Source organism: Indicator indicator, chromosome 15 (assembly GCF_027791375.1).
Source record: "Indicator indicator isolate 239-I01 chromosome 15, UM_Iind_1.1, whole genome shotgun sequence".
In the NCBI taxonomy this organism is placed as follows: Eukaryota; Metazoa; Chordata; class Aves; order Piciformes; family Indicatoridae; genus Indicator; species Indicator indicator.
The window spans coordinates 10,371,402-10,515,580 of NC_072024.1; the positions used below are offsets into that span (position 1 = coordinate 10,371,402).

General features: G+C 40.0%; 2 protein-coding genes across 2 annotated transcripts; both read left to right on the forward strand.

The window, feature by feature from the left end:
- Positions 1-33,680: 33,680 nt before the first annotated feature.
- Positions 33,681-106,256, forward strand: CFAP20DC (CFAP20 domain containing). The gene is made up of 16 exons (XM_054387469.1): positions 33,681-33,701; positions 35,712-35,801; positions 36,297-36,390; positions 38,189-38,261; positions 48,253-48,367; positions 50,432-50,588; positions 52,219-52,380; positions 57,715-57,851; positions 59,068-59,248; positions 66,308-66,448; positions 72,467-72,798; positions 77,901-78,305; positions 84,611-84,799; positions 89,872-89,933; positions 101,973-102,064; positions 106,147-106,256. The coding sequence occupies exons 1-16, from the start codon at positions 33,681-33,683 to the stop codon at positions 106,254-106,256; spliced, it is 2,361 nt and encodes a 786-aa protein (XP_054243444.1).
- A 27,128-nt stretch (positions 106,257-133,384) lies between these two features.
- On the forward strand, positions 133,385-138,063 carry FAM3D (FAM3 metabolism regulating signaling molecule D). Its single transcript, XM_054387376.1, has 9 exons — positions 133,385-133,421; positions 134,178-134,312; positions 134,494-134,498; positions 135,265-135,380; positions 135,628-135,686; positions 136,058-136,108; positions 137,420-137,504; positions 137,644-137,770; positions 137,974-138,063. The coding sequence occupies exons 1-9, from the start codon at positions 133,406-133,408 to the stop codon at positions 138,061-138,063; spliced, it is 684 nt and encodes a 227-aa protein (XP_054243351.1). The 5' UTR covers positions 133,385-133,405.
- The last annotated feature ends 6,116 nt before the right edge of the window (positions 138,064-144,179 follow it).

Sequence of the window (144,179 nt, forward strand, 5' to 3'; positions counted from 1 at the left end):
AGCAATCACTTCTACAGTCTACAATTTCCACACTTCAATTTGGATCTTATTTCTTCACGTTTTGTTATTTACTCAGTAATTTCTGTTTATCCAAGAATGCACTGCTCAGATGTAATATCTCGCTTTCAGCAAGACCCTGCTTCTTACTCAATTTTTCACAGCTAGGTTCACTGGAGTACCAGAACATCGATAAGCAGCTCTCTCAAGAGTCTTAATATATATTCCAATTATTTTATGCATTTTTTTACTTGACAATGTGAAGGTTGATAATAGGAGAATTAGATAGACACACTGGCAATAGATACTGGAGGCAAACTCTTCTGGCTCCCAGATCACTGAGTGCTGACCATTGGCCAAATTATAAGCTCAGACACAGTTCCTTTGAAAGCACTTGCACCTACTCAGCTACATCTCAAGACTAATGACTGTGTAATTTTTGGTAAGTGTTGATAATTCTATTGTGCATAGTTAGCATAAAGGCTAACAGAAATGCTATCAGAAAAGTTGTGCCAGAAGGAGTACTCTCAGGTATTACTGAAAAATGATTTAGCCTTGAAGAACAATCTTTAATGTTTAATATAACTGTACTTGAGGTGTGGCCTCACCAGTGCCAAACACTGTGTTCAGTTTTGGGCCCCTGATTTCAAGAAACACATTGAGTTGTGGGAGCATGTCCAGAGAATGGCAACAAAGCTGGTGAAGGATCTGGAGAACAAGTTTTATGAGGGGTGGTTGAGAGAATTGGGATTGTCTAGTCTGGAGAAGGAGAGATGGAGGGAAGACCTTATTGTTTTCTAGGACTACCTGAAAGGAGGTTGCAGTGAGGTGGGTGTTTATCTCTTCTCCCAAGTATCAAGTGACAGAAAAAGGAAATGGCCTCAAACTTAGATTGAATATTAGGAAAAACCTCTTAACCTCTTAACTGAAAGTGTTGTCAGGCATTGGAATAGACTGCCCGGGGAGATGGTGGAGTCACCATCCCTGGGGGTGTTCAAAAAACACGTAGACATGGCACTTCAGGACATGTTTTAATGGCTGTGGTGGTGTCAGGTTGATGGTTGGACTCAATGATCTTAGAGGTCTTTTCCAACCAAAACAATTCCATGAAAACTGAGTTTAACAACAGACCAGCTGACCAGAGGTAATTACTACAAGAATCAGAGCTCTACCAACAATCTTGTTTTCACAAAAGCCTCATCCCACAAAGCCACACTTAATCAAATCGTAGTTAAACTATTCCTCACAGTTGTGCTATAATACGGTCTAATTATTTTGCTGAAGAACAGTCTAGGTGGAATTACAGAGGTAAAAAGTAAGTGATGAAGTAAGGAGAGCACTGTCAATAAATCAGAACAAAAAAAAATGTCTTTTGGGCTGGTCAGCAGTAACTCATGTTGAATTTTGTCTCTTGCAACTACCAAAGCCAAAATACCTCTAAACTTTTTCCATCCAGAAAAAAAATTCTTATCCAGTCTTTGGCCTTTCTTAAGGAAAGGTTTTTTTTTTGCACATAAAACCTGCAAGAAGTATAGTCAGCATTGACATGTGTAAGGCTAAGATCTTGACAATTATTATGATTCTTTGTGCAGCTGAAGACTTGGGTTGAAAAAACCCCATTCTTCTTTTTAACTTAGAGATTTTTCAAGGTCCTTCCAGTATGTAAGTAGAGCACATCTTTTGAATTATCCTATCTGGTCAAAGTAACAGAATGATGACCAGATTTACAGGATCAAAAGTAGGACTTTGATGTTATGGTAACATTCAGTGGAGCTGAAGGAATACTTGGCAGAACTTCAATTTGGAACCCTTTTTCCTATATCTGAACAGCCTTCTCTGCTGAAGTACAGAACAGAGTTTATTCTTTTTCAAGGCTTTAAATAAAGGTATAGGTGTTAAAATTCTAAGAAATCAAGTGTCACATAACAGTTCCTTTGAATATACATTTAAATCCAGCCTCTGAAAAACAGAGTGGTTTTACACATCCCCATGTCATGGATAACATGGATATTGTATAATGACACAACATCTATGGTGCTGTGATTGCCATAAAAAGAGGTAATGATGAGAAAGAAAAACAGAGCAGTGAGTTTATAACTGGGCAAAACCTGAAATCTCTTGAGTGACTGAAAGAAACGAAGGAGACCTGCAGTAATATGGAAAAAAAAAACCTACCTAATTTGACTACATCGTAGAGAACAAGAGGAATTTCTAATCAAGGCAGGCAAGCCTGGTCAGCTTTTCTCCTAAGTTATGTGTCTGCATTTGTTCACAGGTAAACCAGAATAGCTGAATTTACTTTGAATACTCCCTCTTCCCACAACATTCTACCTACATTGCTTCTAAGTCTTGGTTAGGGCCCAAAGCCATTCCTGTTTTCCATGTGTGCAGAGATGCTGAGGATTCATTATAATTTAATATCTTCCCTCAACAGTTCATTATTTACTTGTACTAATGGTCCAGTTCTGTGATGTAAATGTGTGCAACTTTACCACAGCTGATGTTAGAAACCCAACACTCCACCATATTACCTGAATCTGCAGCCACACAAGTTACAAAAGAATCTTTGTTCTTTTGTTACATGAGCCTCTTGCTAGGCCTAGAAATACAAAACCAATAAATTATGGTGAGCTTTCACTAAAGGGTAATGTATAATTTAAGTGAAAATTCTCTACAAACAAAAAAAACCTCCAAACACACCATACATTATCACCATGTTGGATGCTTTACTCAAGTGTCTCCTGAGGTCTTCAAGTAGCTGACAATGTCTGCTGAAAATATAATGTAGGAGGAACTTCACCTTGTATGGAGATTTAGTAACCATGCACTTATATACCTTGAAAGCATCTTCTCCAGAAGACATTATAAATAATCAAAAATAAGGTTTCCAATTCATTTCTCTGAAACTGTTCATGGCTGTCCTGTAACAGCTGAAGGAACTTCCTGGGTTGTCCCAGTATCATAAAAACTCCAATGAGAAAGACTATCAGCCAGATTCTCAACTGGTTTAAGTATCAAAACAAGAAGTTTGTTGCTCACATGTAATTAAGTAATACATTAAATGCTGAGAAATTATTTTCAGATGGGGAAATTTCAGGTCATTATGCTGCAGCTTTCTGTCTGAAAGATTCAGGATGCAAATATGGTTAACTTGGTATCAACCACCAATAACCTGACACAGTTAATCACTGTCACAGTAACTGAAATGTTATTAAAATTATTATCATAATACCTAGAACTCACAGCCAGGCATTACAAGTCCTTGATATTAGACACTGAAAAGAACTCAAGATAGTACCTACTTTGTGAAAAGATTACAGCCTAGATTACATGAGACAACAGAAGAATGGATACAAAGAAGCAGGAAAAAACACACATTGAAAATGCATAAAGCTTGAAGCAGAATCCTCTGCAGTGATCTCTAAGTTTGTTGCTAAATTCACACAAGGAAATGAATCCAACTCCCAGTCTAGCAGAAGGGCTGTGATGCTTACAGCTGGGTGTCCACAGTGGGTATCACATACACAGGAAGGCAGCAACTTAATCAGATTGATTCACTGCACATTAACACATTGAAACTGCATGTGCTCTCCCTGGGACAGTGCTTCTATATGCCCAAAACCATCAGACAGCATTACACTTTCCAAAAGTTCATCCAAGGTTTTGGCAGCAAAAGATGGCCCATCTAAAAGCAAGCAATATTGTTCTGTTTGCAATAGAATGACCCAACCCCAGCACTCAGACTTATTAGCACAAAGGTAGCAAACTGTAAATGAGGTCATACTGCTTGAGAACTTGTATGTCTGCACTCATGCAGGCTGAACAACTGCAGGTTGGCCAGTAGAAGCCAAAGCTTCAGCAGAAGCTAACAGTTCCCATTCCCTGGAGAACAACTTCCTCACAAATGGAAAGTCAGTTGGACTGCTGCCAGCAGTTCAAACCCAGTCCTCCTTCCTTTGATACACATGCTGCCATTGCCACCACATGCCATTGGCTGCCACCAATGAGTTAGGCCATTATGATTTGTTGCCATAATTTACTTTTCTGAGACATTTTAAAACATTTTTAGTCCTAAAGTCTGCCCATTCCCTCCTTATATGCAATTTTGGGGTGCCTACTCTGAAATCATCACATGGTAGAATGCTCCAGTGTATACAGTTGGTGATCAAAGATAAACAAGCTCCATGTGTGGTTCAAAAGTTCAGCTACAATTTGAACGCTTCAGAGTGGAAAGTGATAAAAGAGCAGATTAAAATCAGGGGGAAAATATAGGATGAAAAATGCAGTTGAGAAGAGGAAAAAGAAAGTTGTAAATGAGCATAGAAGCAATTTAATTACCATATACAGCACACTTGTCAAATGCTACATTTCCCTGCTTTGATGTCTGATCTACAGAGGAAAGCTGTTTGCTCTTCCTTCCAAGGCAGTTTGGTTTTGCTTTAGTGATTCAGCAGATACCATTGGATCTCCTGCTCTGGACTTCTGCCAAGCATAGCCCAGAGAATTTCACCAGTGGATTCCTGCTCAGAGCTCAATAAGTTCTTGTTGAACTGGGGCACGTCTTTTAGGAAGACATCTGCTCCTGACTGGATCCACAGGTGAGTTGTTTCAATTATTAATTTCCCTTGCTGTTGAAAAATTTGCACTTTATTTCCCATTTGAATTTGCCAACCTTTGTTCTAACAGTCACAGGTTTGTTCTCTGACGACAGCTCATCTATCAGTTCAGCATTAGACAATTCATATGTGCCAATGCAGTTATTGGGAAGGGACAATTCTGTCTTTGGAAAGACTCTCCTTTAGAAAGAGCAAGAAAAAGAGTCTTTAATAACATCTCCTCTGTAACTAAAGAGTGAATCAAACACTACAGGGAGAAATGATATAGGGAGTAATCAGTAATAACATTAGAAGCTAGAGTGACAAGCCTGAATGTGTACAGCCTGAAAGGCAGCTGCTGATGCAAAACTAGAACACCCTCTCAATGATTTTTTAATGACTCAGCTGTCCTGCATTGGACTCTGCAAATCATCCCTAAAATGAAAGGGATGAGGTGCCCAAAAACTGTCTCTCTTTATCACACAAAGTTACTGTAGCAAAAAGTTACCACAGTTACTCCTCAATGACAGCAAAAGGAAGTTTGAGTCCACTGTTGCTATTTGTAAATTCTATTTGTTGCTACTTGCAAAAATACAAACACCACTGTATTTCCAACGCCAGCTGCCCCAAACAAAAAGTTTGTTTTCTTTCTTGCCAAGAGCAAGAAAGTGACTATGTAAGGACTCAGCTGTCTGAGAAAACTATCTGTGTGATCTTTTTGAGGAGCACCATCTTTCTAAAACTCACTTTGCAGAACAAGGGCTTTGACAGTCTCCAGGGACACAACTGTTTCATGCATCTTCTCTTTCTCAGTCAGTGAGGATAAATTGCAAATATTAGGGCACTGATTCTACTAAATATGGAAGAGAATATGGAACTATCCTGGAAGGGGGGGAAATGGGGGAAATCACAATTTTTATAAGATTAAGTATATGGGGGCATAATAATACTGGCTAGAAAGAAATTTGTATCAGGACAGCAGATTCTTGTCTATATGCTCTAGGGCTTCACGATCTTGACTTTCCCAGTTCTCTGTTAAAATGCATGCTACATGCTTTCCTAAACCTCAGTCTGAAACCCATTTATCTGTGTACTCACTTACAAGCTCCACATTCCCTTACTCTACAGATTCACACATACATATATATAGTATGTGTATCCATGTGCTAGTTTCACTGTAGTCAATATAGGATTTACTTTTAATCACAAAAGGTGACTGCTTGCACTCTATCTTGCACACACTCCTTTATCTGCTCTCCATTTGAGTTTTATTGCAAGTCTACCTATTTTTCTAGTTACCATTGGTCTATATTCCATGGATGGAAATCTCTGAAGTAAACAGAAGGACCAGTTTGTTGCTAGACCCATACAGCAATCTGACCCAATATCAACCAACACTCCCTATGTATTCCCCAATTCCAACATTCTTAATCTGAGACATGTACGCATGAGGTGGAACAACACCTTTTGACCTTGCATGGAAAGTAGACACAAAAGTGATTTTCAGCCAAAATAGTTCTGTTTTCTACTCTGTGTATCAGGCATGAAATTAAAAATCACTAGAGCCATGTCTCAAGAACTAAGTTCAAGTTCTCTTGCATGCATCTACTGTTTTGTCTACAAGAGACTGGCAGACACATCACTAAGCACTGGAAGGTTTTGAATCAATATATGCTTCTAACTGACAGATGGCCAACCACATAGCACAAAACTACTCCACATCCAGCCCCCTACATGTTTTACCACAGCAGCTAAGAAGCTATTCAGGTTAATGTGGAAAAACAAAGTGAAAAGCCCAAACGTGAAAAGCTGCGTGTGAGCCAGTCACTGCTGCCTTCTGTAGAAACCCTCTCCAGAAGGTATGGTAGACCATACATGTGCTGGATTGCAAGCAAACTGTTGACTTCCTATGTGGAGAACACCAAAGCAGGATGAATGGCTGTCACACTGCAATTCAGCTTCTGCTCAGAGCACTTGTCATATTGTGCTGGCTCGCCCAGATTCAATTACGTACAAGCTGGCTTCCAGGAAGATTCACTGTGAAGTCCAAATCAGTTATGTCAGATAAAGGGTCAGTGGTGGAAAGCCAAGGCTAATGAACAGCAGGCAAATGCTGACAAGCACCATATGTGCTTCTTTTATGATGGGCTCAAGGGGGTTTATGGACCAAGACAATGCAGATCATAACTAGGGAGAAAAATGCACTGATCACAGATTGCTGAGGCATAAGGGCCCAATACTTTCAGTAGTTGTTTATCAAAAGCACAACCACCAGTAGGAATGTGTTGGACTCACTTTTGAGAAGGTTTGGTTGAGCTACCAGTTCTAGCCAATTTAGCAATACAATAGCATCAATGGAAGATGGGGAATGACAATTTCTTGAAACAGACTGTGGGTTGCTAGGACCAGCCTAAATGATCATATCATCTTTGCTATGGTTCTTGTTGTCATCAGATTTAGGATGCAGGTATTTCACATTATTTCAAAGGCAGATACATCACCTAGGGATGGAAGGAGCAAAACCTCACAGAGTAATATCGTCACTGGCATTCACTAGCCAGAATTTTTCTCAATCATTTGTCCTTCTGTCTGTCAAAGAGCAAAGTTCTGCACTACACGGTACTTCTACAGAAACCATAAAACATTTTACATATTTTGTGGCTCAGCAAATTAAGAAGTGATCAAGTTTTATTTAATCTAAAATAGGGAGGCCAACTTCACTTCTATGACTATGAAAAAAAGTTTCAGTCATCTTTAAAATAACGCTAGCGCAGCAGAAAACATCTCACCTGTTCCCTGTGACAATCAAGGGTAAAAAAAGGACTTGGCATTTAGGCCCTGTACTATTGGTATTATTTTATATGGCAAAGATGGATCAAAGTGACCTAAACATTATTATGAATATTAAAATTTGCTTTTGAGCTGACATAAATTTGTTTAATCTATCAGATTAACACAATGTTCAGCTGGTAAAGAACTGATGCTCAGTACTTGCCAGACAGAAATCCTCTTTTCTACCATTCCCATATGCAGACCTAAACATCTGCCTGCTTAACTGCTCTTGTGAGTTTTGAATAACTGTGCCAATTCTGAAAGTCTATTGCATCCAGATCAAGTGTTTCACTAGACTGAGGGTGTATAAAACTGTTTTGCCTACCAAGATTTAAGTTCTGGTGGTGTTGTAGAGCCAAATTTAAAAACTGGGTAAATTCTACTCCAGCTCAAGGAATGCTTTTCTGAATACAGTGGTAAGACTATGTGATGATTTCTTGCAACATGCTGATTCTATGCTCACAAAAGCACTAGTAGTGAAGATACAACTGATGGGTCAAGCACACTCTCCAGATGTAAATACCTTAATGCCTCCTTTGAATGACTGTGCCAATTCTGAAAGTCTATCACATCCAGATCAAGTGTTTCACTAGACTGAAGGTGTACAAAACTGTTTTGCCTACCAGAATGCAGCAAACACTCACAAAAGACATGCATGTGCAAGTGCCACTTACTGGCTAACCCTCTCACAATATTAACTGCAAACAGGTAGCAATGGAGTGGCAACATGAGGAAGGAAGTAGGATGTTTGAACAGAAAGGACATGTCCTTGGATAGAAAAAAGGTGTAAAATAAAAGACACAGCAGCAAAACCAGAATGTTTCAAATAATGAGTTTGTTAACTGAAGAAATGCTTTGGAAAAGCTTACAAATAGCCCCAGTGATGTTAAGGATATCCTTTTGATTAGAACTTTAGGAGTATTGTATTATGTGTGGATACAGTGCAATAAACTGATTTTTAAAAAAAACAGGTGTTCTCTCCTCACTCAGCATGTTTCTGGTTGATAAGCCTCCACAACAATAGTGCAGTGCATCCTTATCAGCTAGCTTTTATTTTTGCCAGACAAACACTGACCTGGCATCACAGAAGCAAATTCTCAGGTACACTATGTACTGCTGTGTACCTACATATTTATTTAATGAATTATAAACTTGACTTAGAGAAGAAAAACAATTTGTGAAACTTATAATTTAGTTATCACACAACAATACCAAGATAGAGGAATTAATGGAGGGATGCATTCTCAGTTTAGGAATCTATGCCTTTTTTTCAGCTGTCAGTTCTGTTAAGCAACAGAAGCTGTGGATACATTTCGGTTTTCTACACAGCTATCCAGCTGGGCTGCAGAGCAAGTTACTGTTTTTCCAAACTTTAGAAAACAGAAATCAAAACTTGCTCAGTAAGTAGCATTACACCTCTTAGAATTTGCTCTTTGTGTGGCTGCATTTGTGTGAGGCTTTGTAAACTGCTATTGTCTAAAGTGTGACTGTACAATCTAAATTAAAAGACACAGCTGGGATAACTTATGTATAGTAAAGTTATCAACTCTAAATATTGTGCCTACAACAGGTCTGGAATAGGAATCCTCTCAAATACACTGTTTCCATAGATGTTTTCATAGCAACAGTGATGAGTTTGTCAGGGACCACAGTTCCCTCTTCCTCACCTGCTCATCTGCCCTAGAACTGCACTCACCAATGGGAGCAAAGAGGATCCTGATATCTATATCTATCACCTCAACAAAAAGGATTACATATATCAGGCTATCAAGTCAAATTATTTCTTAATTTACATATCACCTGCCCTGATCAGTGTCATGACTGTATCCACCAGTAATGTGAGAAAGGGTATTGGATGATGCTGAACGCCTAGAAAACAAAGGTAGCAATTCTGTATAAAAAACAGGTAGCAGAAGAGACATTCAACAACATATCATTGCAATCAGCCCTTAAAGGCAAAGACTAAGCCACAATTCAAAGTATACCTCTTCCTGAGCAGTTTTGAATTTGGTAGCCTTCTTCAAATAGATTTAATTTTTAACATTGCTTGCCAGTCTTTAGTTGTTCTCATCATAGCTATAATGATACCATAGAGCCACTGTGATGCTATATCAAAGAGGAGTCAAAGAAGTCCTATGGCACATTTTCATTTTATAGCATATCTACAAAAAATAATTTCAAGCTCACAGGCTCTGGTTGACTCTCACATTGATTTTGCATAGCCACATCCATGCATATCCACAGAATCTAGCAAACTTCATAAATGAATTCAAAAGGTACAAAGCAAGAGTAAAGCCTGGCAAGTTATGCAGCTTACTAAATTTTTAGTTGTTCCCTAGTGTGTACATTTATTATTATTATCACTGCTGTTGTTGTTGTTGTTATTATTGCCTATCACTACTAAATGCTGATACCATGGTAATATTTACAAGCTACATTCAAACAGAGCTGTGCTGTATTAGCCTCTGTATATGTTTGTAGGTAGCTCAGCCTGGCCCAAAGGACATTGAACCAGAATTCTGGATCTTTCAAGGTTTGTCCTTTTCCTGTATTACCTTGGTTTCACATTTCACTTTGCATTGGATATTCCATCATTTTTCAGATCTTTCTGGTTATCCTACCTGTCAAGGAAATGTGCATTAGCCTTCAGCAGGGAAAGGCCATGTACCTGTAAGTGAAAAGCAATTAAGTTAATAATGAAAATAGTCAAGGTTTGTGTAGCTCTGTCAGAAAAATGAGATTTATTAATGGTACATTGGCTGGGAAAGAGAAATGTTAACTCTTGTTTAGTTAACTTGTATATGCTTTGCAAGCATTTTCCTTTTGTAAGAACTGGAGAATTGAACTGTATTAATAGATGCCTATTAAAAGGGCAAGTCTGTTCTCAAAACCTTTGACCTACCAATCAATATTCACTAGTCCCAGCTACACATTGGAATAAATGGAGTGCAGGCTTTTCCTATTGCAATGAGAGAGCACTTACACTTATGAGCTGTGAAGGTTTAAATAGGTTTATGGTGGGTGGAGGAGAGAATATGAACAAGCAGAAGTATGTTTGAATTCGTCAATTTTAGTCAAATAGGTCATAAAACACTCCTGCTGTGAGCAAACTGAGTACTTGATGATACTGGAAATTTGGATACTAACTTCTTAGGAACCGATTTGTCATTACCGTTCCCAGACTATTTTGCCCAGCATCCTTACCCCTCAGCAACTTTACAACATGTTCTCACTCCAGTTAGCTTAGGTATAGCTGTATGCTAGCAAAGTTATGTTAGTTCTGGAAGGTAGCTGCTGTGGTGACTCTCAGGTGTCAGAGACATTTTCATTGCAAAAACTTGCTTTTGGCTAGCAAAAGAAATATCAGATCTATTGGCTGCCCTTTTACTAGCTCCCTTTCAGGTTCTAGCATAGGGCAACAGCCAAGGGCTTGCTAGGGACAGGAAGGAAAAGGCTGAGGTGCACCACTTGCTGAATTTTTTACTACTGGAAAATCTCATGGAAATTACAGGAATCCTGAATGCAAGTTGGAGCAGTCTTGAAATCCATCTGGCTCATTGCAAGTCTCCTCAGTATTGAGCTACCTCAATAAAAAGCAGTGCAAATATGGCCTGGAGCCACCTCTCCCTGTCCGCACTTGATTTCCTTTGACTTCGCTCTTGCACTGGCATAAAGAAACAGGGCCATGCTGCTGAAGTATTTATTACAATCCATGACCACTTGAAATTAGAACTGACTCATAAATAAAGTGGTACAAGCAGACTTGGGGTAAGCATATCTGATTTACAGACTGCATTGCTACGTACAGAAATAGCCTTGATTAGTAACCATCTCAATTTAGTAGCTGCCTACTTACAGCAGAGTTTATAATAGACTTTGCCTTCATTCATTAGCTGCTCTTGTTTAGCACAATATTTGCTCCTTTATCACAAACACCTTTAAGCAAAGCTGCAGGGGAAAGCAATTAAATGCCATCGAAGCTGTACCTTCTAAACAAAGATATACAGGATGTTCCCACTGCTAACATAGCTGAAGGCCATGATTATAATTTATAACTAAGCAAATGCCCATATGTATGGCATTACAAGCTCTGAACCATGATGTGCAGGTAATGAAACCGTACAATCCTTATTTATGCTACAAAACAAGCTGTTACTTTTATTGCAAGTAGATAAACCCTTCCTCTGTTGCTGTACGCAGCTGCAGCTCACAGGGAGTAAAGCAGCATTTGCAAATGCACCACAGTGGCAGGTAAGGGCTGCTGACTTAAGTATCTGCTTGGGTTTTAAGACCTCATACTCATGGGAGATATCAGATTGTCCTGATGCTTATAACAAGCAGAGCAAACTGGTTGGAAAATATTTTACTAAAAACCCTGTAGTCTTACAATACATGTTTTTAACTTTGTTTGCCCCATCTGGCCCACTAGTAAACTGAAAGAAAATGTTCAGTCTCCTTTGCAAAGCATTTTGAGTTCAAGGGATACCAGGTGCTACATACTGCAATATCTAAAAGCAGGTGTATTACCATAAATTCATTGTCATTAATAACCACAGAAGTTATTATGGAAAAAAAAAAGCAGTACTAGAACTTTTAATTGGGTGCAGCCCATCCTGCTGTAATTCCTCCTGGTAATAGCTACCAAAAGGCATTGAAAGTTCCCCAGAAGGTCACCCCAGCTACAAAATCAGAGAAAATGTAGAAAGATGTTTGTCTCTGCATTGTAGCCACAAAACAGTGACTAGAGGAAAACAGCAGAACTGTCAGTGTAGTAAGGGTTTAAACTGCTTGGGAGTGCTAGCAGCTGCATGTTGGCAGAGACCCGAGGTCTCTGGGTGGCAGGTGGGCTCCCTGCACACTGGGTAGGACTTTAATTTTATGCTTGTTTTGTAAGGCTTCAGCCAGAGCTGTCTGTTTCCCCACAGCAGCTAACAATGTCATCTCATGTTACCATCCTTTAGTCTTAGCTCCATATCCTCTCATTACACCTTTGTCTGTCCCTATTTCTATGGCAGGCACCTTAATAGGAATTAAACTTACTAATACTTCTCTGATGTTAACTTTAATTTTAGCTTCTGCAGAACAGGTACTATGAGGAATTAATACCATTGCATTTAGCAGTTCAATTAATAAAAGAATATTAAAATTATGATAGTGATGAGTAACAAACTACGTGAAACTTCAGTGTCATAAGTCCAAAATTTAAGTAAAAATATGCAACCCCTGTGAATTAATATTAACCTGGAGAACAACATTTTAATTGAACCAGTTATTAATAATTTCTCTGATGGTGATGAGGGCTATTTTCTAATTTTATTTCATCACTTTCTAGAAAAGCAAAGAGGCCATGAAGTTTGGTTAGATTTTTCATCTCTAAAGACATGGGTAAATTATCTGTGGATACAGCATTTGAGCTTACGGCATCTAAATGAATAATTTTCTCCTGTAAAAGTGATAGTAAGCAAAAGCCAAACTCTTATTGATCTTCAGCTCACATTCACCGCACTGGATCAGAGAATTGGCATCCAGAATCTGCATGTAAAATAATTATTTTTTTTTTTAGCATTATGACTTGAATTTAGACAACAACAAAGCATGTCACAGTTACCTGTCAGCATATGTGGACAGTTTGAATAAAGTTCTACAAGTGTCAGCTGCTCTACTCTTCTCCATGACAGCTAGGCAGACCCTACAACTCTGCAGCTATACCATGTGTCAATTACCAAACGTGCAAAATACAACATTTTTGCTATGAGAATTGCCCTTCTCCTGGCATGATGTGATACGACTTCCTGCTAGAACTGCTTGTACTTGGTTCAGCTTTCCATCTTTCAGGAAGAAAGGTTTAGAACAACTTGAGGATCACTGGGAGGTAATGGAGCAGCCAGGAAGATAGCTCATAAAGCAATCTACGAGTTATCACAGATCTATGAAAAATGGGATTAGTTGGATTGCTCAAAGAGCAGAATTTTCGGAGACAAATCATAAAGTTCTTTTCAAACTTCTGCAAGCAACCCAATCTGAAAAAAATGACAGAAACAGTCCTTCATACATTTTATGTCAGCTGGTATTCTCAAATACAGGACAGTGGATGTGCATGTTTTGGTGACAGCAAGAGAGAGTGAGAAGGGTGAACACATCCTCCTAACAGGACAAATTGGGAGAGTAAAACATATTGGAATTATTGATATCTAAGGTAACATTGAATTCTGCAGAACGAGTCAGTTTTGCCACAGAAGCTTTGCTGAACTAAGCAGCTGCACATAAATGGATTACAGGGTCTGATTAATTTAGGTATTCACTTATTTTTTTTTTAAATACAGATGAAAAAACATTGAGTTAAAATACCAAAATACAGCCTGTTGCAAACTCCTAGCAGTGGTAAAATGAAAGTGGAGAGAAGCGTGTTTTGGACTAGTACTCCACATCTTCACACTTTGGACTACATGTAGTAAAAGTATATATTTGATGCAAAACCAAATCAGTAGGAAAAAGTTAGGATCTATAAAATACTTCCCATTAAAGCTCAGCATTTCCACAGTACAGGAAATGTTTCATATCCGATCATTTAGATTCCTTTCAGTAGGAAATTTCCTGTTGATGGTCATGGAAGTAAGGCTGCATCCTGAGTTATACAGAACATTTGCATTCTTCATTTCAGCAATTGTGCAAAGTTCATACGTTTGGCTAAGTGCCAACAAACAGCCATGAGAATGTGGTCACCAAACAGAACAGATGCCAGGGAAGACTGGCAGTCATAGATGATTAGTATTACACAGCCAGCAACATTTCCAGTTATTTCAGACTCCTTCCTCTTCCCCTTAGATGGAAAAACAAAACTCTTAAAAAAATCAGGAAGGGAAAACAGGCTGGAAGGCCAAGCCAGTGGACTAAAAGGTCTCTGGAACCAGACTTTTAGCTACATAAAACAGCTGTCATGTATCAAAGTCAAGACGTATTGAGGCAGAAACCACCCACAGGGATAGTGTTTTAAGCACTGAAGAATGAAAGGTCCACAGACAACTGCATGTGCAGCGTATGTAATAGCATTTCTGAGCTGGGGGCATTGGATTCATGCACATGTAATTCATCAGACTAAAATGTGAGCAATGCTTTGCCCACCATCTGAGGCACTGTACTTTCTCAGGGCTTTTTTTATGTGAATATCTTGGACCTTCAGTGAGATTTCCAGGACAATAGTTTCCTCAAAATTGTTCAATACTTCACCTACACATCACCCAGGAATTAGTTTTCTTAAGCAGCTTTATGATAGCTGGTGCCATGACCTGACTCCAATGAAATTAATTCTATAGCCCTTTTTAACTTAATCCAACAAAAACCTCTCATCCCAACATGGACTCATGGATCATTTTAATATACACATTTATGCTAGTATAATTAGTATTATTAATGTAAATTAAATGAGAAGCCTACCATTTATTTTACACAGACCAGTGATAGAATAATTAAAGCCAGCGAGCATTAAAATTGTACAAATTATCTTTTAATATTAAATCTAGGTCATAGGTGTTTTAAAAGTATATGACCAGAGAAAATTTGTGGACGTTAAAAAAAAATTACTTTTTGTTTCATTTCACATAAGTAATTTTTTATTTTTAAATGCTTACACATTACATGTTATATCACATTGTTAAATCCGCACAAGTGAAAATGAAAGTCCTTAAATACAGACATAATTTTAATTTCCTTAACCTGCATGTTTTTACTCAGCCACTACTTTTTCTGATAGAGACTAGTGTGTGTTTTTACTACTGTGACAGAGACCTTTAGAGCAGATCACTATATTTCTGTGTGACTAAAAACATCAAAGTGTGATAAGAAGCATCTGTTCTAACCCACATTTAATATCTATTCAATTGTTGAGTCCTTTTCCAAATGCTGAGAAAGCATTGGAAAAGCTGTATGCCAGTTTTCCAGTGCCTCCACATCTCATGTCTACAAAAGACAAATTATATTTATCTTCCCCCCTCATTCTTAAGGGAAAACCATGCTTACTTCACCTGTACTTCCAATGAGCTCTCATCACACAGACCCTTCTTTCTCCAAAAGACCAGCTGAGTGATATCTCCCACTCCAATACCAGCAATAACAGTAAGCCAGTAGCCATGAGGGAAAATGAAGCCTCTTTATAGCACAAAATAATATCATCAACCACTTTCAATTCAACAAACACAGGAAACAATGTAGGAAACCATAGTTTAATCTAAAAAAAAAAAATCAAATGGATCCAAGAAGCAAGAAGTCTCTAAGTTTATGCAGCTTGAGAAGTTTAAAGTATTATTTTGTTCTGACAAAAAGTCTAAAATTGGGCAGTAAATTTTATTCAAAACCTGTTTTCATTTCATAATAATTCCTAGAATAATAAATGGATTTATTTTAATGGCTTTCCAGATAAATTAACACACTCAAAGATTTACTGCATTTTCTGAACACAGTAAAGGCTAAACACTTAATTTAAACTCAGGTGGAGACCCTTACTATAAAATCACCACTAGTGATTCCAGAAATCTGCATGGACAGATTTACTGGTGTGGGGGGGGGAAAAAAAAAAAAAATACTACTGCACCAAAACTAACAGAGCCAAGAAAATTCTTACCTACTTGGAATAGCTGTCTGCATATATTGCAGCATCTTTGTAAGAAGTGGAGTTAAAATGTCAAAATACAGCCTCCTTAAAGCTTTTGTTTGAGAGAAAGGGAGATTAAGAAGCATGATTTCTTTAAACCTAAAGGCAAGTACAAATATCTAATAAGAGATACACCACAAGTATGTGATGATAAAAAAAGAGGGTTTCCTTGTCATGTACTGTAAAAATAATAGCTGTGTTTATATTAAGGACAGATACCTCTCAGCAAAAAGGTAGTACTTGATTAAATGAGTGGAAAACATTCACCTGACAGATTAATTATTTTTGAAGCAAAAGTAACAAAGAACAGATTCACACACGGAGCTCTCTATCTCTATGCTTCTATAACGGTCCCATTAAGTAAATTCCATTTCCCTGAAACAATTCAGACTTACTGAAAGGTCTTAAAAGTGTCAACAAGAGACAGGGAGGTAAGGGTTTCTGAGAGGTATTACCGCAATGTATATTTGATAATGAGATTTGCTGGTTGAGTTAGCCAAAGAAAAGGTATAGAGGTCTAAGGGGCTTAAGTCTACCATTCAAAAAAAAAAAAAAAAACACACATTGGCAGTTGCAGCAAAGAAATGATGGATGCTTTCTACAGCAAAGCACCATGGCCAGCAAGAACAGAGATGAATTTACCTGTTTGCAAGTGAGGTATTTTTACAAATTATTTTGGCCACCAGAATGAACTCTCTTTGACAAACCAATACCAGTTATCATAGTCACCAGTTGAAAAGAAATATAAAAATCTGTCTTTTGCCTGCATCATTGTAAATTGTCCACTTCAGGAATCCCATACTGGATATTCATAGAGTCACAGATCGCTCAGATCAAAGTATTGCTACTGTTCTCATCTCTAATTGCATTATTGAAAATGGTAAGTGAAAATAGCAAAAAACATGTCCATTCTGAACTTCTGGATACTTTCAATGTGTACTTTAATTTATATTTTAAGATTTTCAATTAAACTGGGGATTTGTAGACTTCTGGAGCTGTTCAGAGTGCACACACTGGGAATTCTACATCCTCAAAATTAATATAAATCAGATTCAAACCTTTTACTTAACAACATAACTTCAAATCAATCTTGTTAATAGTTGATTAGCCACACCAGTTAAACAGTTGCAATGCAGTACTACTTATTACACTGGAAAGCAGAATTGCCTAAAAGTGGAAACCAAAATCTCTAGGATTTAAAGAGACAGAACACTGGGGAAGCCACTGGACCAGCACTCATTTCTCCACTCAGATTATGTGACTAGTGGTTTATAAGGAATGATTCAAGTGTCAAAAATGGGTCCTGTGTCATCATGCCATGTTATTTAATGTTTACCACTTTTCTTACCTCAAAACCCATGTCTAAGAAAAGAAAAAAAAAACAAACTAGAGTGATGTAGTAAAACAGCAATAGTACATTTATGTAAATGCATCCTTCCCATGAAGCTTCTCCTCAAACAAGATGATTTATAGTTGATAATTGAGACAAACAATAAAATGTCAGAGCATTTTACAGTTAGGCAATTATTTTCACCTCGAAGAAACTAATCTAAAGGGATGACAAAGTAGTGGAAGACCCTAGGATAGGGTTTCTTTAGGTAAATACATCCTAGATTTCAGGAGAAACTATTTCATAGTTCTATATGAATATGAAATTATTGTTTAAACTGTAAAACATTACTGGTGTGTTAATGGACTTAATCTTCCAAATAGCTGTCACATTTATACTTCCTTTCATGAAATGCAACAAGTCCTTTCAATTTCTTCTGAGGTGAAAAGAATTAATGTTCATTTCTAGAAGTGTGAGAAATTATACTTTCTCTGTAAATATACTATCTTTACAGATTCTACCACTACATAAAATGTATAATTCATGAACTGATACCCAGTCAGATGTAGGAGCCATGAAAAATTAGGCATCTGCAAATCATCAGCATACATCTGGAAAACAATTGATGCCAACAATCCCATAAGATAGAATGTTTTTTTCTGTGAAAACAAAATGGTCACTACATCTACCTGTTACCTTCACAACACTAAGATTTAAAATTTGAGATAATAACTAGAAAATCAGATAAAAAAATTTTGAGAAAAATCAACAAAATCATTATTATGTTTAAATAGGACACAAATGAGCTGTTACAGACTCTACAAAACAAACAGATCTAAACCATTAATATAATTATGGCACTGAGTCTGGAGAAATGATAGAGGCATATATTTAAACAATGATGTAGCTTTTAAGTGTTGCTAAAAGCAGGATTTGGGAAATCTACAGTGAGGAAATCAGTAGCGGGTGAGACCAAATATAGGCAGACTCTCATAAATTCACATTTACTTTAAGTCCTCTTTTGTTGCGGACCAGAAAGCAAAGGGCAAAGGATCCTCCCCCTGCACTTAGGGAGGTTATGGATCATAGATAGGGTCACCAAGGGCAGATTGCAGGGGTGGGAGAAGAGTGATCTGTTGGCCATCTAGATACAAAGCACCAGCAGGAGCAGCAATATTGGCATTGCACTCTCAAATTTTTCAGACTTCACCTACATTGACAATTTCAAGGGTTGTTTGGGGGGGCACTTCATGATTGCCAGTTTAGATGCTTAGCTTCTTTTTTAAAATTGCTGAAATGTGCCTTTCTTAGTGTCACATAGGATGAGGATTATTGTGTTGTGGGCAGCTGCTAGACAGAAATTTGAGTCACGTGGCTACCACATGCAAAACATATGTATGTGAATCAGCCCCATGCATTTACAGCACATCACTGTGAGAATTTTCATCCAATTATCCATTATTTTAATTATTCTTCTGTACCAGGGATACTTAATTATACATTGTGATTATTTCTAAATTAAAAAAAAGAAGAAAAATTTTAAACAGAAAATAACCTTGATTATATATCTTAGGGTCTGTTGATTCTAAGGAATTCTTCTGGTTTAAACAAAGGGTCACAAAAATAAGATCTTTGCTCATTTCCACTTGTTGCTTAAGATTACTCAGTATCTGAGTTACTGGGTTTTATGGAACTTCATCCCATATATTCAAGTACTTATGACAAAATATTCAGCTCTCATACATTTAAGTCATTCGTCCCCATTCCATCCAAGTTTTTCTAATAATTCTTTTACATTTGTATAACTGTCCTAATCTTCATAATTCTCTTAAGGTCTCCTCAACTTCTTGTTTTTCATGGCAAGTGCTTCACTCTTACAATAAAACCAGCACCCACAGCTCTAGGAGGTAGAAAAGTGGAAGTAGAACTGGAGCTGGGCTTTGGGACCAACTCCGAAGATGTCTTGTCCTGCAGACCCTATTATCTCCTAAGGGACAGCCTCACCAGGCCTGGATCTGGAAAAGATGCATCCAGAAACAATCAGACCCAGTGTGGCAAAACTATATTTTAAAATGCAGTCTGAAAGACTGCTTTGCACCGGGCAGATGCACAATCTTGATGTGAGGATGACAAACCATGGAACATATGGCACACACCACAGAAGCAAGAAACACTGCATAAAACTTGTGAGGCAGCTTAACTGGCAGTAATTTTTAAAATGCAAAGTTAGATATCCTGACTATAATGTTATAAACAAAAAGATAGATAAAAAAAATATCCAAACTAAGCCAGAATCTGTACAATATATTTACCTGGAGCAGGAACTGAGTGGTTTGGAGAGAAAGGGCATAACAGGTGCTCACTGTCTGATGTAGAGGACATCACAGCCATAGACTGAAAATGAGAGAACAAAAATGCCTTGCATCTGCTATGGCTGGAGTGCCAGTGTTTAGAGATCACAGCAGGAGAAGCAGGAATAGCCAGTGCAAAATGTTTCTTGCTTTTGTAGCTCTTTACAATTTCTTTCACATTTCAGCTCAGAGCCAATGGCCCCACATAACCATTCAAATTATGGCCTGAAAGGCAATTGACTTTGTTGACTGACCCTCAGAGTGTTCCCCCGAAGCATTCCTTCTCATCTTAGGGGAAAATGCTGACATGATTTGCAGCATCTTGCACAGAAGCCACAGGAGACAGAGGCCTCATTCTCCTCTCAATCACCTAAGGCTATATCCAGAAAAACTCTTCTCACACCCATCGAGTCTGATCCTACTTTGCACACCAGATGTCATTCACTATCCTAATAACTGCAAGCAGCCCTAAAGCCTCTTAGCCACTCCCTGGCAAGAAGCCCTCCCATGCAGATTTCCATTATCCCAGGAAACAGGATATTTCCAGTACCTCCTGAATACGCCAGTGCCAAGCTGTCAGCACAGCCTCTACAGACACTGACAGACAAACCATAGGGGGTGAGCTTTCTCTGGGAATTGCCACAGAAGTTGGATGACTTTGGGTTACTTGTGGCAGGAAAGGAAGCCTTAATGCCACCTTCACATGTAGCCACAAATGAAGGCTTGGCTATTCACATAGGACTAAAACAGAAGAATAACGTTTTAAAAGAAGGATACAAGAGCAAAGAAGCATTTTGACCAGCTTGTCCTGCTCTCCTTGCTGTGATCTCCATGCTGATTGGCATGCTGGCCTTGACACCTGAAGCACTTTTTTGTTCCTTCACTCTCATTTTGCAGTGGTGGCATACACTACAAGAAACACTGTAAATATATTAATCAATTACTCTCAAATATCCAACTCCTCCTCCTGCTTGTGGCAGGATGTCTTTGCAAAGAATGATTTTTAGTTGCTTTTATTTATAGCAAATAAAGAATTAGCAGTGGAAGCTACATGTAAGGTTTGAGGATCAAGCAGGACTTCTCACCTTTAGGTAAAAAAATTATTTACTAGATGCCTTTGGTATCTTTAATAAAACAATTTCTATATAGTTTAAAACTTCCCCATTTTTTAATATCTATCTAAGACCAGTAAGGTAAGGTCTTGAGGTCTTAATCCCAAAATATGAAGAGACAAATATGGAAGAAATTGAATATCAATTCAATCTAAGAAAAAGACAGAATGGGAACTAGTTTGCTCCTCATTCATGGCACCATGTCATAACAACTTGTTTACATAGCTTTGTCTTAAAAGTCATTAGATGTACTTTTGTCCCCAAATCTCACAGGAAAGCTGTTCCAGAATTTTAGTTCACTGACAACTAAAAATGTCCTTCTAGTTTCCAAATTTAATTGTATTTATGATTGCTTTATACTGCTTTGTCCTTTTGCCAACATTGCTCTTTAGCTTTCACACTTTTGCTTCCTCAGTCATTTTCCATACATGAGCTTGCAACTTATTAGTCTCCAAATGCATGACCTTGCACTACATAGCAATGAATTTCAGCTGATTTGGACTCTTCCAGGACCTAAGTTCATCCATTTCTTACTGACAAGCTGCTGCTGTTCAGCTTTCTGTTACCTGTATACTGTATGAGAACACATCTCCTTTTAGGTGCAATGATACCAAAAACAATTAGTCAGTTCTGTAACCTCCACCTAAAACTTTTTAGTGACTCCTGTAGTTCTCAGAGCTTTACATCATTCTTTATTCACTCTGCAGCTTTCTTTCTGATGAGCATTATCTCTAATTTCCCTAAGAGTTGCCAAATCACACATACAACTACAGTCCAGCTAGAGGAGTCCAATTGCATTTTGTTATATAGAAAATGAGTTATCTTATCAAAGAGGTCTCCGTGGATTTATCCTCAATGTATTCCATCAAATCAGTGCAGAGATGTGGCCAAAAAGACAAGTTGCTGAAAGATTGTTTGCAAAAATGCCAGGTGCTGTATTTTTTTCCTTCAGCCCAGTTCACCTTCATCGCTCATAATCCAAACCTCTATAAGTGGCAAATGTGACATCAGTGCCAATGTTTGCCACTGCTGAGATAAACCAAATTCCATCACCACTTGGACCTGAGTAACCCTATTTATCTCAGCAGCTATCCAGGGGCTGAGAACCTCCCCATCTCCCCTGTCTTTAGATTCACATGGTATACAGGTGCACAGCATATTCTGTTGTAGTCAGAAAATTACATCTTTAGCAGTAAGCTCCAAAAACAACAGAAAGTCCAGCCAGGGAAATGACAAGGTAAAATTGTGATCTCTTTTCCCAGGTCCATAATGACATTCATGAAGAACTGAGCCAATAAATACAGGGTTTCACATCATCAAAATGTCCCTGGTGTGCATGACTCCTGTGAACAGTTACCTCCTGAACTGTACCAGCCTGATTTGTCTCCACATACAGCTGTTTCTTCAGGATATATTTTCTTGGAAAGAATATGGAAATATGGAGGAGGGAGGTGATAATGAAATGTAGTATTATTATGTACAGTGATTGGCATTCCAAATTATTCTACTCTGTGGCACAGCCCTCTGAGCCAAGCAGATGCTTCATCTCTGAAACCACTCTGACCTGTATCCCAAGCTTCTGCATAAGCCAATGGGTAACACAATAGAAGTTGGAGAGACCAAAAGAAATTTCCTATTTTAGCTATTCCCTAAAGCCTATTTGTCCACAATTACCTTGCATTTGACTTTATTTGTAACACCTAACAACAAAAGCACACAAACTGTATTAGTAGAGTTCTGGTAAAACTCTGTGACAGCTCAAATCATCACTGTACACAAAAGCACAGTGTACTTTCACTTTAAGAATACTGGTAAGAAGTAAATAAACCTATCTCTTGAGAAACTATCCTCTGAGGGTGGCTGATCTTCCACAGTAACCCACAGAACTTAATTTAAACTGAAATTCAAAGTAATTCAAGTTATGCTTTTTTCTTTTTTTTTTCCCCTTTAAGAAGAATCAGTTAAAGCATACAGAATTCATGCTTTGGAAGAGAGCAATGTATTTATGTCACATTGCCTACTACAAAGTCCCTGCAAGTAAGCATATAAACTTATAAAGGGCACATCACATTCATCTCAGTAGGTTTGGGCTTGTTCATGGTCTCCTTGTGACAAAAGAATTTGTCAGTTCCCTCTTAGTGATTTATAGAAACATTTGTTTTAACTCTTTAAAAAAAAAAATAGTCTAATAAGGAATTATGTAAATCATGGTCCCTGTCCCTTCCACTATGCCTACAACAGAAAATATAGCAGACTGTATCTGAAAAAGGAACACAGCTTTAATCTTACCCATGCTCAGGTTTTGGATAACTAATTGCTCAGTCATAACACAGTAAATACAGATTTCTGTTTTGGGTTGAAGAGAAGAACAAAAGGCCATAGTCAGTCAACTTCCAGAATATCCTGTATTACACAGAAATGTAAGGCATCAGCTCGAGTACTCCCTGCACAACTACTCCCTGAAACTCCCTGCAACATATTTTAGCCTGACTTCATATGGAATATCCTAAGATATTACAAGCCTGCAAATTTTATGAAAATCAACCACAGGATGGAGAACAGATGTTACAAATGGTGTCATTAGTGAAAGGTGGGAAGAATTAAGGCACTACTCATTTTCTTTGGCAGCAGCTAGGCTAATAGACAGTTACTGGCTGTTTACTCAGCAGTACATCTACTGTGTCAGATAAACTGCAGCACATGCTTTGCAAGTTTATCTGTATTTCAAATGTGCAGAGTTTTATTTGAAAGTACTTGCATTTCTGCAAAGCCCAACATTAATTAAAAAAAGAATAATTTAAGAGATACCACAACAGAGGCATTTATATATGGTGCATACTGTGAGAAACCTTAAGCTCTAACAACGTGAACAATAAACACATGAAAAAACCGTGAACAAAACACTGAACAAAAATCTGACAAGTTGGATGAGCAATGTCAAAGCATACACTGACTTCTTTTTCTATCTTGTCAGTAAAAATAACATTAAAGGTAGAATGAAAGCAAAAACAGCCCCGCTGTAATCAGAATGAATAAAGGCTCTGTTTATCCTGTCTCAGCACAAAAGAATACAGGAAATGTCAGAACAGAAGAGACCATTTTGTCCCATCTCAACCCATATCTTGCCTTCTAATACTTCCTGCTACTTAAGAAGAAATACTCTGGCATTCTCCTTCATTGTACTGTGTGATGGAGAGACGAAGAAATTCCTCCACGAGTCCAGATAGCTGTCCATTTTAACCCTGAATCACAAGGCTGCTTGTGAAATTGCAATGTTTATGCTTGTCTATGCAAGTTACTAAAACTTCTTAGTTGCAATAAACTGAGTGCCTTAATATCCCAATAACAGCAAATGACAGTGAATAAAATTTTATTGCCTACATATATATCACATTCAACTGGGTACAGGCTACCCACACATTTCAGAGGTGAAGTCCTCTGCACTATTGAGACTAGTATGGAGATGCTTTCATTCTGAGAATATTATGATGATGGTCTCATTCCAGACTGAGAACACTATTATCTCGTTTGCAATAGATAATGTGCTGAGTGCATAACACAGAAAACATAGAATGATTTCTTAAGAAATCATTGGCAACTAAGTTGTATTATAAAAATCAATAGCTGATCATTTAATGGCTTTACTGGACAGAGAAGAGTATCTATGCTATTTAAAGTTCCCAGTGGTCATCCAGAAGCTGTTTTTCTTTAATTCTTAAAAAAGAACAAAATCTCTGAATCAAAGCAGCATGAAAAAAAAAAAGTGGGAGATATTACATAAAATTGCCTTCTACACTGTAAAGCTGAAACAAAACAACTCATAGATTGGTATCATTTGGGATGTTTGAAGAGTATAATTAATGTAAAGCACACTAGGAGGTGCAAACTTTCACTTTAAGTTGCCAAGCCTAAGCATGACTTGCTTCAAGACTATAGGAAGCCATGGCAATCCATCACTTTTCCTGTATACTTTCATTGTTATTAGGTAACTTTAATTTACTGCTTTGAAGGAATGAAGGACATTAGCACATACACTGCATAGAGCTGGTGGGTCTTTCAGTTAAAGAATCCAGACAAATTCAAGAGAATTTACCTGCAAACAGGTAAATTAGTTGCTCCAAACAGTGAAGAAAAAATTAAAAATAAAAGGGAACAAACTAATGCTCTTTTTAGGTCTGTGCTGATTGTCTTTCTACATCCAAGAATACTGGCTAACCAGTTAAGCACGCTCCTTAAATGCATCTTCAGGATTTTTAGGGATTAAATGCCTGCCCTGAACTGAAATTTGGCCAACTGATCACATGGGTGGATTCCTATAAAACCTGACAAGACATAAGCAGCCAATTTTCCAGTTTCAAGTCTGAGTGCTTTCTGGAGTGGTGCAGTGCATTTATTTCAGAGAGAATACAGGGGTTTTACATGCTTCATGAACAGAACTCATCTGGCAATAGTGGGATATGCTCTTACATCAGCATTGTCCAGTGTGGTGTAAAGAAAAAACAGATGCAGAAGAAATGCCTCCACAGCTTTCCCATCCATACTGCAGCTCTGTCCAGCCCATTAACGATTCCTTTGGCCACAGCCCTCTCCAGAGTCCCCCCTTCTTGTTTGTTTGAGCAACAAGACTGCACAGCAATGAAAGTCTAATCTTGGAAGTACACACCACAGAAGTTGGCCCAACTATTACAGGATTTCTACTGATGAAGTATTTTTCAGTCTTAGGAAAACAGGCTGTGAACTGATTCTCAGTTTTAACATAATTACTCAAGAACTGTCTTCTTTAAATTGTGTTACTCCATCCTTCTGAAAGAAAAGCCTCAAGCTAATGGAGAGATAATATGCATCTCAGAGAAATGATTCTGTTCTAGAAGATCAAATAGACACCAGCCAGGGTAACTAATGAATTCCACTGTTTTATTTAGTTGTATCAGAAGACCAAGGTACAAATAAAAATGAGACAAAATTCAGAGTTCATGCTGAAGGAAGATGCATTCTGCTGGAAAATATTCAGAGATCCAAAAACAGTAGTGGATACAATAGTGTCCATGCAGTTAAATTACCCTGCATGATTAATCTTGGCAAACACACTCATAGGAAGGTCACTGGCAGAGCAGGAATGCTCAAAGGAAACGAAGGTCAGCCTGGCAAATATGCCTCAGCTCCATGGCAGCTGTTACCAAGTGAAGGCTAAGCAAGCAGCAACACACACCATGGCTCCCTTCCCTGTAAGTCAACAATGGCAAGAAGGATCTACAAAAATATCATAGAATGTCTGGATGTCTTCTTTCTTAGTTTAACTAGTGTTTATAATTTATATGGCTCTCATAACATGGCATTTTACAAAACACAGCATGAACTAGAAAGACAATAGATTTCCAGACTATAGGAACTGACAGTTTAAAAAGGCATACTTCAAACCAGCTCGGAACGATACAAAGGAGAACACACTGGTGAATGGTCATTAGAGCTGAAATGGATTTTTACACAGACAGGAAGAGAAGCCACTCGCCATGTATCAGCTGTCAGGATGCTCCAAGTTTGAGCAATAGTGTGCAATAAGGCAAAATAAGGAACAGGTGAAGGGAATTACAGCACTATGGACATAACCCAAGCTACATCAGTAAAAGTCCTTTAAAAAATGTCTGGGTTTAATATCACACATCAAGCATCTAGTGCACATTGAGTACTCTCCTAAATTAAATCAATTCCGTTTCTAGCATGATGCTACTAAGATCTTGGTATTTTTAATTTAAGACAGGACACCTAACCACACCTTGTGCTTAGGGTATTTGCAAGAAGAAGGGATGTCCATGTGTTCCAATTTCCTACTGCAAGATACAGTAAAAATCTCTTCACTGAAATATGTTGTAACATGTAAGAGGTTAAGTTCAGAACATAGAATGATTCATTAGAAGACAAATGTATTTCAGTTCTCAGTTTTCCCCAAATTATTACTCAAGCATTTTCTCAACACTCATCATACCTCTCCAGGGCATTAGTAGATATACACTGCACAGTGGCCTAAAATATTCAGCCAAAAAAAAAAAATATATAACCCAGCAGCTCGGGCACCAAAAGCAACTGATCTACAGCTACAACCTTAAAGAGGTCAGCATAACAAACATCTTGATTGTCTGAACATTACTTTTCAGTGTTTCCCACATTACCATAATTCCAAACCAGACCTTCTGGCTATTCATGAGTCAACTTTAACAACACAAGCTCCCTCTCTAGTTTTACAGTACCTACAATTTTTGAGTCATAGTGTCTGCAACAAATCACGTTTGTTTGTTTAAAACTGGAAAAAAAATAGAGCTAAAGTATTTCTCCTCACAGTATGTCTAAAATAAATTTTCTTTGGCAGCTGGCAAAGGGTACTTGTGCAGCCCACTGTCGCCCTGAGCAGGCAGGTAGCTACTTCCACATATTACACAGCTAGCTGCTTCATATGCTTATATAAATTCAAGCTCTTCAGTCTGAATCTCAGGTTCTAACTGCAATTTCTTAACTACTTGGGCCTTAGTATAACTACTGTGACAAAGGACTCAAGCTTTTTAGAGAGTTATGTATCAAATTTCAAGACAATTCCATGTTAAACCATATATAATGAACTATGCAGTTTCTACTGCCTACAGAACTCCCTGATAGTTTTTTAACCTCTCTTTTGCACTTGATCTATTAACAGTTTTTACTTAATAACCCACAGCTGTTTTCCTTATCTCAGTACCCAAGAAGCCTAATTAGTGTAATACAGTGTATGATAAAACTACAGTGAGATGTGAAAATCCCACAGTAAAATGAGAAAGCTAAACAAATCTTATAACTGATTTAAATTCTCCTCCTTGAGAAAACCAGGAGAGTACTTTTCAGGAGCAAAACCAAGGAACAGGGTGATGATGGGCCAAGACACACCAGAAACCATCAATGGCTCAGCGCTTTTCAGTTCATGCATTGCACTATGTGATAATGAGTTACAGGATTCTTAACAACCATTCTTTGTAGAAAGAGTAAGATGCACTTTGAGGAAGGAAAAATTATCAAATTCTTTTCTCATGAAAAGGCTACATAGTTTCACAAAGAAATGCTGTGATCAAAAAAAGCTATCACATCAAGGACAGATCTTCTTTCATTAATATCTTATTATAAAACCCAGGATCAAATTGGTTCTCCACAACCTTCTTCCCAGAGGTTTTTGATGCTATCAGTAAGTGCTTGCTTATTCTTGACAGGGATGTTAAACTAATGGGGCTGTCCTTCTCATTGTCTTCTCTTTGAGAAAAATGGCAGACCTGCAAGTACATTCTAATTCCTTAAAAACCAAGCATGCTGATGTGGCTGCTCTGGCTTATAGCTACCTACACACTTCTCAGAAAAAAAAAAAAAAAAAACCAACCCAAAAAAAAAGCAAAAGCCAACAAACTACCAAACGTTTTGCCCACCAAAGCCTTAAAGAGCAAATGGCAAACGTTTCAGGAGATGAGTTCTCAGCAACATTTGCACTTGAAACGCCTCCACAGACCCTGGGTGCCACATTGCCATTTCCTATGGCCACACTTCAGCTTGGGTGCCCCACAGAACACCGTGTGAGAGGGCCAGCACTGCCATCTATGCCAGCTTTAGACAGGTTTTATTCACTTGGTGAGGGACAGGCATGCCTGCGAATAGTCCAGCCACAGCCAATACCTCCCTTACCCTCTGAAGAGCTGGCCGCCGGCGGAACCCGAATGGAGAGACGAGAGCCTGGCTGCACACAGGTAACGGCCACCTGCCAAACTGATGGAAGGAGCCGTGCCCCGCCCGCCGCAATTTTAAACGGTCCCGCCGCTCGCCTCCGCTTACCGCCCGCCCCACAGCGAGCCCTAGGCCCGCCCCCTCCGGAGGCGCGGCCTCATCCACAGCCACCTTCGCCCAGGTGAGACCTGGTGGGCGTCTGAGCTTCTCCGTGCTGAGCGGCCCCGATGGGCTTGCGGTGGGGGCGTGGCGGAGCGGCAGAGCCCCGGTGGCAGAGGCCCGGCGCCCAGCCCAGCCTCGGCGGCGGAGGGGCGGGGGAGCCGCGCCGGTGCTGGCGGAAGCGGCCTTGCCGCTCTAGTGCCATAGGAAAATGAGTCTGTGGGGATGCTGGTGCTTAAATCGTGGGTCTTCTATCCAAACAGTTTATGGTCGAGTTTTATAAACGAAAGGCTTGATTTTACATATGTATTTTCTTCTTAATCCTGTGAGTTGTGTATAAAGACCGGCTGTGTTGCTTTTCACATAGCAACACCAGTAAGCTGGGTATAGTTTATTAATGGGTTTTCTGCCCATTTGTTATGTTAACTTGTGTTTTGAGAAAATATATAGCAGTGTTACAAACTCAGCTTTAAATATTCAATATGTGAAATTCATTTGTCTGGTAGATACTAAAACCCTTCATCAGTGATGAACTGCTTTCTCTGGTGTGTTCTAGCTTACCATAAATCAGTGCTGGCTTTGGGCCCATGATGGTGAGTTATATGTATTAACAATCTTGGGTCCTAGCCTATGTTCCCTGCCAAACGCTGTGTATTTGTGCCATTTTTCAATGCAAATTAGTAGAGGTGCAAATTCCCTTTCTTTTGCTTCATACTTTTGACTTTGGAATAGAGAATGTTAAATAAACACATCATTTTCCACGCTGGGATGTTTATCAGAAGATTGTATACTTACGTTAGTATTTGTTTTTAAGTCAACTAACCATGATTATAAAGGTTTTGAGGACTCTGTGAGTCTGACCGTCTCTGTCTCCCTTGAGCTTAGAATACCTCTTTAAAAAGTGTCTATTTGCTTTTACTGTTTGTGAAATAGCCATCTGCTTGTAACTTACCAAGAAGTAACTGTTTGAATTGTGAGGCTCCATAAACACAAAGTATTACTGAAATATTCGAATGGGAAACATTCTACTTTGAAGAAGAAATATCTCAATCCAGTGACAACTTGTTATGTATATTTTTGCAGAGTCCTGTTTGGTTTGTGTGAATGGAAAGGTTAGAGTGTGCTTTGGACTGCTGCTACTTTATTTTTGGTGTGGGAAACATTGTGAAACTAATGATCAAAGTCAGTGCACAAATCAAGACCTCGCTATGTAAATCCTGATAGGAATCTATCCAAAGATAAATACCTTTCATTGTCACTTAACTTTATAAACGACATGCTTGATAGTTTGTCATTGACACTTTATGCCTATGTTTTCAGTTGGACAGAAGTACTAAAGTACTTGGTTCAGGGCAATAAAAAAGTAAGTTTGATCTGTGACTGAAAAATGAGTGAAATTCTACTTTATTGCATTCTATAAAGATGTCATAAAATACCTGTTTATTTGACAAATATGCAAAAAGTTGAGACCTTATATTTCAAGATGCCATTGATTTTTCTGAAATAATCCCTCTGGATTTTAAGCACTCTTGATTTGTAGAATTTCTGGAGAGGCTATGAGGAGGAAAGATGAAAAGGGGGGAAATACTGTAACTATCCATTTTCCAGACCATTCCCTCCTTTGGTTTTGACCATAGGATACTGTATAACTAAAGGCAGTAATACCTGCTGCATAATGAAAGCACCTTGTTATATTATCTCAATGACATGAGAAATATGTCACTCAGTTGGTGTTTTTATACTAGCTACTAATCTTAATAGCAAAGGTAGCTTCTAGTTAATTTTATTAACTTAATGGAGATGGGGGTTACAACTAAGTACATGAGCAAAAATGTATTGCAGTGTCACTTGCAGTATTTGTTTTGCCATTATGAAAAGTAAACTGATATTTCACTCATGTGGGCCCAGTAATCAGTTTTGCTTTCACTGAATTTAGGAAAAGCCATCAGTTAGGAAGAGCCATCTTATTAAGAATTTGATAGTTAGAAAGGGCATCGGTTTTCTGAGTGTCTGAAATGTTCTGCAGATTAGTAAATAACCTGACCTGCTCGTACATATGTCAGTTGGAAAAAAAAAAAAAAAGAACACTCCACTGGTGACAAATTTTAAGCTAAATTTTAAGTGTGCTTTATCTGTGAAGATTTCTAGTGATGGTATGCAATTTCTAGTCCTTCAGTAGGTGTTCATCACTCCACAGTTCCTGTATTTCTTTTTCTATTATATATTTACTAGTAGGAGATGTGTGTGTGTGTGTGTGTGTGATATAGGCACATCTTCATGGTGTTTTACCAGTGCACGTATGTTTGCTCATTGCTCAGAGCTAACTGAGCTATTTCCGTACAATACAGCATGGAGATAAATTAGTGATGTCAAGACAAAGCTAATAAGTACTACTGAGAGGCAAAGTGTATTACCACAGTATTGAACTCAAGTTAATATATCAAGGTGGATTCCATTTGCACTGCATGCAGAGCTGTTTGCAGCTTCCTTCAGATTCCTGTGTGATCTGCCATTAGTGAACTGGAAAGCTGGATATCCTTTATGATAAAACAGTGAAGAAAGAAATAATACTTTCTATGTCTTATGTGTAATTCTGGCTACAGCAATGTCTGCAAATACTGTTGCTGTCCAGCTTACTAGATATGGTAATGAAGATGAAACTTGACCTCTCCACACTACATGCTAAATGCTTGTTCCAGAATACATGATTATAGAGTCAGCTTAAAACTTCAGACCAAAATATTAGTAGTGGTCTCTGAGAGAGATGAGTAATTCTTTTCAGTCTCAGAACTTTTATCATTTTTCATAAGACGACTTTTATGTCAGGATCTCTCACATTTGTTTAGTCTTAATATTTTTCCCTGAGATATAGCAAGGCACAACAGAACTGAAAAATGTGAGGACTGTTAGGTGCATGATGCCTGGCAAATCTGGGACTGATTTTTAAAGTAAAGGTACACGAGAGGGAAAGTAGTGCCTTCCTTCACACCTCCTTCACTTAAAAATAACAATAAAAACTGGATGGTGGTGAAGTACTTAGTCTAGAAGGACTAGAGCCTCACTGTGTGAGTTAGAGTAAAACACGCATTTCAAAGGTGTACTGTAAGAGGGCATGACTTCTGCCTCTTGCACTACCAGTCCTTCACATTGAGCTCTGGCAAATGGAAAAAATAATAGGGCAGTCTGACTTGTCTTGCTTCTCACTAAGGCATAAATCTTGCAATTTTGAGTGGTTCTGGCTTATTTAAAGGCTGTAGATAATAGCAAAGATAGGGTGCAGACAAAATTAAAAAAAAAGAATGAAAGTGATTCCCAAAGCCAGTGCTCTGTATGTAAAGTGAATATATACAGAAGGAATTAAAATGCACTTGCTTTAGAAGTGCTTTCTTGAAAAGGCATTTTTAAATTTCTAGTTCATAATTTAGAATAGTTAAATACAGCTATTAATGTATAGAAAATGGTCTAAAATGCAGCATAATGCAACTAGTGTTAGATGTGCAATGGCACTATTTAATATGATAAAAAATATTAATGATGAGACTTTATAGGCTTGTTACTATGGTTAATAAATTTGATTTCCCTTATAATTAAAGTTTAAAACGAACTAATGTTTCTGGCATTGCTATTTATTATTATATATATTATATACATATAATTATTTAATGACAACTGTAAGTGAAAAATTGTTGTGCTGATTAAAATAATTGTGATTCATTATCAACAGATTACACCACCTTTTCCTAAATGACCAATTTTATGGTTTTTAAGAGAATGCCACTCTAATTATTTAAGTGTGTGCATTCTTTAGGAAGTCATGCATATTGTCACTGGATTTCTAGCTCGTTTGCTGTCATATCTTTTTATAAATATTTTGAAACTTTTTTTTCATCTGGTTGTGAGAGATGAAGTGTTCTCACAAGTGAATTGTTTCAGCCTAAAAAAAAAAAAATCCAGTAATTGAAAGTAATTTAAGTGGTTGGTACCCAAACTGAAGCAATGAACACAGAGTATATCAAGTAAGTGAGAAACAGACTTCTGAAAGGATTTCTCTGAGTTGACAAGCACTTTTAGTTTTCCCAGCAAAGCTGTATGTTATCTCTTGTGGCTGATTCTACCTGTCTGTTGAGACTGACAACTACCTTTTATGTTCAGGATCCCTTCACTTTCTGTTGTCTTCAGGTAAAACTGCAGACACTCAGCATGATCAAAGAGGGATGTGGGAGGCTTCCAGCACCAGTCCCTTCATTTTCTACTGTTCTGATTTTCCAGTTGCAGGCATCTCTTAATTCACATTGACTTCAGCAGCCTTCAAATAATAAAGTGCTTAGTTTGAGTCTTACAGTAATCCTCTTCAAAAAAAAGAATATTGAATGTGAAAGAAGATAATTTGTCTCAGAAGTCCCTGCCAACTGTCTCTAGGTGGAATGGTTCCTTTTACAACTGTTCCATATGTTTCTCTGTCTATGTTGAATGTTAAGTTTGTCTGTAATGGAGTCGAATGTTTTCCAGCGGGCACTTGATAACAAAGAATAACCCCAAAAAAGTGTATTGAAGATGATTTTTCAAGTACTTGTAAAGCATGATAAAACATTCCTTGTTAAAAATAAGGGCTAATATAAAGTTACTAGTTTTACTGGGAATATAAGGAAAGGCAGCCCTGAGTACTTGATGCATAAGGAGAACATTTTCCAAGACAATGTCAATGTTAATCTTTTTTTATCTTAATTCCTTTGTGATAGCACTGTAATGCAGTTGATATGTATTCTGTATTCATAAAGAGTATATCAAAATAGTATTCATATCTTTTGAAATATGTCAAATTTTCATGTCAAATCCCATATAAAGTTTTTTGTTTTGTTTCAGCACAGTTTGTGTCTTTACTGACTGAGAAGCTGAAATTATTCTTTTGCCAGCAAAAGCCAGAATATGTTCAAAAATCAGTATCAGGTAAAACAAAAACAGTTTTATTTTTTTAGCCCCTCTCATTTCATCTCTGAGACAACTCGATTAAAAGTGGCTTATTCTGAGGGGCAGAAAGTCCAGATACAGAAATGTTTGGTTATTCTGCATTTTCATAGAAATTTTATGAAATAGTGGGTAGCTGCAGATGCTATGAGGTCTAGAATGGACACCATCACGGTGTTACTAATGGTTTTTTTATCTGTCTTTACTGTCATGGGCCAGGCCAGGCACACCACCTGCTCCCACCCAGTTATGCAAGCAGGCCCAACTCTTCAGGTAGAGTCAGAAAAGTGGGGTTGGTTTACTCTCTTGGTCCAGCACAGGGTTATGATAACACCAGTCACATCTCTCACAAACCTTTTTATCCCTGCTATTGTTTCCTGGCCTTCCTTTTCACCACGCTTTGCCCCCTTTTCTATGCACCATTTCACTCCTGAGACACTGACCCACCTGTAATTACTGTTTCTCCAATAGTCCCAGATGTGCTACATCTCTATCCGAAACTGTATTTCTGATTTTGTTGCCCAGGTGCCAATGGCTTTGCAGGATTGTGCTCCTCAAAAGATGCCACATGCTCCCCTCCAATTGATTATGTATTTTGAGGGTTTGTTGCTTAACTCCTCCTTGGCTACTCATGAGATCCAGCCATCTCTCATAGCACTAAGGAACTTCTGTCAGCTTCTCACATCAGTTTATTCAGCATTCTCTCATGTCGTATTTGGTAGTTTTCTTGCTTACCCTCAAATCAGGGCCTGCTCAAGGGCTGCTTAACAAAATGTGTTTGCTTATATGGGAGAAAAAGACAGTTTTGCTAAGGTTTGCTACAAGCACATACAACTTGTCAGTTAAAAATCTTTTTTTAGCCTTCTGAGAACTTGATCCTGTAGCCCTTAAGCTTTCAAATTGATAACTATGCCATATTTTAATAGTTTTTATCAATTACAAATTTAAAATACGTTTTATGAGAACAGTTTATGGAATGCCTTTTTGAATCTCCAGGTGTGGGTGGGCAGAGGAGAATACCTAATTCATGGATGGTGCAGAGTTGATGCTTTCTGAAAAAAATAATTTGAAGAGCATTTATTTTGCTGGCAAGACTGCTTGCCTCTCTTGCTCAATCTGACTTGTGTACAATTGTTTGGGCAGCTGAGCATAAAGAGAATTGGGGAGCACAGGCAACTGGGAATGAGAAGAGAACAGTGGATTTGTAATGATTGATTAGGTCACCCATGCTGCTGAAAAAAATCCTTGTCAAACTCAAGGCTGAATACGTCAGATATCACCAAAACAGTGATATCAAATGGGAAAAAATTTTGAAGCAAATATTTCCCTAGGCAGAGGTTCTAAAGCTTACCTCTACAAGAGCCTATGGTTACATTCTTTGATGTCTAACAGCTCACATGCTATGTGTAGGGAATTTTCACCTGGCAGAGTCATTTATGATAACTTTCCAATATGAATTCTCTGTTGCCTCATGAAAGCTGCAGCACTTAAGTCAGCCCAGAAAGGAAGTAAATTTTTTGTTTTCCACACTGTTTGGTCAAACCAGGCTGGGAAATATCTTTGACATACTCCCATGTGTAGACAGAGCCAAAAATATTCACATGTGTAGACAGATTGTGTAAACTTCTTTTCCCTAGGAAATCAGACCAAACATCTGATCTGCAACAGTTTGGGGTTTTTAGCAGTATGTTTTAAAACTCACTTCATTTGAGCTGTAGAAATAAGTCATATCCAAATAAATCACTAAGAATTCTAAAAAATATGCCAGAGATTGAAAATTTTGGGGTTTTAAAAGAGATAGATAGATAGATAGATAGATAGATAGATAGATAGATAGATAGATAGATAGATAGATACTGACCAATCAGTAATACTGACTATGGTAACAGCCTGATGTGGAAAGGGTTTGTTTTTATGTGCTCATCTTGACTGTTGATAATTTAATGCTGAACATTTGGTTATGTGATATATCCTTAAACCATTTTATCATAGGGTGGCCCATTTGTGGAAATATTCAGTGCTCAAGGCAAGAACCCAGTAGCAAAATGGAAGATTTATGGCAATCCATCAGCTATACGGAAAGTAAGTTTTTAAAGAAGCTTATGAAACATAAAGTATAAAACAGAAAAATGTGAACGAAGCTTAAAATTAGAAGATAATGAGGGCTTTGACCTGAGAGTAGAGTTGTCACTTGCAGTTCTGTCATTATGACAGACTAAATGACTACTTAAATGAGTTCTTTATGCCTACTTGCTGACTAGGTTCATTGCAGTATAATTTTATAGTTTAAATATTTAGAAAGTAATTTTGCTGTTTTGGCAACTGATGGCTTGAATGGGGCCCTCTGGATCATGAGTCCTGTTCATCTGCATTATTTGTTCATAAAACATGCAAGTAAAAGACATTTCCATGGACTATATTATCATTTTGCAACTACTGTCATACTTGCAGCACTGTCTGCCATTTATGGATTTAATTTTGTTTAAAAAAAATTAGCTTTTCCTATTAGTAGCTTTGTTGGTTAGAAGGAGAACTCTATCAGGATGCTTATGTTTGTTTGTTGTTCTTTTTTTGTAGGAATATGATAAAGAAATAAAAGGCTTTGTTTATGTACTTGAAGGAAGCAGTCAAATCAACAAAATGCAGCTACCAAAGGAAACTACACAAACTTGCAAGTGTCAAATAATTAAATGTTTGTGATGTTCTGATTTTTTAATCAGTGTTACATTGGAATATGAAATTTGCATTGTTCTCCCTTACTTTGGGTTTAGTTCAGCATTAGCAAAGTGATTTGTCATTAGCTTATTTAGAAGGTCAGTTACAAATAAGTAAATTGTATAGAAATGCATTATTAAAGTAAGCACTTTAGGGAAGGTCCTAGTTGGTATATGTTGTCCTAGTGCTGCTAGGTTTGTTTCTGTACCTGATCCTGCTACAGACCAATGTCTGACAAATAACTTCTGACTCATTCAGCACTTTACTAAAGTCAGTAATGCTATTGTCATTAGAGAATGTGAACTGGGTTCCTGTCCCCTTTCTGCTTTTAGTTTTCAAAGTATTTTTAGTGTTACGTATCAAATAAACACAAGCAGTACAAGGAAGTTATACCCAAATTTCAGCTGTGTTTATGTATGGAAAGTTTTCCCAGATCATTTCCAGCAATCATCACAATATATGCCTTGAACTCCACTGCAGGTAATTGTACTTTATAAGGCTTGTAGTAATGAATTGAGCTGGTTTAGGATTAACTGCTTGCTTTTGAAGCAAAACTGAAATGGTGATTTTAGTCAATGGAATAGGAATCTTCTGGTGTACTTCTTATACACAAACCCCCCTCCCAAGAAATTATATAGGCTTGTCATGCACTTAAGCCTTGAAGGTTAATGAGATTTTTTTGTTTCACGTGAAATTTACTGCTGTCTTCAGTATAATAAATATTAGCCTAATGTATCCTTCTAAGACATCCAACTTGAATTTGTTTATTGCCAACATTACAATAAACTATTACAGCCTAAAAAGAGGACTGAATATTGGTGTTGTAGGTCATCATTGCTATGAACAGTTCAGTTCATAGTGTAGCAATACTACAGTTAAATTTCCATCTGTTACTCTTCTCCCTCCCTCTGTCTCTTCCTCCCTTGAGGTGTATGTACCTCAAGTATTCCGTTTATATCAAGTTTGCAATCTCCCAGTTGTACTGTAACGTTTGAATTCTCCAATATAAGGTGGCAGATATATCAAATATAATTTCAAAATTTGAAGTGTCATTTGACGCACAAAAAAGGAAAGTCTGAACTGATGTTCTTTAGAAAAGGAGCTAATGTTGCTGTTAAGTCAATGAAGAGCAGCCTGTACCCTCCTTAACAGAACAAATAAGAAAACCACATGTGGTTCAATTTCAGACACTTTTGTACAATCTGTTTTCCCTTGATAGGGAGCTACTTGAATTATGAAAGATTTCTAGTGTTTGTTCCCTCAGTTAAGCTCCTTGGCTATTGCTCTGAACATCAGAAGCCTCCATTGAGCATTGTTGTCATGATCTGGATTGCATTTTTACCCAGAGGTTTTGTGAAGTTGTTTAATATGGTGTACACTGTCACAAACGTGAGCACAAGTTTCATATGACTATAAGATAATCTTGATAGGAAAGTATTACTTTATTTTATAATTCCTATGGGATATTTGAGGTCTACGTGCTCTTGGAACACAACATAGAATTTTAAGAAGAGATTCCTTTTTGTTTTTCATGAGAATTATACCAAAGCCACAGATGGGACTTTTAAAGCAACACTTTTATTGCAGTTTGAATTGGTTTTCTTCAGGTTTTTGCTGTGTTCATATGTTGTGTGAGCCTTGGGAAATAGTGTTGCAGGAGCATAGTTGTATGGTACAAAATTGAAATGCTTGTTGGTGAAATGTGCATCTGCACATACACAGCACGTGTATTTAATTTCTTTTTCTCTTTTTAGTGGGACTGATTCAACCATTTCTGACACTTCAGATTTTCGTGCCATTGGGACAAGACTTCTCCACGGTGTTAATGTAAGATGCATAAAATTTGCTTGAATACTTAATGTAAAGAATGCCTTATTGCAGGCATTAATTGTGGTGGCAGATTTTATATTAAATCATAGTGGCTTGAGTCAATAAGAAGTAACTAAGCTAATGAGATCATTGGGTTTTGGGTGTTTTAAATACTGACATTCATTTGAAGACAGAAAAAACTAACAATCATGAATGTAGATGGTGAAAAATCTGAAGAAATGAGACATGAATTTACCATGCATTAAAATACTAGTTTGTGAAGGTCTCATGAAAATTCACAAGAGATATTTCTAAATAAATATTCCAGGGCCTTTTGGTTCAGAGCAAAAATAAATCTACATTCTAATAATCTGGGGGGAGAAAAAAACCCAACCAAATAAATGATAAAAAACTAGAACAATAAATGGAGTGCTCGGTTGTAAGGAAAGAGGTACAGTTGAAACAGACTTTTTTCATTAGTATAGACACAAAATTATTTCATAGAGCTTTAAACTTGGACAATTGTCAGTCTCTGGACAACATTTCCTCCCAAGTGACCCTGGCTGTTTATAACTAGCACAAACCATTCAGCTTTGTAGCCATTTAGGCTATGTAGCCAAATATTTTGCCATTGGAAACCCTTCAAAAAAAGATGCGTTGAATGATATGCAATTAAACTGAGTAAAGTCAATGCAGAATTTAATTTTGTCTTTCAGTAACTTTACATTCATCTGTACACATAGGTGTCAGCTCTTCTTGATTGAAGGGAAACAGCTGTTGTAGGTTTAAGTCAAAGTCTTGTAGGTTTAAGCATCAAAAGATACTGAGACTGGAGGAATTGAGTTCATTATGTGAATAATTCATTGAATTAGGATGATGTGCTATTTTATGTTGCTGGGTAATTCAGTTATCTTCTGGGTCTTTGTGTATGTAGAGTTATCTTAGAATATTTTGTTATTTTAACAACGAATACACTAACATGAATTGAGTTATACTCATTGCTCTGTTTGTCCACTACTATGGTAACAACTCACACAGGTATTTTTTTCTCAGTGGTTCATGAGTTAGTGGGCTGTTATAAATTGCATCACATTGTTAACATACATTCTATTCTACAATTTCTAAAATGATTTTGGAATCTGAATATTGAAAATCTTCAAAGCACAAATTAACTTATTTAGTACAGACCTTCACCAGTGAATATTTTTGATGCTTTGTGTAGCATGGAAATTTGAGAGGGAACACTGGGGTCAAAATACTTGTTTTAAAGACAGCTTTGACTCAATGTATCGTGATCTTGGTGGAGAACATGCTGACATTTTACTAAAGTGAGAGAGAAAGCTGCTAATTGTTGAATATACCAAAAAGCTGCAAGTTTTCAAGCCACTTCCCTTTGTCTTTAATTTCCTTGCCTACCACAGTGTTATACATTTTCTTTTATTTTTTCTTTCAAGTTAAATCTTTTTCTTTCTTTCTTACTGTGATGATTTTTTTTTTTTTGCTGAAATATTAAGGTATCTCTAATATAAACATGCATGACTTTAAAACTAGCCTTATCTTTTTCCTGCAATACAAAGAGGTTTTATTTTTCAAATTACACTGATTTTTCTGTTCTTTGAATTTCCTGAGTGTAGATCTGGTTACACTTTCTGCTCCTGTGGTTTTAATTGCTGCATGTGTGTAACAAAAGGGACAAAGCAAACAGACTATGTCATGCAGGAGACAAATAACTACATAGATTTGCTTCTCATGGGCATTCTGTAAACAGATGACAGGGACAGGAATTCAGATTTTCTATAGTGTCATATTGAGTTTGGTTCCACTTGGGTTCTTGCAACCCATCTGTGACTCTTAATATGAACCTCTCCTCCACTTCTGCTCTTCTCTTTTTCAGCACTTGCTTTTTTTCCATAACTGAGAAAGCACTAATTTTCTACCCCCTCTCCCACCTTTCCTTGCCCTCTCCCTTTCCAGCTCATATTTAGACTTCTTGTTTCCTTCATCTTTTCTCACTACTTCCCATTACTGCCATTACTATGTTCTTCTTATAACAATATATATTTACTTCTACAGTATTCTTAAGTAGTTCTATAAATACATGTACTTCATATTTGCTGTATATAGTTTATGGAAGTTGTAACTGTTACTGGTTTGCTTTTTCCTTTTTCCCAACTTTACTAAATTACCATTATCAGAGAGCCTGGTACAAAACCTGATTCTCTTTCCTCTTAGATACAGTGATTTCAGTGTCTATGTGGATGAAGTAATCTCACTGAATACATTTCCATGTAATTTTGGGGAAAATAATAAATGTTTAATTCAGTGTAACTGTTTCATTAATTATTTTTCATAACCAAATCATTCTTATTCTGAATATTGCATAAGTTCTTCAATGCATTCAAAGTAACTGGAGCTACTTGTATGTGCCTAAAAAGTACAATCTCATTTGCTCCTCACTTAGTGCAATTGTATGCAGAAGGTAGCACTAATTTTATTTTTAAAGAAGCTTTATTAAGTTTTGTATTAGAAGTCAACTAAATTACTGATGTACCTATAAATTCCTCTAAGGCTTGCAAAATAAAGTGTATTTTATCCTAGCAGACTCATGATAATCCAGTAAATAATGAAGACAAGTCCTTCCTGTTTCATGTGACTGCCATTCAGTTCTTTTCATTTCAGATATTTTTGAAAGGAATCTCCTGCTTGTCTGGGGACAGAATACTGATTGCCCTGTTGCTTCCTGGGGCTTAACGTTTGGTTTCTGACATAATCTGACTGTTTACTCCTACTGAATTTTTGAGTAGCTTCAACTGAAAATTGATAGCATACCAAGCCATCAAATGTGCTTTGTCTAAGAAAAAATAAAAAAACAAGCACACAACACTTCAGCAAGTTTTCTAAGAGCTGCACATGATGCTTTATGGTACCTTTTTTTCTCTCTCAAGGCCATCCATCACTGATGGCATCAGTGAGCTAAACCTTCGAACCTGCTGCTATCAAGCAGTCATGCAAGCCTCCTGTCATAAATACCAAATCTGCAAACAACTGTTTAAATTAGCTGGTTTGCTTTTTCTTTGGAAGAAGTTTTAGTAGCATTTTAGATACTTTAAGTGGCACGATTAGATGAAGATCACCACACAAACAATCAATACATTGATCTGCCTAAAAAATGTGTTATATAGATTGTGGATGAAAAATTGGGTGCAGAATAATAAAATCACAACTAAGGGAGAGAGCATGTAATTTATGCAACCTTTTTGAAGCAAATAAGAGCAAAGCTATTAGTAATGATGAATATAACTGCCTGTTGTAAATGTAGTAGCCAGTTGTTAAATCTCAGCATTAGGTATTTTGCTATCTTTCCGAAAAAGAAAAAGTAGCTCGATGTTTTTAAAAAAAAAAAAAAACAGTGTGTAAAAGAAAACAGCATCAGGCTTGTGTTGGTACTGTTTCAGTTCCCAGTATAGGGACGTATCCAGTTGGTAACACTTCTGCTTGGTATTTCAACAAGCACACTACCAGTCATTTTTATTAAAAATGCCAGTCATTGGCATACTTTGTATCTAATGTTTATTTTCAGTGTTAGGTACCACGTGAAATTAGCAGTTCATATGTTAATAAGTTTTATAGCAAATGAATTTGTACACATTGCCTCTTTACCATTCTTTAGATCCTGCTGAGAAGAGTTTAGCTTAGCCTTCTTTACTGCTTCCCATTAGGTAGTTATACACATTAGTGAGATCTCCCTTTGAACCTTCTCAAGGCTAAACAAACCAAACTCCCTGAACTTCTCCTCCTAAGTCAGATGCTCTAGTTTCTTAATCGTTTTTGTTTCCTGTTTAGCATAATGGGCTGATCACAGTATCACAGTATATCAGAGGTTGGAAGAGACCTCAAGGGATCATCAGGTCCAACACAACTGCCACAGCAGGATCACTTAGGGTAGTCCACACAGGAACACATCCAGGTGGGTTTTGAAAGTCTCCAGAGAAGGAGACTCCACAACCCCCCTGCAGAGCCTGTTCCAGTGCTCTGTCACCCTCACTGTAAACAAGTTTCTCCTCCTGTTGATGTGAAATCTTCTATGTTCTAGTTTGCCTCCATTGTTCCGTCTTATCACTGTGAACCACCCAAAAGAGCCTGGCCCCCTCCACTTGACACCCACCCCTCAGATATTTATAGACATTGATCAGATCCCCTCTCAGTCTTCTCAAAACTAAATAGCCCCAGGGCTCTCAGTCTCTCTTCTTAGGGGAGATGCTCAAGTCCCCTAATCATCCTCATAGCTCTGATGAAACACTGTATCCAGTCCGTACAGTTCCCCTTTTTTTCTGCTGAGCATTTCAGTCCAGAATCAAGAACACTAGCTTTCTGTGTTGCAGTATTTCTGCTTAAATTTCAAAATACCCTGAAATTGTTTTAACCATTAACAACTTTGTTGAAATATGTCTTGGATCTGTTGGAACTGATGGCAGGGTTGCTTTAAGTTTTAACTTGCTAGATAGTCAATTTTAACACATCATACGATATGCTAGTAAATGAATACTGTGGTATTATGTGTTGTCCTGGTGATACTACAGAATAAATTACTACATTCTAGGACTTTAGCAAGTCATGGATCAATCTGAGTAGCACAGAGTAAACTGAATCCTGGTTGGTTGGTTGGTTAGTCGGGATTTTCATATGCCAGATAAAGTAAATGCATGATCCAGTTTTAGCAAGAAAACAGTTTTGTCTTTTTAAAGGGAAGTAATTAGAATAAATGGTTTAAATGTGAGAAATAGGCTGCGCTTAAGAGAAATGTTACACATGGCAGGTGTGAACGTAACCTTTATCTTTGAATATGGAGGAGCAGATTGTCTTTTTAAAACAGATACAATCCGGGAAAGAAAAACAAAGGGGAAAGAATAACAACCAATAAACTAAAAAGCCACCAGAATTAGTTCCAGGCATAAATAACTGCATTATAAGGATAACTTATTTAGCCTCTTGAGCAGTATGCACTAAATTTCTACATATTAGTACTCATTAGAGTACTTTTTACTAAAGAAAAACTATTTTCTAGTATTACGGTTTTCTAAACAATTTGACACAGTTAGCCATGCTTCAGAGGAATGCATCACCATGCCTTAAAATACAATTTATTAAATATTTGAAAATAAGATAAAGATGAACTCATCTCAAAACCAAAGATATTGACAGAAGTTTCTAGAATATGTGTTATGAATATTAACAACCAATTCCAGAATGATTTTGAAATGTGAATTTTTAAGAGCAATAAAACCTTCACAACAAATTATTCTTCATCCGTAAAACTAGCAGGTCATTCTTTCAGTTGGAGGATTGATTGCAAATGTCAATATCTTGTGAGAAGATGTCAAGAATCACCAGTTCTTTGTAATTGCTCATATTTGGAAAGTTTTGATGATTCTCTTTTTGCAATTGCCACCTGTATTACTGCCCTTTTATGGATACTGCTTCAGGAGACTTTGGTGGGGTTTCCCCCCCTCCCCGTAGAAAATTGCAGTGTATAAAACTAATGCTAGTTCTTCACAACTTGTTCTGTAGGTCTAGGTGACATATCAGTCTTCCTGGTGTCTTATTGTGTAGAGATTTGATTGATTTCCAACATAACTAAGTCTGGTTTTGTGAGAGCAGAATACAGTGCTCTGGATTTGAGGTACCAGGCAGCCAGTTCAATAGTGTATCTCCTATGAGACCAATTCACAAGTAGCACATAAAAGACAGGTGAAGTACAGACTGCTTCTGAATAAAGAAACATAAGAATCTGCAAGTGTGGCACATCAGCTGACCATTGCTATTCCTTTGGGTTTCTATTTTTAAAATGGAGATGATGATGCTATTTAATGTTTCTGAAGCACATACATTTTACAGAGAAAATGGCACTGCGGTTGCTAAGTACTAATAACATACCAATAGCTAAGCTTAGCAGAGGATTCTGTCTTGATTTTTGACCAGGATACAAAGAGATTTCCATTAATAATAAATTGCATGGGAGTTGCTCTTTGCTTAGGAACATCTGTGGCATACCTGCTTTTATGTTTGGTAAACTTCCAGTTTGTCATTTATAAGGAGAAGACCACTTTCATTTAAGAACACGTAAGCGTGATAAATGAAGCATCCTTTCAACAGTCCAGCATTTTTTCCAGCATTTTTTTCCAAGTTCATTTTAAGACTTGAATTGAGCATTAACAAATGGTTATAAATTATTATGCACACAGGAGCAAAATGAATAGGTAATCTGAGAAGATGAGTTTATCTGTGCTCTTGGGTAGTTACTACCATTTACTTGCAGTCTCACTATAGTTGCCATTGTGAGGAGAATAGTCAATCAAAGTTGAAGATATAAAATAAAATCGAAAATTGAATTGGAAGGTAATTTTACTTTCAAATGGTCTGCAAATGTAGATGTTAAGTGTGAAATGAATGCAGTTAATGACCATAGCTGGGAGAGTTATGCACCTGCTGATCACAGGAATATTATTATAAATGAGGTTGATTTTCCTGTTGACTACCTCATTTTTCTCAACCTGGTCTCATTACTTTTCTATCACATGTCTGACCCTTAGATATAAATACTCAAGCACAGACATAATAAAAATATATTAACTGCTATATAGATTTTTTTTTTAATACATCTTTGAAAATCAAGATGTGCTGCAGATGTTTTTTGCATTTGTAGGTTTAACACAAGTCCTGCTTTTGGATTAAAAAAAAAAAATCACCACAAGTACTCAATCATTTAACAAGTGAAAATTCTAGCATTCTAACTCCTGTTGTCTGAATTACTTCAGAAAAGAGTTTTATCTAAGTCTGAAAGTTACACCATCTCAAGTATTTCTTCCAGGAAATAAATTACTTTGCACAATTTTAAGACAATCTTCTTTCTCCAACTTTGCCTATCCTTCAAATGTTTCACCTACTTTTGCCTGCAGAATATAAATATTTTTGTTCTTTAAAATTTATTTACTGAAATAAATTTTAAGCTTCTTTAGGTGTGATTATAACTATGTATCTAAGGCTGACTGCTTTTTTACAGCATACATACCATCACAAAAAAACATATTATTTTAGACTTATGTGACAGAGTCTGATATAAATGTGTATATTTGTGTTTAAATGGATGTGTTTAGTATTGCACTTCAGAATGTAACTGAGCTGTACATTTACTAATGGCCGTTTTATAGGTGAGGTGCCTAATATTTTTCAGGAAGGAGAAAGATAAAACTATTCATATAAAAATAAATAATTCCATTTTAACATTGAACTAATAGAAAGTAAACTTAGGTTTTTATTGCCAGTTGTTTGGAGATATGCCTGACTTAAGTCTAGGCTTCTACTACTTTGTGGTAGAATCATTTAAAGTAACATTCTCCTTTGAGAATCATGCAGGAGTTTGAGCAACCACTACAATTCTTTGAACTTTAATGCCTCAACTTCTTACCACTAATGCACATGAGAAATTAGAAGAAAGTGGAAAGTTTCTAAAAACGACATCCGTAGGGTTTTTTGTCAAAGCATATAGGGGAAGCAAAGTGGTGGATGGAACTAAGCCTTGAACTGGGGCATGCTTGCTTTGCATGCATGGTCTTAATGACTCTGGGGAAACAAGATGCTGCAGTGTTTTTATCATGTGCTTGCACAACCTTCAGATGTTTACATGCTTGTTTATATACTTGTAGTATATTTTGTTTGAGAGTATATTTTGTAGTATATTTTGTTTGTAGTATATTTTGTTTGAGACAGAGACCTGCTGGCGAGAATCCAACGAAGAGTCATGAGGATGATTAGGGGACTTGAGCATCTCCCCTATGAAGAGAGACTGAGATCCCTCGGGCTAATTAGTTTTGAGAAGACTGAGAGGGGATCCGATCAATGTCTATGTCTGAGGGGTGGGAGTCAAGTGGAGGGGGCCAGGCTCTTTTGGGTGGTTCACAGTGATAAGGTAAGGAACAATGGGTTCAAACTAGAACATAGAAGATTTCACATCAACATGAGGAGAAACTTCTTTACAGTGAGGGTGACAGAGCACTGGAAGAGGCTCCGCAGGGGGGTTGTGGAGTCTCCTTCTCTGGAGACTTTCAAAACCCACCTGGATGCATTCCTGTGTGGACTATCCTAAGTGATCCTGCTGTGGCAGGGGTGTTGGACCTGATGATCTCTTGAGGTCTCTTCCAACCTCTGATATACTGTGAGACTGTGATACTGTGTATTCTTCTTGGCTGAACTTGAATTCTCTCTTGAGTTGGCAGCTCTTGAGTTGTCAACAATAGCTAAATTATGTAACTTGCTCTAGAGTTAATGCCCTCTTAAGGTGCCCTAAGGAAACCTAAGAATATTTTAGACTGCATATCTGCAAATTTTGGGTGACAATATTTCATTAGTTAAGTTACAGGTAGCCCTTACTAATGAAAAAGTGTTTTCAGTAACAAAACAAAATCTACAGGGCAGTCTCACAATTTTAAAGTAAAACCTAGAATTTAAAGATAATTAGTTACTTCTAGCAACACTAATTGGTGACAGAGTTGTTCGTTGTAATTATTTGTCATCTTCTCAGAGGGGCTGCTAATCACAGAGAAATACCCATCTGTTAAAAATAGGTGTATTCAAGGTCAATTAATCATCATTTCATCATGCGTCCTTTAAAGTAATGTCTCTTCTCTGGTATGATGAGGTAGAACTGCTGGGAAGTATCAAGGTTGTGCTGCCATTGTGGTTTAAACCCAGTAGGGAGCTAGGCCACACACAGCTGGTCTTTCTCTCTTCCTGCAGTGGAATGGAGGGGAGAATTACAAGGGTAAAAGTGCAAAAGACTGAGGGTTGAGATAAAGACAGCTTAACAGTTAAAGCTAAAGCTACACACAAGCAGAGCTAAATAATGCATCTGGTACTTCCCACTGGCAGGCAGATGCTCAACCATCTCCAGGAGAGCAGGGCTTTATCATGCATTACAGCAACATGGGAAGACAAACACCATAACTCTGAACTTGTCCCCTTTCTTCCTCCAGCTTTATACACTGTACATGACTTTCTATGGTACGGGATATCCCTTTGGTCAGTTGGGGTCAGCTGTCCCAGCTGTATCTGCTTCCAACTCCTTGAGCACCCTCAGCCTACTCACTGGTAGGGTGGTGAGAAGCAGAAATGGGCTTGATTCAGTGTAAGCACTGCCCAGCTATAATTAAACACCCCTATGGTATCAAAGTTTGAGCACAAATCTAAACCAGTGCTATTCAGGCTACTCCGAAGAAATTTAGCTCTATCCCCACCAAAACCAGTACAGCTGGTAACAAAACTTTAAGGAAACAGACCATAAAAATCAGCCTTTTTATCAGTTAAGGGAAACCTAATCTTTGTGATCATGGCTGTAGTCTGAATTCATTAGAAATGTTCAAATTCAGTGTCCTTGCTATCATTGTGAGAGGACCTGAACAGTGAGCCATAAACTTCTGTATTGTAATTCACATTTGATAAGTGCTCAGGAAGTAAAAGAGACAGAAAATGCCTTGTGTCTGTCTTTAAGCTGACAAAGAGTCTGTACAAAATGACAGAGGCATTTTTAGGACAAGAAAGTAAATAGTGTTTGTCTAGTTAGCACGTGACAATGTGTCCCAAGCCAACATAAGCTTAAGGGGCAGAAACAAGTGGGATTATTAAAGGCTACCAGGTTCTGTTTTGTACAAATTGAATTCTTTTATAGTCTGAAGAGCTATGGAAATCTAGCAAAGAGTGTAGACTGTTGAAATAAAATTAGCATGTAAAGTGATGTTATATATGCAGGAATATAGCCACAGAGTTTGAATTTGAGAAAGAAATCTCATTACTCATCTTGTAAAAGAAGTAATTCTTAAATTCCTTATTTGCTGTCACTGACACAAAGGTTCTGCATATGAATTGGTTTTCGGCGATTGCCCAAAGATACTGGATTATTGAATTGACAAAGATCCGTTCCATTCTCTCCTGCTTTTTTTTTTTTTTTTTCTTATAGGATAACTGATTTAGGAAATATTAAAAGAAGATTGTATTTATCAACAGTCCGCAAGGAGGTGTCTGTAACCCCTCTGCATGCAATAATTCCTCTGGTTATGATCAAGCGCAAAATAGTAGGTACCTTAAGAATATTTCATTGAGCATGTTTTCTTTATCAGAAACGTTTTATCAGTGTATAGACCTGCTGAAATTACTGTTTGGTTTAGGATTCAGTTCCTGCTGATTAAAGATAAGTGTGTATGTCCCTGGATTGTATCAGAACCACTTAATATTGTTACTGTTCTACCCTTCTTCTAACATTAGGAGTTTGTTCCCATTTTCCAAGATTAATGCTGTTTGTGATGTGTTTATCTCTCACTTCTGCTCTCTGTTCAGCCTCTGTAAAGTTCTGTGTTGCTGATACTTCTTCATTATAGTGCTGCTCTTCATATGTACCTTGTCCTATATTGACCTGTTACTACATTCACTGGAGCTGCAAGTACACCATGGCTGATGGCTACTTTCATGTGCTTGAGATTCTTTCAGATTCTGGCATGTATAAAACAGTATTTATGTCAAACTGATGAAAGTAAAAGATACCTTTCTCCTCTGAAGTTACAACTTCATCTAAGAAAGTTTAGGTGAAGGCAGCTGTGAAAATTTTAGATTTCAGGAATTTTCTGCTTTGTGGGAAGAAGCAGTTGGATTTTTTTTCAAATTAATGTGCATCAAATCGTGCACCTGAATTCAAGAGCCACTGAAATGGAACTATTTTTCTCTAAGTATAATTTCAGACAGTTCATCTCGATGTCAGGCTAGCACAAGTGGTTCAAGATTAAGGTATGCATTGACATACACCAAGTTAAACTCAATTAGAACTTGAACTTCAGCTATGTATTTTCATTTAGATAATAAAACATTAATCAGAGATCCAAATGCTCTGATCAGTTATAATTAGAAAACATTTTGATAACCCTAGTGCTTGACCAACCTTACAGACTAAGTCTATATTTCTTAGTGTATCTGAATATTTCTCTGTCTTCTTATAAATGGTTATCTGCCTTTTAATTGTTGTTTTTACTTGAAGGAGCGTGCTGCTTTCAGTGATTAGATGAATCTTTTACATGGCTCGGAGAGTTTAACTTACGTTCGCAAACTGATTGTTATTATCAGTATGATTGGTTGTGAGTAAGGATATGATATGTTGTTTCTTCCCTCAGGAGAACATAGTTTACAACTTGATATCCTGGCTTCTTACAAATGGTGCTATTTTTCAACCTCAGCAATCAATTATAATTAAATGCTGCATTTTTCATTCTATTGCTTACTGTATTCAAAACAAATGTTCCTTTCCTTCCAAAATTTCAGACGTGGTAGCTGAATAGTCATGTATGCACCTGTATTTTTCTCCAGAAAATACTTCCCATTTGGCATTTAGAAACTAGTACTTTTACCTTGGCTTTATAAGGAAATGAGGCATGTATAATCATTATGTTGTAATATTCTTCTCCCTTAATAAAACTTCAACCCATTGGTCAACTAAATTTTACACATGAGTAGTCATATCAAATATATTCGTTCCGCAAATTTCTTGGAAATGGTTGCATTTCTGCTCAAGGCCATCTCTGTTTATTTCCTGGTAATAGAAGATGCATTAGCATCAGCTCATCCCTCACTAGATATCAGAACCAATGAGGAGAATTGTTAGGGACAGCAGAACTATGAGCTTATGTGGTTTTAAATATAGAGACTCTAAATGGAAAACATAAAGCCACAAGGAAACAATATTCAGTTAGTTCTGCTTGTGGTATTAACTTGTTTTATATGAAACTATGGGTTTTTTCTAGGATGATAATGGAATTGTAATGTGCTTCACTTGCAAAATAGATACCTGTAAATGCCTGTGATAAAAAACAGCAGTATGCTTTCTCATAAATTAGCTGCAAAACATAATGTGGATATGCTAGGTAAGAGAGCTTACTTGGGCTGGCAGACACTGGGTCACATGTAGTGATTTGTTTGTATAAATATTTGTTGTAAGTGCAAATACAGGACTATCTTTTGTAACATAAAAATGTTACAGCCTGTGAAAAGCTAATACTCCACAGAGACTTCATTTATAGAGAACTATACACTAACACTCTTCTGCAATGATTAGAGTTTTACTTTTAATAAAGTGTATTGTTTCTCTTTTCTAGTGGTGCAATATGTGTATTGACTTGATAGCATTCACCAGTGAAATATTCAGAGGAGCTGTTTTCCAGTCTTTGGATGGAATTGTCATTTCAGCCAACTGTAAACTGAGAAAGATCTTCACTTTAAAATCCAAGCCTCACGATACATCCAAGGAAGATGGTGTGTTATATTACTATGTAATCTTAATGATAACTGTTCATATTATGAAATCAAAAGCTTCTTAGTCATTGGATTAGCAATTTGAAAGATTACATCATTTTATGAACTGATGTAGAGGTAGTACAGCATAATAAATCTACTAGGGTTGGATTTTAGATGACTAATTAAATATATGTGCACTCCTGTTTTAACTATTTACTTCCTTAGAAATACTTTATTGGTGAAATTCTGGCTAGATTTATCAAGTAGAGAGCTTGTTTTAATGAGGGTAGCTTATGCTGATAGAAATAAGGTTTTTTCCAAGAAGAAAATGTTTGAAAGGAAAGAAGAATAAACTTCTGTCACTTGCTGTTTGTTCTCTTAATTTTGTACATCAACAGCTGATGAAAGATTTCTTCTTTAAATAATACAGTAAAAAAGAATGGAAGAAGCAAAGCTATGAAGCCATCAAAAAAACCCTCTCTGTGATCTTTAGTCGATTTATCCTAAAACACCCTTGCTCATTGGGAAAGTAATATTGGTGGTGAGCTGAAAATGAGAGATTATATTTGTAATAGGGCAGGATATTGGCCAAAGATTTACTAGCATCATAATCTGGAATCATTATTTTCCGAGGGAGAGAACTTCAGACCTCACTGATATTTGCAGTAATAGAGGAGGAATTGAAAAAGCATAGCTGGCACTTTCTTATTGTAGAGAAACTGTAAGTACAGTTCAGCTTCAGTTGTCATCCAAATTTTCATTTTGTTGCTTTTGAAGAAAGCATCTGAAAAAAAAAGGTTCTGGTTCCTGAAGGAGGGATAGTTAGCTGTATTCTAAGTATAACAGTGTATTTTCCATGAGGAAAACCTATACCAGTAAAGAGTTATGTGATCACTGAGATTACTCCTCTCTTTTTTGTGGGTGAAGTTGGAGAAAAGAGGTTAATTCAAAAAACTCCTCCAGAGAAAATCTGGTAAATTCTCATCAGGAACTGCAGCTAAGGCCTCACTGGCTTTAATTGTGTTCATGCAAATTTTTTCTGTTTTCCATTCTAAATAGTTTTTTTAATATGCATAAATGTTCTAAACGAGTCCCAAAATTCCAAAATACAGCTAACATAATGAGTAGACAGCTTTAATAAACTGTATGCATGGTAAAATATTGCACTTTTAATTACTGGATTATCCGTTCTATGATTATTACACAGCTGGTGGGCATTAGTATTTTCTGTATGCTCACAAATTTCCTTATCTAGGCAAGTCTCAAAATTATGTTACAGCTCAAGACTTGTCTGTATTAAAATAACTCTGTACTCCATACCCAATTACAGAGAAACAACAGTCATTTTTTGTTATTATCAATTGGCTTTCAGTTAACTGTTGTGATTTGATAAGGCTTTTTTTTTTCCTCTCAGATGATTGGATCAATTAGTTGAGCTCCACCAAATGCAATGACATTGCAACTTGAAATGAGAGTTGAGTTCTTTGCTTGAACCTCTTTGGTGGTGAAAGTAATGATTTCAAGGTGCAACGTGTGTATTATCCTTAGTAGTGTTCAAACCCATAAAGTTCACATACAAATAATGTAAGTGGGATGTGGTTATGTTGTGTCATCTGAGTGAAGTAAAGCTTGTGTTTTTTGATTCTAGGTGTATGTGTTCCATTTTTGACATGTGAGCCCACAGATGTCATTCCTCAAACCTGCCAGCTAAATACTGATGTGCCACAAGTTACACAATTGCTGAACTTGACTAAAATTCAAAAGCCAGAAATAAAATCCAGGAAAGATCCAGTAGCAGTGCAAGAAATAGGTATTCCATTGTATTCAAATGCTATAAATGTTTTCTATATAGTATGCATACAAATACTGGAATTTCTTTTGTAAAAGTGCATATTAAGAGTTACAGTGTCTTCAAATAGCAGAAGACAGCTCTTGCATAGCTGTGTTATCACGAGCCCATAGACACATCTGTTCTATGGCTTCAGAGATCTGTGTGCATCCCAAACAATGCTAATTCAAGCATGGGATTTATAACAACAATATTTGAGGTAGGTCTTCCAAATGTACTTTGAAGTGTGGCTGTTCAGTTGTTACAGTTCTTTTAAAAGTATGTTTGCATTAATGAAACCTCTAACAGTATGACCACACAGTCTCCTCATCTTATACTCTGAAAAAAAGGAAATTTTGTCTTATTGGTGTCTTGGTGTTACTTGAATAACTAGAAGTAAGCTAGAAATAATGAAACATATCATGTGGACTTTGGCAGCATTGTATAGAAGAGACTTATTAAAGAAGCTAGGCGTTCCTGTGCCAAAAAACAAACTATTCACTTAGATAAAAACTAAGAGACAGAAAGCAGAGGATCCAATTTTAATTTTTTTATTTAAATCTATTTTAATTATTATTAAAGGCGAACTGCAAGAGGCCTCAGAAGTTTTTTATTCCAGGAACTGTATCATTTATTATCATTATGAATAATGTCAAAAGAGAAGTGAATAATGTGGGAGCAAATTCTCATATGATACAGAGACTAGGTTTGTCAAGAGCAGGACTTCAGAGAGTGTTAAACTTGTAAGATGGGCAGACCCTGTGTACTTTGTCATGAAAAACTACAGAGCAGGTAACATACAGGAAACAATCACATTTTGCTGAACAAATTTCCATTTTCTGGGTTTATTTCTTTTGTGGACACTGTGTTGAAAAATTATGAGCTGGAGAACACTGTACTAGGTAAATGTGTAACATCTAGCTTTGATAAATGCAAAGGATTGTTCATGGGGGACAAACATTAACTACAGTTAAGCTTTAAAGTGTCAAAATTAAATGACTCAAGGAAGAAGGGTTGCCATCAGCATAGATACAGCTCAGTGGAATTCTCAGATTAATATGTAGCTACATTTTTTAAAACCTAATTCACTTGGTAGCAGGAAGATGAAATTAATATGAAATAGAAAAGGTATCAAACCTTTAAATAAATCAGGTTTGCATTATTATCCAAAATAATACATTATGAGCTGAACCATCTCAGATTTTACAGACAGCAAAGTGATTCATAGAGAAACAGCATGAATGAAAAACTCTTGTGAAGATATGCTCAAACATTAAAAATTGAGATAGTTTATAAAGGAACTAGTGACTTGAAAAACAGTTCAATAACGGCTGTTTTTCTATCTCATGGCTTGAAAACAAGACATTATTTGATCTGACAACTCATTTAAACATTAAAAACTGATAAAAGAAAATACCATGTTCCACAGAATGTGACTAAAAACTGGAATCTACTACTCCAATAAGCTAGTGAAGTGAAGAAATTAATAAGATTATAAAATCAGTTGGCTTTTTATACGGGTATCAGTAATGTCCATGTCGTAGTATTTAGCACCAGTGAAAATATGAAGCGAAAACTTAGTCCTGTACTTCTAGGTGTTTCAAACCTTCTTCTGAGAACTGTGTAGAAGGCAGATTATTTCATAAATCCCTACTGAAACTGTCTTGAGCCATTTTTTGAAGCATTTGGATTTGGCCATTGTTTGAAGCTGGATTTTAGACAGATTATTGGCCTGTTGTAGAAGGGCACTTCCTGTATTCTTTTTTATTTAAGTTGGCATGTCTGTCTGCATAAAGTCTGTGTGCCAAGAATCAGTAGAAGATGAACTATGGAAGGAAATGCCAAGATCTGAATATGAAATTGCTTAAATAGACTTGAGTTATACAATAGCTTTTCTACTAAAGCTGCTATTTTGCTTTAAAACTGTATTGCTTACTACCTTCAGTAAAGTCAATAGCATGATTTCATCTAGGCAAATGTCTTTACAGTCCTTAAAGTTTTGTTTCAAAATAATGAATATCTCTTTTAAATGATTTTGTAATGAAATAGATCACCATTAAATAATAGCAATAGAAGATACATAGATTTTGTGCATTAATGGAACTCAGTAATAAAATTGTTCATAAATAGATGACTATGTAAAGAACGAAATAATATTTTCAGCTATTGACAGGTTTTTCTGTGGTTGAACAAAACCAGATTTTTTTTTAAATCAGTCATTGAGTTTTGAAGACAAAAGCTACATTTTCAACAAGGAAGCAAATTAATGTAGAAAAAATATATTTTTCACTAGTACATTTCATTGATGAGAATTCTAAACATAACAAAATTTATTCTTGCAACAATAAAGATCCACTTGCAACAGTAAATAATCCTGGAATATGTGCAAGCATTTCTTAAAAATTAAAAAAAAAAAAAAAAGATATTATTATGTATGCTCTGATTCGTGTCCTTCATTGAGAACTGATAAGTTTGTCCATTTTAAAATGTTGAACTGATTGTTACTTTCAGCCTAAACTTGAAAAATACATAAACCTTTTGCTGCTAAAGCTTAGAAAAATGCACAGGTGAAATCTCTCTCTACAGATAAGTTCTTTCCTCTTCTGTTTTGTTATTGCTGGTTTCTGTACAAAACACTAGACTAAGCCTTTAATCTGGCCCACGTAATAACTGAAATGTCTTACATTTTTTTGTTTTCCTCTTACTCTATACCACCTTTTATGAGCCATTTATGTGTTGTACTAAAGCAGGGTATTAGAACATCTTTTGAGAGCTATGTAGGTGTGAAGAAGCTTAGAAGTGGGTCAGAGCAAGCAAATTAAAGAATCCATTTCCAATACAACTTAATCAGTGCAGGAAGTGTTAAAGTGTTGCTGTAGACAAGGAAGATTTTTTTTCCAATATTTTTAGTGCATTCTCAGTCTTTAGGATTCTCATCCTTATTGTTTTAATTCAGTAAATATACATTTCCACCATTTCTGTTAAAATGCTCTGTAAGTACACGTGCAAAGTATTGACCAAAGGAATAAGAGAAGTTAGAGAATGAGAACTGAAATTTTGCACTATAATAGACAAGACTATTACAGCCAACAATAGTATTTCAGGTGTGGCATCTCCTGAAACTCTAAAGAAAAATGAACTTTGAGTAAAATTATTTCTTGGAGAATAGCTTTGATTTAAGAAAATGCTTTTTCAGCTTCTTTATTTCTGCTCTGGCTAGAATATGAAAAAAACAACTCCTAAAGATATCATCTTCACTAAGATACCTTGCCAGTGCTTTTTTGACTAGTTAACTTTTGCTGGTTTTTGATACACCTCATTAGTAAAGGCAGTCTTTGTACTACAGCAGCCAAAATGTATAGAAAAGGGTTTAAATTTTTGCTTAGAGTAAGATACTTCATACATTTGCTTATTTAAATTATATTAATTTTATTTTTTACATGCAAATACCATTTTTATAGTACTGAAAGACAAATAATATATTTTAAATGTTATTGCTCTACAAGTAGTCAAGACAGAGTTTCCTTATGAAGTTTAATCATAAATTTGCTTTTGAATTAGCAGAGGAAACTCTGGAATTCCATTTCTCAGTGGCTGCATTCAAAAGTAGATACATGGTGGCTGTTTTTCAAAATGTAATGTTAAACTTAAATGAGCACAGTAGTGTGAATGATACGTTGAAACAGAAAAATTAATGTCCATTTAAAACAAGACTGAGGGTTTACCATCTGGACTGCAAAGATATATAGCCCTTAAGTATACATAGTAAAATAATAAATTGTAAGATCCCTGACCTGCATGAAAATTAAAAGCGTTCTGTTTAAGGCTTAACCTTTATTGTTAATCCCATTTTATGGACACAGCATGAGTTGTGCCAGACATTCTATTCTAATTTCATGAATTTGCTTTCTTGAGAATGGAGGCTTTGATAAGTTTGAGGACGTTTCAGTTGGAAAATGTTCTTTCTCTGTGCAAAACTTTTTGTTTATTTGATAATCAAAAGCCCAAATTAGTTTTAGTATCACCCATTTTTAATTAAACATATTATTTCATTATGCTATCAACACATTGTTATGTGTAGATGTAGGTAATTAATTGCAGTCAATTAATGTGTTCATAAAGAGAGATTTTCATGCAAATCAGCTTTTATAATTGGAGCTAACAACATCCCAAGGTAGTCAGCAAATTAAAGAAATTGATGTTAAACCAAGACTTGTCATCTAATCTTGTGAAATGGCAGCTGTTAGCAGTAACCACATGCCACATCAGGAAAAAGGGGAGAATATAATGGCAGAAAGTGGCTTCTTTTCTGCTTATTAGTACAGTAAATAATGATACTTGGTAGCTTATACAGGATCTTTTTTCATTTCTTTGATGACAGTGGAAATAAAGCTAGTCTTGAAATAAGATTAAATAATTCTATGAAAAAAATTCTTAGGAGAATCAACAAAACTTTATTGCTTTATGAAGGTGTCAGAACTCTAAAGTGAGATTGCAATTTTATACTGAAATTGCAGCAAGAAAGAAGTACTCAGACAATGTAAATTTTACCTATAAATTAATGTGAAGATACACATTTTTATCAGCTCTGGAAAGGCAAATCCACTGACAATCTGGGAGAATTAAAAGAAAGGAAAATATGTATTCCATGCAATTTTTCTATCCTGGTAATAATACTTAACCATCTCTCTTACATTTTTTTTTCAGAACATTCACCTGTATTTCATGATTAGTTTTTGTTTCTCATTCAGACTGGTTGGCATTTTCTGTGCATTTTAAACACTTAGAAAATAAATAATGAAAGGTATTTGCAGTATTAGGGCTCAGCCCTGGTTACAGTAGATTCAGTAATTTCAGAAAGTAAACTGCACATAAATAGTTGTCCTCTGAGCTGTGAGTGATGGCTTGATGACTTTGCCTCAGTTTTCTCATGTTATTATTTATTTACTCTGTTCTTTATTAATTAGAATTAGTTATTCTTCCTGTCAGAAGTTAGGTTTTAATTGAAGTTCTAAAGAAATCATGCAACCCCTTTTTTTTCTTTGTTTATAAATAGCCTCTTTATAAATAAGTCTTTAAAGCAAGGAGTTTAAAAATATATCTGTATAATAGGCCAGAATTTTCTTGCTTGTGTGTTGACAGACTTTTATAAAATGTGTGTTTGCTATTCCTACATATTTCTAAGGACTTACTATAAAGGGACATAATTTTTATGATGATTAGCAATCAATATTCTTTTATTTCATTTGATTCGGACAAGCTATTAATATTTATTTCCTTTAAGTAATGTAAATTAAGGATTTTTTTTTTGCTTAGGTAGCCCAGTTAATAGAGGACAACGCAATATATACAGCAGTAAAACTCAGGTTTTATCACATATTGCATTTGGATCAAAGATCCTTGGGACACCTCCATCTGCAAGCAGAAGAGTCAGTGCAAAGGTATCTGGAAAGGTAAGAAGGCTTAAATTACAACCAAACTGCTGATACTACTAAAAGGGAAGAGATGGATAGAGGAGCCATACTGAAGGCAAAATTTTTTCAGCAGTGATGTGAGATTGTGTGTGGTTATGACCACAGTGCAAGAGATGCCATAACATCCAGTGGAGGGCGAGTAAAATGCCCTGGTGGCTTCCACACATGGCATGGGTTTGTTCAACCTGTGGAAGAGAAGGCCAAGGAAAAATCTAACTGCTTCAACTAATGCAGGGTTGCAAAGGTCACAAGCCCAGATTCTTCTAAGTGTAGTGACAAGGACAAGAGGCAGCAATCCCAAACTGCAGGGAAACTCTGACTGGGTGTAACCATAAAGTAGTTGAAAAAGATAAAGAAACTCTGACTGCAACAGAGTCATAGGTAGATTGTGAAATTTCAAAACTGTCAAAGATAACATAACTTAGAACAGGCTGATCTAAGTTCAGTGTTAGTCCTACAGAGGTTTCTCCATACTGAAATTACTCTGTGATTTCTTATCATTATTATTTTCTGAATTTTTTGTTCTAGACTGCTAAAATTTCTCTCTGTGTGTAAATATTTTTTCTTATGATGGGAAAATGCAGAAACTCTGCATTTTGATGTGCTCTAAGTAGATAATAGCCCTACAGTAGCTCATGTGATGCAGTCAGTTACAATGCAGGAGAAAACAGCTGGTCTGACTCTGTCAGCAAACTATATGCAGGTTTTAGGAATCTGGTTGGTTCTGTAATATCCAGTTAAACACTATGAATAAAGGATCCAGCCAAAGGAATTAGAGCCTTTCCCATGAAGTCATTTGAAAGCCAAGATGTAAAATGAGGTTCCTTTCTCCAGAGAAGAAAGGACTCCTTTCTGAGGTGTAGAATAGCCACAAGTTTCATTCTTTTTATCCAGATAGTGAATTTTAATTTTTCCTTTGCCTTGTATTCCTTTCACTCAGTGGGGAAATAAAAAAAAAAAAAAAAAAAAAAACCAAAAACCAACCCTGCCTGATACTAATCTGTGAAGCCTGAAGATAACACACAGACCTCTCCCTCCAAGAGAGTTTCCTGAAAAGATAATATTTTTAAAAGAACAAATTTGGAAACATTCATTTGACAAACAAGCTTAATTCAAAATGCGTATTTACCTTTGAGTATTCTGAAAGCTGCTGTGGTTTTTTTTATCTTTCATTAAGAAAATAATGTCTTTCAAGGTAACAAAGACCTGGGGTAGCAAAGATAATAGAACATGCAGACTTTGGAGTTCAAGAAAGGAAACTGAATCCGTACCAGACGTTGAGAGATTGGAGCTATCATTCTCACTATGGAATGATTCTTTAGATGAAGGAGTCAAAAGAAATACTCATAAAACCACTAGAGATCTGTCTCTAAATGGTAAGAGCATAAAGTAAAGCACATGTAGAATTGTGTCGGTGTGAGCTGAAATTCCCCCCCCCACCAACAATAACCAGGCTAGCCCAGTCTGGAAGCAAATGAAAAGCTGTATTTACAAGCAGAGTCTAAAATCTACAATGAAATGCAATGAATATGTACAAATATACAAAATTCACAACATTCACAAATATATACAATCAACAGAAAAAGCACAATCGATCTCCCTTTGCTTCCCCCCAAGGGGACCCTCCCAAAGGGGCCTCCCTCTCCCAGGAGCTTCCCCCCCAGACCCCCCTGGACAGAGAAGCAGAGTTAGTTAAGCAGAAAGTTGTTAACTTAGCTGCCAAGGTCAGTGTGTTATCTTCAGCCAGAAGAGAAGAAGAAACAGCAGCCAGACAGCCCAGCAACTGCCCCCACTGCCGAACGCAGAATGTGCAGAATGCCTACTTTGTTTTGGGTAATAGTTCTTAAACATTTTATCTATCCAATGGAAGTGTTTAGAACAATCGTTATTTTGCTTTCTTACACCCAATAGTGACTTATTTACATTCTTTCACTTTCTCTGTTCTGAACTTTGCAAGGAAAAATTAAAAAGACAGTTTCAAACCATCACAGTCCACCCCTTCTAAACAATTCCATTGGCTGTTACTATCATTTATCTAATCTTAAATAATATCTACAACACTAGGTGAATAAAGACCATAGTCCATTCCGGCTATTTCAGATGTAGATGATTCAAAAGAGTCAAATCACAGGAAAAAACAGCAAACAGCTTGTTTCCTCGCAGATGGAGTGAAGGAAGGAACAGGGACTCTCAGGTGACTCAGGGCTCTCAGGGTTCGTGCACCGTAGATCTCATGAACTCTCCTCTTGGGCGCAATGCTGTATCTGCGCAACACTCTGAATTTAACCTCTCTCAGCCAAAGTTAGATTTCTTTGTGGAATACACTGAATTTCACCATTTTCTTGCATCACCCAATAGGTGTGACCAGGACCTTCAGCAGAAACCACCCCTCGGACAGGTTTGGCCTCTCCTGAAGGAGAAAATACCCAAACAGTTTTGCCTAACAGATTCTTTTCTCTGATAACAGGAACTCTATCACCTTCTTCCTTTCGCAACAAATCTGATTGGGCAGGTCCAGCTCGATTCACTGAACCTCTACTATTCACCAACCAGGTTGCTTGTGCTAAATGTTTCTCCCAGTTTTTCAAAGATCCACCCCCCATGGCTTTGAGAGTGGTTTTCAGCAAACCGTTGTAGCGTTCGATCTTCCCTGCAGCTGGTGCATAGTAGGGAATGTGGAATATCCACTCGATGCCGTGCTCTTTGGCCCAGTTTTTTACAAGATTGTTCTTGAAATGAGTTCCGTTGTCTGACTCAATCCTCTCTGGAGTTCCGTGTCTCCACAGGATTTGTCTCTCCAGGCCAAGAATGGTGTTACGTGCAGTTGCATGAGGAACTGGATAAGTTTCCAGCCATCCAGTGCTTGCCTCTACCATAGTCAGCACATACTGCTTACCAGATGGAGAACGAGGTAGAGTGATGTAGTCAATCTGCCAGGCTTCACCATACTTGTACTTGGACCATCGGTCACCATACCACAAGGGCTTGATCCGCTTTGCCTGCTTAATAGCAGCACAAATGTCACAGTCATGGATGACTTGTGTGATAGCATCCATGGAAATGTCAATGGATCTGTCACGAGCCCATCGGTAGGTTGCATCTCTGCCTTGATGTCCTGACGAGTCATGGGCCCACCGAGCTAAGAACAGCTCACCTCGGTGTTTCCAGTCAAGATCAGGATCAGGATCAGAGTTTGTGTCCACTTGGGAAACTCTTGCAGCTAGATCTGCCTGATGGTTGTGTTGTTGTTCTTCAGTAGCTTTGCTCTTAGGAATGTGAGCATCGATGTGTCTCACTTTCACTGGGATTCTCTCAATGCGAGCAGCAATGTCTTGCCACAGATCTGCAGCCCAGATTGGCTTTCCTTTCCTCTGCCAGCCATTCTTCTTCCAGTCTTTCAGCCAACCCCACAAGGCATTGGCTACCATCCACGAGTCGGTGTAGAGATAAAGCTTTGGCCATCTCTCACGTTCAGCTATGTTAAGAGCTAGCTGGACAGCTTTTACCTCTGCAAATTGACTGGATTCTCCTTCTCCATCTCTCGCTTCTGCAACTCTGCGCGTTGGACTCCACACTGCAGATTTCCATCTCCGCTTGTTCCCAACAAGACGACAGGAACCGTCTGTGAACAAAGCATATCTCTTTTCATCATCAGACAGATCACTGTAAGGAGGAGCTTCCTCAGCACGAGTTACTCTCTCCTCTGGAGGTTTAGCACAGCTTGTGCCTTCTGGCCAGTTTGTGATCACCTCCACCAAACCAGGCCTTTCGAGATTTCCCATTCGAGCTCTCTGTGTTATCAGAGCCATCCACTTAGACCAGGTAGCATCTGTTGCATGATGTGGTGAAGAACCTTTGCCTTTGAACATCCAATTCAGAACTGGCAATCTAGGAGCTAGAAGAAGTTGTGACTCAGTTCCAATCATTTCAGAAGCAGCTTTCACTCCTTCATAAGCAGCTAAAATCTCTTTCTCTGTTGGAGTGTAGTTTGCCTCTGAGCCTCTGTAGCCACGACCCCAGAAACCAAGAGGACGTCCTCGTGTCTCCCCTGGAGCTCTTTGCCATAAGCACCAGGTTGGACCATTGTCACTCGCGGCCGTGTACAGAATGTTCTTAATGTTTGGACCAGTTCGGACAGGTCCCAGACCCATCGCTTGGACTACCTCTCGCTTGATCTGGTCAAAGGCTGCTTGTTGCTCAGGACCCCATTGGAAACTGTTTCTCTTTCGAGTCACATCATAGAGAGGTTTCACAATCTGACTGTATCCAGGAATGTGCAGTCTCCAAAATCCCACTATGCCTAAGAAACGCAGAGTTTCTTTCTTGTTGATGGGATTTGCCATGGTGGAGACTCTGTTTATCACATCCATTGGGATGTGACGGCGACCATCTTGCCACCGCACTCCCAGAAACTGGATTTCTCTGGCAGGTCCTTTCACCTTGTCTCGCTTGATAGCGAAACCAGCTTGCAAGAGAATGTCAAGGATTTTGTTACCTTTCTCGAAGACTTCTTCAGCAGTCTCACCCCAGACGATGATGTCATCGATGAACTGAATGTGTTCTGGAGCTCCACCTTTCTCCAAAGCATCATGGATCACTGCATGGCAGATGGTTGAACTGTGAATCCACCCCTGGGGCAAACGATTGAATGTGTACTGAATGCCTCTCCAGGTGAAAGCAAACTGAGGCCTGCATTCCTCTGCTATGGGAATAGAGAAGAAAGCATTAGCAATGTCTATGGTAGCATACCATTTGGCCTGCTTGGATTCCAGCTCATATTGGAGTTCCATCATGTCTGGTACTGCTGCACTCATGGGTGGAGTTACTGCATTCAAGGCACGGAAATCAACTGTCAGACGCCACTCTCCATTCTGCTTTCTCACAGGCCAGATTGGACTGTTGAAAGGTGAATAAGTTTTGCTGATGACCTTCTGACTCTCCAACTGACGAATCAAGTTTTGAATGGGCACCAAAGAGTCACGGTTGGTTCTGTATTGTCTGTGATGCAGGGTTTGAGAAGCAACTGGCAGCTTTACATCCTCTATCTCATGTTGTCCCACAACTGCAGATTCATCTGAAAGCTCAGGTCTAATGGACAACTTCAATTTTCCTCCATCAATTTCTACAGTTGCTATTCCAAAAGCCCATTTGTAACCCTTAGGGTCTTTAAAACGCCCTTCTCTCAGAAAGTCAATTCCCAAAATACAAGGTGCATTAGGACCTGTTACAATAGTATGTTTCTTCCACTGCTTCCCAGTTAAACTTATATCAACCTCTATCTTAAACAACTCTTGAGATCCACCAGTGACTCCCTGAATAGTTATAGATTCTCCCCCTTGATAATTTGATGGTATTATGGTGCACTGAGCTCCTGTGTCAACCAAGGCCCTGTACTTCTGAAATTTTGAAGTGCCAGGCCACTGGATGTACACATCCCAATAGATTCTGTTATCTCCATTATCCCTTACCTCCCCCTGGCGGAAGGCAGGGCACCCCTAATCGTGGGGATTACCTCCACATGTACAGCTGGCACAACGTCCAGCACCAGAATTAGGATCACTGTTGGAGCTATCAGAGTTGTTCTGGGAAACTGAGGAAGCGACAGCTACCCTCCTGGTATTGCTACCTCGGGATCTGCCCCTCTGCAGCTCCCGTAACCTCTTGAAAAGATCAGAAGTTGGTTGACCATCCCATCTGTTCATGTTCTCACCAAACTGATCACGCAGAGTTATCCAGATACTGCCACGTGATTGCCTCTGCTGTCTGTTTTGGTTTGACCTATTCTGGAATGGCCTCCTTGGAGCACGTCTGTTTCTGACAGCTGAAACTTGTATCCATCTGGAGGAAGAGGAATCAGAATCATCCCCCTTCATCAAGTTGGATATGGAGGTTTTAAGTTCCTCCTTCAGCTCTTTCATGCAATTCTTCATCTCTCCAGACAGAGTTTCAATGGCTGAAACCAAAGAAGTACGTGCAAGACTATCCTCCAATTGCCTCATTTGGTCAGTGAAATGGCCAACAGTAGGAGGCACTCCACCATAATTTCTTGCCACAATCCTGCTTGCCAGAATAGTGGCATAATTAGGAGGAGCAAGCTTAATGAGCTTTTTGGCAAGGCCTGTTCCAACAGGAATTTCATCAGGATTCAGGGTCTTATGATCTCCATACATTACTTCTCTCACAGCAAATTCTCTCAGATGCTTGATTCCCTCAGCTATTGTGGTCCAAGGCTTAGGGTTCCATGGTAAATCATCTCTGCTGGGGTACCTCAGCGAGACTGCCAGTAGGAGGCGTGCCCACAGAGAAACTTTACCAATGCACTTGCCTAGATGCCTGTCTATGCCTGTATCCTTTGAGAGCATCCCCAACTGAGAGGCCGACTTGTCGCCTACCACCAATGCTGGGGCTCCCATATCAAAACACCTGGCTAGCCAAGACAGGACTGGCTCATTATCTCCTCTGATGTAATCCTTCCTCACATGTCTAATTTCCTGTCTGGGTGCATTAGCTGACTGTATGTCATCCTCCTCCTCCTCCTCATCATCATCCTGAGGTCGCTGTCCCCATAATCCTATTTTAATCCTCCGTTGAATTTCTTTGAGTTCAGAGGCACTACCAGCAGTTGCTAATCTACCAGGGTCTACATCCTGACCTACATCTCCATCATCTATGTGGGGTCTCAAGAGGTCTACCAGAGTTTTAAGGCTAACCCTCTCTTCCTCATCAGAAGGATCTTTCTTAAGAGAGGGACCCTGAGTAGAAGGACCCTCATCTCCATCTGCACCATCTCCTGCAGCATCTGCATCTCCTTTACGCTTTCTGGTTACAGTGGCCACCAAATTTACTGGCTTGGTTTTCACATTCACAGCAGAGTTGGAAGAGCAAGTAGCCTTATGTCTTTCTTGATACAGTGCTATCAGTAGCCATATGATTATTCCAAGAAGCAACAAAATTAAGATTAAGGCTAGTACAAGATATCTAAGGTACCACTGGTTCCAAGGACCCTCTGTAGTTGTAAGAGGAGTAACAAACTCATATGTGTCTGCTAGCAGATCCATAGTTGAGTTACCATAGCTTCTTAGCCCAATAAGACCATAACAGAATTCACCAACATTCAGTAACTTGTTCTTAACCCAAAGGAACGACTTATATGCCACATATCTCACAATCTTGTCTATCATGCAGGAAACAGCCCATCTGTAGACAATCACACTGATAACAGAGGAAATAAAATTACTCAAAATCCAAAACAGCTTCATTTTGCTTCCTAATCTGAGCAGAAATAAATCAAACAAGCAATCGAGCCCCGAGTTGGAGCGCCAAAAATAAAAAGTGTGTCGGTGTGAGCTGAAATTCCCCCCCCCACCAACAATAACCAGGCTAGCCCAGTCTGGAAGCAAATGAAAAGCTGTATTTACAAGCAGAGTCTAAAATCTACAATGAAATGCAATGAATATGTACAAATATACAAAATTCACAACATTCACAAATATATACAATCAACAGAAAAAGCACAATCGATCTCCCTTTGCTTCCCCCCAAGGGGACCCTCCCAAAGGGGCCTCCCTCTCCCAGGAGCTTCCCCCCCAGACCCCCCTGGACAGAGAAGCAGAGTTAGTTAAGCAGAAAGTTGTTAACTTAGCTGCCAAGGTCAGTGTGTTATCTTCAGCCAGAAGAGAAGAAGAAACAGCAGCCAGACAGCCCAGCAACTGCCCCCACTGCCGAACACAGAATGTGCAGAATGCCTACTTTGTTTTGGGTAATAGTTCTTAAACATTTCTATCTATCCAATGGAAGTGTTTAGAACAATCGTTATTTTGCTTTCTTACACCCAATAGTGACTTATTTACATTCTTTCACTTTCTCTGTTCTGAACTTTGCAAGGAAAAATTAAAAAGACAGTTTCAAACCATCACAAGAATTCACAAAGTGCCTGGGTTTTTTCATTATTCTGTCTTCAGAATGTAAGACTTTATTCTGGTTTTGTAATCCTTTATCTTCCTTGTTAATTACTGAAGACATATGAAACCATGGCTTATTCTCTTGTATGAGCTTGAGTAAATGCTCATTCCCTTTGCTGGTATTTGTATTGTGTTTGAGCCAGGGATCACCACCTGCTGGCAGTAGCCACAGGTTATACACATATTATACTTTCCCTCATACTGTGCATATAACTGAGTTACTGCAGTGGTTCTTGATTATTTTGCAGACTTTTGCAAGCCTGTTTTTTATAACTTCTGTGGTTTGCCCTTCTTCCATACCTAGTGTTACATTTTTACTTTCTTGTGACTGACAGTTCCTGCTGCCCTACAAGATTCCTGTACTTCATGAAAGATATTTGTATACCAGGATTATGCTCTATGTTTTTTTCCATGCCTTAAGAAAGAAATGTGAGTGTTAACAGGCATTTCATAAGCTTCTGGGTTCTATTTCAGACCTTGCAATACAGACTGAGAAAACCTCTGAAAGAGCATATCTTCAACTCTCCTCACCACAAGGACCATCAGCAGACAAGAACAGTCATAGTAGATTATCTCCAGAAAATACAGCCAAAGACACATGGGAGATAAACAGTGGTATGGTGCTCATTTTATGTTATGTATGGCATAGGGGACAGTCTGCTGTAAATTTCAAAGGACCCAGAAGCAGTTCACATAAAATAAAAATGTCTGTGTTGTGGGGGATTATGGAAATCAAACACCCTGCAACAGAATTGCTTTTGAGCATTGATAAAGATTTGCAGGATTAAGCAGAGTACCAGAGCAGTGAATGAATAAAAAAAGAAAAATTCCACGCTTCATGATTAAAGGCAAAGAACTAAAAATAATTTATTCTTCAAATCCCTATTAAATTTAATGCTAAAGACTCCAAACATCCAATACACAAGAAATTTTACTTGTCCCAGATAAGACTTTAGGATATTAATTATGGGTCTGATGTAATATCAGGGGTTTTTTGTTTTGTTTTTAAAGTTCCATTGTGAATTTTCTTTTTTTTTTTCTTATTCACAGAAAGACACCTCAGCTTATGATTATTGTTTTTTCCCTTTCACACCTATCTGAAAAAGGTGTGGATATTTTTTGTCATACAGTGCCAGTCAGCTTGCTTTGCATGTGTTTGGAAAGGACATTATTGTGGCAAAAATAGCCCTTGTCTCTATCAAAATGTAGTGTGACTTTCCATTAAAAGGCATAGCCACCAACTTGTAAAGTGGGCAGACTACTCAAATCTACTCAAAACTGATCAAAGACATTTTAGTTCACATTATGAGTTATTTCCATTTTATTTAATCCTTGGGATTTTTAGAAGCAATTATATGCTATGACAATGTCAGTAATCCATAACTGGTATTATGGGTTTCATAATTCAGATGAAATAGGTGCAAGATGCTAAGGCAAGTAGAGTCTTCCAGAGAATTTTTAATTACTTCCTGTTTCCTGAATTTTGAGGCAGAAATCATTGTCTTCCTTGTTCCACATTCCCCAAGCAAATGCAAGCTTTTATGACTTCTGACTCCCTGTTTATACTGTGGTCAAAACAATCTGTATGAACAAGATCTGTAATATACCTCTTATCATTAGCCACCTAGTATTCTTGAGTGCTGTGCAACTATGTCCTGTGGTGATCTTGGGGCAGTGCTGCACTTTTTCTGCTGTTAGTTTGAGTGAATATTAGTTTACAGTTCATGGAGGGAGGGGAGCTTTCATAAGCAATTGTTAGTAGTACCTTAAAGGTTAGTCACTGCTATGTACAGTAATATATTTTAGATTTGTTACAGACCACAAATCAGCATGTCATCTGTAGCAAGTGTGCAGTACCTTTATCAAGGTAAATGGTTTTCAAGCAAGGGAAAAATACAATGAGTGAGCATTGTTTGTAGTTTTCCAATCTTATTTATGCAATGCTGAAACCTTCATTAAAATGTTAGCTGCAGTTAGAAGCTTTAGCATAAGTCTGATTGTGTAGAGAGACTAATTAGATGTTCAGGTGATCATTCTTGCATTTATCTTCTTTGCTGCAATGTTGTGATTACACAGTAATTTGCATTTTTGACGAAGAAGGTTCTCCAGTTCATTCATTACAATTGACATACAAATGCTGAGTTAAAAAGAAGCTCCAGTATAGTTTGTGGTGGAGAGATAATGGGATTTGGTTTGGTCTAAAACACCCCAGTCTTTCACTTGTGGAGTATGAGCAAAATGCTACACTTACTATGGGTTATGGAAGTTGCTGAGCTCTGTAGCCAACACAAAATGTTATCTTAAAGCCTTCCAGACTTTTCTAGCTTCCTTTGCATATTTCATTAAGTACTAATATTTGCATTTATCTTATTATTAACCCAAGTATATTTTTTCTACATCTCTGGAAACAGATATTATTTACAGAGAAGTTTAGACTAAAAATTAAATATTCAAGCTAAATATTATGCAGACATTAATTCTTTTGAAGTAGTTCTTTATATTTCTGAGGTACTTTTGATCTGGGTGAAGACATTACTTCACTCACATCATTTTGGATGTCTGTGGCAGAGCCACATTGTGATGCTTTTAAGACTGTCTTTAATTTTTCTTCTCACAAAGTTCAAGTAGAGAAAGTGAAAGAATGTAAATAGATCACTAGTGGGTGTAAGAAAGCAAAATAATGATTTTTCTAAACACTTCCATTGGAGAGAGAGAAATGTTTAAGAATCACTACTCAAAACAAAGTCACTCAGTCTCAGCTTGCTCAGCTTCTCTCTTCTCCTGCCTTCAGAAGATAGCACTGACCCCCCACATACTACCTTGACAAGATAAGTCTAACAGCCTTTCTGCTTCTGGACTCTGCCTTCTGCCAAGGGGGTTTCAAGGGAGTCCTTCTAGCTGGGGGGAGGCCCCTTATGGGGCCCAAGGGGCTTTGTTGTGTTTTTCTGTTGATTGTACATATTTGTAAATGCTGTGAGTAGTGTATATTTGTACATAGGCATTGCATTTCATCATAGACTGTAGCTTTGCCTGTAAATACAACTTCATTTGCTTCCAGATTGAGTTAGCCTGGTCATTGTGGGTGTGGGAGGGGGATTTCAGCTCTCACACTGTGACACACATGTACCATGTTTTGATAGTACACTAAATGTATAACAACACCACAGAAGGCTTGTTAAAGAGGTCTGAGCATCTGGGTTGAGGCAATCCCAAGCACAAATACAGTCTGGGCAGTGACTGGCCAGAAAGCAGCCCTGAGGAGAGGGACTTGGGGGTGCTGGTGGACGAGAAGCTCAACATGAGCTGTCAATGTGCACTTGCAGCCCAGAAAGCCAACCAGAGCCTGGGCTGCATCAAGAGAAGTGTGGCCAGCAGGTCAAGGGAGGTGATTCTCCCCCTCTGCTCAGCTCTGGTGAGACCCCACCTGGAGTACTGTGTCCAGTTCTGGAACCTCTATTACAAGAGGGATATGGACATGCTGGAAGGTGTCCAGAGAAGGGCCACCAGGATGATATGAGGACAGACTGAGAGAGTTAGGGCTGTTCAGTCTGGAGAAGAGAAGGCTCCGAGGTGACCTTCTTGTGGCCTTCCAGTATCTGAAGGGGGCTACAAGAAAGCTGGGGAGGGACTTTTTAGGATATCAGGTAGTGATAGGACTAGGGGGAATGAAATAAGCTGGAAGTGGGGAGATTCAGGCTGGACGTGAGGAAGAAGTTCTTCTCATGAGAGTGGTGAGATCCTGGAATGGGTTGTCCAGGGAGGTGGTTGAGGCCCCATCCCTGGAGGTGTTTAAGGCCAGGCTGGATGAGGCTCTGGCCAGCCTGATGTAGTGTGAGGTGTCCCTGCCCATGGCAGGGGGGTTGGAACTAGATGATGCTTGTGGTCCCTTCCAACCCTGACTGATTCTATGATTCTATGATTCTATTACTGCATATTCGAAAATTTCAAAGACAATGGGATACATGTTAAATCAAATTTTGTGATGGGGTAAATTATCTTCTGACTACTAAACAATTGCATGTTATATATGTCTTGGTCTTAGTCAAGCTACTGCCATTGAAACCTCATATAACATTGCCTAAATTAATCTGCAGAAGAGTAGGTGCCATGTGGGTCAGAAGACTGCAAGCTGCTGAAACAGGAAAAACTGCAAAAAAGACCAAAAATTTTTTTAGCTGGCTAAGTTCTGAAGATATTTTTGTTTTGAAAACTGCAGCAAGTTGAAAAATCAAATATCATTGCCTTACAAAAAAAGAGTTAAGAGCATTTTAGATTTAGCATCAAGAATAGCTGGGGATCAAGAATAGCAGGTGTCTAGCTAATTGTTGTTGGAGGATAAGTAATACTTTTGTGGCACTTCTGCACAGCAGTTTCTGGGGCTGTAGAATGTGGCAGCATCTCCAGGGCCAAAGGCATTAAAAAAAAATTCAGGTTTGGTGGGTCATACTTCTGGTGGACAAATGATTGAGTACTTTAAAATACTGATTCAGTGCAGGAGAGATTTTTAATCGTGTTTGGTTAAAAAATCAGTTGGGGAAAAAAGTGTTCCTGAGTCATTGTTCTTGAGCATTCTAATACTGTATTCAGCTTCATGTTAAAAGCTAAAGAGAAGATCCCTCTTTTGTTTCATTTTTATAGAGTAAATGATTACCTAAAATAGCAGCTTAGGGAGATACTGAAAATATAGAGAAAGCATAAAAACACTGAAATTTGAGTTCAGGATTGTTTCCTCCTATGATTTCATTTGTTTTATTTATGTACAACCTTTCAAGTGTAATTCTAATTTCCTGACTAAGAAAAACATGTAATCAGAGGAGTGTGACACAATCTTGAGTGATCAAAGACAGGAGAATTCTGCAAAAGCTTGTTATTGGCCAGAATGAAAGGTCTTGAGTTTACTCAAATATGAAGGGTGGTTCTTAAGTTTTGAATAGTCTCACTCATTTCCTGAGACTCTTGAAAAAACAGTCCAAAATATTTGTAAATAAAAGGCATTATTTGCAAGTTCTATTTGTAAATAAATGGCATTACTTACAAGTTCATCTTTCAAGTCTTTTAGTAATTAAAAGCAAGATGAGATTTCTATATATTTACAAAGTATACTTCATGTGCAATAGAAAATTATCTAAATAAATTGTTTTAAACCAGCATGATTATCTAACATAAAAAGAAAAGCCTTGGGATTTCTGACTATAGATGGTCTTCATGTAGACTGAAAAATAGTCTCTTCTGGAACAAGGAGGTGCAAACCCTGAATGTGCAAGATGCATTAAGTCCCTGCTTCTCACTGGTTCCTAGTTCAAAGTACTTTTCAGAATATTAACTGGGGCTGGTAGCTTCACTAGCTGTCTTCAGTGAACTGGAGCAACCAAATAAGAAGACAGCTGTTTCTTCTGGCATCTCATTCTTCTTTCTTTTGCCTTCATTTATGGTGGTTCAGACTATTTTTTCCCTCTGCCAGAAGTAATAATTATCTCTAACAAAACTAAAAAGAGTAGACTATCATAGTAAACCTACTGTCTTCTGTGATAGCAAGTATTTTATTATTCCAGTGCTACTTTATTATTACATTTTTAGTATTATTTTTATTGAGGCTTTTTTATACGGTTGGTGGTAACTTTGTTTTATGGAGCCAGAAAGTTCTGAGATCTAGTGAATAATCCACACCACAATACCTTTAATGAAGATAAGGGAGTCTTGCATACTTGAGCAATTCTACTGCTCTCAGATGTTATTTGAAATTGGGTTTAATCAATCAAATTGACAATTTTTTTTTATACACCATAATTCCGAACAGTAAAATACAAGTCAACAATAAAAGTGTAAAAGTCACCTTTTATCTGGTGTATTCAGTCTTTAAATCTATTTCTGTAGTTTATTGTTTGTTTTAAAATTGGCAGGTTAGTACTGCCTGCACTCAGGGAAACTTGGTGAAACAGATATCTTCATACATTTGTCATGTCACACTTTTTCATCAGAACTGTAATTGGAAATTGAGATTTAAACCTTACGTTCTGGGCATGAAGAGTAGAATTTCAGCAGTAAAAGAAGCAGCAAATTGTAGTATTATGAACTTTTCACCAACTCTGTATGATTATTTTTTTTAATGTCAGCCACAAAATATGCCAATAGAAAAAGATAAAATTATGTTTTCTTAGAATGGAATTCAGTTGAACAGTATCAAATCTTAACAGCTGAACAGTTTCAGATTTGCAAATTGCAGGCTTGCATTTAGAATCATAGAATTGTTAGGGTTGGAAGGGACCTCAAGGATCATCTAGTTCCAACCTCCCTGCCATGGGCAGGTACACCTCACACTAGATCAGGTTGCTCAGAGCCATATGCTGCCTGGCCTTAAAAACCTCCAAGAAAAAATTCATTTCATATATCATAGCCCATGGATTTTTAGAACTGTGTTCTGGAAATATTTTGATTAACCTTACTTCACTTGGAAAGCAACCTTATCTTTTTTGTTGCATCCTTATCACTCTTTCAACTGTATAAATCTGTTTAGCAGAATGTTTTTATATTAGAAAAAGTTACTTTGCTGTACAACTTCCAGAGCAAAAAGGAGTGATCAGGGTTACATACAATTTACATGTTTGTCATTGAAAGAAATATTTTACATTTCAGATGAACCTCTGTTACCAGAAAGTTTCACTAAGAGCATTCAGATGGATTGGAGTGAGCAGTTCATAGCTACTGAAGATTCATCCTGCTATAATTTGACTTCACCACAGAATGCCTCTGTTGAAGATCATAGCAATGAAACAGGTGATCACCAAGTGAATAATAAAGAGATTTTCACATTTTCATCAAGGCCTCCATCAGGTCCTCATGAGAAGTCTCCCAGTATGTCACCAGAATCTTGCATTTTCCCTTTGGATTTGAAGCAAGACAGTAATGGAATACATGGAAAAACCCAAACTGAAGATAATTTTGAAGGAACTGACACCAATGAAGAGGTAGGCCACCTTGTACATGTAATTCTTGGTAAGTAGTCTTCCTCCTAAAGCTTCTACGTTGAGATTCTGCCTCCAAGCTAGACAGAGAGGATAAATCATCTTTTCCACATACACCTACAAGTTGATTTGTCAGGTTTCTGTGTCTAACTGGATACAGGATCAAAAATGCAGGTATACCTTCTGTAACAAGTAGACAAAAAAAACCTGTCTGTCTGTCAGCCCCTGTGCTAACAGGGAGAGATGAGAGTATCGTGCTTCATTACAACAAAAACTCTTAGAGAAGCCTGCATCAATGATTTGAGGGAGATTGAAGTCCGTTACGGTTGAGCAAGGGTGCAGTAAATACAGCTTCATTGTGCTGTCTAAACTCTAAGCAGGGAATGTTTTGCTCACCAAGACTGTCAAAAGTGAATTAGGAAATTTCAGCCTTTTAATGTCACTTGATGATTGGTATTTCTGCTTTATATCCTGTCGGAGCTGTGTCAGCATCAGCACCTTTTGCAATGTGGAAATCTTTCAGCAATAAAGTTAATGAAAGAAAAGAAATGTTTTTAACAAGTCTATCAGCTGATACTATAAATAGAAAGTCACCAAATTGCCAATGCACTGAATAGTTGCATTGTGTCATTACAATAACTGCTAAAAGTTTCCACCTTTGAGAAGATTCTAGCATACTTTTTAATTATAAAATCTTTTTCTTAGCATTCTGATCTGTTGCTCATAGCTGAGAAATAAAATGCAAATGAGTTACATAATAGAAAGATGGAGTGAATTTAGCTGCTCTAAATTCTGTATGTCTGCAAAACCAAATTTGCTGATGGGGCGAGTGGGGTGTGAGGAGCTGTTAAAGTCCTTTGTAAAGATATGTCTCCAAAGCAGCATAAAAATAACAAACAAAAAATTCTGAAGAGGTACCAGAAGTGAATGAAGATAAAAGAGTCTTCCAAAACACAGTGCATATGGCACACTTAAATGATGAACTATAAAGCAAATTAAATGTTTATATATTAATCAAAGCTAAACTAGTCACTAAACTTTGCTGTTGTTTAAGCCATTTTTGAAGAAGATAGCTAACCTTCAAGCTATCATCCTGCCCCAGAGATCCAGTGCCAAGCACAGGAAGAGAAAGGAGTAGCCAAATACTTCTGCTTCTGTCTCCCTGTCTTCTTTAAAAAGATTTAAGGTGTTATATAAACTAAAAATTTTCTTTGACTATATCAGAAGTGTGCCTTTCATTCATTACCTTTGGAAGTAAACTGCATTAAATAGTATCAGCACTGCAGCTGGAGATGTGTTAGACTTAAAAAGCTAGAAGATAATTACATTCAACGAATCTGCCACATGCTAACAAATTATGAATTTTTTTTTTTTTAGTGTAACTACTACATTAGTAATTCATAGGTAAGCCTTTCTTTTGTGTGAAAGAAGTCACTGAACCAACAAATTACTTAGCAGTCATATTTTGCCCATATTCATCCTCCTTGTGCAGGCACATTCTGTGTTGCTTCTTGAAGTCAACTTTATACTGATAGTCTGGATAAACATTTAATATTCAGATTGCATTACTGAAGTAAACTAGAAAACAGTTTTATTTAAAGCACTGAAAACACAGGAATCTGGTTTCATCTGGGTCGAGGCAATCCCAAGCACAAATACAGTCTGGGCAGTGACTGGCCAGAAAGCAGCCCTGAGGAGAGGGACTTGGGGGTGCTGGTGGATGAGAAGCTCAACATGAGCTGTCAATGTGCACTTGCAGCCCAGAAAGCCAACCAGAGCCTGGGCTGCATCAAGAGAAGTGTGGCCAGCAGGTCAAGGGAGGTGATTCTCCTCCTCTGCTCAGCTCTGGTGAGACCCCACCTGGAGTACTGTGTCCAGTTCTGGAACCTCTATTACAAGAGGGATATGGACATGCTGGAAGGTGTCCAGAGAAGGGCCACCAGGATGAGCAGAGGGCTGGAGCACCTCTCCTATGAGGAGAGACTGAAAGAGTTGGGGCTGTTCAGTCTGGAGAAGAGAAGGCTCCGAGGTGACCTTCTTGTGGCCTTCCAGTATCTGAAGGGGGCCTACAAGAAAGCTGGGGAGGGACTTTTTAGGATATCAGGTATTGATAGGACTGGGGGGAATGGAATAAAGCTGGAAGTGGGAAGATTCAGGCTGGACGTGAGGAAGAAGTTCTTCCCCATGACAGTGGTGAGACCCTGGAATGGGTTGTCCAGGGAGGTGGTTGAGGCCCCATCCCTGGAGGTGTTTAAGGCCAGGCTGGATGAGGCTCTGGCCAGCCTGATGTAGTGTGAGGTGTCCCTGTCCATGGCAGGGGGGTTGGAACTAGATGATCCTTGTGGTCCCTTCCAACCCTGACTTATTCTATGAAGAAAAACCCTGGTATCTGAACATAGACTGCTGGCTTAACAGTATCTATTTTAGCACAGTTTAAGGTATCTTTGTAAAACTACAAACATTCTTTAGCTCAATAACATGTTTCCCAGTTCACTTACATGACAAAATATTTGACTAAGTTATGCTGAATCTTTCAGTGCTTTTTAACAATGTATGTTAATCTTACATGCCCAAACTAAGCTATATTGCTACAGGTTTTAACACTATTACTGTTTCTCATGGTCATTGTACTAAAGTTTCCTTTAAAATTTTAACACGTTACCTTCGTGTGTAACAGATATGTACACACTCTGGAACTATATCCATTAAGATACATAGCTCAACCTACAATTCAAATAATGGCATGTGAGCATAAATTGCCTTTCTCCTGGAAAATAAATAAAATAGTTTTAATTAACAAAAACAGTCAAAACTAAAGAAAACAAAAAAATATTTTTGCACATATTTTTAGTTACATATAAGATGCATATATTTATAGAAAAGTCCAAATGTTTTCTTTGGGTTTTTTCTGTCACTACATCATGAATTAAAAAGGTGCAGTTAAAGGGACTAAATCCCAGTTTCACCCTACTGCACATTTGAAATTAGTGGAGCTGCAAAGGAAAATTATGTCCTTTTTTATTAAATCTGTGGAAAGTCAGTATTATCTACAAAAAGTATTTATGGAATTGTAAAATATAAGAGACAGGTTATGCATCAGGATAAATTTCAAATCAGTGAACATTGACTCTCTTTATGTTGCATATACCGAGAGCCATAAGATATGCACAGTAACTGATAGAATTATATGGTTTGTGTAACTTCAGGCTTTTGGGGAGGAGAAAATACATATAAATTTCTTTCAGTGGTTACTAATCAGTCACTGAAAGGGTTCAATGCTGTTACTCAATTATCAGAGTCAAATAATCAGTAAAGGATAAAAATTTTCTTCTCTTTGAGCCACTCTCCATCAAGTGACTTATTTTGTAATTAGGTTAATGTCCATGTTTTCAAGTCAAATTTCTGTCAGAGACTTTGTATAATTAAACTTGTCATGGCATCAGTTATGGATCCTGTCAAACCCAGAGCAAAACTGAGAAATCCTGCTGATCACTGGAGTTGTGTGACTGTGGCAAGTGTGACCACGTCACATAGTGCTATCAAAAATACTGTTTTAAGTGTAACAGGCAAGTTAATCCCCAAAGCCTTCAATGAAGAAAACTGAGAATTTTTCTGTCCTTATACAATTTGAAGAATAAAGGGAAAAGAAGATAATGTACCCTTACAAAGGCTGATATTTGCACCAGGATATCTCAGTATTAAATCTCAGTGTACAAAGGGGTTCTATCCCATCTTCTCCTGGTAGGTGGCCATCTAGAGATGTTAGAATGATCTTAAAACCCAGCAGGAGCAGTCAGTTTTATGTATCCAGAAATGCCCATCTGCATGTTCTTTCAAGGAATGCAATGCATCAGTGGAAGTGCAAACTTTATTGATGTTTCTGGTACCATTTCATGCTTTAGTATTTAAGAAATTATCTTAGAACCTAAATATATATGACTGAAGAGACATGAAAAGGTGGGAGGGATTTAAACTTTTGATCAATCAGTTATCCATTTATCTCTGTGGTGGAAAAATACAGTGTTTTCTTTGGTGATCTTTAATCTTAAATTAACCTAACATAGCATGACTATAATTTATGGCAAATAAAAATCCATGAAAAAGAGGGAAATACAGGTTCATGTTTCAAATGAGTCACTAAGTGAGGGAATGAAACTATAAATTCCCAAAACACGTATCATTAATAAAATTCAGGGATTATTTTCTTCAGTGTGCATTTCATTCTCTGTAATCCAGTCCTGGACTCACTGAAGTCACTAACTTCATTTGCAATACTGCACCTTGGCTGTGATAGGAATCCTGAAGATGATATTTCAGTGTCTTACTGACTCTTGCAGTATATACTGCCTTACATCCAGTGTGGTAGTATATGGCAGAGAATTGGAATGAAGAGATGAAGATGAGTGTGTGCTCATCATTTCTTCCTTGAGAATAAGAACACTGAGGAAAACATTAGATGTGCTTCCCTACTCTTTTTCTTTCCATGTATTAAAACTTGTGTGTGTGTTGAGATGGGGTATGAGTGAACATCATATGCTTGATTCACAGGATACTTTGCAGAGACATTGTTAGAAGCATTCATAAAAGGTTAACAAATCAACCTGCAAAATTCTTAAATGATATTCAAATGGTGCTGAGTATGATACCCAATCATGTTACTGCAGGTGAGCAAGGCGATAGCAACAGGAATTATTCCTTCTGTGTTTAAGTTCAAGATGCAATGTGAAAATCTAGAATATTAATAATTCAATGGAAAGATGCCCTTGTCATGGACTTTTTACTTACTCTTGGTTTACAATTCCAATAAATTTTATTGAAATTATAGTTATAGCAAACAAGTTTGGAAGGTTACCAGTGTTCTAAACTTGACCCAACATTTTGGAAAGTGTCATCTTATCTCCCTCTTCTTCTCTTTCCACTTTTCTCAACTTGAGACGTAAGAATATGTTTATGATATACTTAACATAGTTGCCAGGGAAAGCAGCTGTTTTTCAAAATCTTTGCAAATTCAGAATTTGCCGGCAGGGATTAAAAAGCCATTTCAAAATGTTAAGGTAATGTAAAACTGTATTGTGTGATGCTGATGCTCTTGCTTTGTTTCCCAGGATGACAACAATGAATTCATCCATGGTACTGAGAAACTTGAGATCAGTAGCAGCAGACAAGGAACATCTAATTCAGCAGTTTTTAAAGAGAACACGTTAAAGGGGATATCATGGGGAAGAGAATCCTGGAAGAATAAGGAACACAGCAAGCATAACTTTGAAGAGACCATCTTATCAGAACCACAAAGTTCCACTGTGAGAAAAACAGATTCTCTTAGCTCTCTGAGAAGCTTAAAGCCTACCCTCTCTCTTTCTCCACCTAAATTCTTTAAAGGAATTCCACATGAAGCCAACTTCTTCACTGAAACATGTGAAGAAGTTCCTGGACAATTAAAAAGATCCATTAGTAAAATGTCTCCCAAGGAAGTTTCAAGAGAAAATTCAGGTCTGATAACACAGTCTTCTGTAAGTAATTTTTACTTTGAAATTAAAGTATTAGATTGTATAGAGGAGCTATATTAAATAGATCCTTGTGCAGAAAGTGGGAAATAATACATCTTTCATCCAAGTATATTCTGGTTTCATAACAGTATCTGCTGAGCTGTCTGTTGAAAGTTGATTTTGTAATTTTTGTGGCACACAAAATAGTACACCAAACAAAACAGAAACCACAGAGGTTTATAGATAAAAAGAAGTATCATTGAGCAACTCACATCTTAGAAATAGGTGAGTTTAAAAGTAGTTTTAAGCTGAATGATTACAAAGGAAAATTGACAGACTTTGAATTGATATATTAGCAAGTGACCATAGAAAGAGCATTAATCTAGGTACTTCATAGTCTTTCTGTGACAGCCTTGAAAAATAATAAATTATATGATTGAGAGCCAGCTCTAAGGTTGTGTCATAGGCTAAACTGCCAGGCTGCTGAAGGAATTCATACATTCACTGAAGTGATGTTTTATTCCTTGACTTTTCTTCCTGGATTCTTCTTATAGAACATGCAATAATTTGAAGAACAAGTTTGTCTGAAGCTAGTTATGTTTTTTAATATTCTATGATAGCTGATTCCTGTATTTTCAGCTTATCATTTTGTGCTTTGAATTGTGCTTTGAATCGGGAACTAGAGTTTAAGGATCAAGTGTATTCTGTAAATCCCATATGAGACAGTATGTGATTGTTCCATGTTTTTGGATAGAATTCTTTTGGGCTTTGAATTACTGCAGATACATATCTTTTAAGATGTGACCTCTTCTTGTAAATGTGCTATGAATGGATTCGATTTACTCCTGAGCATCTGAGAGTAAAACAGGACAAACTTCTTCCTCAGGCTTCAGAGATCTTTTTTCTCAGATGTCAGCTAATACCCCTTGATATCAAAGACTTACATAGCCAGCATCTTCTGTCCAGCAGCCATCATAGATGGCTAGGGGAAAAGGACAGAGCGAGGACAGAGCAAGCATTCAGCGATACCTTGTCAGCTTGCCCTGCAGGCTTCCTTCCAGCAGTCCACAGCTTAGTGATTTCTTCAGTGAAAGATGTCTCTGTGGTAAATAACTGGTGCTGGAAGTTTTTTCCAAAGATTTGTGTAGTTGCTTTTTTTATCTATATGGCCTTTGCCTTGTGACAGTGAATTTCAGCGTTTAACTGCACTATCTCCTTTTATTTCTTTGAATGGACTCTCTCATTCCTGTTACTTTCTCATTCTTGTGCTTGTTATAAGAAACAATAATCTTTTTAAAAAAATATTAGTAGTAGTATTACTAACCTGTGCCATTTACTATTTGATGGCTGTATATCATATTCCCCTGCAACTGTCTTTACTACAAGTCAAGGAGTCTTATGGTATTTAGTCTCAGGATAGCTATTTTGTGAAAATATTTGTGGTTATTTTTACCCAAGGATACTGACTCTAGCTACTGCATGATCCTTAGTGTGAGAGTGGATTTTGGATAGTAATGTCTTGAACCACGTATTGCACCACACTGCTGTGGACTAAAAGAATAGACACTTCTTGTTCATGACTCTTTGAAGCGATTATGTATTATTTGGAAAAATGTACCTACAGAAATGTCTTACAACTTGACATATATCTCATTGGGGTGAAGGAAGTGGATACCTCCCTTCATTATTGTGTTTCCTGCCCTTGAAGCTTATCTTACCTGCTATAGGCTACTGCAGTCACCATACCAGTCAGGGGATGTGCTGTTGTTCTGCTGTAGGAATTTTAGTCTGTAGTGAATTTGTAACCTGTTGATACAATGAATATAGTTATCTGATCTGACAGCACCTGTGAAAGGGGAAGCAGGAGCAATGACCTCCATGGGACAAGGCTGCTACTGCCAGAAGAGGGTCATTATCCTGAACAGTTTTACCTATCCTTGGCTGCTATGGCTGCTGAGGATGGACCACCTGCAGTTAACTGTGGATATAGAAATCTAGGCATTGGATTAGGAAAAGTAATCCAAAATGGGCATCAGAATAAAGAATAATGTCTGGAAAAGCATAAGTTCAGCTTTTGTGTGTATTTTTAGTAGGGAAATGCACATATGCTGTGCCACAGACGCTTCAGTGCTTTTTTGTGAAACGGGTCTCTCTTAGCAGCAGTGTAGGGGTTGGGTTTTACCTCTCTCACAATCCTGAGGGATTGCCTTTCTGAGTGAGGGTTTTAGAAGTATCTTCCTACATGCTGCAAGTATTTTATTTGCCTTGCACTTTTCCTGATAAAAACAGAACATGCTTTTCCATGAAGGGTGTGGAGACCATTTACCTTTTGGAAGGAGGCCAATTAGGAGGAAGCAAGGGGAATGAAATACAATAATGCAAGTGAAAATCGTGATGAAAAATATTAATGGCTGATGATTCTAAAGACAACAAAAAGGGAAAAATATTTTTAAAGCAGAGAAAATCCTACCAACAGCAGCATATGAGCTATGTATTTATTACCTGGGAAAGACATTAGAATTGCCACTATGAATGTGGAAAATGTGGAAGAACGTAATGCATGTGTTCTTTTGTATTTGGAAAGAAGATAATATTTCTGGAATTTTTAGTTCTAGGAAACCTCCAGTTCATACTCAGAAAGTGGTTCTCTGTTTCTTAGATGTACCAATATTCATGAAGTGCATAATAAAATTTGTTTGCATTTTACATTCCCTTTCCCTCCTAGTTTTATCTATAGGAATTTGTGTGTGTGTGTGTGTGATTTCCAGTGACTTTACACATTCTTATGATTAAGATACTCCTTTATTTTCTGTTTTTTTTCAGTTTGGGAAAATTGGTCCACTTAAAATTCAACTATGTTTATTACCAATCATAACTGTAATCTATTTGTCCATAACAAATGAAATTATGTGTTGATTGCTTTCCCAAATTTAATGCAGTGAAAACTTTGTCTTATAGGACATAACTAAATATAAACTACCTAGGTGGATTGCAATTAAGTTTTTTAAATGTTAGATATATTTTGCCTTTTTTTTTAATTTTGTTTTAAAAGATGAGGGAAAAGAGCTATCATTTTTCCTCTGTTTAATGAATAGTTGATTACTAAATTAGACAGTAGGTTTGTTACCATAATCCTCTTCTATGTATAAGTGTATCACACATATAGTATTTTGCTTGTGGGTACTTTTTCAAGGGCAAAGCCTATTATCAATGCATAGAAATTCAGGAGTTACAAGGCTTTGTGTTATTGCTACAAAATATAAGATGAAAGTATCTGGCAGATGTAGCTCTCATAGTTGATTTGATAAAGTAATAAAATTTTCCATTCCAGGAGCCTTTCCTCAGAGTTCTTTGATACTTCTTTTTGTACTACACAGTGGTCAAAATTTGAAGCCAAATTTGAGTGCCACTGTCTGCCTTTTAAACAGTGGTTGCTTATATTAAACAGTGGTTGCTTACATTAGAAAGTATGTTCACTTAGCACTTACAAAATCAAATATATATTGTCATTTTTTTTCTTGAGAATATTTCCAATAATTTTTAAACTAATATAACAAGCTGTTTCAATGTGGCCTTTTTCTGGCCACATGCATATGTAGGGCTGTTCTTTTGTATCTGCTGGAGCAGTTTTGTAGGAAGAAACAAGTATTCTGGATCCCCACAAGCATCAAGAAAAGAGGTGATGACATACAATATTGTTAACAGCAGTGAGATAACACTGAAAGGGTAGTTTCATACTAAGAGGTATTAGGGTATTAGAGTGAGAGTTTACAGAGAAGTAGTCTCTTCTAATCTGTCCATACAGAGGACTGGTAAAGAAAAAATTGCTTAACCAACTCTTCCAGCAATCGATTTGCTAACTACTTAATACACTTTAAGGACCTGGCTGCTTGCAATGTTTTATTCATGTTTTAATAGAGCTCTCTATTATTAAGTTCAAATATTTTTAATTAAGAAAGAAGTACAGCCCTCTGGGTAATATTGCAAGCAGTTAGATAGCTGGTAATTAAAGTTTTCCACACATATAACTACATTCAAATAATTCTGAATAAATCATTTGAACCTAGAAGAATGCAAATGTCATTGTATGTGAGGAAAAAAATCCTTTCAACAACAGGTTTTGTCAATCTAGCAAAAGTTTTAAGCACTTAATAAAAGTACTTTATCGTAAGGAGAGGATATGCAAAAATACCAGATAAGCTTTTAATTACAAAATGAAATATTAATTTTAAACAAATTTATGAGTATTGCAGAATTACTTCTTACATCAAAAGTTTCTCCTAAATTAATAAGTGAACTTAAATTCAGTTTTCAAATTCTCTCTTTGAAAACTGACTAAGGTAGTGTAAAATTTGTGAAGAGACTTTTTCATAGTAATCATCTGAAACTACAGTATAAGTAGTCCAAACAATTTCTTCTTTATTACAAGGAGTTTATTGTACACAACGTTGAACACAAAAACCTGTCATGACATCTATTCTCCTTTCTGAGTATAGCATTCTAGAGTGAGACCATTACAAGAAAAGAAAACTGAATGACAATTTGAAAGAAGCTGGGAGAGAAAAAAAAAAAAAAAAACAACCCAAAACACAAAGCACAAGTGTTTTGAATTGTTTTATAAAAATCCAGAAAATCTATGCATCTTTCTTCATAGACATAAGGGAAAAGACAAGCAGGTCTGGACAATGTTTTGCCTTAATGAGAAAGAGAATGAGAATAATGTTCTTTCAAATTCTTAGTGCCTTTATTCTGCATAGCACTAGTTCATGTTGCCATTTTAATGACTACATGGCAATTACTTCTTCCATGAGGCAAAAAAGATAAGCTGAATTTTCTCTTATAATCAGATAAATGCAGAAGGCATCTATATATGAAAATTAACAGGAAATCAGCATCTTCAGTAAGATCAATAGAAGTTATAGCAGCTGTAGATGTGGTAGAATAATAATACATGAGAGCAAAGCAGACTTTCCAGGCATAACATAGCAAGCTTCATATGAAGTGAACAAACTAATAGTAACTGAGCTAGTTGCATATGTTTAGTAACAGTCTAGAAAAAGCATCATATATTATTTTGTGATTAAAAATGGTAGTAATAATCACACTATATGGGAGTGAATCTTGGACATCAAAAGCTAGAGACAAAAAATGGTGTGCCAGCTGTGCTAGCACCTTCTATCATCTTATACCTTGTACAAAACGGCAGACAACATGTATCTGTGCCAAAAAGTATTCTCTCAGAGTTTTCAGTGATTCTGTAGGACAAATCTTTGCAAAGACATTTGTCTTTGCACTTAATTTGAGGTGCATAGTAAAAAATTTTAAAAAAATGTTTGTAATAGGCTTTAGAATTGTCTTTTTCACAAAGATTTGCATACTTGCCCATGCCACTGGTTCCATGTGAGCACCCTTCAGTCATACTTCTTGATTTATATGAAATATTTTCCTGCAGATTGTCAGCTTGCAGGCATGCTTCCCATCAAACATGGTTTGCTTTATTTCAGTGCTAATTTTCTTTTTGACTGATTATTTGCATTAGATGGCTTTAAGTGAAATCTAATAGCATGATACTTCAGAATGAAACATCAAAAATACACGATAGAGTTGCTGCTTCCAAAACCTTAATGTTTTTTCTTAAAGTAGAAGCTCTTTAAACAAAGATGGTGCAACAGCAGATTGGGTGAATTTAAACTATATTATCATGAGGTCTTGTGTAAGGCATAAGTAAAAACTGCTTTTGGCCTGTGGGTCAAGTCTGATATAACAATTAGAGCTACATTAACAGTTAAACAAATTAATATAAAGCAAGATAAAAATACAGTGATGTTTATTTTAAAGGAGATACACTAGCAAGTTACCAAAATAACTTTTAAAATTTAGTGCTGATGTGTGTGGCTTTTCAGAGAAATTTTATGCTGTGCTTGACAAATAACTAAATGTTATGTTGATGATGTTTATGATACTATGATAACTGTGTGATTTGGTTTATTTCAAGATTTGCATTTAATGCTTAAGCAGTTTTAGCTGCTGGATTTTTGAACTTCTGAAAGTCTGCTTTTATCTTCTTCACCAAACACCCTGGATCCAGACTCTGGTCCCTATGAGTGTTTGCATTTTTCTTCTTACCTGTAATTATGTGTAAATATGCTTGATCTTCATAGCTGAACAGAAATCTATTAACTAATTTTTCCCAGTAAATATTTTGATTTTCTTTGAGTAGCATAGCTTTTTGAAGGTTCCCAAAGAGATTCTCCAAGGTATCTGTTTCATTCTTGTATTCGGTTCCATGATCCTTTCTATATTGTTGACTTTTCCTTGTTATCTCATAGGAGTACAACTGGAAAAAATACCAGTCAAATAGCCAGAGTTCATCTGAGCTACAGATGCTGGCTAGCATGAAGAGACAAGAAAATGAAGACTTACAAGATACTGAGATCTCACATGGGCTGAGCACTTCACAGATAGATAACTGCAATGTTAGCAATGATACAACAACCTGGAACTCTTGTTTCCCACCAGTAAGTCTAAATCCACAGTATTTTTCTTTCTATAGTTTCTGTCAATTCTGAGACCCACCTCTTAAATATTAAAATGTCTTTGAGTAGCTTTGAAATATAAGTTATCATTACCAAATGTTTTTTAGAACCTACCAAGCAAAACGTTCAACAAAACCTCATGCACTTCTAACAGGGACAGAGAGCAACTCCATTATATCTATATCTATATATATATATTCCTTCCTAGGATCCTGAATAATCATGTAGGCTGTACAGCTTGTCACAATAGTGGCTGACAACCTGCAGGTGTGTGATATAGTACTTAAAAATAGTTCCAGAATGAATGAAACCCAGCTATACCAGTCAGTAACTGCATTACACTGTAATGGAAAATAATTGCTTCTTACAATGATAAAGTCTCATTACTGAAAAGCTGTTTAAAGGCCTGAAGCAGGAGAACAGCAGCAAAAAGCTGCTGCAGTTCTAAGCACCTAGTATGTGATCCTTCTGTATTTTACACCTTGTATCATTATTTGTCCTGGTACAAAGTGGTACAAAATCACACACAGCTGCTCTAGGTGACAGAGTACTGTTAAAAAGAGGCAAAGGAATATTCCTTACAGTCCACCAAACAGAGTTGAATGTATGAAATCACAGAATAACATTTCAGCAACTATATAAAGGTACTTGCAGGTAGCTACTGCAAAACTAGATAACCCCATACTCCATTTATAGCTTGGCAGCATAGTTCTGATTATAGATGAAACAGTCATAAGTGTGTGGCACACAACACGACTCTTGGAGGCAGACCCAACATTAGAAGAGTAAATACTGCTGTGTTGCCTCAGTATAAACTATTATAGAGTAAATGCTCTAAAATGTTAGGTGCAAGTTACCTCTAGGGATCTGCTGGGCCCAGAGGCCAGCAGTAGCAGTCTTCCAAGGGGAATTATCAACACAGCATCAGAACTTTGCAGTACACTGGGAAATGAAGGTTTCAGATGTGAAGACATGTATTGGTAAGTGGATAATTGTACAAATAAGAACTTGGTCTACAGAGTAATATGTTGTGGGATATCAAAGAAACTTCAGTCAGTTTTAACTTTTTGAGATACGTCAACATTACACATTGAGTTGGTTTCATCCTATTTCCAATGCATCTTCTCAGTACTCACTAAATAGACTCAAGCATGGTGTAAGGCTGCAAGGCTGGACAAATGGAACTCAATTAAATAAAGAGAAGAGCAGTCTCATTAATTTTTGAGTAGTTTAATTATAAGGAAATTGATAAGAATATTTAGCCATGTCAGGTTTGGCTAATACAAATTACATGTCTAAACCAAAATGAACTTTTCAAGTAAAATGTACTGCTCCAGTGTTCAGTGAAGCACAATGTGATTGCAAAGACAGTTCTTTGATCTTGCTGCCTTCATTGGCTTCTGTAGCTTCAGACTAATACAATCAGCCTAAAAAAGTGTTTAGATATAATAGGTTAGTCATTTAAATTGTAATGTAATATAGCTGCAGTTTTTCCTAACAGCCTTTACACAAAAGGGACTCTGTACCAGTACCATGTTGATTAGTCCACCATATCTATTGATAAAGCAATATTGATACTGAATGACTTTAGAACTGGTCAACTAGCAAATATCAAAAGCAGTCAGCAGGGAATTATCTGTATCCACTCCAACAGGTCCATGTCTTTCTTGTTCTAAGGACTGGACACAGCACTAAGAGCTGGACACAGTGCCCCAAGTAGGGTCTCACTAGAGAGAAGAGTAGCAGAACCTCCTCTTTCAACCTGCTGGCCACGCTGCTTTTGATGCAGCTCAGGTTATGGTTGGCCTGCTGGGTGGCTTGCTCACATCGTCAGCTCATGTCCAGCTTTCATCTGTCAGTACCCTCAGGTCCTTCTCCACAGGGTTACTCTCAATCCCTTCATCCCCCAGCCTGAGTAAAGTCACCATTTCTTCAGCATGTGATTTTTATCATGTGTTCCTTATATCTATGTTAATTCCTTATATAGGTTATGTAAAAAATGTGTAGAATAAAAACATTTTTTTTATCACTGATCTTTAGTACCACAATCATCTGAGCTAGGAGAATCTGCAAATGATCAATCCATCCAAAATCAGATGTACAAACTGCACAAAAAGTTTATATATATATATATGTATGTATATGTATCTGTAGTCATCTTCCAGTTGCATAGGCAAATAATTTTAGCAGTGCATTATATAGAAGAAGAATAGAAATAATCCTCATACTGCAGTTTGAGAAATTAAGGACAGCTTGAAATTCTTGTCATGATTAAACTTTCATGCTTACACATGTTTCCAGGTTATATCTTAAGTCAGTAGTATCTATGCTTTCTCTTATGTTCTTCAAAGATAAGTAAAGAGTATTTTTATTCCTAATTTTCATTCATTTCGTACAACATTTGTATTCCTTATTGGAATCTATGGCAACAGCACCACCAGAAGGCAGCTTTTTGTGTATCTTTCATTTTGAAATATCTGTGATGTTTTGCAAGGCAGGGCAGGATATAATCGGGTTAGGTAGTGAACCTATGTATCAAAGTAGTATTTTATATATAAAAGAATTTCTAAATGAGTTTATCTTTTTCATCACATGCCATTGTTAGTCTGATTTCCAGATTCATTGAAAATTCGTTACTGATTCTAATGAACCTAAGAACCCCTTCTGAATATAAAGGCATATAAATTAATCATATGGCTATGTTGCTGTTAGAACAGATGGCCTTAAACAACTGTAAAACAGATATAATAAAACTTTATTTTTATATCCTGTGATAGTTTACCAAGAACTGAATATGTGCTATCAGGAGAAATGGTTGAAATGTAAGTTGTTTAGCAACTGCTGTAGACTATGACTGTCTAAAAGGAATAAAATGGCTTTGAATATTATACATGACCCATCATAGCTATCAGTTATAGCATAAAAAACTTCTATTTTAAAATGGATTTTTTTTCCTCTTTGAAGAATTTTAAATCCTTGTAAACTGCATGAGGCACAATTCCTAATCAATAACATATGTATGTAGTCCTTAAGTATTTTAAAAGACTGACTGTGTCTTACCTGAATGTTTTCTTAAATCTTAAGGTCTATAAAATTCCATGTTTGCTTTGCAACACTATGAAAGACACAGTTCCATATATTGCAGAGTATAATGTGAAGTTCATACCCACACATATAAACATTTTTCAAGAAAACATGCAAAACTTAGAAAACATTTCTGCTTAAATGCCTTGCTTTATTCTAGAGGTCTTGTAAGGCCTTCCCACTCTGTCAGGAAATTGGCACATTCAGCTTCTTGGGTAGCTGTTTCCACACTTAAAGCACCACTTCAGATATAATACAAAACATTCTGGAGGAAGATCATATATAAGAGAGTTCAGGATATCTTATTGCATATGGTCCCAGTCAGATATGCAAAGGATAAGATTTTCCTACATTGTTCTTTGATATATCCTAGAAGCTTGTAGCAGCAGAATGCTCCATTAGCAGACTCCAAATTATGCTCACCACTAACATCTGTCTCTCAAATAAGGAGTACTCACAGAAAAGAAAGATTAACTTGTTCCCCAAGCAACTTCCAAAATACAAATTCAGTCACATAAGCCTTGATCTGCAAAATATTTGAAAGGGTACTTGCAGGTTCATATCTAATTTGTGGAAGGTCTTCTGGCCTCCTTTGTGATGCTTCAGAAAAGAAAGCTACTTAACACAAAAATGATCTGGCAGAGCTGAAGCCTGACAGACAAGAGGAGTGATATTTAAACCCAGAATTATTCCAGCTGAGAGCTCAGTTTGACAATCCCTGGAGGGATCTGCTCATATCAAGTCAAATTGCAAAACTGAGGCAGACTATCCTTTACTATGAAATAAAACTAAAAATTATTTAGACAGATATTCTGGTTCATAGACTGACTAATTCACTTTCTGCCTCATCCTCAGTCTTCCACTAACCATCATTTGGGAATTGCACTATTCACCATCAGGCAGTGACTCATATTTGGCAGTAATTAGGATGTCATTCATCCTGAACATATATTTTACATCCTTTCTCACTTCCTGGAACTATGAGAACATACTCATTTTCATACTGATTTCTGTTAAAAAAGAGCAATTGCTTGCTTTGTTTAGCATTTCTTTTTAGCATTTCAACTACTAAATTGTACAAGTATTGTTAAGGCATGCTTGTGTTTTCACTTCTTTTGCATTTGCTTCGGTGATTTGTTTAGAGCTGCCTTTGAAGTGTGTAATAATGGCAGGGGGGTTCTCTTTCTTCTGGAAGCACTACATATATACTGAGAGAAAATGTATTTCTGAATTCTTGAATTTTTGTGTCAGTTTATGAATGTTGACCTTCCTTGCAAACAACTGGGTTTAACGCCACAAACCAAATGTAATTCGAAACCTTTGGGGCAGGTGGTTACAATGGGTAGGTAAGATTTGAAGACTGTGGAAAATTACCATCTTTTGTATGAATATTCACACAGTACACCATTAGCTATTCGTGAACAGCTTAATCCAAGTGGTAGATCAACAGTAGCATGGAAAATCACAGGTGCTTCAGCAAACTGCATTTGGGGCTGCTAAGATTACTGTTACTGGTGCTTCTGAGGAGAGACAAACCATGCCTGCTAGCCCGATTAGCTCTGGCTCAGTGTTGTCCAATATTGTGAAAGGTTGGTCATGCTCAGATCCTACTGAATTCCTGCACCATGTTTCTTGTACATGCACAGCCCAGACTTCTATATCAGACAAGACTCTGCTGCCCTTCCTGACTGTTCTGACGCTCTCACAGGCAGCAGAGAAGTGTCCATGTGGTCAACTCCCTAATTCATATGCATTTCCATCCAGACAAAAATCACTTGCTAGGTTGTACTTTTACACAGTTAGGCTATAAATATCCATTCACAGGTAAGAAGAAAAAAAAAAAAAAGTAAAATTCTAATACCAGAAGCTGCAAATGTGTATGCTCATAGAAGATCTCTTGCATACCTCTAAACATTCTGAAAGAATATTTGCAAAATTTTTTTCTCACCATTATTTTTTGTTTTCCATAGGCTGTCAGTCAGGAGCATCACTATCAGAAAGAAAGGAGCTCAATCTCTCTTTCCAGCCCACGGTAAGATTCCATTAATAGTAAGGATTCAGTTAGAGTGTTCTGAATATTAAAGGTGACGTTGTTTGATTTAATCTTAAATCCCTTTTCAATTGCAACCTCCTCTCAGAGGGCTTTGCTGTGGCTCATTTTAGTCATTGTCTGCAGTGTGTCTACATTGTCCTGGGATGCAGAACTGAATTCTGCATGTTTTGGATGTACCATTTTGTATTTAAAGTGATGGACATAAGCCTTGCTCCTACGTCTGCATGATTGAGCAAAACTTCCTCATCTGACACATGCACACTCTCACCTGTTTCTTTCTCCTTCTCTCCCTCTCTGCTTTGAAGGCTTAGAATTAGAATTCTATACATGACTGTAGGTGTCAGGGAATCCATTTGTTACAAAACATTTTAATGTTTCTTATATAGACAGATTTTTTTTTCAATAGCTAGCCCAGTAAGGAGTGGGTGTTACAGCACTGCAGTAGTTCAAAGGGATCCTGTCTCCACTATATTTTGACTGTCAGGTTTTTGGCTTGATCTGTTTTGTTTGGAATCAGCAAAAAAATCCCTGTGACTTTAATATAAGGTGAGATGAAGACAAAGGGAGAGGCTAGGGAGAAATAATCAAACTGAGGCAATCAAAATTGTTTCAGAACTGCCTTGCAACTGTGAAACCCTGACATCACTGTCAATTTTTTAACAGCCTGAACAAGACATGTACTTATTTCAAAAAGTAGTCTTATTTCACTTTCACTTAGTGTGGATTTTGCTTGTCCAAGTTTTAACTGGACAATGTATGTGTGTTGAGAGGGATAGGAAGAGAGAACATTTCAGATACTTCTTTATCTTTAATCAACAGTCTGAAATGTTTTATGTTAGCACGCTGCTGGTCAGTTGTGCAGGATAATATGCATTTCTCCTCACACAGGTGTTTTCAGTGTGCTGTCTCACTTGCCATCCACATTTTTATGGATTTAAAAATTTCTTGTTAGAATCCATACAGTGTACAGTATGAAACTTGCTGTGCAAGTTCACTCAGGTCAATCAGTTGTTGCAACATGCAGCCATGTTTCCTAGTTCACACAATGTATTACTGGACTTAAAGTATAATCCTATATTCCTCTTCCCTTTCATATGTAATTAAAGTGGTCTAGAAAACCTCTCTGCCTTGGGTGCTGGTTATCAAAGGAGCTATCTATTGTTATGATTTTTTACAATGGATGATGATTTGATATGATTTTTTTGAGGAAGAAGTTCTTCCCCATGAGAGTGGTGAGAGCCTGGAATGGGTTGTCCAGGGAGGTGGTTGGGGCCCCATCCCTGGAGGTGTTTAAGGCCAGGCTGGATGAGGCTCTGGCCAGCCTGATCTAGTGTGAGGTGTCCCTGCCCATGGCAGGGGGTTGGAACTAGATGATGCTTGTGGTCCCTTCTAACCCTGACTGATTCTATAATTCTATGATTCTATGAAGTAGATGGAGACACTTAGCTGTAGTCCTCAGAGTTAAGATATCAGGTACCTTGTGAATGACACTTCAGATTCTTTATTCCAGAATTTATTTCATAGTTCTAGTGGCATTGGATTTGCCTATATTTTAGTGCAAGCCACATTCTTTGTCTTCTTTTTCCCCATACATTGGTGAAGTCAGATTTTATTAAGTTGTTGTTATGCATGTGCTAACACATTTTGGCTCTTTATACACTTTATGTACTGAAACCCAGAAAAAAACATTATCTGTAAAAATAAATAATTTCATCATATCAAGTTATTATGATCAACAATGAAGACTTGTATTTCAATAGAATTTAAAACAAAATAGTATAGATTATGACAGTTCTTATGCTGTTTTAATCCAGTACACACAGTAGGCTTAAACTTCTCTAGAAATCATTTTTGAGAAATGCATGTGAAGTATTTGTAAAATACCTGACTTGCAAGTGCCTCATAAATTCAGTAGCCCTTGTGAAATGCCAGAAAAGCATTATTGGGCTGTAAATACAGAAGATGACAAAATTATGAGGTCATATTGCATCATGATATAAAAAACTGGAGATGATGTGACTTGAATACCATTATTCACATCATTACCTTTCATTTGTAGTGGAAGCCACTGCAATGTTTTTCACAGTTACCTAAGTGAGAGGGAGATAAAATTAATAGTAATTCTATAACTTCACTCCTAAACCTTTTTGAAGGCCAATTGTAACAATTAAAGTAATGTATGAGCAACTGGAAACTGTCTTAATTCTGGTGAGCCTACTGTAGCTATGTAGGGAAACACAGAATATTCGAAAAATTGGTGTTTTCTGTGTAGATGAGGGGGTATAAATGTCATGTGCATCACACAACTGTGTTCATGCCATAGTGAAACAACAAATGGTTTGTTGTAAAGAATGATAAAGAATTTGACAGGTCTCTGCTAACTTTAAGAAGTATAGTAGTGATATTTTCTGGGAAATTAAAAGAGAGCAATGTGGAAGCTATTGTCCAGTAAATGTTTCTTCTGTCCATAATAAGATAAAAGAACAAGCCAGGAAAGAAAGCACCTGTGAAGCTAATGGAAATGCAGTCAATAAAAACACCCAGCTAGCCTCATTTTCCATTGGTTCCACTGGGTAAAGGTCATAAGTCTGCCAAGAATATTGCTACTGCAATACAAATCACCTCCACATCATGCCACTTTGCAAGGCGTAGAACCAGGTAATGAAAGGAGACAGGCTGACTGCAGAGGCTACAGAGCCAGATGAGCAAGGTGGCGTGCAGTGTGTCAAGCCTTAGCTATGCACTTCCCATTGACTGATGTGCTGGATGGTCCAAGCTGAGCTTGAGAATTGCTTTCTTCTCTCCAAGCAGGGAGCTGTAGCTATTTATGTTACTTCTTCCTCCAGTGCAGGGACTGGAAATTGCGATGTGCCCTGCATCTCCTTAGCAAACATTTGTCCTCTAAAATGTTTGTGTGTCATAGAAGGGTTGGAATTTTCACTGAAGGAAATACTGAAAGAAAGTAAATATTCTAGAGGAATTTTAGCCATACTGAACTGCAAAATATGGAGCTGTTCTCTGCAAAAGATCTCTTCAGCCTAATTTTATTTCTACAAATTCTGGTATGGGAAATTTCTACAAATGCTGGTATGGGAAGATGTGCATATGCATCAATGTACATGCACCCTATCCATTCAGCCTTATGTGCTGGAGTTCACCCCACCTTATGGATGATCACAACCCAATGTGGGCACAGGAGGAGAGTGTTAAGCCTCCTTTCTCATGCTGAGAGTCCTATTTGTAGCTGATGATGTAGATTGTTAGCCCAGAAGTTCCAGCAAGAATCTGAACAAGCAATGTCATTATATCAGGCTCCCATCTCTCCAGTGTCTTGTTCTTCTCCATGACCCTCTGGCCTGCATAGATGGAATTTATTGTCTCCATAGGTTTTGCTTTTGAAAAGTGAATGTTACAGTTGCTCTGAAGGGATTCAGTACCATCCTCAAGCCAATCCGGTAGCTAACTTGTAAAGTGAGATAGATTTATTTATCTCCACTGTGCATGCAAGTTAGTTGCATTTTCAGTGAGATTTTATTATGTTTAAATTAGATTTTATCAATGGGTCCGTTGTGCCTAAAAAAGAAACCTCTTAAAACTAAAGACTATATGAGGTCCCCAAAGTTTTAAGAAAATCCAATGATATTATGATGTATTTATTAACATTACTAAGTGGAAATTGGTTGCAACTGTGGCCAAAATTTTGTCTAGATTTATGTTTTATCTGTACAAAGTGTCACCACTGTACTATAATTGGCTGATAAAAGGCCGTGGTCTTTGACAAATGATTAACAGTCACTAACCTCGCTTCCAATGAGCTTGGTATGGGCTGACTAAAGCAAGCTGTCTTGCCATTGTAACCTGCATGTGTTGCATTAGACCGATCAGGATGTAATCATTCTTTCCTCTACAATCAAAAAACCCCCAAAACACTCAAACTAAACAAACAAACAAAAACCTACCACAAAAAAGCTAATAATATTTTCTTCTCTTTTTTGGTAAAGGTATCTCTCCAATTCTGATAAATGTTACAGGTCTGAGATATCATGAAATAAATGTTTCAATTATGTGGAGATTCATGTGTTTGAGTGTTTGAGGAGGATAATAACTATGAACTTTTCAGAAAAAGTTGTAGGTTTTACCTAAGGAAAAACACATAGAACCTATATCCTTAATTGCTACTTTATCAAACAATGTAGTTCTCTTATATTATGTAATTATATTATTAGTTCAGATAATGAATCATGCATTGGATAAACATATTCCTTTTACTAAATACACATTCAACTTCTTTTCAAACCTGATTATTGATAACATTCTGGTATATTAGTTAAGTATCATGAACATTCTCTCTGTGTGTAACTGACCGTTCTTTTGATATTAGGAAGTAAATTATTTCTTTGTTGCCATTGCCATTACCATGGCACCTGAAATTTGCATGTTGTATCAATTCCAGAACAAAAAGTGCGAAGTCTCAGGTATTAAAAGGATGTTCAGCTTTGAGACTACCACTCAAGTACTCTCATGTATCCCAGATGAAAACTAAGCAGTCCAACAGCTGATGCACATCCTTATACCTTTGAGAGCTTTGGCAAGATTAAACTCGCCTACAGAATGGTGCAGTAGGATTGTAGCCGTAGCAGTTCTTAGCACTCACCAGAACTCCCAACATGCCTACTGTGAAATTTAGAAACAGTAAGTCTGACTCCCATATTTCCAAGCAAAGGCTTAAAGAGCAGAATAACTTAAAGAATCACATTTAGAGATTGAGTATTGCAAACAAAGAAGCATATGTTTGATGCATTGTAAGATCAAGTCGTACAACTCCATTACTTCTGCAAGACTGACAGTGCTACATTATGAAGTATTGCACAAAATTACACAACAGTTGTCAAAATAAGTGAACAAGAGCCATGTATCACAAAATGTACTTTATCATTGTACTTGTTCAGTTACTTTACTCATCCACAAAATAGAGTAATTTGCAGTAGGTCTTTCAGTCGTTAATCTGAATTAGTGAAGTTCTGCTGCATTTGTCAGGCTATAATATGCATGAAAAAGAACATGACAAAAGAAGCAAATGGCACAGGAATCATCTTATTGAAAAGGTTGCATTTTTTAATCGTGGTGGTAAAAGGCTTAGCTACAGAAAGCTTGTTTAGAACCAAGTGGCTAATATGTAAAAGCTTGCTAAAATATTTTTTTTTTAATGGCTTTCCCTTCTGTGGGAACATGAGAATGTGACAGCATATACACTAAGGGTTTGAATATAAACCCTGGCAAATGCATTCCAACATACTGTTGCATCTCTGCTAATGTAAGTTAGTTTATATCTTCTTTTTTTTTTTTTTCCTGAGAGAGTTTTTTTTTTTATTACACTCCTTTTCTGAATATTCCTGGGCCATTCAAACAGAGCTCTTTGACCATGCTTGTATGTACAGGTGGAGAATAGACAGTAAAATATTTTACATGCCTCTATGATTTCTTAGATTGAAAGGAAGAGATGAGTGTTCTCTTGTAACTCCAGGATTCTTTGTTCATGGAGTGTTGGAATCTGTCCTTCAGTACTCAGCTGAACTCTTGCTATGGACCTTTGCCAGTGTTTCTCCAGGGTATCTCTAGTGTCTGTGGATGACAAGAAACTTCAGTTCCAAGCCAACTTCTAAGATTTGAGTCCAACTTCTGACAGAGTTGGATCTCTGTCATCTCAGAGTCTTAGGATTTTAGGGTAGTTGACAGAACAGGCAAGCTTCCAGATAGGTCTGTACCAATTGTGTTGTTCCTGTTTCTGGAGAGGGAAAGCTGGCTACCACTAACCAGCTTCCCTTCTATGGAAATATGTTATTCCTCCATTCTCCTTCTGAACTGGAATCTTATTTAAATGCAGACAATTCAGGCTCCTTGCCTGATATTGCATATGCATACACCATTTTCTAAAGAGCAAAACTGTCTGGGTTTCCAAGAGCTCGAATGCCCACCCCTCCCTGCCATTCCAGTATCATTTGTGCAAGAATGTTGGGTTTGATTCCTTTATGTAATTTTACATCAGCTGTTGATAAAACTTGATGTTTTTGAAAAATGCAAGTGAGATAGCATACTGCTCACTTTATGGTAATGATTAAGTTTTCAGCTTCGTGCTGTACCATTTATTGCATTAATATACTAAAAGGTCAAGAGTTTTCTTGTGTACATTTTTTCTTTTTAGCTTTCTGAAAAAGAAAGGTAGTTTTCACAGATTAAGAACGTTCAACAGCATCACCTTTAGCAGGTCTGATATTAAATTTAGTGCTCTGTTGAGTCTTGCCTCCCCATTGATTTTTAAAAACCATCTGTCTCCACATCATCCATTAAAAATTAAATGGGATGCAGTCTACATTCAGGATGCACAGAACAGTAAGATGCCAGTGATGGCTGGCTGTGGAGAAAGGGAATTACTTTAACTGCAACAAGACTCATTAAGTACTAGAGTCAGGTGTTTCCTGAACTGGTGGAATATAAAAATTAAATTTTTTAAATGAATGATTTATCTAATTGTTAAAAATATGTTAAAAAGGAAGCACACCTTACTTAACAGACACTTCATTACATGTGGAAATCCATTTAATACACTGATCAATAAGCATCTGATGTAGCTATTAGAATTTATTTAGTTAAGATTAGATTAACATGAAGGAATTTTAACACACAGTTGCAAATTTTGTACTTCCAGTTTATACAGCTGATTTTCTGAACACATCAGAACTAGCAAAGAAGAAAAGGCTAGAATTGTACTTAGATGATAAAATGCTGGTTTTCTCAACCAGTGTCATTTCTATGGCTAGTGATTATTGAGATTATATCCTAGTGTGCTGGTTTGGGGCCAGACAGATCGTCTCTTGCCCCGAAAGGGACAAAAGAATGAGACTCACACAAACGGATTGGAGAGTGATGGAAAGTTTAAATGGAAAAAGCAATTGGTGAAGCTACAGAGAACTACAAACCACAAAGCATAGTGACAAAGAGTATCCCAAAGCGTACAGAACCCCTCACAGAATTCCCAAAGGCTTCCCAATCCTTCCCTTCTTCCCACCTGAGGGTAAACCCAACCCCCCCCCAGGGCTCTTTCTTCCCCCTCCCGCTGCTAGGCAAGTCTCAGGCTGGCCAGGTCTGAGACTACCCCCCCCCTCCATTCTCCTCCTGGCATTAGGTCTAGACAGGCCTAAGAGGCCTTGAGGATACTCCCCCGGCATTACCCGATAAGAGAGGACATCTCCCATGGGAGCAGAGAGGGAAGAAAGAGGAAGAGAATGACTTTGCAGATGGCCTTATAGGGTGCAGGATTTATGGGTAGAAATACGTCGTTTCCTGTGTCCACCCCTGTGGGTGGGCACCCAGGACACCAGAGGTGTATCTCATGCGGCAGTGGCAGGGGGGACCCAGCCTAAACTGCCACACCTAGCCAGCAAGGTAACATGGTGATGAACCAGAGGTTTAGTCTTTAAGTAAATTCCAATGTTACTGTCATTTAACAGAAGCTGTGATAGAAGTTTCATGTATTTAACTACAAAACATTGACTTCATAGAACAATATATTAACTACTAACCTGTCAAACCTCCAAATTCAGGTCATTCATATTTTTAGACCCATGTACATGACTGTGTATGCTTTTAATAATCTGCACAAATTTCTCATTGGAACTTTGATAATGAAGGAAAAATGGGATAGCATTAACAGGTCAAACTTTAATCTAATACCAGTCAGCATGATTATACTGTACACACTTGTAATAGCACCTTACAGTATCTGAGTATCTTGGATAAGTAGAATTCACACTTCTTCTGCTATTCTTGACTATTACCTAAGCCACTACATTTACAGATTTAAGGCTTTGAGAGCAGGTTCAAGTCTTCCATGCATTTGTTCTTTTTACAATCTCTTTTTTTAGTTACTAATTTAAAAAAAAAAGTTGAATCATTTACCTTGCAAGGAGGTCTCTCTACCTCCATTAGAAGTATGGTATTTGGCAGGCTGGACTTGCTGAAGTGGTTTGGAGGAAGGAAAAAAGGCATTCTGCAAATATGGTTGTGATTTTCTAAATCGTAGTGCTAGCAGAAAAAGAAAGTTCCAGTAGGGCATACAGTAAATGAAGATATTATGTATTAGGATGGAATGAATCTGTCACTTTGACGGATTGTGAGGCAAAGAACATATTAACAGATTACTCATAGTCAGAATGCAGCTCACTGTGAAAAATGTGCAGGAAATGATAAGTGTTGGTTTGTGCTGATTTAATGATATTTTGGAACTACAATAACACTCCAGGAGAATAATGCAATGTAGCTCATGGCTTGCATTTTTTTAAATCATCAATGTATTGCCAGATTGCCCTGAAATACTTTTTAAAATAGAGCTTTCAATCCATGCAAAGTCATGTATATTTATGTTATTTTCCAATGTTTTTATTAAAATCTGGTCTCAAAAATTCTTCATTTGTATGTAGCAGATTGCACTGTATCTTTTTCAGAGAATATATCTTCTTCTTCTTCTGTATAGGCACTCAGTTTTCCATTTTAAAGATACTGGGTTTCACCTGGAGCTGAGTAGCACTAAACAGTTATTGATGTATAAATTAGCATTGAATATTTCTTGGTCTATGGCATATTTATGGAAAATCCTTAAGAGTGTTCAAAAATAAAAGTTGTTTAAAGCATTTGAAGTACTGAAGACAGATAACTTCACCATTATTACAGACATTCATAGTGGCAGGACCTGAAACAATTTCAAAATGTTTTCAATTAGTAAGATTGTGTTTTGTACCTACCACAAACAAATATTATTGTTAATAGCCTACCTAAGTTCTTGCCTCACTACTGAAACTATTATTGAAGTGTTTCTTTCTATGGAAATATTTCTATTTAAAAACAAAACAACACTTCCACTATGCATACATCATGAATATATTACAAAGCACAACCCAAACACAGGGGTTGGTGTACAACTCTAGGTGTGGAGGTAATCTGACACAAGTTAAGGAAGTTACACAAAGTTCAGCAAATCTGTAAATAACTGAAAATTCAGATCTGCTAATCTAGAGGAAGCTAACAAATAAGGTATGCTCCAAACCAGATGTAGCAGGGAATAGGTCAGGGGTCTTACAAAGCTAAGTGACTGCTTCAGCAGTCTTCCTGGCAGATATATTCTAGTTCTTCTCTGGATTTCAGACATGACTGTCTTTTAGAAAAGCTGCAGTGAATTTGGAAGAAGGGGTAGCTTAGGAAGCAGAGATTAGTGCTAGTAGTTCTTCCTTGCCTTCTCTAAAGTTGCCACAATTTCTCCAAGAGCTTGCCTTTGCTGACATTGTGTTACAGTAGAGAATCTGGTCAGTGATAATGCTTCATAGCCTCTGATCGCATCCTGTGAGCATGGTCAGATCCTAGTGTTAGGCTCATGTTGGCTGATTCTGAAGCAGCACACACCACACATGACAGTGGCAAAAATGGAAAATACATCCTGCCATGCCACTGGGTATCACAGCATGCATTTAACTGTTATTCTTAAAAGCTTTTGAAGCTTTGATGTAAACAGAGTGCTTGGCTGTACTCGGGGAATGCAGATATGGTGAGTAATGATAGAGGGAGCTGAAAACAAAATATCCAGGCAAGCTTATTGCTGTGTGGATTGTTTGCAACAGTTCTCACTGGCATTGGCTGAATAGCAGAAGAGAAGGATTGGTTGTAAAGTTGGCCACAGATGTGAAAATACTATGATGGTGTAAAAAAACTTCTAAGTATTTTTACATATTGAAATGATGGAAAATTCAGTATCTCTTGCTTAAAATCTGCTATGCTACTTGCTGGATTTCTACACCAGTAGTTCTGTTTGCTGAGGCATAAAATTAGTTTTTTCCATTTTTACTGGAAGCAGATAGGTAGTTGTCCCCTGATTCAACCCAGATTATGTGTACATGCCAACAGGAGATGACATGGAATCAGTAACAAGTCCAGAAATAGAAGAAAAACTAACAAAACAAAACAAAAAAGCAATTGATACATTTTAGCAATGTAAGACATGACTGAGCCTTGCCAGATTTCTTTGTCAAAAGCAAATCTTACATGAGATCATCAGGGTTTTTCAGAAAGTAGAAGTATCTATCCCATTTGCTTGGTGTTGGACAGCTGACTTGGGACAATTACAGTCTGGCAATGTAAAGAAATCTGTCAAGCTTTCAAAAATTCATCCCTTCTAGACAAAGCCATGGATGTTGAAGTTAGCTCTACAACTCTGGCTACCTCCCTAGCCTCTAGCACAATGATTTTTTTGTTGTTGTTGTTTGTTTGTTGTTGTTTGTTTTTTTTTCCCAGCTGTTGGACAGACAATAGCCGTGGTCAGACATAAGTTGAATCAACCCTAAACCAAGTTGAATTTACTCTGTCGAACTCCACTGTTCCCATCAGCATGAAGCAAACAAGGGAATTTAAAGACCCCTTTTCCCATCCATTCCTCTTAACCTTGCAGTGAAATAAAGTGGTCCAAAAGGATGGATCTGGATCTGTCAAAGGAGGTCCCTCAAATTCTGTGTTCAATTATTTAGTCTAGTTAATGATTATATGGAAGCTTTAATGCTCTTTACTGTTGAAGAGGAGAGATGGAACTTAAGGAAACATCAGCTATGCACATTGTACATAGATTAATTGAAAAGAATTGCAAAACATGGTCACCTGCACAAGGAGCATCTTCACTTTGTGACTTAGATGTGTTGTTCCAAGGCTGTCTTTCTGATTCATAGTATGAGTGGCTTTTTCAGTGACAAAATCTGCAGTTCAGTTTGCAGTAAAAAGCAGTAACAATAACAGTAAAAACAACTGTTCTGTTTTCCTTTCTTTGAGCTGTAACAATCAAAGACATAAAGTATCATAAAGTTGTGTATGTGAAATGAACATTGAACTTCGCATGAATGTATGATAACATAAAAATCATTTTCAAAAGCTATCACAAAGCAGTGTCCAGGAGAGACATAGATTGCCTGTTAAAGTGAATAGGTGAAGAAGGTCCATACTCCATCCTCTATGATAAAAACTCCATCAGAATTTTTTTCTTTACTGAAGCAAGATAGATGTGTGGCAGCTGCAATGAGTACTCTGTACAGTCTTGCCAGTAGCTAAAGTCATGTTATGCTCAGCTGCAAATACCAATTGCAAACATAAAATGTATTGTGATAATAGAAATGTTACAATTATTCACAATGTATTTACCTAACAATGCTTTTTACCAATATCAGCATTAACATCCTAACTCAATCCAATGTTAGCTTCTCAAAAGCACTAGAAAACTGTTACTATATTACTCTTAGCCTTTATGGGGGGGAGGGAGTGGAAAGTGACATTAAACTGGAAAGATTAAATTATTTAATGCTAATCAGCTGTCCTATAGTTCATGAGCACCAAGCTGTTAGTGGCATCCATTTCATGTCTAAACTCATCTCTTGACTCATCACCCAGCCAGAGTGTGAATGATACACTATTTGCAGCATCACCAGGTTACAAGGGGCTCCAACCAGGGCCAAACCTGTGGTAACCAAACACAGCTCTTGTGATTGCTGTTAAGCCTTTTTCCTTACAGAGGGTAAAGGGGTTTAATCAAATTGATCCCCACAGCCTCTCATCAAATACAGGGTGTTCATCCCAAGTGTTTATTCCTCAGGCTCTCATGAGTCCCATAGGCTTTCAAAGGATAACTGGGGATTATGGCTCACACTTCATGTACACCTTTTGCTGAGAGAGCAATACTAGCTGAAATCTAACTTAAACCACAGATTTTAGTGTAGACAGAACAGGTGAAAAGGCTAAGGATGGAAGGAAGCCTTAACATTTAAGAATTTTATTAACTGCAAAGTTTATCTTTATAATAATAAGATCCATCTTGTCTTGTTTCATCACACTTGACAACCTACTCTTTTGGCTGTTTAAGAGGCAAAAATCATTAAACCAAATAGGAACACAAATGTGCTTTTATGAATGATATTTTGGATTTGTATTTTTCAGGGACAGTCTGAACACGTTGAGTCCCTCTGTCATTTCTGGAAGCCAGCAACTGGAAGAGCACACTGAATCTTCAACAAAACAGAGTACTCCCGGTAGGAATTTATGCACACAATGAAAAGCACCTCAATAGAAAGACATTTCAAAATGCTGGTTTTGTAATGGTGGTGCTGCCTTTTCATAGTTTTCTATACTGCTGCATTTTGATTCCAGATTCACTTATTTATTAGTCTCAGCTCAAGCTAGCAAAGTTTTCCATGCCATATTATTTGCTCTGATAGAAGAATTAACTTATGCAGTTACAGTTTCTGAAAGTTTTGGCTCAATGGGGTTAACTTAAAAAATGCTTTTTGTTTGTTTGTTTGTTTGTTTAAAATGAGGAATTTATGCTATTTGAAATGGCAAACTTGTGAAAGAAAGAACACAAAGACTAAGCATTCTTAGTCAGAAGCACAATGACACTTACATGATACTTCCCTTATGAAGCAAAATGTTAGATTTAGCCTTAAATGAAATCTCAGTGTGATTTCCTGAGTAAAGAGCATCATTACCAGCTGAAGTGTCACAGGGTTTTGTTTATCAATGTTGTTGGCTTAGAGAATGGCAAACAACTTAGCTGGCACTGGAAAGTCAACAACAACAGAATAAAACAAATACCTTGTTTTCTTCAAATGCCCTTTTTCCTTATGGGTTGTCTTAGTAAACAGGGTAGATATCTCCATTTTTCTTCAAGTCTGGGGAATTCAATGTGAACTCTCTTAAATCTGACCTGTGTATTTTGGCTGCCTGGGGGATGAAGATGTCTCAGTGATTCACTGTCTAGAGTAGATTATGTCCCTCAAATTGAGAAATTTTTTTCATAGATGTATATTTGTAATTATTTATAGCAGCAAAATAGAGTTGTGGTGTCAGGAAGGACCTTGCTTTGAAGAACCATGCAATATGCTTTGTTAAGGACCCTAAGTAAGCTAAACAGAACGGGACAGTAATCCTTGACTTTAAGTATGTTGGATATAAATTTGTGATAAGTCTGAGCTTTTTTTGTTAATATTATGAAACCCAAGGCTTGCTGCAGTAAAACTAGAATTTCTGTATATTTAAAAATTGTATTTTAAAAGATAATTTTTTGGGGAAAACCCCAGTAATTCATTGCTTGGAAGTAATTTTTTTTACTCTGTAGTTCCTTCCTTAACATTGGAACCCTCTGTAGTAAATAGGGAAATGTAATGAGAAGTAGTCTTCAACAGTTTCACAAGATGATCAAGAGGGAAATTTAGACTCATAAATATGAGTCTAAATAAATATGATTTTTTCCTTAGTGGTCATTGATATTTGTGATTTATAGACAATTTTTTTCTATCTTCTCATAAGTCATACAATATATTTTCCACAGTAAGTGGCAAAGGCAGGCATAAATTCTCTGGAACTTCATTGTATCTTGTTACTTGTGTAAAGATAGTGCTCTAGGAACCATGGCACTGAATGCTTCTCCTTCTTGGACTACAGCTGTTGATGACAGTCATATGGTAACCCTGCAGTACACAAGTACAGTATAGGTTTGAGCATTGTAGTTCAATGTGCAAGGACTATATCAGAGAAAATGCTAGCAGTATGCTTTTCAGCATCCCTTTTGCTGACAGCTGATCCAGTGCAGCTGACTTATATCAGAGTCAGAATATGAGCTACGTATCTTGAAGTGAGATTTGCTACAAGCCATTTTCTAATGTTAATACCTCAAAAGCAGTTAAAATATATTCCTGTGGAAAGGAAAACTCTTTTAGCTCTCCACACTGTAGAGATTATGTAAACTGTTAAAATAATCCAAATTACAGCACAGTCATTTGTACATGTATTTCAGAAAAGGCTGCTGCATGCCTCCTCCTTTCTTTGTTTTTTGGGTTTAGACATCTTGAGCAAAAGCCTTTCTCCATAAATACAATAGCTTCCCTGGTGTCAGTGGGGCAGCATTGCATTTAACACAGCAGGTATTTAGAGGTACTAACTGTCTTCAGTCTTCCTTCAGCTGAGAACTAAAAAATACTCATCCCCTATAATATCTATCACATACTTCACTTTCCATTTAAAATCAAGTTATTTTCTAGCCTAAAATGTGATTTTAATTTTACAATGATTTAAGAGCAAAAGCTTTGATTCTGCCTTCACCAAATTAAGCTGCAAAGAGGCTTTTTCATGCAATCCTGAGCAGCTTCAACCCCAAAAGTGTGGATAGTGGCAGCATGAACAGCTATGGAAATTTCTTTGAAAGTGAAATTTGACTGTGTACAATTCATTCCTATGCATGGTCAGGTTGCACACAATGTAATATTTGAAAGTAGAAGATGCCTTCTGACACAAGCATTACGTGTTAGTTGAGTCTTGTAGAAGTGTGTCAATTTAATTAGCACTTCTTTTTAAGAAGAAGAAGAACAGAAGTGAGGTTTTCAGATGTTGGGTTATTTTTTCTAATCTGCTACAAACTGAATACTCCATGCTGCCATTGGAAATCTGCTGTAACATTTAGAAATGCCTTCAAATTCCTTTGTGGATATTGTGAGATGCTAAAAGAAAGAAGCCTAACTTCACAAACAAGATACATCTAGAGGACTGGGTTCTCTGCTTGTTCACATGAAAATACATGCAGGGAATTATGGCTGTAAGGCTATAAATCCAGGTAGTCCTGAATGCAATATAATTCTGATTTGGTATGAATTCAAGGCATAGAGGGAAAGAGGTATGCCCCTGATGAGTCTGAAGCATTTCTTATCCTTAAATCAAACCAGGAAGTATATTGAAAGGCCAGTTCCAAGGTAAAGAGGAAAGGAGATTTAAGGTTAGAATCATTTGGACGAGAAGCATCAGCAGGAAAAGGCAAAATAATAAAAGGAAGAATTCAGTGGAAATAACAACATGGTTTCAGGTGAAAATGAAAGGCTGTGTGAAGGAATAAGGCATGAATTCCATTCGCTTGTGTACTATGAGCTGAAGTGTAGAGAGCAACTTTTTGGTTCTATGCTTTCCTTCTGCACTGCATAATGTTCCCCAAGAGCTATCCAAACAAAATATCTCAGTTAACCTCATTTAGCTTACAGGCTTGATGAAGTACCCACAGCAGGGAGGGCAACAATTTACCTTCACCTTTTTACCTTTGATTACAGTAAAAGAACATTTCTTTCTGATGCCATTTGTTAATGCTACTGAATGCTACAGAATTGAAATCTCTTCTGAAATGATAAAGTACAGACTTCTTCTGTATGCATTTACTGCACCAACCTACTTTCTGGCCTCTAGATAATGTAACCTATATATTGTTGTGTGCTCCTGGGCTGTAAATAGCTCCTGAGCGCTGTGAAACTGCTGCTGTTAGCATAACAGGCCATTACTTGCTATGAAGTGTTAGGGCACACAAAGCATTCTGTTTGTATTAGCAGTCTGAGAACCAGATGAACATTTATGATGGAATTCAAGATACAGATTGCTTTCAACTGTGAATTATTTCTTATCAAAAAGCTATAGGTCTTAGCTTTTATGAAAGACAGACAGGTTTAGAAAAGGAGCTACAACATATAATGCTTCTGTAATAAAAGTCTCTGTGGCTTTATCAGTGTATTTTAGGCAAAGGATTCATTCTGTTACCTGAAAGCATTCTTGCACTTCACATAACTTTAGACAACCTGGGTTCAAAATTTTCATTGTCTGAAAGAGTTTGGTATTCTCATATTTTTCTCTGATACTGAAAGCTCTTTTGTAAAGATTTACGTATACTGGACATTTAGGTGAAATGTTGGCTATCAGATGTTCAAATTCTTCCATTTTTCACAGGCCATAAGTACACAGCAACTGTCTGTGTTCCTGATAAAACATTATTAAGAAGGTCATTGAGAAAAATACCACTTAGGAATACTCTGATCCACTGTCAGTAAAGGTACTTCTGGTCAATTGCTCTACTGGACTTCATAAAGTCCTGTTGTTAGCCAAACTGGCTGACATTGTTTCACCTTAGCATTTTTAGCTAAGGTCTTCAGAAATACAGCAAAAATATGAATCTTGTAGGTAATTCAGAAGTCAAAAGATTATACACTTTAAAGAAAAATTCTGTCACAGCTGACAAAAGGGTATTTCCATGTTATTGTCTCGGGGAATAAGTGCAATTTATTCTTACTTTTCCCACTTGACACAGGTGAAGATGACCTCAGTGCTGAAGAAGATGAAGTTTTGACTCTTCTCTATGATCGATCTCTGAACTGTTTTTTTGATCCAAAATCTGGGAAGTACTATGAACTGGCATAGTCGCATATTTTTGTATTCAGAGTAGGGTTATCTTTTAACTCCTTGAAAAGTGTGGCTGAACTGGATAGTTTATATAACTTACAACCTGAATTAAACAATAGTTTTGAAAAAAAATGCATATATTTTGTAAGTAGTGCCTTGTTTTTATAGTTTTATATCAAGTTGTAATGCAATGGAAAATCACATAAAATAAGTTGTTAGGTTTATATTCAATATATTCAATACTCAAAAGTTCTATATGGAAATCAAAGAAGTTGAATCAAGAAGGCTGAGTTAAGAACTGGCTGGAGGGCTGTGCCCCAAGAGTGGTGGTGAATGGTGCCACGTCCAGCTGGCAGCCAGTCACTAGTGGTGTCCCCCAGGGATCAGTGTTGGGTCTGATCCTATTCAATATCTTTATTGATGATCTGTGTGGGGGGATTGAGTCCATCATCAGTAAGTTTGCAGATGACACCAAGCTGGGGGCAGGTGTTGATCTGTTAGAGGGTAGGAGGGCTCTGCAGAGGGACCTTGACAGGCTGGACAGATGGGCAGAGTCCAACGGCATGAGATTTAACACAGTGCAGGGCTGTACACATTGGCCACAACAACCCCATGTAGTGCTACAGGCTGGGGTCAGAGTGGCTGGAGAGCAGCCAAGCAGAAAGTGACCTGGAGGTACTGGTTGACAGTAGGCTGAACATGAGCCAGCAGTGTGCCCAGGTGGCCAAGAAGGCAAATGCCATCCTGGCCTGTATCAGGAATAGTGTGGCCAGCAGGAGCAGGGAAGTCATTCTGCCCTGTACTCAGCACTGGTTAGACCACATCTTGGGTGCTGTGTCCAGTTCTGGGCCCCTCAGTTTAAGAAAGATGTTGAGTTGCTTGAACATGTCCAGAGAAGGTCAACAGTGCTGGTGAGTGGTCTGGAGCATGAGTCCTATGAGGAGTGGATGAGGGAGCTGGGACTGTTTAGCCTGGAGAAGAGGAGGCTCAGGGGAGACCTCATTGCTCTCTACAACTACCTGAAGGGAGGTTGTAGCCAGGTGGGGTCTCTTCTCCCAGGCAACCAGTGACAGAAGGAGAGGACACAGTCTCAAGCTGTGCCAGGGGAAGTTTAGGCTGGAAGTTAGGAAGAAATTCTTCACAGAAAGAGAGATTGGCCATTGGAATGAGCTGCCCAGAGAGGTGGTAGTCACCATCCCTGGAGGTGTTAAGAAAAGACTGGATGAGGCACTTAGTGCCATGGTTTAGTTGATTAGATGGTGTTGGGTGATAGATTGGACTTGATGATCTCAAAGGTCTTTTCCAACCTGGTTGATTCTGTGTTTATTTGTAAATTATGGGTTTACTAAAAAAAAAAAAAAAAAAAATTTACTTGCTTCCTGTGTGTTTTTAATTGTTTCTGGGCTACCTTGTTCTTGGTACCCTAAGACGTATAGTGTGTTGTTCAAAGGCCTCTGTTTCACAAGCTCTCTCTCTCCCTTTAGTCATCAGAGAAAGCAGTATTTTTCTGATCTTTGAGAAATTCTGTGCTGTTGCATATCACAGTAATGGGATGGTACTGTGTGTACAGTGTGTGCATGGGCAGTTTGTAAATCTAGGGTAAATATGGTAGGCTCTGAGAATATCAGCTACTGTGTACTTTACTGATGTAATTTAATGTAAGACTGAAGATCAGTAAGACTGATTGCTTCAGCACTCAAAAACTGGAGCTTTTGTGCAAGCAAGGTGTGTATATGAATCATATGGGAGGCTGTGGTCAGTGTGCAGGTCTTAACATGTTTCCATTAGTTTTTCTGTTACACTTTGCAATAAAAGAATGTAATTTATTTAACTGGACTGGGCTTCAGTGAAGTTTTCAGTGAGGGTTGTAAAGTTCCAACTTAATTTTAAATTGACTACATCACTGTGCAATTATTTGTTTCTATGTTACATGAAAAAAATCCCTTTATCTAAATGGGGTACATTAATTATTAAAACATCAGCTGCCTAGTATTGAAGAAAAGGTATTGGGCAAGGGTTGCCCATGAAACAAGAGATCCAAGGAGTTAGGTTGTAATGGAGTTGGGTTGTAATGGAGTTGAGTTAGTGGAGCTGCTTTGGAGTCCGCCAGTTGAGTATGTAACATTGCTTTCTGGAGACAGCTGAAGGGCACATCAAAAATCACATGGCAAAAGTGATCTGCAGGCATTTCTGGTGATTCTTGTTCTAAGTTTCTCCTTGATTATATCCACTACTATTCCACTGTGATTTTTTTACAAGCTGATTACTCGGTGAATTTTTAAGAATAATATATTTGAATGTCATAAAGTGAGCTTACTAAGCTCACTGGCAAGTGATTTAAAATGATGTGCCTGTAAATTATATGTAATTATGGATCTCAGTTAATGAATATCCTAGAATCAATTGAGAATGTAGTTGTTAATAGTGACTTGGCATAGGATCAGATCATGTATTTGGCTTCTGTGGCAGGTACAAACATATCATCACAAATTGATTTGAGTAAGTGTAGCACTGAAATGCACAGAAAGACAGATACTCTGTTGAGATAATTTACTTACCCTGCCTTAGCCTGTTTCTCCAAGAAGGATTTGTACCTGTCCTTGCTAATACCATAATCAGTTTAAAAGTTCAATGAAATCATAATTTTGACCTTCAAAAACCAGGTGCTAGCTTGTACATGCTTGCACATATCCACTTCATTTTTATCATCCCTGAGTGTCTGTGACTAGGGCTATTTGAAATGTGGTGTTAATTTTCCTTTCATAGTCTTACAGGAGTGGTTGCATGTCCTAGGACACCATTGTGAATCCACACTGGGTCACTGATGCTACTGAGATAACTGCTCACTTTGGAGGTGGGGAAAAAAAAAATCTCCAAAATCCTGGCTGCAAACTGGTGCCTTCTATTTATGTGGCAGAAGACTGCAGAGGGCCAGCAGGTTGTCTGCCAATGCCCCTCTGGGCAGATATGCTTGTCCTGGCTTCACAGCAGGCCATCACTAATGTGTCACAGACAAAAGTGTGCCAGTGGGCATTCAAAGCCTGGACAAAAGGGAGTCCTTGGAAACTCCATGCTCTTGTCCCCACCTTTAATGAGATAAGGAGGCAGGTGGGTAGGGACATTAGGTTCAGGGTGAGTCTGTTGTTCCAGACAGGTTCATAGACAAGTCCAGATACACTCTGTTTTCCTGTCAGTAGCACAGCAGTATTTTATAGGTAGGTCCTCCTTTTCAAAATCAGCACTTTGGGATCCTTGCCCTTTGTGTTCTATTTAGCAGCTTTATGTCTTCAACATCCTTGGGTGTTGATTGCCGTAATGCTGTGAACACCTGTGAGTTGAGCAGCAAAAAATGCTTAGCTACAAGGACTCTAAGTTCTGCTCACAATGTTTTTCTTCATCATCATCCTGTGAACCTAGAACTAAAGCACTGCTGGCATGCAGCATGCTTTTTGTTTAGCCAATTTGTCAAAGCCAGCATTTATGGCAAGTGATGAAGAGCACCAAGATTTGCTCCTAGCACTCATGTGTAATGTTTTAGTCCATGACAATCACATAATTCTCACTAGAACGTGCTTTCCAACAGCTAAAAAGACCTATGTCTGAGCATAAAATTTCAGGTCAATGAAACTGTCTGTAGGGATTTACTTCTTCTCAGCATAAATTATGATTTGGGGGAACAGACATTTTTAAATGCAGTAAATTTTAGTAAGGCTTCATTAATGTTTCTTAGATGTGCATCGACGATGGAGGCATTGAAATTAACTTGACAGAGCTGCTGGAGTCACCAGATCTCAAGTCAATCAATTGGACTCCCAGGCCTTTCTATATCCCTTACACGTGTGAGGTGTGATCAGGCATCTCTGCTGTGTTTTCAGTTGCTAAAGTCACAGTCAACCAGCTTGCAGATAGTTCCAGATGAATAAGAAATCCTCAAAACAGTTCTTAGCCACAGCCCAGAGCTGTTTCTGTGTCACTGGAACGATTCTTCCTATTTCTTTCACTTTTTTTTTTTTTGCCTTAGACCTATCTACTGAGGTTTTCTCCAAAGCCCAACCAAATAACCAAGTTCCAGCCTTTAGATCTCCATGGGCTGCAGCAGCATTAGGTTGGAGCTCACAGATAACCTGCTGGTACATAGGAGCAACAGCATGGACTCCTCCAAGCAGCTCTATGACTTTGTAATCTTTGATCTTGCAGTACTGTCTCTTGTATCCAAGTGCTGTCTGCACACGTGAGCCTCATTGTGCCAAACAAAGAACATAGTCTGTCCTAAGGAGCACACAGTAGGACATCAATATTGATTTTTCCTCTCTGCTGCTGTGGTTATTAGGTGAGAAAGCATGAACAGCCATGCTTTATTATTCATATATCCTTCAGCTGTAAAGCATTCTGTCTAGGAGCACATCCTCTAAACTTTGGGTCACAGGCTGAAAAATGCTTGAAAATAATTTTTTTCATAATAATGCATTTCATATTCAAGTTATTTTTCCATGTTATTTCTTTATTTTAGGACAAGACTTAGGGCTACATGTAAAATGAAGACAATTCAGTCTGTCTTTCCTGGGTGGTATTGCTGATAATCACCTCTTTTCTCATGGTTACTATAGTAACTTGGCATCCTTATCTGCCACCTTTTTTTTGGCACCTTGAAAAAAACTGTTTAAATTCAGTTCCCTGATAAACTGAAAGCTTGGCTCCATGATACCCATGGGACTATGTAAGTGTAACAACAATAGTTGTCATGTTTTCTTATTCAGTGTTTAACTTGCTTGTTAGCAGCTGCAGAGGCAGCTCTAGCTGTGGTGTTTGGGGATCCTGCCGCAGGCGTTATAACCAGCGCAAATGTGAACGGCCCTGGATGAAACCCCAGAAACAACTGTGAGCTCCCAAGGGGTCACATGCAGCAGCCCAGGATGCAAAGACCTGAGCAGGATTTTGCTCTTATCATGCCACTCTAAAAGCAATTCCGTTTCCAAGCTTACAGCTTTCAAGGGGAAACATTGTCTGTGGATGTTAAACTACATGGTAAGAATTATTATGAAGGTTCCTGTGGTAAATCAGTGGTGAATCAACAGCCTTGTGATACTTTTAATCCCTTTCCAAGTGTGTGCCATCCAGTCTGCATGACAAATTAAAGTGGACTTGGGCTGGGGATGCTGGAGAGCTGAGAGACATTTCTGGAGGTGAGTTCAAGGCCAATGCAAACACCAGGTGCCCCAACTGAGCAAAGCTCCCCAGCAGTTCCACTTCATTTTTTGCTCTAAAGCCATCAAAATGATGCTTGTGATAAAGGTTGTTTTTCCAGTTTTGTCAAAATGCAGCCAGATTAGTCCCTCTGCTCGTGCAGCCCCTGTGCTGATCTCCTTAAACCTCTCTGTGCAGAATTACCCTCATCACTGGAAGAGAAAAGCTGTCATCACCTGAGCAGCTGGTGTTAGCTCCTTACTACTGAGCACAACAGCCTGGCCTATCTGCACAGGGGCTGAACATTTTGATGAAGCCAGAGCATTTGGTGATCCATCCCTGCAGCTGTGACCTCCTCAGCAGATCTCGGGGTTCTTTCATTGTTCTTGTGCCAGGAGTTTAGAAGAGCAGACAGGTTTGAAATGCAACAGAAGGAAAATGCTATTGAAAGCTGTTAAATCAAAAGCAGTTTTACTTTTGCAGTGTGGCTGGAGTGCTCCTGGGGAGTTACAGTGTCTCCCCACAGGCATCTTCCCCAGGCTGTGCCAACAGCGAATCCCCTATGCTGACCAGGTACAGCCACTGTGATTTGCTCTCATAAGGAAACTCAGCTAGGCTCCTTATACCACTGTTACTGCACCAGTAGTGCTAGGGTACTTCAAATGATGTTTACATTGCATTGCTTAGGGTTTTTATCTATTAAAAACTTTATTATTGGATGATTGTGCATTTTATCTGCGTGGGAGACCAAAAAACCTTAGGTCATGGAAATTACAAACGTCGGTTTAGAGCACTGCATATTTATTAGGCCATCTGCTACTGCAGTGCTCAAGGCAAAAATCTTCATACAGGCAATCTATTCACAGCTACTGTTTTACCACCTGATGTGCAAAATATCTTAAGCTCTGGATGCATTTATTATTGTGCTGAGTAATTTTCTAATGAATTCAGGAAGCTCAGGAAACATCCCATGCAAGAGTTTCCTTTACATTAGGCTGCTGTTTTCTTACCAGGGCTTGAGAAGAACTTCTGAGGAGGAATCCTATTGTCAATAGGTTTGTTGTGCTGAATACACAGCTGGGTGGCATTGCATTTTGTCATTCCAACCTCAGATTCTGGCTAGAGGGTCTGGCACATGCCTATATGGTGTTTTCCATATATCCATGTGAAGCCTCATTTAAAAGAACTGTTGTTGTCCCAAGGGAAAAAAAAATTAAAGGCAGCAAGTAAGTTTTCAAAAACAGGCAGGTCCAAAGTAGCATTAATGCTTGGGCAAGCTGTCTGGTGTTCACAAGAATATCAGAAGATGATCCAGCTTTTGGGTTGTCTTGTTAACCTTTCTAGTAATTGGAGAGCCTCCACAACACGTGCACGTCAACAGTTCCAGTGCAGCCCACAGCCTGGGCACCACTGCAGCCCCTTTGTGGCCCAAGCATCTTTACACAAATGTATCCCATGTCCTCTGGGACCAAGTCAGGATCAAACCAGTGGCTATGCAAAAATCACCCTCAGTGCAGAGGTAAATGCCTTGTGTTCAGAGACACACACATCCTGGCATAGCAGCAGGAGAGATTTGGTGCTGCTTGCCCACTCAGAAATGGACAAGGGATGGACAAGGGCTGTGTGGGAAAGCCTGGATACCATCACCATCACCAGAGATTTGCTGGTCCCCTGCAGTGCCACATAGTTCTCTCCTAATGCATTGAGGTTTCCAAGGTATGCAGCCCCAGAGCTGCCTTCTCTGGGGTGATGCCAAAGGCACCAAAGCTAATCATCTGCCTTGTTGTGAGGCTCCCAGGGCATTGTGTCCTGAACAGGAATAACGTGTTATTCAGAGGGATGTGTTTCATAGGAGACTTGTCTCGCAGCAACAGACCCTTTCCCTGCTCTGTTCACACTTACAAGTCTGGGACTCTTCACAATCAACCCCACACAAAACATCAAAAGTCGTCCATCTCTGTGCTCCAACAGCTTCATCCTGTCTGTGGGTGTCTGCCACAGCAGCAGAGCTGGAGGTGAGTGGCTGACAGCTCTTGTGCTGTTGATACATTACTCTACAGTGCCTTGATCTCTTGCAGTCCATTGCACCTTACTTAATATGATCTATAAATCCTCACATGCCAATAGAAGGAAATGCCTGATTGGTCTGTAAGGTGTTCAAAGGACACATCTTTTACTGACGTCTTCTGTTAACTTCCAGCTTGTAAGCAAAGCCAACACACACCAGCTGCTGAGACACCCTAGAGGAGCATGTCAGCTCCCATCAATCTGTCACTCCATCTCCTGCTGCAGCTTCCCCTCGAGAGCCACCTGCAAGCCACACAGACAGAAGGTATTTATACCTTCCTCCAAGTGAAAAATGGGTCTCGGTGTTACTTTGTGCACTGATTGTGTTGAATGTAACTGGGGGAACACTTTGCCACTGTTACAAGTTAATGACTCATTGTTTAAATGGAGAAGAGATGTTTATAGTCAAAGTTGTAGCCAGAGTGGTACAGTCCTTGTGGTGCTGAGCCACAGTAGTGTTGCTGTGGCTCATGGCAGTACAGCCCTGCTCAGCTCTGGCAAGGCTGCCAGCCCAAGGGAGCTCCTGCCCCAGCTTCATTCCCTGGTGCACACTGTGCCCCTCCTTAGTCTCTGCCAGCCCAGACCCTATCTGTGTGCACCATGGGGCACCCACAACCCAGAAAGCCTCAGCCACAGGCATTTGCAGGTTCACAGAATCACAGAGTGGTGGGGGTTGAAAGGGACCTCTAGGTATCATCTAGTCCAACCCCCTAGTTCACCTGGATCAGGGTGCACGGGAACGTGTTCCTTGTTCCTGCACAAATGGCTCCAGTGAAATAAGGATAATAGTGCTAATTAATGAATTTGCTTTCCTTTGTTGGTCCTCTGATATCTCCAGCTATACCATTCTTCTCAGCTGTAAACTCAGTGCCATGAGATTAAAATGTACAACTATGTGACAAATTATAACCCACATAAATATGTACTGAAAAGGCCCCTTAACAATGAAGGATTTTGCACAACATCTTCAGGCACTAATTCAGTCTCAGGGCTCTCTTTCCATTGCAGTGGGCATGCAGTGTGATTAGGAAACCTTGACTGAATTACAACTTTTTGGTCTTCTAAGGCAGCTTTTTTTTCCTGTCTGCAATAAGGTTTTATTTTCACCCAAACATCAGCATAAAAAGCATAAGAGATACAAATGCATTTAGTGATAGATTTGTTTCCTCTGGAAAAAAGTATGACATTATGATGCTGGGGAAACAGCTATTCATTTGGAGGTTTCTTTAAAGCTAATATATAATTATTATTCTATGGGATTTTATTTTTTTTCCCCAATGAAGAGTTTAATTTGCTGAACAGTTCCTTTCCATTTGCAGTGCTGATGGTCCTCTTCCCCTGCATTAACATCTTACCATTCAGAACAAATGGCTGTGCTTTTGGCTTTGAATTTTATTTCCCCATTTTTGACAATTGTTTTTTATGTCTTGTGTAAATCTCTGTAACACATGATAAAGTTGAGCACATTCAGTGCCTGTGAATAGTTAACTTACTGTTTCTCCTTTTGCAACAGCCCATATCTATATTTTAAAGCAGTTACAGTCTTTTATCAAGCACATGTGTTGGCACATTTTTGTAACTGGATTGCTGAGCACACTGTCTCAAGCAGCTCTCACAGAGTATCATGTAAATCCTTCTTAATTCACAGTTTACTGACCACAGTTGTTCTGGATGAGTGTCTCATGCCAATTCCCTCCTGTGGGCAGCGTGCCACCTGCTACCACATCACCATGGAAATCCTTAACGTTCCTCTTGAAAAAACAGTCTCTGTGTTGCAGGCTGTCACTACCTCTGTAGGAAAGACAAGCTGGAGAGGTCATGCTGTTGGCAGTAGGTTAGGGAATGGGATAGTCCACAGATAAGCAGACAGAAGCCACTTAGTCCTGCTGGCACCCAATAAGCTTGTGGGAGAAGCCTCAGTCCTGTGTGGAACAAGGGAGTGGGAGGGTCCCACTCTCAGGAGCAGAAGGGTCAGGTCCTGGGGAGACAGAAGGTGATGCTCAGCACTTGGGGACATGTAACCAGCCTGATGGCACCCATGTCTGCAAACTTCCTGGGGTCCCCAGGAAGTGTAGATCAGCACCCAGGACACCATTGCTTAGTGCAATCTGCAGTCAGTGTGGATGGCAAGGGGTTACTTTGCTCATTTTATGGTCTGATTTATGGCTTGTTTACTTGGATGCCTCACCCATGTTGCTAATGTTGTAATTAAACCTTGTTAAAGTGCTCAGGGCCTCGTCAGGCATGTAGTGTAATATTTTTTTCCCCTGAATGATGACTACTATATAGGGGGAATAAAAACCTGTGTGGTGAGGAAGGGTGTCAGGTAGGCTTGGTTTAATAAATACCTATTTAGCAGGCAGAGGATGTTTAGTCCTAAATCAAGTTATATATTCAAAATGGAAATTGCTGAGACTGGTGTTTACCTGTAAAACCAAAATTACTCTGTGAAGAAAACAATTATAGACACAGGCTCTCTAAAGAAACCAGTTTTGAGTCTTTATTAAATAGTTAAAATCAAGATGTTGCTGTGAAATGTGGCATCAGCACATCATGTGTGGGTTGGCTTGGAGGGATCTCTGTGGCAGAAGCAAACCAGTGGGCTCTGTGTGTACATACCCCATAGGATTCTACCCTACCTGTTCTGGTGCATTGCAATGCTTTCCAAGTTTAAAGTCTTCTAGGAGATAACAAACCCCAGGAAGTAATATTAAATCAGATGAAACAGTGCACAAGGGAGGAATCCCATTACCAGAAAAGGCTGATGGATTCAGGGAACTAGTGGAGAAAAAAAAAAGACAAATTATATTAATAATAGTTGTTTATTACCTGTAATGAGGTACCAAACACCATAAAGAGTGAGCAAGGAAGCACAGTGCTCACCTATGGCCACGATGTCTGTTCTGCAGAAACCCTTCCCCCTTATTTTAAAGCAGCTTCAGTTCATCTTTACCCAGAGCTGGATTTGCTCAGGGACTTCTGAGGCAGAGCCAGGAGTTACTGCCAGCAGACAGTATCTGTAGATTGTATCTATAGTGATGCTTACACAGCTAGGTGCATGTGAGTGCCAGGGGGCCAGGTGGGAGAGCCCTAGGACACTCTGGGGAACTGCTCAGCCACACATACAGCACCTGAGGTGTTGGGGGCTGAGTGGCAGCGCTGATGGCCCCACAGCAGCAGAGAGCCCTATAATGCCATACAAGGACATATTTAAGGCTCTCACAGGGCCAGGAAGCTGCTTGCTGTCACCTAAACCTGCTGTCTTCCTGTGGACACAGAGCCAAGAACAAGGTGGCCCTTTCCTGTAACTCCCTTCCAGCACTGCATTATGAGATGGCTCTTCCAGGAACGGTCTCCTCACACTCAAGCTTTATGGCTGAGGCATGCTGGAAGCTAACCAATGACTGCTTGGATGTGGGGATTTTTTTAGTCAACCCTATCCAAAAGAAGAGTCTTTCTTGAAATAGCAAGTGTTCCTTCTGGAAGAGTGGTTTAAAGTCAGATCTGGGAAAGTCACTCAAAGGACAAAGATGCTGACAAGCACCTGGGCAATGGTTTGGTCTGAAGTCGGTGCACTGCATGTTACTGCACTTGTGCAGGCACAGCCAGCAGCGTTGGTTCCATCATGCATCAAATGCTAGGTCCTGCACTTGGGTCACAGCAACTCCATACGATGCTACACACTTTGGGAAGTGTGTCTGGAGAGCTACCTGGTGGAAAAGGGTCTGGGGGACCCTTGGTGGACAGCTGGCTAAACATGAATCAGAAGTGTGGCCAAGAAGGCCAAGAGCATCCTGGCTTTCATCAGGAGTAGTGTAGCCAGCAAGACCTGGGAAGTGATTGTCCTGCACTTGACACTGGTGAGGTTGCTCCTTGAATACTGTGTTCAGTTCTGGACCCCTCACCATAAGACACTGAGGTGCTGGAGCCTGTCCAAAGAAGGGCAATGAAGCTGATGAAGGGTGATGAGCAGAAGTCTTACAGGGAGCAGCTGCGGGTACTGGGGTCCCTTAGTCTCAAGAAAAGAAGGCTGAGGGGAGACCTTACTGCTCTCTACAACTACATGAATGGAGGTTGTAGCAAGGTTGGTGTCAGCCTCTTCTCCCAAGAAACTACTCACAGGACAAGACGAAATGGCCTCAGGTTGTGCCAAGGGAGGTTTAGGTTGGATATTAGGAAAAGTTTCTTCACCAAAATGGTTGAAAAGCACTGGAACGGGCTACCCAGGGAAGTGGTTGAGTAACTATCCCTAGAAGTATTTAAAAGACATGTAGATGTGGTGCTCAGGGACTTGGTTTAGTGGTGGACTTGGCAGTGCTAGGTTAACAGTTGTACTGGATGATGTTTAGGATGAACCTAAATGATTCTATGATTCTATGAATAATGTGCTGGGACATTCACTGGCAGTTTGACACTGTCTTAAAAGTTACGTCGTTGAGGAAAGAATTACTGAGGTGTTAGGAACAGCAACTCACCACCACAGTGCATGCACCATGACAGGCTCATATTTTGTGAGCTGAAGAAATATGACTGTCTTTAATATGGATCTGGACTTTCCTCTCCTGAGGATGACAGAGCCGTGATGAGGAACCTCTGGCAAGCTTGAAGGCCTTGACTCTTACCCAGTAGGGAGCGTGCCACAGGAGCTGCACCACTACTCCACGCAGCTCCTGAATGGATGCTCAGTAACTGCTGGAGGCAGGAAAAAGTAGAGAGGAAAAAAGGCAAATTTTTCTTGTGGAGCTGCAAGAAAAATATTTGTTATAAGGTTTTTCAGGCAATTATCCAGCAGTACCAGATGGCACATGGAATCATTCCTAAAAATGAACTGGTCACACTGCTGCCCTGCGTAGAAGTTAATGGATATTAAAGCCACACAGTTTTCAAAGAGCTGCAGACAGAAGTGCAAGCACTTTGCAACCTGCTTGGCACAGCTGTACACTGTGTGAGTGTGGGTGTGTGTTGTTTCCTTAAGGAGAACCATCCACTTTGGCTCCAGCTCTCTAGAGTCAAACACCAGAGACCAGCTGTAAGGAAACCCAGCAGTCAGCTCTAGAAATGCCATTTATTGATTGGAGAACAGCATCTCGCACTGCCTCAGTCAAGAGGGAATGTCTTTAACATGTGTTACACAAGTGCCCCTCATGCTTAGCTAGTCTGGCCTAGAAACCTCTGGAGGAATTTACAGCTTTGCAAATTTTTCCATTTCCTCTAGTAGCATCATCCATTCCCTCCAGGACCAAACTGCTGCTGTGATGGCTTTGAACTGCATTGCCGATGAGCGTCCTCTTGTGTACAGCAAACCTACTGGGAAAACATAAACTACTGAAATATAGCAGGCAGAAGAAAGCCTTTTCACACTCTAAGACAGTAATACTTGAAATGTTGGTGCATTTTCACTGTAAAGGACACTGGGGCCAGGGCACAGATCTTCACGCTTTCCTGGGCACCTCTTTCAGAAAGTGAGGAAAGCGAGTGCAGCCTTTCTCTCATCAAATCCCTCAGTGTACTTGTCTTAACCAAGAGTAAAGGCTAAATAAACACATCTAAACAACTGAAAAGCACGTCAACATCCAACTTCAAAGTAAAATGCAGTGAAGTGTGAAATTATACCTCTTATTCCATAAATCTCCAGCAACTGGCACCGTTCTATAACTTGTATCGCACTTTAATACTGGCAGAATTTAACACACCGTGCAAACCCCATAACATAATTACATTTCATCTCAACAAAGAAACCAAATCCCAGCTCGTTCAACCCTCCTCCCATCTCCATCTGAGGAACGATTATAGACAATTCAGTGCACGTAGATTTCTCCTGGTGATAAAAACCAAAGCAGGTCACCAATGAAATGGTAATGCAGGTTCCCAAGGCAGCTGATTTACAAGAAAAAAATGGAGGTGTTATTTGGTGTCCTTCAAGACAGTGTCACCCTTGCTTTCTGACACTTCCTGAGGTTTATTCTCTACATAAATGAAGCTTTACAATGTAAAAATTTACCTTGAACAGACCATTCTCGGACATGGCAACTGCCTCTGTGCAAGTTGGTTATGTACTTCACACCAGATTCCCATTTGGCTTTTAAAGAGTTATTTCATTTCTCAATAAATGAGGTTGGATGAGTGATGATGATGATGATAGAAATCCAGCAGAAGACACCCTTGGGTCCACATCTTGCAACACCAGCCCCAGGGGTTCAGGCACTCCAGACCCACAGGTCAGGCTGGAATTACTTGTCATCAAAGCATGTGTTGGCTGTCCTGATAAACCAAGGGTATGTCTGTACACAACAAACCACAATTAATTTAACTAATTCATCTATTAACTGCCCTCAAATAAAGCCTCCAAACTTTAATTAGACTATTGTGATTAAATGCAATTAAAACCCTTAAAGCAAGTCAACAAGGACTGCAGGCACTCTCATTTCCAAAGCCCAGCACGATGCTACAAATACACAGAGGAAGAGGTAACTGAGGGTGATGGCAAAAGATATTTTTCCCCACTGGGTACAAAGCAGCACAGCACCAAAGACTTTCTACCATCCCTGATTCAGCCCCTGCAACAGCACAAGACCTTGGAAAGGAGACAGGACACAGTGGCTTCCTCAGGGATGGAAATGAGAGATTTAAAGTCCTAAAAGGGGAGATGAATACAATTGCCTGCCATGGTCTTTGTTGGTGGATCAGCTCAAAACACAATCATGCCCCTCAACAGCACTGCCAGTGATGGGGCTCAGTGACAACACAAACATGAAGGAAACCTGCACTTGTTCTTCTTTATTCATTTCCTTCACTGGGCATCAGTTTGCTTCTCCTATGATGTTTACTATTTACATCTGAGACCCAGCCTTGCTTCCTTGCATCTGACCCAAGCAGACTCTAATAAATGTTGCTCAGTGATGGGGAACATGGTGAGGAAAAGCCATTGCAGCTTCCCAATATCTGGTGCTGTTGTATAAAATCCAAAGCAGACAATGCAGAAATAACTTGCCCAAGTGTTTCCATGCTTTTTCAGATGATGTCTCATGAATGTAGCTCAGTTCCTCGTTCACTCCAAGAAACCAAAGACTTGAAATGATGCACTCAATTGCATTGCCATTGTTGAGTCTTGTGCATGGAGAGGTAGGAGAAACTGCCGTGATTGCAGAGACAGAGAGGGCAACAGTGGGCAGCTGCAGCAGAGAGGATTAAATTACACTATGCATCATCTGAACACACAGTGGGCTTGGTGGGAGACATAAAATTTGATGTGAAATTTTAGTATGAAACAGTTCACAACCTTTCTAGGAGACTAGGAACAGTGGAAGACCAAAATGAGGCAAAATACTGCAAGGTGAGCACTAGTCAAGTTGCAGAGGGCAAAGAATTTGATGATATTATGATCAAGTATGATGAAACAGGAAAACAAACCTAGAAAGGGCTCTGAGAGGCCAGAAAACATCATTAGGCAAAGGGTGGGCAGCAAGGAGGTGAGCAGCAAGTAAGGACAAAAATCAGGTTTTTATATATATAACCCAAGCCAGGTCATTTGTTCCAGCTCTGGTCATTTTTTGCCCTTTAAACTTTTCAAAAAGCTGACACTATGCTATAACTTTAACAACCCCCAAATCATTCCTCCTAATGGCACCTGTATTCAGATTTATATTCTGCAGTGAGCTGGAGTAAAAGGAGAGTTGCAATAGGCACCCCGCAGCACACCGGCCACCGCAGTTCGGTGTGTGTACGACCCCAAGAAAAACCCAGCAGGCGCAGAAGAGTTCCCCGAGTTATTTCCTATTCTCTGCCTAACAATAAAGACACAGTTACACCAGGTGGTAACTCTTAGCAGATGGCGACTTTTTAAAGTTGATTGCTGTGTAAATGATACTTTCTGAGTTTGTCCCTTTTAATTCAGGTTCTCAGTAGTGTGTTCAAATGTCAGAGAGCGTCGCGCCTCTACCTTTTATTTCCTTTGTGAACAAAAATCTTCAAGAAGTCTCGGAATTACAGCTTGGGAGAAAAGAGAGGCTCTCTCCATACAGGTGATCTACTTTACAAATGTTACAGAATACAATAAAAACAGTAGATGCAAAACGCCCCACTGGCTTTGTTCTCAGTGGAGAGTTTTAATTTCTATTGCACTTTTTAAAGAGAGATTTTGTCTGCACTGTAATGGTTTACTGGATCAGTGAGGTCCATTAGCAGCACAAAGGCAGGATTTCCTCTGCTGTGAGTACAGGGAGGTTGGAGGAGTGGGGCTGGAAGATATCTAATTAATCAGCTACTACTGTAGGCAAACAAAAATAACAGGATAGCTGAATGAGTACCTTATTTACCCCCTGGCTACTTTGCAGCCCCAAGCTATGGGGGCTGTGTGCCAGACTCCCATAGCATGCAGAGATTTTAGGGCTGCACGTGAGCTGTACTGGCAGACACAAGCCTTTAGGCTGTGCTTTAGCATAAACCATATTCAGAGAGATCAGAACCAATGCACTTTGGCTCTGGTTAGAAATATGAAGCCTGTGCAATGACTCCTGAAGGCAAGAGGGCTGTTACATTGCTCTAAGCTACCTACCACCCATGGGCAGTGGGTTTACCTGCTTAACCTCCCTTCTTTACTCATCGGAGCAACATGGCAATTCACTGTGGTCTCACAGAGCTGTACCTGTACCTGAAAGCTGCATTAGTTTTTTCTGGTTTTCTGCAAGATATGTGTGCCTGGTGTCTTTTTGATAGTGGTCTAGCTGGAAAGCAAGTCCCCCACCTAATCTTTGCAGCAAAGGAGGATGTGCAACCCAGCATTCACGAGAATGCAGCTCTCTCTCCCAAAAAGGAGTCCCTGTGAGGGCAATGGTTTGGTTCAAAAAGCTTTGCTCATCCACCAAACCAGCAAAGATTTGTCTGTCAATAACTACATTATAATTTACTGCAATTTGATGGCACCACTGCCAGCATCAGGTGCCAGCAGCCTCTGCACAACCCTGTCACATACGTCAGACCTGGTCTGAAGGAGCTTTTCCTGGGGGAAGCGTAAAGGAGTAAATGAACTTCAAAAAAGTCCCCTTCGATAGCCAGTCAGCATGCTGAGGCACTCCACATCACCCCAGTGAGGAATCCTGCAGAGCCAGGAGAACAACCAAGGGCCCAGACAGTTTGCCCCCACCCTGAACTACATCCCCACCTGTGGGCTTGCTCACTCAATGTCACTGTGTTTCCCACTACTGTTCCCAGCATGAGATAGCCCATAATGCGCACTCTGCCTAATTACAGCAAATAGCTGACAGTCTTGGAGCATTCATATGATGCATCCCCATAGTCCAGCTCTGCCATAACCAATAAGCCAGCCCAGCACACAGGGCTACCGTATGCTCCTTCAAATACTGCTTTTCAGTGATGCAGACATATCAGAAGTGGCCACAAATAAACTCACTCCACTGACCCAGCACCAAGGACCATCACCTTCTGCCAGCACCTGAGTATTGTAGAAAAAATGGAGGTGACAAATAGATGAAGCACCTCTATGATTTTCATTACTGCAGACGCCTCACCACCAAGGGACATGCCTGTGTCCCAAGCTGGGGGAAACTATACCAAAACTGGTGCCACTGTGGTATACCAGGGAGATTCAAAGGGCTTTGGTGCAGCCACTAATCTGCCCTCTGCACTTCACCTCTCCTTAGAGCCTGTGTCTTTGCCTGTCTATTTATTGCACTTCATTGGCAAAAGAAGGAAAGACATCCCCTGACCAGAGGGAAATGTCCCAATTAAAAAGCAAACGATGCAGTAAAGCAGCAGAGGATTCTTGAGAGCAGTGGTAAAAGCAGCCACCTTTTGTCCTCAATTTGTGTTGCTCCCATCAGCCTGGGCATTATATTTGTGCTGACAAGGATCAGTTTAACCCCTGCCTGCAACCTAATAAAAAGCTGGCGTGGTGGAAGTATGCATAATCCTTCTTCAGTGTCCTAGGAATGGGTGCAATAAAAAACTTCTGCTGCTGCTGCTGCTGCTTGGTGGTTGCAGCCACTGCCTGGAATAAATAACTCACCACCCAATGCTGGCAGTGGGAAGTGCTTTGGATCAGAAGCTTCTTGGATCTTCTCCCTTTGCACTGCTTTAGCCCAGGGTGGGCAAATCATGTCCAAATAGATAAAAATGTCAGAACTGCTGTATGGGTCAGGCCAAAGTGCCTGCAATAACTCAGGAGCTTGTGTCCTGTGCCAGGGAGCCAGCAAACCCATCCTCTCCTCCTCTCACACAGTCATGGAGCGCTCAGCCTAACACCCCAGCATATTCGTGTGCAGAGTATGTGGCTGGTGGCTGTCACCCACTGTCCCTCAGTATTTACTAGGGGCCAAGTAAAAGTTCCAAAGGCTCTGCCATCAGTAAACGACAGGATCTTTCTCCCTCTCATCATTAATTGACCGAATCAGTGCTGCAGAGCTGGCATTATGCTCCACTACACTTCGTAATGAAATCACTGCCTGCGCCCAAGAAACAAATTTAATGATATAATACTAATAGGGTTGGAAATTTCCCGTGCAAATATTAATATAATTTATATCTACATCCCTTTTTTTTTATACTGCTTGTAGTCTGTAACAAGAAAATACTGAGGTCTGCCACCCTCTCTCACAGATCTTATCCGGGGTGGGTGCAGCTGTCACTGCGCAGGAAACAGAGGCCCCCTGCACAATTTCACTGGAGGTGCAAATTAGCATTTGGAAATCATGTCCTGCCCTGCAACCATGTTTCAGAAAAGAGATGATGCTTAAAGCAGGAGCACTGCTTGCATGGCACCAACCCGCAACAGGAGATGGACAGAGAGCTTTGCTGCCCAGGCCCCTGCCCATGGGCACCCTTTCTACACCTGCAGCAAAAGCCAGGGCTGCTAATTGCCTCTGCAACAAATCTGGGCAAAAACGAACTGTGACCGAGGGGCTACAGATAACACCAGGCACCTATCTGTGTCTTGAGGCAGCCAGTAGCAAAAGGAGCATCCTTTGGGCCGCAGAGCCAGAGGTATTTGGAGCCTGAAGGGAGGCATTTTGTTGGAGAAGTAGGGAGGGATTTGTGTTAAATGTCCCCTTTTTCAGCAGTAAAATGCATCTTAAAGGAAAGGCAGTGACTGGGGACCTGAGGGGTTGAAAGAGAAGCTAATTCCCTCGGACAGGCATAATTGCTGCGATTCAGAATGCTAAAAATGTGAAATTAGGAATAATCAATGGCTGTTTATGATCTGTGAATTCAGCTAATTCGGAGTAATTACACTCTGCTAATTCCTGGTATTTGTCATCCTTTGGTTGCAGAGGAGTCCTACAAAACAATAAAAACAGATTGGCTGTGCTGGGCCCGCAGACTGGGGGCTTAGCAGGGCAGAGCTCCTTTCTCTGTTAATGGTAAAAGCAGTTTTGATTTCCCTTATTTATTTGCTCTCCCAGCAGCAAAGCCTGTACCAGCGTGCTGCGCTGCGGTGGATGCGCTGCGCAACAGCACCCCCAATTGCCAGCACTGCCGAGCACACCAGACCCTCTGCCGACCAAGCATCGCCCTTCTCCCCTCATGGAACTGCTTTTTCACCTTTTTTTTTTTTTGTCCAGTGTCGCTACATCGTCCCTCCTATCAAACTTTGTCTTCACACATCTCTTCTTCCAGCCCACCTGGCACAAGGTAACCTCACTCTCATTTCACCTGGGTGCTCAGGCAGTGTTTGGATGCCAGGGGGGCCTGTGAGATGTGTCATTAATTTGCCGGCATAATCCACTCTTTGATCAGCAAAACACTGATGTTCATTACCCTACACAAAAGTGAGAGAGGACAGGTGAGTACCAGAGCAGAATGGATTGTTTGTGGAGGAACAATCCACAATGGTGGCAGAGGTGGGGAGGTGTGGACAGCAAGGTAACCCTCACCCTCATCCACCTCTCATGTGCAGGAGTGCAGGTGGTATCTAACACTAGAGAAACAGAGACATAAAAGACTGTTTCCTTTTAAAGGTGCTACATCTAACTTCTGCAGCACATGGTTTAGCCTGGCATGAGCCATCTGAAACCATACAGCCACAGCACTTTTCAGGACAAAGTTTGCAAAGCAGCAGTCATGAACTTATCCCAGCAAGCACCTTGCCAAGCACCATGTCCCCTGTAAGCACTGTGGAGCCCCACAGACAAGGGATCTTCATTGGGGGAATTCTCCCTCTGTGCTGAGCTCTCCTAGGAAACAGATTCCCAGAAAGCTAATATCCTGCAGCCACTGGATTCTTCTGGCAGGAGCTACTAGCACCCCAATGCTCCCAACCACCCTCTCTGCAGCCCTGCACAGCCCCATGCAGCCAGCACTGGTAAAGAAGGAGAAGAAGGAGGAGAGCAGATCCTCATCCACCAGCTCACTCCTGCTGATCCTATCGTGGTGCTCATCACAGCACAGTGACTTTGCACTACAGATTATTCATTCCCCAGCCTGGCAGCTTTTTGATGTCACACCTATTATTTTTTTCATAATTTCTCTGTATCATGCAGAAAGCTCCTGAGGGGAGCCTGCAGATGAGACTGATGTAATTCCATTGTGCTGCACCAGTTAATTACTTGCTGAGTTGAGACCAAGCTGACACCCTGTTCCCAGCACTTGATGTATTCACTAACATTATGTGTGACTTAAAAGAACCTTTCTGCTGTGCTCATCCAACAATGGATGGGCAAAACCTGGGCTACTGCAGGACACAGGGACAGGATACAAGGGGTCCCCACACCAGCACTGGGGCAGTGCCACAGCCACATCCCATTAGAAGAGCACACAGCTCCCCATCCTTTCCTGTAGTTTCAGAAAAGCATCTTGGATAAAATGTGCAATTCCAGAGAGCAGAAGCATTTCACACAAGGTTTCATCATTGGCATGATGAGGCCCTCTGGCCTTGCTGATATTTTTTTCTCATTTCCTTTGCAAGCAGCAGCAACATCTCCATCAAGGACCCAGGAGGCCTCAGGTCCTTGAAGCAGGAGGAGAAATTCGTCATGGAATAGGCTTCCTCCAGGGCACTACAAGCCCCATGCCATGGGCCATCTCCTGCACAGGCAGGAAGCAGGGGATGGAGCAGAGCTGCATGCTGCAGCTCTTGGGGCACTTCGATATTGAGCCAAGCCAGTTATTGCCAGCAGCTAAACAAACTAATAGGAAGGATATTTCCCCAGAGAGGGAGGAGGTTTCTGATTTAGTCTACGCTGTTTAAGCCCAGGCTCTCACCACAAGCTAAAATTTCCTTCCAAGGGCAATAATTACCCCCATGCAAAGCCCAGACCTATGTTTGTTTTTCTGCTCCCTGTCTGAGAGGTTTTGGTATAGAGGCTACAGTTTCCTTTGGTGCACAGCTCAGCACTCCCTGCACCCTGGCTGCATCCTGTACCCCTTGCCCAGCACTGGGGACCAGAGCTGGAAGAAAAGCTCAGGACACAGTTTTGTGGGTATTAACTAAGGACCAAGGAGCAGCACTGGTTCTTCAGGGATCATCCCTCTGCAAGCAGCAGCCCCAAAGGCAGCACTGTAGCTGTCAGCCCCACATCCCCTTCACTTTTGGATGAAAATTGTTTTAAAAGCTCCAGGAGAAGCTGTTTGTTTCTTCTAAGTTATAAGAATGGCAAAGAAACAGGAAAAAGGAATGGAAACACTTTTGGTCTTGGTTGCCAGGTAAATGAGGTTCAGCTCTGGAAAATATATAAGGCCTCTAGCACTGACTGCAGGGCTGGAGTCTCCAAGGAGTGATTTCTTCCTCCATAAACATAATTATAACAATAAATGATTAAAAAGAAAAATTACTCAATCTATATCTACAGATAACTCAGGAATCCTTTGGAGTTCAGGCTGTTGCTGGATAAATAAATGCTTTTTTTGGAAAGAGAACCTCCAGCTTCCTGCCCACGAGAGGCAGTGAAGCAGTGCTTAGAAGCAGCTCACATACCTGCAATGCAGCCCAGGGAACCCCCAATGGATCAGGTTATTCCAGATTTATGCCATATGGGGGAACACTGTCCTGGCTTTGTGCCCACCTGCTCCCATCACTGCTGCCTCCCACCTGGCATGTTACCTCATCAAACACAATGCATTGGTTTAGTGCAAGTACATCAGGTCAGGCTGGTGCCCACCCTGAGAGAGGTTTTCCTCTTCTGATACAATAAAAAAGCAAGTGCCAAAGTGGAGAAAACTTCCCAAGGAAAGGCATGAGCTCACAGCCACAGAAACAACTATTTCTCCCCCACAGGACAGCTGCTCCCAAGCACTGTGGCCCACTATGCTCTGCCAGATGGCATGCTGGGGTGCCCAGCCCCGTGCCAGGCAGGGAAATAAGGCTTGAGAAGGTGCCACGAGTCACATAGGGCCAGGCCAAGCTGGAGAGCTGCACTGCCACACCACCAAGTACATGATGCCCCAGCTCCCTGAGATGCCCAGCACTCATGTGGCCTGCAGAGAGGAGCAGCACACCCAGGACACTGAGCAGTGGGTAGACCTGTCCTGGCCCTGACCACAGAAATGAGGTTTCTGTAGCATGACTGAAATAATGCCTTTCTGCAGCACTTTCCTTTTGACTTGCTGGCAGGTTAGAGGCTGCACAGTGCAGGTTTTAGTTGTTCCTCCTTGTAGCATGGAGATGAAGGAGAAACCCCACATGATGGCATCCTTTCTGCAAGGTGCAGTTGTGCTGGTTTCATAGACAGAACTAATGACCTACTTGTGTTAATGGCAAGGGTTAAATCCACATTCCCACCCTTTATGGGACATGTGGTGGGATCAGCTGTGTGATGTGCAAACCAGGTCAAACCTTTTCATCCATCGTGGCTTTGGATAAACTTGCAGGGTGTTTACTATGCACAACCCTGACTGCCCAGACACCTCCCAGGTTGAGGGCTGGGACCCCTCACCATGCTGGTAGCCAGGGTTTTTCTAGCTGTCAAAGGTGCTCCTATTTGTGTGGTCACTAAGAACCAGTTCCCTTCTCCGTGGCTGCCCCATGGACGGATGGCCACATAGCTTATGCTTACTGCATGCTTCCAGCCCCAAGAACCACATCTTCCTAGCAGACAGCTTGCTGGTCAGCCCTGATCACCAATATTTGTGTCCTTCTTTTGCTCTGGAGTTTGGTACAAGCCACTTTGGTACAACCTGCAATCCATGGCATGGGAATCCCTGCCAAGCTGCCAGCCACCGTTTCCGAGCTGGAGGGAACGAAATACAACTGCTCCCCTCCATCCTTCATCACTGCTGCAACTCTTGCTTCACTGCCTGGGGAAACCTCGCCAGAGACGTGAGCTCATAGTTATTTGGCTCCGTGCTCAGTGACATGTACAGAGATCTGGACAAGTGGCTGCAAAGACAAATAAAAGAGCAAGAGGCAGAATCGGCGCCAGCCTCAAATGGGTGATGCTCCTCTGGCAGCAGCAGGCATCCTACACTCAGAGCAGGCACCAAAACCATTCTGTGCCCTTTGCACCAGCCCTGCAGACCACCTTCCCCAGCAGCATCTCCAAGCGTCACATCCCACCTTGGCTGCACTCCTGCTCCTAAACAGGGCTCTGCTATCACAGCTGGCCCCAGCCCAACACCCTTGCCCACCACACTGTGCATCCTGTTTGGCTTCTGTTTCAGGATCAGGGTCACACCCTGGTTAACTATTGACTTGTGCTGGGGGCAGTTCTGCCGTCAGACTCTCTCTCCAGCTGGTGGATGCAGCAGTTGGCCCAGCATTTTTATGAGCTGGAGGAATTTATAAGCCCTCCAGTAAAGAGTGTTCTCCTATTGAGCAACTAGGTGAAGATCATAGAATCATAGAATCAAACCATAGAATCACAGAATCAGTCAGGGTTGGAAGGGACCACAAGGATCATCTAGTTCCAACCCCCCTGCCATGGGCAGGGACACCTCACACTACATCAGGCTGGCCAGAGCCTCATCCAGCCTGGCCTTAAACACCTCCAGGGATGGGGCCCCAACCACCTCCCTGGACAACCCATTCCAGGCTCTCACCACTCTCATGGTGAAGAACTTCTTCCTCACATCCAGCCTGAATCTCCCCACTTCCAGCTTTATCCCATTCCCCCTAGTCCTATCACTACCTGATATCCTAAAAAGTCCCTCCCCAGCTTTCTTGGAGGCCCTCTTCAGATACTGTCAGACCTTACTGACAATAAGGTCACCTCAGAGCCTTTCTTCTCCAGACTGAACAGCCCCCAGTCAGACTGACACCTTTTGAGACTCAGATTGGCTTTGTAGCATCTTCCACCCTCCCAGTGGGACCAGCCTGGACACACAGTGGATGCACAGGCCCCTCCTCTGCACTCCTGTGTTCAGTTTTGCAGGAAACTCCTGACTTTTGGAGGGGTGACTCACCAGGTCTGGGCACAGGTGACATCTGGCAACCACCTTCTTTGGAGCTGCATCCCAACCGCACACCAAAATGATGTCTTGTTCATTGTCAGGGACCTACTGGGAGAGAGAGGGACATGTGAGGCTCAAAAGCAGAAAAATACACCAACGAAATCAACAAAAGCAGAAGTTGCTGGGAAAGAGACATGAAGTTTTTCTGCAGCACTGGGAGGAAACAGAGCATTCACCTGCTGCACGCTGGAAAACCTCCCCCCAGGGACTGGGATCTGCCCAGGTCTCTTCTTGGCAGCAGTAGTTCAGTGCTGCCACGCGGCACTTCAGTGCGAGCAGGCTCAGGGTGGAGCCTTTGCCCTACAACACCACAGATCTCTTTAGCAATATTTGTCTGAGAACCTTTTCCTGGAATGATTTTAAAGCAAATAAGTTTCAGGTTTATTAGACAAATAACTCTGTTTGTCACCCACCACTATTCCTTCCTTTCTCCCTCTCCTGAAAGTCACTTTCTGGCAGATCCCAGGGCACAGTCATCTTTTTTACAGCACAGCCCTGGCAAAAAGAATAAGAAAAAAAAATACAAACCCTCAATCCAAACAATTAAAAGATAACATAAAATAGAAATCCCAGGACAAGGCTACCCTCATGCAATGCAGTCAAGTTCCAGAATTTCATCACTCAGGGACTTTCCCAATAATTTTTTACCTGGGATTAAGGTGAAGATAAATAGCTGAACTAAATACATGCCCTCCCTAAAGCAGTAGTGTTTATCAGTTTCTTTTTCCATTTTTCTGCCTCTGCAATGAAATCAATATATGCACAGAAAAAAAGACACATTTGGCAAAAGGGAGCCCTGTGCAATGGGCCCCAGTAAAGCCATTTTCTCCAGCAGTGGTGGCAACCAAGTGGGGACAGTTTTATAAACCCAGTGGGGTTTTGTGTGCAAACCATGGCCCAGGTCCAACGCCTCACCAGCTGTAGGTTCTGCCCATGGCATTTCAGGGAAAGGATCTCAGGAAGTTCCAGAAGCAAACCAATACCAATTCTGAAGATTTTGTAGCCTGCCAAGAGGGATTTAAGGGCTGGTCTTCTGCTCCCATCACACTCATTACCAGATCAGACTGGGCTGGGGAGACAGTGATGGGAACAGCTCCCTGCATTGAAAAAGCAAAACTCGATGCTGAAAGGAGCAAAGGGTAGGAGCCCAATGCTGCTGCTCCAGATCCAGCCACAAGCAGCATTTGTTCTCCAAAGTCCATTTCAGGTCTGTGGCCCTTCCACCAGCTCAGTGAAATGGGTCTGTCATTTCAGGGATCATGTGCTGGGCTCCAGACAGCTGCACAACCACGGCAGGGCTGCTATTCTGGCTGGGCACCAGCCACCCTGCCCAGCTGCAAACTTGCCCCAGGGTCTCAGGCCAAGCAGGAAAGCAACAGCTTTCCTCCCACAATGCAGATCATTTTCCTTCTTGTTTTTAAGGCTGCTTAAAAGCCCCACAGGGTGATGATGCAACCTACCCCAGGGTGCTGAGGGAGGACGACAGGTCCCTCCCAGCCAGAGGAGATGGGGGTCCATCCTAACCAGGGGGCCAAGGGAGGACACTGCACCACAGCTATGGTCAGTCATGTGGCTGCTGATGATTTCCCCGAATTCAAGCCATGGGAGGGGACCTGGAGCAGGGCTGGGGCAAATTTATTCTCTTCTTCCTCTTGACGCAGCAGCCTGAAATCAGCTTTCAGCCCAGCCCTACTACAACCTGTTTCTCCTTATTTACCCTTCAAACAGGAAAAGCAACTCTCAGCCTACCTCTTCAACAAAGCCTCAGTAAAGAGCTGCTTTTGTTCACACAAGGCTCTTTGGCTCTGAACTCACATCTCACAGGTGACAGTTTGCCTTAGGACTCCAGGACAGACATTCATCAAGCTGCAGCCACAAATTCTGAAGGTACGAATGGGTCCCCAGCCCCTGGGAGCCTGATGCATGGGTGGGAGGTGTCCATCCCATCCATTGGGGTGACAGCAGGAGGAAGGGGGACAGATGGACTCACTCAGGTAGGAAATACTTCATGCTCCACATTCCAGCCACTCCCCATTCACATGGGTGAAGACACTGCAGGACTTGGACAACTGGAAATATTTCTGTCAACCATCCCCAAACCCACCTGCTCTGCCCAGTTCAGCAGCGCTGTCCCTCTCTTCCCTTTCTGCTTTTAAAGTAAGATGAGCTTGTTCCTGCAGATCCCCCTGACTGGGCAAGACCAAACCACAGCTTGTCCTCAGAACATATTTTGCAGCCCCTAAGATTTGAAACCTACTTTGCATCATCCGTTACTGAGAGAGTGCACAGGGCAGTGGACAGTCACAGTGGAGGGTTCAGAGACTTAAAAATGCACCAAGCAGTTAGTGCAGCCTGCTCCAGTGGCACTGGAGTCAGGACTTCAACATCAGGGTGGGACCAAGCACATGTGCCTGATAGGAATTTATGCATTAATGATCAATTAGTTCATAAAAATGTTGTGTGATGGGTAAGATCCTGTCTCAGAGTGCCAGGACTCTTACTGGAACTGGCTGGCAAAACTAACATTTGCCTCTATTTTCCAGTTCCCTGAATAAGGACTTGCACTGACACAGGTTCAGAAAGTTAAAAAAATCAAATGTTTTAATTCATTAAAGCAACAGATACAGCAGGTTCAGGATTGCCAGTGTTAAGGCAGTAACTGCAAGGTGATCTCAGGTTATTAAATCCTGGGTAACATCTGTCACAGTCATAGACACAAACCTAAATATTAGATTTACTTCTAATACATAAAAGAAATAGAGCAAAAATTAAGCCATATATTGAAGGTGCAATTCTTACCAAGAAATGTGTCCCTGCCTTGGGTGGAGGGAAAGGAGCACAGCCCATTGACCATCATCATCTCTGTCTTTCCCTCCCATCTCTTGATGCTGCTGCTGCAACTTCTCCCGCTGGCACTGGTGCTGGTGCCCCAAAAGATGTTCCTCTCGTGGGTTTCATACCATAGCCACAGCTTCCTCTGCCTTCTAGGTGATGTTCTGCATGATTTGGGTGGAGAGTTGAGTAAGACAGTCATATATATGTTTAACATTATCATACTCATTATCATACTGAGTGGTGTCAGCTTTAATATTAAAATTGCAGTTAATTAGGCAAAGGTCTTTGCTTGGACACCCTAGCCTTCCAAAATCTGTTTTGAAGTTGGGTTATTTTAAAGTTTATGTCATTTTAGCTTCATCAGTTTTAGCCAAAAAAGGGTTGTCTTATCTTCACAAAACTCCCTTCTTCAGCCAGCTTTGTGGATCTCCATTTATCATAAACATCTCTTGGTTGTAAACGACCTTGGTCCGGAAGCACACTAAATCAACTTGCATTCCTATCCTGCAGTCAGCTAAGCAGTTACCCCACAGCAGAGATGCCTAAACATAGCAATTATTATTTCATCTGATATCTTCCTGGCTCTGGTGGGTTCCAGGTATGGTTTACAGTATTTCTTTCTTCTGCCTCAGGGTGATCTGTGACTACTTGCCATCCCCTCAGTCGTCCTCGCTCTCCTGACCATGATGCGGGTGACAAGTAAGGAAGGAGACAGAGATTTACTCTTCTCTGTCCATTTTCCTGTAGTTCTTTATGCCTCCTTCTCATTTACACAACCTCTTCCAAGCCCAGCTACCCTGACCCTCCCCTGCCAGGGCCATGGGAAAGGGACTTTGTATAAGTGTCAGGCTTTGAAAAGATTTGCGTCAATTTCAGCCTACTGTATTTTTCCCAGTGAAACCCTCTACAGCTGGGAAGAGATGGCTATGGAGATGTTTCTTGTTCCATAAGAGCCATTCAGCTGCAATATGAGTATATTTTTCTACTCTCTTTCCATGCAGGACTGGAACGTTTTGCTCCGATGAGCGCTGCTTTAAAGCCAAATGCCAATCACATTGGTATTAGCAGCTGCTCAGCTGTAGCTAGTGACTAATTGGGGGAGAGCAGCCTTCCCAGCACTGGGAACATATGAAACATTTGAATTTACATAGCTTTCTGACTAATTATCAGATTCACTTTAATGCAGAGAGAAATATGAATAGTGTCTCCCAGTAGGAGGGTAATGCTTATCAGGGCATCGCCACATGCTCTGGAGGTATTAATTAAGAGATCAGAGCCCTCTTAGAGGATGAAGGAAGGAGTGTTAGCTGCCTTCCCACACCACACAAGCACTGTCACTCCGCACCTGATAGCCTGGGGACACATGGACCAAGTCCCCAAGAAGGGAGAGGGATGCTGTGGTCTCCACCCCATGCTGCTGCTGTGCTCACCTGGCTCCTCTCCCACCCCTCGTAGGCGTGATCCGGTACGTGACTCTGTTCCTCACGCTGCTGGGCACATGGTACCTCACACAGATGTACTTCGATCAGAGCTGGAAAGCCATCAGCCTGCGAAGCTGGCTCGGTGAGGCACTGGAAGGGCTCCAAATTGGTCTGGAGGGAGGGTGCAGGGGGCCCCTTGCAAACCAGAGCTACATGTAGTTGCCATGAACATTTGTACTTCCAGTCCCTTTTGAAGGCTATAGCCGCCAGCTCCACCATCAAGTCAGGAGAGAATACTGTGGTGGGAAGCAGCACTGGGGTGCTTGCAGCCACAGGGAGCAGTTTTGGAGAGCCAGTGCCTGAATGGCTGCTCCTGGCTTGAGGAAGAGCCAGCAGCTCTCCAGGATGTCTAACCCTCCTCTTTGGTACCCACAGGTACTGCCAGCAAGTCTGACAGTGAGTACTGCTCTCAACTTCATCTTCATGACACAACACCGCTCCAAGGCCAAGGGTGATGGTGGAAATGTGATAGCTGTCTTCAAGAGCACCTTTCCCAAGGCAAAAATCCCACCCTTCTAAACACAGGGGAATCTCATTGCTGCACACAGCATGAGTGTCTTTGGTGGGCTCTGTAAGCACACAAACCTTCACATGATTCCCCATGCCCCAGCAGAAACATTCCCAAGTCACAAGCTACAGCAGGGAGCTGGTCACAGACATGTCTGGGCAGCATGGCACAGGTCCCTGCCCTGGCCAAGAACAGGGAAGCTCCAGGCCGAGAAGCCCCAAGAGGCTGGCCTCAAATGAGTGCCAGTTCCAAATGCTCCACAGCACACAACCCTCTGCAGTCCCCATGGCATCAATGGTGCTGTCTCACTGCTCACACCCAGAGCTGGCATCCCGCACTCTGGCCAGATCATCCCACCCTAAGCCTTGGTACCATAAACCTCAAACAAGATCCCAGTCCCAGGGCAATGCAAGAAACTGGTCAAGGAACTGCCCACATAATGGACCACTGTGCCCATGTCAGGCCTGCTCAGCCCCACAGGAACACAGACAGTGTTCCCCCACGGGGCCAGTGCCATGGCTTGCAGCACTACTCCTCCCTCACAGGCAAGCAGCAGCCCAGGCACAAGTGTGGGAACCAGAAAAGCTGCCCCCAGAACTATTTTGCCTTCAAGATCATCAGCGGTGCTGCAAACGTGGTGGGACCCTCCATCTGCTTCAATGACATGATGTAAGCAGCACATGGGGGGAACAGGACAGCTGTGGCTGGTCTGGGTTTGAATAGAGCAAGTTTGTCATCTGCTGAGCGTATCAATGGTCACCACAGGGCATTTGTAGGAAGAAAAAAACAATTTCTTTGCTACCATTTCTAGAGAGATTTTGATGTGGGTAGCCACTTTGCTCCAAGACAACTTCACAAGCACCAGCACCTCCAGGGCATCCCTGCACTTACTAGTGTTCTCTGCTTTCCTTTCCAGCCTCATGAGCAGTGTGAAAAACAACATTGGCAGAGGCCTGAACATTGCACTGGTGAATGGTGAGTAGGGCAGGCACTAACTTGCCTCTCCCCACAGCTGGGATCCCTCCCCTGGGAGGGAATAGGCCACGGAAGACCTCATCCCAGGCACCATGGCTGAGCCGAAAGCACATCAGTCTGACGGTGCAAGGGGTGCACAGCCACAATTATGGTTGCAAGCACTGCCAGGGAGATGGGAAGAAACCCACCTGGGTCATGCATGATGGGTCAATGAACTCTACCAAGCAGGACGTTCACCATCACAGCAAATATGACACACTAAGGGAAGAGCAAAGCATCTTGCAGCAGAACTCCAGGCTGGTGGCCAGACAAAGCCTGGAGTCACCCCCACGTGAACTAACTGAGGCCTCTTTTAAATTTTAACCTTTAAGGAACGAACGGACAGCTCCTGAAAACTGACACATTTGACATGTACTCTGGAGGTAAGCAACTGCCCCTTTGCTGCCTGGTGGTTCCCAGCCAGGGCTCACACTGGCACTGCTGCCTGCTGGCTATGTAGGCTGCTCCTGTGGCATGTATTTAGTGATAAAGTTTAGTGGACTTTGACCAGGATTGCCAGCTAGGGCAGGGAAAGCTCAGCTTCCCTGAGGCCACCAAGCCTGCAGTCCTCCTAATTCATCCACATCTGAAGCTGGCTTCTCTCTCCTATTCTCTGTGAAAAATAGCATTCCACTAAACTGAACAAACCAGAGAGATCAGGTAGTTACCCTAATCCTGGGATTTTGCAGCTTTCCACTCAGTTTTGGAATGTTGGTGGTGTCTGAGCAGCAGCTTGTTTCCCTGCCTTTCACAGGAGGATGAATGAAGCACTCAGGGCATAGAATCATAGAATTGTTAGAGTTGGAAGGGACCTCAAGGATCATCTAGTTCCAACCCCCCTGCCATGGGGCTGGTGAGATGCGGCCCTCAGGCATGGCACTGGGAGCAGAGCTTGGTGACAGCAAAGACCACATCCCTGTGGTCTTCGAACAATCTTTCTATCAGCAAGAAGATGTCTTGAGATGGGGCAGCACCCACTCTCAGCCCAGCTGGCATTGACTTGCAGGATGCTGTAAATCCACCATTGTTGCAAAGCCATTACCAAATCTCTCCAGAGTTTTGGCAGGACTCCCCAAAATCACACACTAAAATCAGCCCCATAGTGCTTCTGATTTACCCCTTTGCTGTTTGAGCCTTCTGCAGGGATCAATCACTCTTCCTGCTTCTTGGGTTTGCAGCCTACCCACAGTAACGCTAGAGTTTTAAGGAGAAACATACTGCGGTATCTCGGGCTGTTCTGTTAAGCGACACAGTGCGAGCGGCACTGGGAAGCAGGAGGCAATCGGCTGCTATGCCACTAGATGGGGTGTTGGACTCGAGCATCCCACCAGTGCGGGACGAGGAGTAATTTGAAGGCATGACGGCAGAACAGGCAGCTCTGTGCTGAGCGGGTTCATTTCTGGCGTTGGGAAGCAAACTCATATAGCAAGATTTCACAGTCTGTGAGAAAAGCTTAGGAGCAAGCCCACCCCTGCTGCTGTACTGGCAGGAGGAAAGCACCAGCCCTGGGTACTGCAGGAGAGCCCAGGTGGGAATGCAGGACGAGGTATGCAATATCTGGGAGCCCATCCTTCCACAGCCCCATGACCCCAAATCCAGCACAGCCAGGATATTTCCCACTGACCCAAAGGAGGTTCCTGCACCTGCCACACAGCTACATCCCTTTTTCTTTCCCTAATGCTCTTCTCTCCCAGACATTAGCAAACTGGATACCTTCCTCCAGAAGATCGAGCGCGGCACCATCGTGCTGACAGCCAGCTATGATGATGCTGCCACAAAGTGAGTTTGGCCTGGGGAGCAACACCTGGCTCCCTAAAACCCACCTAAGGGAGCTGGAGGCTCTGCTGCCAAGGGCAGCGAGAGGACAGGAGGAGACACATACCTGGCACCACACTAACACGTCCTTACATTCCTTAAGGATGAATGACAAAGTAAGGGCACATTTTACGGAGCTGGGCAGCAGCCACATAAGCAAACTGGGCTTCCGGGACAACTGGGTCTTCTTGGGAGCAAAAGGGCTGAAGAACAAGAGCCCCTTTGAAGAGGTATGTGGCACTCCCCTACCACCAGCTTTGGAGGTCCCATTCTGTTCTTAGCACCTCCTGAGCTATATCTGCCCACAGAAGACGTGAGCCACTAATGTTATCCCCCATATCAAGCCAAGCTGCAAGTCTGGCCATGTTGCAAGCTTGCACTGTGCCACCAACACCCTTATTTATTTTCTATCTCTTTTTTTTTTTCCCTGCAGCACATCAAAAATGATGCGAAGACAAATAAATATGATGGCTGGCCTGAGCTGCTGGAGATGGAGGGCTGTGCCCCCAGGAAGATGGATTAGCACTAAGCTCCAGCCTGCCACAGAGGCAAGACTTGTCTCACAGGGACACCAACCTTATCACAGGGACTCCAGCCCCACCACACCCACCCCAGCCACAGCTGCCTGCTCCCCGGGACTGGCCACTTCACAGCAGGGGCTGCACAGGGCTTGGAGAGCTGTACAAGTGCCTGCATAGCCTCAGACAATGCAAGACTTCAGCCAAGTTGTCTTTATCTATGGATTCATCTGGGGTATTTTATTCTTCTGTGCTTAAACAAAACAAAACAAAAAGTAGAAGGTTTTTCAGATTTCTTAATTAAGATATTCAGTTATAAAATACTACTTTCACATTTCCGTTTTTAAGTTTAATCTGTACTTTTCCATGCAGGCACAGAATAACATATCCTCTGCCTCCAGCCAGGCATCACCATCATCCATCCCACAACACTGCCCACAGGTGCACACCCGCCCCATACGTGGCAGAGGGCAAAGTCATCCCTGGGGATACTCAGGTGGTTTCATCTGGAGCTACTGCCAACCTCTCACTGTCTCCTACAGCCACAGTAAGGCCAGACAGGCACCAGGATGGCTTGCAGCAATGCAGGGCAGTATTTGCAGGCCAAAGCATTTTCCTCACCCTATTGCACTTTTCCCAGATTGTCTCAGACAACAACCTCCCAAAGGTTGTGATAACATCAGGAATGCAACAACACAACTTGTCCCGGCAAAGCGGGAGGAGGGATGGATATGTTTCTCATTCAGCTTCAGCGGCAGCTGAAGTTATGTCGCATAACCAATAGGTGGGAGCCTTTTACCAGGAGAGCCAGAGCCAGCATCAGTCTGGAGCGATACAACACGCGCAGGACGGCATCCCACTACAAGCACCTGCACACCCACTTCGTTCCAGCAGCTGCACCCCAACCCAGGGCTGACTGAGACAGCCGGGAGAGGAAAGAGTCCTGCCCAAAGCAAGGCCAGGAAAGCCCTGCAGATCTTCCAGCGTGGTTCCCATACTGCTGCTCAGCACCGAGAAGGTCCTGGGGAGTACGTGCCCCCAGCTCATGTCCAGATGCAGCATCTGTCCAAAACCTCTCTAAGTGTGAGCTCTGCTGAGATCAAACAAGCTGTGTGGGTGATGGCCCAGGCTTATTTGTTATCAGGGACAGGGACAAATTTGCATCATATATAGACTTTAATTTCCTGTGATTTTATCTGGGTTTTTCCCCATTCTTTGAAGCAGACCAGCAGTTTTGCAGAACGTGAAGGAAGAGCGTTTCTGCTGGGATGCTGGGAGCTAAACAGGATACCAGGTTCTCCTGCACAGCCTTTTCAGCCTAACAGTAGGGTCTGCCCCAGCAGAGCTTCTGACAGGCAATCACATCAGTTATCTGAGCCCCCAGGTTACCCCAGGGAAGCAAAAGTAAGAAGCATCGGCAATATAAGGTTAGGAAGAGACATAGCCAGTCCTGCACCAGCCACCTTAGAGCTGAAACTCTGGATCCAGAACCCAGCACCACAAAACCAGCAAGGCAACCAGCAAGGCAACCAGTTTTCCTTAAACAAGGAAAACCCCCTCGATGAATTGTGTAACATCTGTAAGTACTTCCAAAAGCAGAACTGAAATAAAACCCCAAAACAGCCATCACAGAGGTATTCCCCAATAGCTGTAACTATTTTATCCCAGCTTATCCTGCTGTGCTCTTAATGTGCACCTGATCCCACCAAGGGAAGCCTCTGCCATAAATCGATCCCCGAATCTGCAGCAGCAGTTAATCCCAAGCGCTGAATCATCGCTACCCGTGGCAGCAGCGAGAAATAACACAACAGACACAACAGACACAACAGCCCTCACATCACACAGCCCTGCCGCACCGCCAGCATAAATATGCCAACTATTTTAAGCCCCCTCAGAGGATCTAGATTCACTCATAAGCCAAACTGAAAACAGCCCAAGAGCTGTAAAGGCAGCTGCATGGGGCAAACCAGTGCCCAGCATCAGCTACTGACCAGGATACAACCAGCCCCTTCCGACCACAGCAAACTCTTCCTAGCCCTTTGCAATGCACAGCAGAAATCTGGTTTAAAGCCAGAATAAAAGACATTTCTGTTACAGCAGGCTACAGGTGGTTAAAACTAGCTCTGAATCCATCACAGTGTAATTACCAAGGTTCATCACTGTTTTCAATAAATAAGGAGAGCTAAAACTGCAACTCCTGAGCAGGGTCTTTAATCAGCAGAAGGTGTTTTGAAGAAACATTTCTGCCAAAATCACTATCTCCTGATAAATAAATTGGAGTTTTTCAATAGTCCAGAATCTGGGAGGCAACAGAATAAATATGGCATCAGGAATCAAACTAAACTTGTTCATTTAAAAAAAAAAAAAAAACTTTGAAAAGGGAAATGGGTCCAGGGACAGAAATGAGTTTTTTTTTAGTACCTTGGCAATTTGAAAGCTGTATTACTGCAGAGACAGGCACCTACCTGGCTGATTTTCACCGGGCCACATCCCCCAGAGACTTCAGCAAACACCAGCCCTGACCTGCCCGGCCTCCCTGGGCACAACTCCAGGTAACCTGGGCTCAGCTGGGGTCCATGGTGGGCTCCAGTGCTGCAGCAGCAAACAGGCAGCCTGGGGTGCTTGCAGGAGCAAAGTTTGCAAAATCCAGTGCTGTAGCAGGAGCCAAGAGCCGGGACGCAGACAGGTAGCAGAGGCATAATCTTCCTTTAGTTTTGGGGTACGCTTTTATTTCGGCAACGCACCAAAGGAGCAGCTACGAAGGACGCCAGTGGCGAGGAGCGGTGGGTGCCGGGGCCCCGCAGCCGGGCGAATCCGCGTCCTGTGACATCTTGCCCTGTCAAGTGCAATTACTGTAATCTTCCACAGCTTCTCAAAATACGGATCCCGGCTTAGAAACCGGGCATCCGCAGCATGAAAGCTGCCTTTGTGCCCGGGCAGAGCCTGGGAGCGAGCCAGCCGTTAGGTGCATGAAGAAAATGAGTTCTCCACGTGCTGGGAGAAGGGAGGAAAACCAAGCTTTCCCGCCCAACCCTGCAGCACACAGCCTGGAGTTCACCCACATCTTCCCGCGGCAGCCGGCGAGGGACTGGGAGCCGCACGGCCACGCATTTCCCCAGGAGGACCAGAGCTGGTGACCGGGGAGAGCCAGCCGGCCCCGCACCCGGGGGGAGCAGTGCACAGCCAGCGCCTCGGACCATGGGGGCGGCTCACGGGAAAAAGGTAACGGCACGGTTTGGTTGAGGGCTGCTGCGGCAGCGGCCGGGGTGATGCAGAAGGCACCATCTGCGCACATGGTGCTTGTTTTGCCCCGTGCATGCTGAGGCGGCTGATGGCAGCGAGGGATTAGAGGGAAGAGACCCACTCCTCAGTGTGGCTGTCGTTCGTCAGGGCCAGATTAAGTAATTCCACCTGATGGGCTCAGCACTGAGGCCTGCTGGGGATTTCAGGACAGTAAGGAGGGCATCAGAGCATTGCAAGAGGATAGGCAAAGTTTGGCTTTGTGGGGAGAGATGTCAGACTTGCTCGGAGCACATCGGGCAGCCTGCGGGCTGCCTGCCACATAGGCAATGCAGAGCAAGTCCAAAGTGTTTCTGGCCTGTGACATGCTGCCAGCTCCCTCCTGGGGTGGGGAGGAGCCAGGCCAGGTCCCACAGTACCCACATGCATCTCCCTTTCTTCCAAATTCCTCAGGGAGAGTGGTCAAGCAGCTCCAAAAGGAAACAGGGCTTCACGGAGACAGAATCATGTAGAGGCAACTAGAGACGGTTGTGCCGCAGATGCTGTTAGATCTCCTTTTGCTTTCATGCCTGATGACATCAATGCCTAGAGACACATCATCAGTGTTCAGTTGTGATGTCCTCATCTGATGTTAGACTTCTATAGCTTGTGTGGACTTTCTTCTAAAACCACAGGTGGACACTGTTGAAGGAGAAACACATAAAAGCAACCCACTACTAGTGTTACCAACACCCAGAAAGAAAATCAGGGCTGATTTGGGACCAGTAAACATTTCCCTATTGTCTTGGACCTCAGAGAGGTGCTGGGTACAAGAGGTGCTACTCTCAGCCAGCCCCTGCTTCTCCAATACCTATCTGGGTGCCAATGTCACACTGGCTGCAGCACACGGGGGAGCCACAGTGGTCCCTGGGGCTCAGGGCTCCAACAGGACACCTGGCAGTAGCCACACTTTGCCCACAGTGATCCCCAGATCTTTGCTCAGGTGGCCACAACCTTCAGGTCTTGGCACATTTGTACAGGCATTACTGAAAGCAGGGAAATAAGCTGGTTAGGTCAGGCTTGGCTCAGAGCCAGCCAGCTCAGCTCTGCTGCATGCAAAGTGATCTGTGCCAGCCTCCAGACCACCAGACCGGACAGCTTTTGAACAGCTTTCCCCATTGCTCCCTCCTTCCAAAACACCATGATCCTACCACAGCCCAGCACTGAATGGGCTGGCTCTGAAACACTCCCAGGAGCTCAGGCTGTCCTGCCATAGCAGCTCACTGGCAGCCCCAGAAAACTCCAGAAAACTTTTACTTTCATGGGCACCAAAAGGTCAGAGATTTCACTTCTTTTTCAGTCTCCCAAACATTTGCTAGATTGACAAAAGCCTGTGCCACTGCCCAGCTGGCACTAAGCAAGGATGACTGACTGGCAGCTCCTGGGCCATTGCTTTACCTTTAGGCTGAAACTGATGGTGGATTGAAACATGAAAGCTCCTTTTAATACACTTCCAGGGTGGACATGAACAGCAGGCTCCAGCCCTCCATGAGGACCAGACTGGGTCCAGGTGACAGACAGGAAAGTTCACCTTCCCCCAGCCTTTACAGAATCAGCATGGCTCAGGGCACAAGGATCTGCCAGGCATGACCCCATCCACCAGCTACATCCCAGAGAGGACCCTTGTGGGAGCATGGAGTGGGAGGAAGGCTCAGCACCCCTCACCAGTGCTGCTTGCATTAGCAGTCTCAGCTGCACCCCTTTTAAATTTAGACCAGAGCAGCACTCCAAGGGGATTACAGTAGTGGATTGTGGAGTGCAAGGCAATCCTCAGCTCCACAACAAAAGGAAGCGGAAAGGCTGCCAGCGTGGCTCCAAGGACATTTATATTTTCAAAGGCTGCAGCTGCTCCCAAAAAACCTGTTCTGGTATCACCACTGTCCTGTGGGTCCAAGCCAACAGCAGGGCTCCAGAAAGACACAGTCCCCTGCCAGGGTACTCATCACTGCAAGGCAAAGGCTTTCTCAGGAGCTGGTTCAGGGTGCTGCAGAGCCTCTGATTCCCTGCTGATTCCTCTGCTCTGCAGAGCACCAGCCCTGCTGGGCACAGGAATGGGAATAACATCCCTCTAACCACAGTGAGCAATCTTCAATTAACCCTGCAAGAGCCTGAGGAGATGCTCCCAAACTTCCAGGCAGTGTAGGGGTTTTTTTTCACCTGCATCTCTCCAGTGCTTTTCTCCCCATCTTCTCAAGGCAGGGTTTGCATAGTGACTGTTTCCCCAGGGAAAGTTTTCTGTCCCCAAATTCCCAAGAGTGTCAGTTTACACTGATGTCAGATGAGCTGAGATTAGCCTTGCTGCTGAGCAGGGAGCTTTGCTCTGCAGCTGGTTTAAAATAACAACCAGCAGCACGCCAGGGAGAGAAGCTCTGTTTGTTCAAACCATGGTACCTGGCTGCCCATGCTGAAAACTGGGGCCTGGAGAGCATCCTTTAAATCTGCTTCATGTGAGCATTGCAGAAGGATGGGAGCAGCATTTCTGGGAGCTGCTGGGGGGATATCCCCGTGAACAGAACTCACCCCACTGGTGAGGGTGTCCCCACAACCTGGCCAGAGAAGTGCTTTCACCTGTGTCCCAGCTCACACAGGACATACTGCCTGGTCTTTCATCATTCTCTTCAGGCACAAGGGGCCCAAGACTTGCACTATGTCCTTCAGCTACCATGGCTAGCCCAGAGCCCCTTTTCTGACCACCTTTCGCGTCTGCCAAGCTGCTCCGCCAACACTTACCTGCACCTCATGAAGTGTTCTCACCAGTGACTGCAAATGTTATTCACACAATAAGGGAGGTGAAGGCTACCAAACACAAATCAACACTTCAGCTCCATAATATAAAGCAAGT

Excerpts from the sequence above, each read along its gene's own strand:
- CFAP20DC (XM_054387469.1), top strand. The coding sequence starts at position 33,681 with ATGTTCAAAAATCAGTATCAG. Across the intron at positions 48,368-50,431 it reads TTATGATCAAGCGCAAAATA|TGGTGCAATATGTGTATTGA; the intron begins GTAGGTACCTTA and ends TCTCTTTTCTAG. Across the intron at positions 72,799-77,900 it reads GAACTGACACCAATGAAGAG|GATGACAACAATGAATTCAT; the intron begins GTAGGCCACCTT and ends TTTGTTTCCCAG.
- FAM3D (XM_054387376.1), top strand. Across the intron at positions 136,109-137,419 it reads ATTTGACATGTACTCTGGAG|ACATTAGCAAACTGGATACC; the intron begins GTAAGCAACTGC and ends CTTCTCTCCCAG. Across the intron at positions 137,505-137,643 it reads TATGATGATGCTGCCACAAA|GATGAATGACAAAGTAAGGG; the intron begins GTGAGTTTGGCC and ends ACATTCCTTAAG.